This window comes from Malaclemys terrapin, chromosome 13, assembly GCF_027887155.1.
Source record: "Malaclemys terrapin pileata isolate rMalTer1 chromosome 13, rMalTer1.hap1, whole genome shotgun sequence".
In the NCBI taxonomy this organism is placed as follows: domain Eukaryota; kingdom Metazoa; phylum Chordata; order Testudines; family Emydidae; genus Malaclemys; species Malaclemys terrapin.
In genome coordinates this window covers 45,645,906-45,767,801 of record NC_071517.1, presented here as the reverse complement: position 1 = coordinate 45,767,801, position 121,896 = coordinate 45,645,906, and the positions used below count along the sequence as shown (strand labels likewise).

Genomic DNA, 121,896 nt, shown 5'->3' with positions numbered 1-121,896 from the left:
CATGGGGAAACTAGCATGTCTGGCACTGGCTAAACAAGCACCAGTGTGTGATGCCCTCCAGTGGCTGCAGAGGCTCGGGACGCTCAAGCCTGAAGTCCTGGTTCTCTCTGCATCCGAAGAAGTGAGGTTTTTACTCACGAAAGCTTATGCCCAAATAAATCTGTTAGTCTTTAAGGTGCCACCAGACTCCTTGTGGTTCTCTCCGTGCTGTTCACATGTGGGTTATCTGGGAGCTGCACTAGCTGAAGATCCCAAAGGGGCAGGGCCTGGGTGACTCAGGGTAGGTGTCTCCCCCACAGGCCTCTCTGAGAGCAACTCACCTGGGACAGAAGTTCCTTCACCGACCAACTTATTTTCTGTGGAGGAGTTGGATCCTTGGTAACTTCCTGTGGAGGAGAAGAGGGGGTTAGTGTCTCTCAGAACATGGGGGGGGTCCAGATACTCTTCTCCTCACACCCACTTCATCTTTCCCTGATTATGTAACAGGATTTCACAGGCACCGAAATCCCATTCACAGCCATGTCAGAAGCAGTGTGAGATTCACAGGTATTAGCTTTTGGGAGGATGATAATTCATCACTAGCCCCAGATACACTGAGCTGCCTCTGGGCCCTGGGGACCTCTGGGCTACAGCAGCTAAGCCAAGAACGTTACAGAAACAGGCCTGGAGTAGAGAGTCACTGGATCTGAAGAGCTCACAATGGAATTTCAGTGTCACTTTCTGGGACTTTTCTCCAGCCTGTGTGAACCGGGGGAGAACAGAGTGCACAGGGTCAATATGAACAGCTGCACAGACAGTCGCTCAGAGGGGGTGAGGGGTGTGTGTGTGTGGGGGGGGGGGTTCTCTCACTTACCTGGAGGTGAGTAGCCAGCTCCCTTTTTCCCTGCAGAGAGAGAAGGGCAGATTTCAGTGAGTGCAGTTCCCAAGGCAGGAGATGGCTCCGGTCTGTCCCCACAGCCCAGAAACGAGGCCCTCAGGCCAGCACTGACATTTGGGGCTCAGAGACTCAGGGGCCCACAATAGATCAAGTACAAGGGCCAGGGAAGAAGACATCTCAGTGTGAGCAGTGTCCCTCCCTCACTCTATAGCAGTGGTGGGCAAACTGCGGCCCATCAGGGTAATCTGACTGCGGGACACGGGACATTTTGCAGACGTTCGTTGACCGTCCACAGGCACGGCCCCCTGCAGCGCCCACTGGCTGGGTTCGGGGCTAGGGCACAGTGTTGGGGTGCAGGAGGGGGTTTGGGGTACTGGATCTGGGGGGGGTCAGAGCTGGGGCAGGGGTGCAGGAGGGGGTGAGCGGTGCAAGCTCTGGGAGGGAGTTTGGGTGCAGGAGGGGGTTCGGGGCTAGGGCACAGTGTTGGGGTACAGGAGGGGGTATGGGGTACTGGATCGGGGGGGGTCAGAGCTGGGGCAGGGGTGCAGGAGGGGGTGAGAGGTGCAAGCTCTGGGAGGGAGTTTGGGTGCAGGAGGGGGTTCAGGGCTGGGGCACAGTGTTGGGGTACAGGAGGAGGTTTGGGGTACTGCATCTGGGAGGGGGGTCACAGTTGGGGCAGGGGTTGGGGTCCAGGAGGAGGTTTGGGGTGTTGACTGTGGGAGGGGGCTCAGGTGGCTCCTGGTCAGGGGCGCAGCGAAGGCTAAGGTAAGCTCCCTGCCTGCCCCGGCCCCACATTGCTCCCGGAAGAGACCAACATGCCAGTGAGGCCCCTGGGGGGGCACGTGGCTCCGCACGCTGCCCCTCTCTGCAGGGACTGTCCCCACAGCTCCCATTGGCCACAGTTACCCGTTCCCGGACCATGGGAGCTGTGGGGGCGGTGTTTGCAGGCAGGAGCAGCGCACAGAGACCCTAAAAAAGAACAGGAGTACTTGTGGCACCTTAGAGACTAACAGATTTATTAGAGCATAAGCTTTCGTGGGCTACAGCCCACTTCATCGGATGCATATAGAATGGAACATATATTGAGGAGATATATATACACACATACAGAGAGCATAAACAGGTGGGAGTTGTCTTACCAACTCTGAGAGGCCAATTAATTAAGAGAAAAAAAAACTTTTGAAGTGATAATCAAGCTAGCCCAGTCCAGACAGTTTGATAAGAAGTGTGAGAATACTTACAAGGGGAGATAGATTCAATGTTTGTAATGGCTCAGCCATTCCCAGTCCTTATTCAATCCTGAGTCGATTGTGTCTAGTTTGCATATCAATTCCAGCTCAGCAGTCTCTCGTTGGAGTCTGTTTTTTCACCCCTCACCTCTCCCTTGAAGAGCCTCCTTCCCATACTGGTGGTATTTTGTTAGCCACTCAATACACCCCTTCTCTGTGTACTGCTTCCGATACTGAAGATCGGCTGTATTCTCATTCCATCTGCGCTGGGTGATCTCAGCTTCCTTGACTGCGGCTACCCACGTGTAAGTGTTCATATCGAAGCTGAGGAAGTCGTCCCCATCATATGCAAGTTGCCAGGACCCCCCGATGCCGCCATCCTCCCGAATCTCACAGCCGCTCCTGCGCTGCAGAGTGTGAAACCCTGAAACACACGAGAGCCTGAGCCTGCAGTCATTTACAACTAGGCACGCAGTGCAGTGGGATTTCAAAAAAAAAAAACCAAAAACCCTATGTAACTTAGAAGTGCAATTCCCATTATAGGTAGTTAGAAGAATTTAAGTTAATTTAATTAACTATTTTGAAAACTAAAATACCCTCTAATCAATTATATTGGCCACACCCTGGCCTTTCATATGGCTCCTTTGTGCCACTCGGTGGGACAAAGGGTCTCTAAAGCAGCCCTAATTGGGCAAGTGAAAATTTACTCAAGGTGGGAACAGGGCCGGCTCCAGGCACCAGCCGACCAAGCAGGTGCTTGGGGCGGCACCTGGAGGGGGGCGGTGCTCCGGCCGGGTAGGGAGAGCGGGGCCCCGGCCGGGCTCGGCGCCCTCCCCTGCTGCGTTCCCTGCCGGGGGGTCGGGGGCAGCGGGAGGCTTTTTTGCCTGGGGCGGCAAAAAAGCCAGAGCCGGCCCTGGGTGGGAACAAACCTGGGGGGTACAGAACTGAATAGCTGGCTGCAGACCACCCCACTTTCTCACACAGGTCTACACTACAAACACTGCATCAGTGCAGCTACACTGCTGTAGGGGGTTAATGAAGATGCTCAAAGCTGATGGGCGAGAGCTTCACTTGTTGGCTTAGTAAATCCACCTCCGCGAGAGGCGGTGGCTCTGCTGGTGGGAGAAGCTCTCACGCCAACATAGTGCCGCCCACACCAGTGCTTACGTCAGTATAACTACATCGCTCAGGGGTATGGATTATTCCCACCCCTGAGCAACTGAGTTATACTGAAGTAATTTTGTAGCGTAGACCAGGGCTCAGGTCCTGGTGTAGGGAGAGGGTTACAGAGAGAGATTGTGGCGACAGTGTAACCCCCATCTGGAGTAATAGCCCCTCATGGGCTGCTGCTAACTGGCATACTTTACCGCAGGCCTAAGGCTGGGAGTGGGGAGTGTGAACCAGCCCCAGGACTGGGGGATGTAAATGTGGTTTACAGGGGAATTCTGCTCCGGTGATTTTGGGGATTCAGCCCAGGGAGTGCAAAGTGAGCGTAAAATATTTCCACCTTTGTGAGTGGAGAATTCTGGCACTGTACTATTATTCACCCACTTTTCAGAGGTGTGAATGGAGACACAAGGTGCAGGACAGGTGAGTCAGGCACAGGGCGTCTCTATCTGGGAAACGCCCCCCTGAGCAGAACGAGTCTCCTTCTGCTCTTTCCTTGTACTTTCTACGGTGCCCCTTGGCGTGAATAAAACACACACGAAGTGAAAACAGGGATGTGATCTCGAGATGACTGGCTGTGAAGTCAGGGTAACTAACACACAAGCACTATAAATATTTTCCTCTCCATTAGGCCCCTAAGGTTGGTAATTTCTCTCAAACTCACCCCCAGTCTGATTGTAGCGCTTCATTATATTTCTCATGCTGGTTCTAGACCACTCCTGTTTTGCGATTCCACGTTTGGTACCACTCTCCCAGTAATCAGCACCCACATTGTCCTTTATCCACTGGGCTCGTGGTTTGTATAGCCCACTGTCACTGTCACACTCAGCAGAGGTGGTCATCGAGATACCCAACAGAGACATACGCTGGGAGTCCAGGTTCAGGATCAGAGACTGCGGTGCGGAAATACCGCAGGGAATGAGTTGCTGAGAGAGACAGAAAAAGACATGAACAAACAGGGATCACTGCTACTGACCTTCTCCAAGCTGAGAGCTACTCCCTTCCCCCGTCCTATCTTCACAAACCACAGGAAGAGGAATACAGGGCTTTTCCTAAAACCAGCTATAAAGGAGTAATCTTAGAAAGTAACCGAACACTCAATATAACCGAATACCCAAGAATTAATATCCGTATTTGTCCCCTTGCAGCTCACAAATTGCAAGGACTGAGTTTCCACTAAAAAAACAAATGTTTCCCCTCTTCCCTGTAAAAAAACAAAACAAAAAAACAACCCCAAACAAAACCCAAAGTAGTTATATTGGCCGGGGCCTCAAAACTGATAGGTTTTATCTAAGGCTGAAGTAAGATTTTTCTGCACAACGTAGTGAATCAGATGTGTGATTCCCAAATCCGAAACCCCCAGAGGCATAGCGAGCACCCTCCGTACCCTCCAACCGAAGGGGGCCCCGCAAGGAAGGGCTCTGGCTCCGGCCGCCCTGCAGGTTTGTTTGTTTGTTTGTTTGTTTGTTGTTTTTTTTTGCTTGAGGTGGCAAAAAAGCCAGAGCCGGCCCTGGGTGAGGGACTAGAGAAAGAAGGAAGCTGGGGGCATTTACAACCTCCTGTGGGCCTACTGCTGTGTGACGATGCGGTTCTGGCGGGACCCAACTGAGAGCGCCAACTCAGGACAAATTGCTCAAACAGGGCAGTTACAGCCCAAGGCTGGGGTTTTTCCACCTCTAAGGCAAACCAAACCAGCCAGACTAGGAGGACTTCGGTCTCACCCCACTGGCTAACCACAAGTCTCACAAGCAATCTCCTTAGACACTCCAGTTTCCCAGTATTACCACCAGAGCCACTCGTTATGGGGACAAATGGTTATGAAAACCAATACCCCAGTAAAAGAAACAGGTTCTCCTGATCCCAAAGGACCAAGCCCCAGACCCAGGTCAATATACAAATCAGATCTTACCCACAAATCACGCTGTTGCCAATCCTTTAGAATCTAAAATCTAAAGGTTTATTCATAAAAGGAAAAAGACAGAGATGAGAGTTAGGATTGGTTAAATGGAATCAATTACATACAGTAATGGCAAAGTTCTTGGTTCAGGCTTGCAGCAGCGATGGAATAAACTGCAGGTTCAACTCAAGTCTCTGGAACATCCCCAGCTGGGATGGGTCCTCAGTCCTTTGTTCAAAGCTTCAGCTTGTAGCAAAGTCCCTCCAGAGGTATGAAGCAGGATTGAAGACAAGATGGAGATGAGGCATCAGCCTTATATAGTCTTTTCCAGGTGTAAGAACACCTCTTTGTTACAGCAAAATGGAGTCTGGAGTCACATGGGCCAGTCCCTGCATACTTTGCTGAGTTACAAGGCGTATCTGCCTTCTCTCAATGGGTCCATTGTATAGCTGATGGTCCTTAATGGGCCATCAAGCAGGCTAGGCAGAGCTAACACCAGTTTGTCTGGGATGGCACCCAGCAGCATAGCATAAGTTTGAAATACGGACAGTATAGAGCCAATATTCATAACTTCAACTACAAAACTGATACACACATATAGACAGCATAATCATAACCAGTAAACCATAACCTTGTCTTAGACACCCCATTTGACCCCCTTTATACAAGATTTGGTGCCACTACAGGACTTTGGTTGCAACAATGATCTATATGGACCCAGATTATGTCAATAACGTCACATGCTGTTAGCCCCTCTCGTGAGCTTCAGGAGGCTGAATGGTGTCCACACTTCATTCCTCCGCTCCCTCTCCACAAGGCTTACGAGGCAATTTGCTTTCCAATAAATCTATCTTGGGCTCAACAAGCCATGGACTGACTGTGGCATGTTGGGCCTCCCCCTGTAACACTGCTCGCTGCCTTCACATGGGCTGGATCTAACTAGAGGAGGGACGACCCAGCCCCACTCACCTAAGCAGAGCCCTGGGGTCACTGACACACACTTAGGTCACATTTGCAAGTGTTTCTTTGCAACAAAACGGGGTAAATACAAAAAATAAATTATGAAAGCAGATATTCATGAGTCAGCAATGCAATACTATTGCGCGGAAAAAAAGGCAAATGCAATTTTCGGCTGCATTAACAGTGGCATAGTATGCAAGTGCCGCTCTACTCAGTGCTGCTTAGGCCTCAGCTGGAGCACTGGGTCCAGTTTTGATCACCAATGTATAGAAAAGATGTAGAGAAACTGGAAAGGATAAAGAGACGAGCAACGAAGAAAAAGGCTGAAAGAACTGGGTATGTTTAGTTTGGAAAAGAGGAGATTAAGGGTGCGTGTGTGTGTGGGGGGAAACTAGTGGTCTTCAAATACTTGAAAGGCTGCCACCAAAAAGATGGAGAAAAGTTGTTCTCACTTGCCACAGAGGGTAGGACAAGGGGCGATGGATTCAAACTTCAGCACAGCAGATTTAGATTAAATCTCAGGAAAACTGTCCCAACTGTAAGAAGAGCAGGAGTAGGACAATGGAACAGAGGCCTAGGGAGGTTGGGGAGGCTCCTTCACTGGAGGATTTCCAAAGAGGCTGGATAGCACCTGTCTGAGATGGTTTAGATACAGCAAATCCTGCATCTTGGCAGGGGTTCGACTAGCTGACCCTTGCGGTCCCGTCTAACCCCTTGGTTCGATGATTCTGATGTAATCACCTGACTTGAGAAGCTGGGCTCCCAGCTACAGAATTTCCTGCTCCATTTACATGAAATCTGATGGAATTATTTTCCTTTGGCCCCAGTAACTTTAGCCTGTATAGGCTTTTATTTGCCCGTTTTAGCTGGCGGGGGGTTGGTACATGTAGCTATGCAACTCTGTGTGTGTGTGTGTGTGTGTGTGTGTGTGTGTGTGTGTGTGTGTGTGTGTGTGTGTGTGTGAGAGAGAGACACGTTTACATTTCTAGGATCCTGCTGGAGGCAGGTGCCATTTTGTTGCATTCAATTGCAGCTTGTTCTAGACGAGGATACCGTATACCATGTGGTCTCTCTGAGATTTTACTTTTGGGCTTTCCTGTTTTATTTTAGATCAAAGTAAAACAAAGTAACAAAAAGGGGTCAAAGGACAGAGTGACCCTCTTCCCCCATAAAGCCCAGCACTTAGAAGCTACTAGGGGAAGGAGCCAACTCTGGCCTGTCCCTCCAGAGACGTTCCAATGACCTGCCCCGTGTTTGGGGAACATGTATCAGAGGTCGTGCTAGCCCATTGGGGGCCCTACACAGGAATATGTTTGAACCCCCTTATCCCTCACCCGCCCCTAACAAAACACTAATTGCATTATTTCCACACACAAACAAAAAATACCCACACCGCACATACTAATACTCCTGTGAAAAAGTCTATGTTAAATAAGCTGAATGGTATTTTGGGGGTAGCACAAAATCAGGGCCCGAAACAACTGCTTAGTCTGCGTGTGCCATAGCCTAGTGCCACCACTGTTCTCTGTAACTAGGCTCGGAAGGAGTAGGGTTTATCTGTAAATGTGGGTAGACCTGAGGAGAGCTCTGTGTGTGCCCGAAATCATGTCTCTTACGCCCAAAGAAATGTGTCAGTCTCTAAGGTGCCACAGGACTCCTCCTTGTTTTCACCAGCAGAAGTTGGTCCAATAAAAGATATTCGCTCCCCCACCTCGTCTCTCTACTGTCAGGACTGTACACACACAAATCGATGCAAAAATATTTCCATTCGTAAAAGGCAAAAGTAAGAAAAATGCTGATCGAGAACTTTCAAAATTAGGGTTTGATTTCAGGCTATTAACTCTGTATATTTTGACAGCTGACGTTGCCAGTTTGTGTTGTAACAGTTATATAGTCTTTGCGTCTTAACGTCTGTGGACATAAAATAATTGTCTGCCCCCCCCCCCCCCTTTCCCAGAACAGTGAACACTGAAATCAACACAAATTAAAAAATGCTGAAAAATAAAAATGACAGCACAGTAAACCTGCAATTCTGCCAAGCCCACATGTGACTGCTCCCAATACCGGGGGAAACAGGTCCCGGACCCTGTCCCCCTCTTCCGACCCAGCCCAGCCTGGGGCCCAGATCCCATATCCCAGCTGTGCCAGGACCCCACCCCCGGGGGGGAACCCCAGGTACTCACGGGAGTCCCGTCCCTTGCCGGCGAGGGCCCCCAGGGGGAGGAGGAGGAACAAACACAGGCTGGTTTCCTGCCCCCCACCCCATCCCCAGCAGGGTCCTCACCCCCAGTGCTTCTATAGCGTGATGCCAACTTTTCCCAACCTAGTGCTAAAAATTTCCCAAATCTGGTGATTTGGGAATTTTTTGGCACTAGCCAGTGCTTCTATATCCTGGGGAATTTCCCAAAATCTGGGAATTTTTGAGTAAAATGTTTCACCTTGGGAAATTGCAGGGCAAATTGGGAAACTGCAGGGCACATGCTCCTTGTGTCCTAAAGGGCCTCACAGACCATGGACAGCGCACGCAGCCCCGTGGAAATGCAGCCACCTCTGGGGAAGAGCGCATCAGCCAGACACTCGGTGGAAACATTGGCCAAGGACAGTGGGGCAAAGCCCTGCTCCTATGGAAAGTGCCTTGTGGGATCTGTAATATCCGCGCAGGGGGCTGGGGATGTCGGGTCTCACCCAGGGACCCCCACGCACTGACCTGTCTGGTGGTCCAGCCGGGGGGAGGAAGCTGGAAGGAAGCTGCAGTTTCAGGGTCCCACCCCGACGCTCACAGCCCCGAGCCGTCCCCTCTGGCTGCTGCGTCTGGCCATGGCTGCCTGACCCCAGCACGGCCGAGTCGACCCTTCCTCAGCCAGGCCGGGGGCTTTTTCGCTCACACTGCTGGGACTTGCCCCTGGCCTTGTCCAGACTTGGGAGCCCCCTTCCCCCTTACAGCACTGGGGGGCCGTGTGTCTCTGGGCCAAGAGAACATCAGCCCCCACTCGCTGGGGGTCACGCTGCATCCATAGGGGACTTTACCCCGGGCACCAGCATAACCCAACCCCCCCCAGCTCAGCCTGTGTCTTTGCCCCCAATGCCCCATGCCCAGCTAGTGCCGGTTCTGGGTCTCCCACCCCAGCGCTGCCCCCGGGTGAGCGCCCCAGGGCAGGGCAGGGCAGGGAGGAGGCCCAGGGTGGCTCACACAGGCAGGGGATGTCTCTGTCCCAGCGCCCCACAGCCCGGCTCCCCGCCCGGCCGGATGATGCCCGGGCTGGGTTACGGCAAGGCAGCAGCGCCCCCCGGAGCCCAGCCAGGGAAGGTTTCTCCTCTCCCGGGGGATTTCTCGGAAAGGGCCTGACTCACGGGCACATGATACAGCGGCTGCGGCTCCGTCTAGTGGCTGATCAGGCGGGTTGTTTGCTGGGTCTGCAGCCAGCAACTCCCCTGGCAGCCGGGCCCAGGGCTGGCACCGGCCCATACTGCGTTTCCTCGCCAGGGCTCCCCGCTGCCGGCCTGGGCCTGGTGCCACGCGGAGCGGCAAACTGGCCCCGGCTGGCTGAACCTGGGGGAGTTTAACCCCGATCTGTCCCCCGCGACTGGCAGGAGCGGCCCACGGGCTGGGGCGGGTTATGGCTGCGGCATGAGCTGGAATGAGCCGCCCCGGAGCAGGGCAACGTGTCTGCAAATGTGAACTAGGTGTGAACGCAGCGCTGAGCTGATCCGGATTAGCCGCTCCCAGAGTGCCGTGTGATTCGGAGTAGCTGGGTCTGTGCCGCTCGGCCCTGCCCAGAGCCAGATCAGCTGGGCTGGCACCTCCCCCGGCCGGCTCCAGACTGGCTCCAGGAACTGGAGTGCGTTAATTGGCAGCTCAGACCCAGGTGTACAGGCCCCCTGCCCTGCGGGGACACAAGGGGATTTGCACCCCGTCCCCAGGCAGGCTCCCTGCTCTGCTGTAGGGGGCCCTACACAGCCCCCATAGCTGTGAACTGAGAGCCCAGCCGCATAGGGGGCCAGCCAATGGGGCGTGTGTGGATGCTGAGTGGGAAGTGGGCTGGGGCTGGAAACCCACCCATAGGGCAGGGCAGGGTCCATTTCTGGGGGTGCAGCATTGCCAGCCTGGGGCATTCGAACCCCAGGGGTCGGGCCCCCCAAAACCGTGAGTTTGTAAAAAGTTCCAAAAGGTGCGTTAGTGTTCACCTGCGGGCTGTGAGCTCTGTGTGTGTCACCCTGTGCTCGGGAACCGGGCAGACTCAGCTGTGGTCACGTCGAGCTGGGGCTTTAAGGACAGACCGACTCTCACAACCGTCGGTAGCGCTGGGGTGGGTGACGGTGAGCGACGAGCGGGGCTGGGGGAGGAAATACCCAACCTCAAAGCCAGCCTGCAATGGGGCAACACACACAGCTCTGCCCACGCCGCACAGTGGGAGACGGGGCATCGCCAGCACCGAGGGGCCAGTGCGCCCGCTGGGGTAACAGCTCTATCGCCCGGCGTGGCGATGCTGATCTCCACCGCTGAGGAGCCCGCCCCGAGAGCGCAGCCGGGGGGTCGTCGAGGAGGAAGGCTGAATCCGTAACTCCGAGGGGTCAGAAATCACTAGCCAGGCCCCCCGATATTCTGAGATCAGCTTAAAAAAAACATGGAGGTTTTTCAAACTCCTGGTTCTGTTTAAACACCCTCCGGGTTCGAGCCCTTAGAGGTGTGGCGTTTGCCAGGCGCCAGCAGCGCTAGAAACCACCTCACAAAACTTCGGTGCATTGAGAAATGCGGCCCATGAAAAGGGAAACGCTCCCGGGAACGGGGCGATTTCAGTGAACTGTGTGGTGGGAAAACGGCAAAACGAACCATTCCCTCGTTATCGCCTGACACTGCCGAACGGTTCATTTCCACGCGGTAAAAACAGGTCGTTTCCACTTTGGTTAATTTCGTGTCGACTTTTATAGCGAATGAAAAGGTGGTTGTAACAGCAGCGTAACAGTCTCTAGTGGGTCCGTCTCATGCCGACGAGAACACAAACCAGACCCCCAGCCGCAGACACGGTACAGACCCGCAGCCGCAGACACGGGACAGACCTCCAGCTGCAGACACGGGACAGACCCCAGCCGCAGACACGGGACAGACCCCCAGCCGCAGACACGGGACAGACCCACAGCTGCAAACACGGGACAGACCCCAGCCGCAGACACGGGACAGACCCCCAGCCGCAGACACGGGACAGACCCACAGCCGCAGACACGGGACAGACCCACAGCTGCAGGCCCAGGGTCCACGGAGCCCCCACGCCGGACACACACCCCGGGCAGCACAGAAAGGGCCGTGTCTGTATCCTCTGAGATAACGCACACGGCAGAGCGAGGAGTTTGTGTCTGGTTCTGGGGTAGCAACGGCGGCGGGTCAGAGCCAGGGAAACGTCTGACCCCAGTTCTGTGGGTCCACCCAGTGCTGCCAGAACCAGACCCCCCCTCCCCCCACGGCTGGGCACGGTGACAAACTGTCTTCAAAGTGCTTTAAACAGAGAGACTAACACACACACACACACAAATATATCCTCTGGGACAAGGCCCTGTAACAGGCACCCTCACAACCCCCCCAGGACAGGAACTAAAGTATTCTCCCTGTTTTCAAGAGAGGGAAACTGAGGCACACAGCAGGGGCGGGAATCACTCAGTGCCTCACAGCAAGCCAGCGGCAGAGCTGGGAATAGGACCCAGGAGTCCTGGCTCCCAGACTACACTGCTCCCACCAGCAGGGACTCCCATGATGCACCGAGGGACCCCGGCCTACAGCGAGGGGGAGCACGGGGCACCCGAACTCCAGCTCCCACGAGCGACTGCGGCAGCTTTGCCACATGGAATTTGGTGGTTTTCAGCCAAAAGTGTTCAGTTTTTGGCCCAAAATGGAGGTTTTCCACGTGAAGAGCCCTTCCCCCCTTCCCCAGTGGCTGCTGGGAGCGGGCTCCGTGCACCTCAGAGATAAGGAGGCCGCGGTCCCTGCCCCGAGGGGTGTTGTGAGAGGCTACCGGTGTGGTGCTTCTGCTTTCTCCTGTTGATATCACTCGGCTGCGTGCGTGTGTTCCCTCTGTGTGCTGCCTCAGCTCTGCGCAGATAGCTGACACAGCAGACCCGACGAGAATCCCCAATAACCACAGAGTCTACTAAGATACAAAGGCACCTCGGCCAGGTTTATTGCGATCTTGGACACAATTGCAGTTCCCTGTAGGTTTCTGAGCCTCAATCAGGGCATACTACGAGAAAAGTGCCTCTTGGCAAGGACCCGGCTCAGTGGCGGGACTTTCCACTGCCCCCGTGGCCGGACAAAGACACCACCCCAGGGACACATTCTTATACACAGGTACAAACAAGTTACACATCACTCCTGACGTATTGAGGTGCAACCCCTCTACGTAGCGAGGTACAACCCCTCTACGTAATAAGGTGCCGCCTCTCACCTTGTACCTGTTGGTTCGATCAAAACAACTCTATCCATCATTTTACCCTTTTGCCCCTGTCATTGGGATGGGTCGGCCTGTTCCATGTTATCTGTGGAATGTTCCGGTATAGTATGTCTTGGTACCATGTTTATACTATAACTATGCTAAATGAATATGTATTTCTGCAACATCAGCCCTTTCCTTGCCAACTTCTGTGAGCAGGGCCTGCCTTTTGCTCACAGCTTAACTTTGCTTCATATTAGCAAAGTCTTGACCATTACTTTAGTTTGGTTCAGGCCTCATACTGGGCCTTCATTAGGCCTTTACTTACTACATTGCCTTCACTTACTACATTCCCCCACTTTTTGTCTTTTTAAGGGGAGGATGTTTACTCATCGTCCCGGAAAAGCATAATGCATGGACTAAAGATAACCCAGTGGGCTAAACACTGTTAGGTGGTTACTTTATTTTACTATCCATACACTTATGCCCCATCCGTCTGTTTAGTCTGCACATTCCCTCGTACGACTGGCAGACAGATTTTATTATCCAATTATTTTTTAGTCCCTTATGGTGGGCCTGGGAATGTTAGGCCCGGGACCATGACTGAGGAATGTAGTATTATGATTGAGCCTTAGAGGCACTCCCAAATAATTAATATATATGAATTATATGGATATGGCTTATATATTTGGAGTGTGTATGGGCATATATGTATAGTATGTATGTGTACATATGACACCACCTTATATTTAAGCATAACCATGTTTTTTCAGTCTGGTGTTGTACTCTGGCCCTTTTACTTTGGTGACACAGATAGAAACACACTTTTATTAGGGCAATTCTAGTAATTACCTGTCCCATCATTAGTAGTAGGCTGAGTGTTTTGAAATATTGGGATAGAAATTGTGATAGTGTGTCCCACAGAGCTATGTATATGAGAAGTAAAACAGAAATTTGGAGTAGTGAGACTACTACTGAGGCCTTTATATAGAAATATATTGTAATTAGTTACTACCCAGTACTGTCCATTCATGTTATAGGTTACTCTTACTGCTAGTTGTCACCCTCTGGTTAGCTTCACTGGGCAGGAAATAGACATGGTTAACTTCTCTGTTCCATTGGTTGCACGGCTCTGCGATACACCAGTAGTTGACGTAGATCCAGTTGTTTCTTATGGATGCTGTCTTCTAGATAACCTACTGAATGGACAGTAACCAATGTATCGAATAGTGCTGTGTCAGGATGTAGTATTGGTACCCAGACACTGAACAAGATTGTTTTGAATAACATGTGCCTCAGTTAGGATGCAGTGTCAGTGACTCAAATTATGACTGGTACTAACAGGCAATTTGTTTACCCAATTTGTCATTACTATGTAACTTTTTGTTTGTTTACCACTTTGTTTTTTTTTTTGCTTTCATGTTGTTTGCTGCCATTTGTTTGTTGATTTTTCCTGTGTGTTGGTTAAACAGTTTAGCAAGGTTATGCATATTGTAAATGTTGTACAGCAATAATACAGTACAGCAATAATACAGTTGTTTTTACATAGTAACCAAGTTGAAATTAAATGATGGCTTATCCTGGTCCAGCTAGTGGTTTTTAGCTTGTTAACTTAATTGTCCATATATGGTCGATAGAGGTGTATTTGACCAGTCTCTTATTTATAAAGGACTTTGTTTTTCTTTTCTTGATGCCTGGGGGTTCCTTCACTGTATACTGATATCAACTGCTGTCTTCAGGGTGTGATATTTTCTGGTGGTTTTGGTCTGTGGGATGCAACTTAAACAGCTAGTTAGTTAACATAATAAAGGGTTTTTGTTTGTTCTTGTTTTCAGTAACTCAAACTTAATACACAGTTTAACTTAGTTTGTTTACAATGTAATAGGGACTGAGCCTTTTATAACACAAGCTATACTTTTGCAATTGTTGTATAGACATTCATTTTCATTTGAAGTGCATTACTAATATTTTTATACGAAATGTAATGCTTAACGGCTAAAATAAATGCTCACAATCTTCCATGAGAAAGTGTATTGCTTTCCCTTGCTGAACAATTTGTTTCAGCAAAGGAGTTAACAGAATTTTTACTAAGCTTTTTAAAGTTAATTTGCTTGTGATACCAATTTCACTTTTGTTAACTGTTTAGATGCACAACTTTAACAACTACTGCTTCCCATTAACATAACATAACAAAAGAAAAGCATACAAAATTAAACCAACTATAAAATTATACTAAAATAAATTTTAAATGCAGTACTTTGAGGGTATTTGAGGGTATACTTTCATGATGCTTTGCTATGTTTGGGAGCCAAAAGTGGAAACCGGTTCAAATTGTTTGGTTAGCTTTATGCATAAATTGTTATTTTAAAACATTTTGGTTATGACATTCTTATAACTATATTTAAAAGTGCAAACAAGTTTATAAAAAGCCCAAAAAAGAAATTAACATTTTGTTAATGTTACTTTTACCTTAATGTTGAGGTTTCCCCTTACATTTTTCTTTGAATAACAAAAAAAAAAAAAAAAAAAAAAAAATCTTGAAAAACAAAACAAAACTGTGATTGATAAGAGAATATTTTTTGTTTGCAATTGCATTATTTGTTGAGGCAGAAACATATGGAAATATATGTACATATATTTGTAACTGAAACCTTTTTGAACTTTGCACAAAAAATTGGTGCTAATAATGATTATACCCCAACCATGATCTTAAAATAGTGTGATACCACAGATATATAAATTTTTAAAAGGGTATAAAATTGACTTTTGTTGCAACAAAATAAAAATAATAAAAAATAGTCACATGACACACACAACATACAACACAAAACAACACACATGACATACAGGACAAACTTACAATTAACAACAAATGGCGCCAGAATTCTATTTATAACTATACAAAGTAAGGCAAACAAAAATAAAAAATAAAAAGGGTTATATTTGAATAAACAAATTATTACATTATGTAAAACTTGTTACATAAATTGTTAAAAATATATTAATATTTGCCAAATGTATTGTATTAATTTGGAAACAAGAAATTTTGCATTACTTTCTATTTAACATTATTTTAAAACTTTGCTACATGGAAATAAAAAGGCCCATGTTTCAAATATTAGTGAGTGGTTAGGATTAGAAGCAGAGTGTGCATTTCTGTTGCTTGGCAACCATATCTTCAAGAAAGTTAGGAATAATTCCAGCTGTTGCATTCCTGAAGGGTTAAAATACTTAATTTACTGGGATTTATTTAAAGTAAAGTTTTTACCTTGTTTTCTTTTTGTTTCTTGTTTTATTCTGTTTTCAATTGCTTTATCTTTTGGAGGTTTCTGTAAAAACTATAACTTTTAACTTTTAAAACAAAAAGAGAGCAGAATTGAGGAGAGATGGGGGAGAGAGGGTGGGGTGAAGAGCAACCTAGGAAGGTAGTGAGACCTGAGCCAAGAGAGATTAACTCTATTAAGATATTTGAAAGTACAGGCAGCAGCAGCAAATTTAGCAAACTAAGAAAGCATATAAAGGACAAACCTTAACTAGTATGTAAAAATATTTGAGAAAGAATATTCTATTTTCAGATATGAGCGTAGAGTGTGGTTCCGTGGGTCAAAGCAGTTGGGAACCTGCACAGTTAGGAACAGTGCCCCTGTTTTTTATCCTGGCTTTGAGAGGAGAATGGGGGTAGTTACCTGATCTTGTAAAACCTGAATTTGTTCCCCCAATGTCTGTTGCTTTTGTGTGCATGCCAAATGGATGGCAGGAGTGCCCTTTTTTGGTGCAGTTAACTGGTTTTGGGCAGCTCCATGTGTTATTGCATCAATTCTAGGTGTTAACCCATTTAATTTTGGTTTTTTACTTTGAAATGCTTTTTTATTCACTTCCCTGCGATCGAGTCGCAGCTCCTGTCTCCTAATGTGCTCTGTGAACTGTTCCATATTTTCCTTCATCTGATTTACCAATTCTGTGAAAGTATTATGTGCTACTCTTTCCTTCTGTGCACTTACTTGTCCCGTTCTGACAGGCACCAGTCTAGGTCTCAGTTTAAGTTTAACTGGAACCTGGCTTTTATCATAAGGTAGTGGTTGCAATGCAGTGGACTCCGTTTCATCTTTTAATTTTACTAGGACCACGTTTTTCCACTTCTGTCCCCATTCTTCAGGCACAGGGTAGCTACCTGAAGCCTGCTGTTTACTACCAATATTTATAACAGGGTGTTGCGGATTGTGGGGGAGTTAGGGCCCTGCACCCCTCTTCCCGAGATTCACTGTGACTCTCAGCCAGCCAGTAAAGCAGAAGGTTTATTTAAGGACAGGAACACAGTCTCAAGCAGAGCGTGTAGGTACGACCGGACCCCCTCAATTAGGTCCCTCTGGGGGGTTCAGGGAGCTTAGACCCCAGCTTGGGGTTCCCTGCGTTGCACCACCCAGCCCCAACCGAAACTAAACTCTCAGCCCCTCCCGCTGCTCCTCTCCTTTGTTCAGTCTCCCGGGCAGAAGGTGTTAATTCTCCCCACCCCCGTTCCTGGCTCAGGTTACAGCTCAGGTAGCTTCCTTCAAGGGAAGTCCCACATCCCCATTGCAACCCCCCTGCAACATTCCCAGGTCAAATCTGCCCTGCTCCGTCACATCTCTCCCCCCTTCGAGACTGAACTGAGCGAGGTCACTCTGACCAGTGACCTGGGGAAGTTCAGGGCTCCCTCTCCGGGACAACGCGTCCGCTATCAGGTTGTCACGTCCCTTCACATGGACCACGTCCATGTCATAATCCTGCAGGAGCAGGCTCCATCTCAGGAGCTTGGCGTTGGCTCCTTTCATCTGGTGCAGCCAGGTCAGGGGAGAGTGGTCGGTGTGCACGGTGAAGTGACGCCCAAAGAGATATGGCTCTAGTTTCTTGAGGGCCCACACCATGGCCAGGCATTCCTTCTCGATGGCCGCGTAGTTCTGCTCCCGGGGTAGCAACTTCTTGCTCAGGTACACGATGGGGTGTCTCTCCCCCTTTTCATCCTCCTGCATTAACACCGCCCCCAGTCCTGTGTCTGAGGCGTCGGTGAACACCATAAAGGGCTTGTCAAAGTCTGGGTTTGCCAGAACTGGGCCACTGACCAGAGCCTCCTTCAGCGCCCGGAGAGCCTCCTGGCACTCCTCGGTCCAGACCACTTTGTCTGGCTTCCCCTTCTTGCACAGCTCAGTGATGGGGGCGGCTATGGCGCTAAAGTGGGGCACGAACCTCCGATAGTACCCTGCCATCCCAATAAAGGCTTGGACCTGCTTTTTGGTTTGAGGAGCGGGCCAGTCTCTGATCACCTCCACTTTGGCTGGTTCCGGCTTCAGGCAGCCACTTCCCACCCGGTGGCCTAGGTAGGATACCTCAGCCATCCCCACCTTGCACTTCTCCGGTTTTACGGTCAGCCCAGCCTTCTGGAGTCGGTCCAGCACTTGTCTAACCTGGGATATGTGGTCCTCCCAGGTCTGGCTAAAGACACAGATGTCATCGATATACGCCGCGGCAAAACTCTCCATCCCCCTCAGTAGCTGATCCACCAGGCGCTGGAAGGTGGCCGGCGCTCCCTTGAGGCCGAAGGGCATGGTCAGGAACTCATAGAGCCCCAGAGGGGTGACAAAGGCCGATTTCAGCCTGGCATCTGCATCCAGCGGCACTTGCCAATAGCCCTTTGTAAGATCCATGGTGGTAAGGTACCGAGCACCTCCCAGCTTGTCTAGGAGCTCGTCCGGCCTGGGCATGGGGTAGGCATCGGCTACAGTGATGGCATTGAGCTTCCGATAGTCCACACAGAACCGGATCGACCCGTCCTTTTTGGGGACCAGCACCACCGGCGAGGCCCAAGGGCTGGAAGACGGCTGGATCACCCCCAAAGCCAGCATGTCATTGACCTCTCTTTCCAGGTCCTGAGCAGTATTCCCTGTGGCTCGGAAGGGGGAGCATTTTATAGGCGGGTGCGATCCTGTCTGCACCCGGTGGACAGTCAGATTAGTGCGTCCAGGCTGGTTGGAAAACAGCTGCTGGTACAGATGCAGCACCCCTCCGATCTCAGCTCGCTGGGCAGGGGTTAGCCGATCAGAGAGAGGAATTGCTTCCAGGGGGAAGCCAACTCTTGTCCCAGGGAATAGATCTACTAAAGGGTCATCTCCCTGCCCCTCCCACTGTCCACACACGGCCAACACCATATTCCCCCTGTCATAATATGGCTTCATCATATTCACATGGTACACCCGGTGGTGGTGTGCCCGGTTCGACAGCTCCACCACATAGTTTACCTCGTTTAGTTGCTTGACAACCTTGAAGGGCCCTTCCCAGGCGGCCTGGAGTTTGTTTTTCCTCACGGGGATGAGGACCATCACCTGATCCCCAGTGGCGAAGGCGCGGGCCCGTGCTGTGCGGTCATACCAGACCTTCTGCTTCCTCTGGGCTCTGGCCAGATTCTCCCTGGCCAGGCCCATGAGCTCGGCAAGTCGTTCCCGGAAGGTCAGGACATACTCCACCACCGACTCTCCGTCAGGAGTGGCCTTCCCCTCCCATTCGTCTCTCATCAGGTCCAGGGGCCCCCTTACCCGCCTTCCATATAGCAGTTCGAAAGGCGAAAACCCGGTAGACTCCTGGGGTACCTCCCTGTACGCAAACAGCAGGTGAGGTAAGTACTTGTCCCAGTCCTGCGGGTGCTGATTCATAAATGTTTTCAGCATCATTTTTAGCGTCCCATTGAACCTCTCCACCAGCCCGTTGGATTGGGGGTGATATGCTGAGGCCCAGTTGTGCCGGACCCCACATCTCTCCCACAAGCACCGGAGTAGGGCCGACATGAAGTTGGACCCTTGGTCCGTCAAGACTTCCTTGGGGAACCCCACTCGGCTGAAAATGGTCAGCAGCGCATCCGCCACAGTGTCTGCTTCAATGGACGATAAGGGCACTGCCTCGGGGTAGCGGGTGGCGAAATCGACCACCACCAGGATGTATTTCTTCCCAGACCGGGTCGTCTTGCTGAGAGGTCCCACTATGTCCATGGCCACCTTCTGGAAAGGCTCCTCTATGATGGGCAAAGGTCTCAATGCTGCCTTCCCCTTGTCCCGGGCCTTCCCCACCCTCTGGCAGGGGTCACAGGATCGGCAGTACTGCCGGACGTTGGTGAAGACCCCGGGCCAGTAAAAGTTCTGTAGCAGCCTCTGCCTGGTGCGCCGGATCCCCTGGTGCCCTGCGAGAGGGATGTCATGGGCCAGGTACAGTAGCTTGTGGCGAAACTTCTGGGGAACCACCAGCTGCCTCCTGATCCCCCACGACTCCACTTCCCCCGGGGGAGCCCACTCTCGGTACAGGAACCCCTTCTCCCACAGGAACCTCTCCTTGCATCCTCTCCTCATGGTCTGTACCACACTGAGGTCAGCCAGGCCCCTTAGCTTCCGCAGGGAGGGGTCCTTCTGCAACTCGGCCTGGAACTCGGCGGCTGGGGAAGGGATGGGGACCTGCTCCCTCTCGTCGGCTGGGTCGGAAGCCCCAGCCACCCCGCGGCCTGTCCTTGGGTGTTCCCTCCCCACCCGGGAAGGGTTCGCTGCCTCCGGTGGGACATCCTTCCCAAGGTCAGGGCGTAGTGCCCCTCGCCGGCTCTGGCTACGGGTCACGACTAAGGCGGTCTGGGGGCTGCTTGGCCAGTCCTCTAGGTCCCCCCCCATCAACACCTCAGTGGGCAAATGGTGGTGCACTCCCACGTCCTTGGGGCCCTCCTTGGCCCCCCATTTCAGGTGTACCCTCGCTACGGGAACCTTGAATGGGGTCCCGCCCACCCCGGTCAGGGTCAGGAAGGTGTTGGGCACCATCCGATCTGGGGCCACCACCTCGGGCCGGGCCAGTGTCACCTCTGCGCCCGTGTCCCAGTATCCATAAACTTTCTTCCCATCCACCTCCAGGGGAACAAGGCACTCGCTCCGCAGGGACAGCCCCGCGCCAACCCTGTAAATGGAGAACTTTGAGTCCGGAGCATCTGGCCCCCCAGAGAAGCTGGCCGGGGGCCCTTCTCTCTCTTGAGCAGTTGATAAGCTGCCAGCCCCTCTTGCGTGGGAAGCCTGCCCCTCGTCCGTCTGGGCCTCTACCAAGTTAACCCGGTGCGGGTTCGGTCTGCTCAGTCTGTCCTTGAGCTTGGGGCACTGGGCCCGAACGTGGCCTCTTCGGCCGCAGTAATAGCAGCTCAGGTCCCGTGGGTCCCCTCGAGCCGGTCGGTTGTCCCTGATGCTGGGCCTTCCCCGTGGGAGGGGATTCCCCATATTCCCCCTTTGGGAGGTCCCAGGGTGACTCTCTCTCTGCATCGCGGCGGGCCTGTTCCTTTGGGGCTCCTCCCTGCCACCCCCTGACCGGCTCTTTACAAACTCATCAGCCAGCTGCCCGGCGTGTCGCGGGTTCTCTGGCTTTCTGTCCACCAACCACAGCCTCAGGTCGGATGGGCACCGCTCATACAGTTGCTCCAGTACCAGCAGTTTAATCAGGTCCTCCTTCGTCTGGGCCCCACCAGCCCACTTGCTGGCGTATCTTTCCATGCGGACGGCTAGTTGCAGATATGAGATCTCAGGGGTTTTATCTTGACTCCGGAACCTTTCCCGGTACATCTCAGGAGTCAGCCCAAACTCCCGTAGCAGGGCCTTTTTGAATAGTTCGTAGTCCCCTTTCTCTGCCTCTCCCAGTTGGCGGTACAATGCCACGGATTTGGGGTCCAGTAAGGGGGTAAGGACCCGGAGTCTGTCCGCGGGATCCACCCGGTGCAGCTCGCAGGCCGTCTCAAAGGCCTCCAGGAAGTCATCCATGTCCTCCCCCTCCTTGTATGGGGCCATGATGCACTTATCAAAGCTCCGTGCAGTCCTGGGTCCCCCCTCACTCACCGCAGCCGGGGGTTCGCTGCCCTTCAATCTCGCCAGTTCCAGGTCATGCTGACGCTGTCTCTCATTCTCCTCCCGTTCATGCTGTCTCTGTCTCTCTTCACGCTGATGCTGTCTCTCTTTCTCCTCCCGTTCATGCTGACGCTGTCTCTCTTTCTCCTCCCGTTCACGCTGATGCTGTCTCTCTTTCTCCTCCCGTTCATGCTGTCTCTGTTGTTCATGATCCTCCAGCTCTCTCAGTTTTAGCTCTTTCTCCCATTCCAGCCAATTCCGCTCCCCGGATGCCGAACGTCGCCGGGAGGATCCTCTGCTGGCCGGCGGGCTTCGCCGGGGGGATCCCCTGCTGGCCGGGGGGGTCACGGCGCCCTCGGTATTTGCTGGGCTCCTCCCCACCCTTCCCCTAGGCATAGGAAGGAGGGGTCTCGGGAAGCCCTCAGCAGCCGGCTGACCACTCCCAGCTGGGACAGACACTGGTGCCTGCGCTGCATTTGCCAGGCTGCTTCCCTGAGACACAGGGATCAGTTCATTCGCGCGATCTTCCGCCTCCAGCTGGGCAATGAGCTGTTCTTTGGTGAGCCTCCCAATGCGCAGCCGCCTCTGCTTGCACAGCTCCACCAGGTCGCTCTTAAGCCGCTTGGCATACATCTTCCTGCTGGCCACTCACCGGCCTGTGTGCTCACAGCTCCCCACAGTTCCCAGGGGCCCCCTAGTGTGCCAGCCCTTCTCGAGGTCACCACCTCTCTGCCAGGGTCGAGCTGCAGACTCCTCCGCCCCTGGGACCACTCGCTGCGATCCCCCCGGGGGACCCTGTTACTGCAAAAGTCCTTCTCGCTGGTCACACACTCCCAGGGGTAATAACCGTCTCTCTCTCACTCTTCAGCACGCCTGGTCCCCGTCAATCCCCCTTCGTTTTACTGCTCCCCAGTCACTTACTGCAGGAAGCGCCGTCCACGGGGTGCAGTAGATCCCGCCGCTGCCACCAGTTGTTGCGGATTGTGGGGGAGTTAGGGCCCTGCACCCCTCTTCCCGAGATTCACTGTGACTCTCAGCCAGCCAGTAAAGCAGAAGGTTTATTTAAGGACAGGAACACAGTCTCAAGCAGAGCGTGTAGGTACGACCGGACCCCCTCAATTAGGTCCCTCTGGGGGGTTCAGGGAGCTTAGACCCCAGCTTGGGGTTCCCTGCGTTGCACCACCCAGCCCCAACCGAAACTAAACTCTCAGCCCCTCCCGCTGCTCCTCTCCTTTGTTCAGTCTCCCGGGCAGAAGGTGTTAATTCTCCCCACCCCCGTTCCTGGCTCAGGTTACAGCTCAGGTAGCTTCCTTCAAGGGAAGTCCCACATCCCCATTGCAACCCCCCTGCAACATTCCCAGGTCAAATCTGCCCTGCTCCGTCACACAGGGGACGGCACTTTTTGCTTTTGCAGGTTTTCTACAGCTGTTTCCAATTTTTTATTTTCCTGCTTCACTTGCTCGAGCATATCATGAGTTTGGCCCGCCTGTTGCTGTGCTAACAGAGCTTGGGCTTTCCAGTGCTCAACTGCCCGGGTTACCTCTTCTACTCCTCCTGTTTTTTTTTCTGTGACTTGTTTGGCCAGCATTCCAACATGCTGTCTGAGCCGTCTCACTACCAGAGACATGAGTTGCAAAATTCTTGCTTTTTTTACTCTTATTACTGTTTCTCAGAGCCTCGGTTTCTACCATCGCTCTACATAAGCCAGTCCATGTTTCCCCACTCTCTTTTTTAAATTCATATGGACCCCCTTTACTGGCAATCCAGCGGGTCCAACAATTATCAAACTCCATGGGGATCATGAGGGAGGGGATAAGGGGGTTCCTTAGCTCGAGGTTTACTGCCATGTTAGATCGCGATTCCTACCACGGCAGTTTTGCTTACTCACCAGATCAGCGGTCGGGGTCACCAGTGTTGTAGAATATTTTTTGTAGCATAACCATGTTTTTTTGGATGCTGTCTTCCAGATACCGGACAAAGACACCACCCCAGGGACACATTCTTATACACAGGTACAAACAAGTTACACATCACTCCTGACGTATTGAGGTGCAACCCCTCTACGTAGCGAGGTACAACCCCTCTACGTAATAAGGTGCCGCCTCACACCTTGTACCTGTTGGTTTGATCAAAACAACTCTATCCATCATTTTACCCTTTTGCCCCTGTCATTGGGATGGGTCGGCCTGTTCCATGTTATCTGTGGAATGTTCCGGTATAGTATGTCTTGGTACCATGTTTATACTATAACTATGCTAAATGAATATGTATTTCTGCAACATCAGCCCTTTCCTTGCCAACTTCTGTGAGCAGGGCCTGCCTTTTGCTCACAGCTTAACTTTGCTTCATATTAGCAAAGTCTTGACCATTACTTTAGTTTGGTTCAGGCCTCATACTGGGCCTTCATTAGGCCTTTACTTACTACATTGCCTTCACTTACTACAAGGGGCTCACACACTAAATAAACCATGCAGTGAATGGGGCCGGCCATGCCCATCGGGGCTGCCCAGTTCGCGTCCTGTGGCCGACACGCAGAGCTCGGGGCCGGCGGCCCCCCAGCAGTGGGTCCCAGGGAGGCGGGAGGTTCAGGAGACATGGGCTGTTCACCAAAGCACCAGGCACAGCGCTGAGGCCGAACACGAGTAACAGAGAGATAATGCAGAGGAGAGGCGGGGGGCCGGACCCCCTGGTCAGTCCGTGTCTTCACAGTCTGGAGTCTCCTCCGGCTCTGACCGGCTACGTTAGAGCTGCAGGAGGGAGACACGGGAGAGTCAGGGTCTGCCCCGAGCCGCGTCCGTATGGGTCAGAGAGGGGCTGGCACCGGGGGGCTCCCCTGGGACCATTCCCCAGAGAGACACCCCCCCAAGCTCTCCCCCTCCCAGAGACACCCCCCAGTGCCCCTGCTGCCTGGAACCCCTCCCTGCAGAGGGAGATAGACCCAGCCGCAGACCCGGCCCTGCACCCAGCACCCTGGCCTGGAGCTCAGGGCTGGTTTGTCGGAGGGGCCAGGCCTGGGGTCTCCACCAAGCCCTCGTTGACTCCCCTGGGACAGAGCCCCCCCACGTACCGGTGATGGAGCTGTCCGATCCATGCTCGCTGGCTGTGGGGGGAGAAGGGAAGGGGGTCAGTGTCTGGCGGGGTTTGATACGCTCCCCTGGGCTCAGCCCCCCACCTTCCCGCCCCACGGGGAACAAACTGGGGCTGGTCAGATTGCGACACAGAGGCAAAGAAACGGCCCAGCCCAGGCAGGGAAGGGGGACAGGGGCCGGCCAGGCAGGGAAGGGGGTCAGTGTCTGGCGGGGTTTGATACGCTCCCCTGGGCTCAGCCCCCCACCTCCCCGCCCCACGGGGAACAAACGGGGGCTGGTCAGATTGCGACACAGAGGCAAAGAAACGGCCCAGCCCAGGCAGGGAAGGGGGGCAGGGGCCGGGCGGGAAGGGAGACAGGGGCCGGCCAGGCAGGGAAGGGGGGCAGGGAAGGCGGGCAGGGGCTGGCCAGGGGCAGGGGCAGACAGACCCAGCTGTGGGGTAATAATCCCCACAATGCACTGGGGCTGGACGTGTGGAGCACCCCAGGCCGGTCCAGGCCTGAGGATCTCACGGGGCGATGTCAGACCGAAGTACCCGGCTCCACCCACCCACCCAGCCCTTCCGCAGCGCCCGTCACGGCAAAGACCCGGGCCCTCAGCATGCGCTAATGGGGGGCAGTTAAAGTCTCGGGGGCTGCTAACAACAGCCCCCTTCACCGAGTCCAAGGCCAGAAGGGACCATCTCGTCCCCATCCTGTACAGCCCAGGCCAGCGACCGGCCCCACAATGATCCCCAGAGCAGATCTCGGAGTGACCCCCCCCCCCCCCCGCGTGAGCTAAGCACTGCCAGCGACAGAGCATCGCCCTGGCCGCGGGCAGCTGTTCCAGGGGTTAATCTCTCTCCCCCCCCCCCGCGGGCAGTCCCTGACACCTGGTTTCCAGGCTGCATTCGGGGAAGGCGCGTGGGAGCTGACCTCCCGCCAGGGGCCCCGGGGAGTGGGCGTGGGGTTCGAGTTTCAGGGAGACCCCTAGGACAGCGACCGTCCCGGCAGGCCCAGTGCCCTCGGGGTGTTCGAGGTGCCCAGACCCTGCCCCCCAGCTCTCCCCACACCGCACAGCTCGGCACCGCGGACAGGCCGGTCTCGGCGGGGGGACACGGACAGCGCCCGGCCCAGCGGGGGGTCGTCTCACTCACCCGGTGCCGGCGAGTACAGATCTGCCTGGGGCCCTGCGGGGAGAAGGCAGGTTTCAGCGAGGGCAGGAGCTGTCTCTGGTCGCTCTCTGGGGCCCGGCCCAGCACGGACACCTGGGCTCAGGGTCCCTGGACAAACCCAGCACGCGAGAGGGGACCAGACACCCCAGCGTGAGCGGCCGCCTCCCTCCATGAGTCCCCCATCAGTGTCCCTGCCAGCCCCCCTCGGGGAGCCCACAGCACCAGCGCTGAGGGCTGCAGTGCAGGGCGTGGGGCAGCCCGGGGATCCCCCGCCCAGCTCCGTACCTGACAGCCTCCTCCTCCAGGCCAGGCCGACCAGCACAGCGACCGCCCCCAGGGCCAGGATCACGCCCGCCACCACCGGGACCAGCAGCGACTCGCACGGCGGCTCTGAGACGGGACAGGACAGGGGCTGAAGGGAACCAGGCGAGACCCTCCCCACAGCCCTGCTCCCCCATCAGTGCCCCATTGCCCCGCTGAGCTCCTCCCCCAGCACAAGGGTGAGTCACCCTGTCCCCCATCAGTGCCCCATAGCCCTCCTCCCCCAGCACAGGGGTCAGTCAATCCCTCCCCCAGAACAGGGTCAGTCCCAGTCGCTCACACAGGCTCCCCCCCCGCCCAAATGCCGCTCCCCCCGGGCTCACCCCACACGATGACGAGCGGCTCGGTCAGGCTCTCGTGCTCCACACGGCAGCTGTACAGGTCTCTCTCCCGGGGGTCGATCTCCACCGTGGCCCAGGCATGGTAGGTCCCGTCCCCATTGGGCAGGACCCCCCCTCGCCGCGGCTCCTGCTCGCTGCTCGCCCCGTGTCGCAGCCAGCTCAGGGCGATGTCCCGGGGGTAGAAGCCGTGGGCCCGACAGGAGAGGGTGGTGGGGCCACCGGGGGTGTCTCTGCCGGTGACCCGCACGGCCGGGCGCTCTGGGGAGACAAGGGGGCAGAGGGGGAGCCGCAGGGTCACGGCCGGTGAGCAGCACCCGGGTCCCCCGATACCGTTACCAGCACCCGCCCCAACGTCCCTCCCTGCGCCCGGATGGGGACACAGACCCAGAGTGAGGGGCCCAGGGGATCCCTCGGGCAGGGGTGTCCCCAAAGGGGAAGTCAGGGAGCATCAGAGATGTCCCTGCCCCCCAGCCCCATGGCCCCAAGGGCAGCCCTCCCCCTCCCCCCCAGCACCCCCTGCCCTTCCCCTCCCACCCAGCACCCCCTGCTCTCCACCCAGCCCCTCTGACTTCTCCCCCAGCACCCCCTGCCCTCATCCCGCCTAGCCCGCACCCCCCTGCCCTCCCCTCTCCCCACCCCCAGCGCCCCCTGCCCTCACCCCGACTGGTCAGCGCCCCCTGCCCTCACCACGCCCCCCAGGACCCCCTGCCCTCACCCCACCTGGCCAATGCCCCCTGCCCTCATCACACACCCCAGCGCCCCCTGCCCTCACCCCACCCCCCAGGACCCCCTGCGCTCACCCCACCTGGCCAGCCCCCCCTGCCCTCACCCTGTCCCCCAGGATCCCCTGCGCTCACCCTGTCTGGCCAGTGCCCCCTGCCCTCACCCCAGCCCCAGTGCCCCCTGCCCTCACCCCGCCCCCCATCTCCCCTGCCCTCTCCCCACCCCCAGCACCCCCTGCCCTCACCCTGCCCCCCAGGTCCCCTGCCCTCACCCCGCCTGGCCAGCGCCCCCTGCCCGAGCTGCAGGTAGCGGCGCAGGGCCTCGACGCACTCCTGCTCCAGGAAGTGGCGGTAGTACTGCAGGGCGACCGGGTCCCCGTTCCACCGGCGCTGGGTGGCCTCGGCCTCCTGGGCAGGAGCCTCCCAGCGGTGCCGGGCGGCGTCGTAGATCAGGAAGTCGCCCCCGTCGTAGCCAAAGCGCCGGAAGCCCCCGGTGCTGCCGTCCGCCCGGATCTCGCAGCCGTAGGCGTACTGGAAGATGTGGAAGCCTGGGTGGGGCAGAGCCGGGGGTGGGGTTCGGACGGGGACCCCACAGAGCCAGGACCACTGCTGGGTCTGTGACCCCTCCCTGGATCCCCCCCAGACCCTGCTTAGCAGGGAGCCTGTCCCTCCCCAGGGGCCCTGCCCTGTGCCCCCCTCAGTGCCAGCCCTCATCTGCCCCCCGCGGGGGCCTTGCTGGGCAGGACTGCATGGCCCTTGGTTCTGATCCGGCCATTCCCGGGAACAGAGAGGGGGGTAGGGAGCCCCGGCCCACTGGGGGCGCTGCACAGACACAGTGAGAGACAGTCCCTGCCCCAAACAGCTCACAGGGCAAAGAGACAAGAAACCAGAGGGGAAACTGAGGCACAGAGAGGTGAACTGACTTGGCCAAGGTCACCCAGCAGGTCAGGGGAAAAGAGCTGGGGACAGAACCCAGGAGTCCTGGCTCCCAGCCCTGCTGCTCTAACCCACTAGACCCCACTCCCCTCCCAGAGCTGGGATAGAACCCAGGAGTCCTGGCTCCCAGAGCAGTGCTCCAGATCCCCTCCCTCTCTTCCCCTCCGCGCTCCCAGTGCCCCGGCCCCTCTGGCCGCGTGCGGGCGCAGACTCACCCCTGCTCTGGTTGTAGAGGTGCATGTGGCTCCGCACCTTGCCCCGGAAGCAGGCCTGACGCACCTTGTGGACGTGGTTCTCCCGCTCCCAGACCTCGGGCTCGGTCTCCTGCATCCAGGGCGCCCGGGGCTGCATCTGCTGGGCCTCGCCGTCATACTCCACGAACCGCTGCCCGTCCACGTAGCCGGCCACGGTGAACTCGGGCACCCCCGGGCCGGGCTCCGAGACGGCCGTCAGGAAGTACTGCAGGGAGTGCGACCCTACGGGGGAGGGGAGCGGAGGTGTTAGTGGGATCTGTCTGCACCCCCTCCCCAAACGCCGGGAGAGCAGCCCCCATTCCCCACAGCTCTACAGAGACCCCCCCAAAAAACCCCAATGTAATTGTAAGGGGGATTGACACACGGCACACTCATCTCCTCAAGCACAGAGTGAACGGGGAATCACCAGCAGCTGGGAGCACTGCAGGGCACCTGACACACGGTAGGGAGTGAACAGCCGTGCTGAGAATGGGACAGAGGGTGTGTGTGTGTGCACGGACACTGCACACACACACGCATGCCCAAGAGGGACGGACGGACGGACGGACGGACGGACACACACACACACACACACACACACACACACACACACACACACACACACACACACACACACACACACAGTTCCCTTCCCCAGCACCGCAGGGCAGCCCTGCCACCGCACGGCCCACTAACCCCGATTCCCTAGCCCAGGCACAGAGCTGCAGGGAGAGTGGAGGGGGGACAGGGGAAAATGTGGGGTGACAACAGTGGGGGGGGGTGTGGCTGTCACAGCTGCTCAAGGCCACGTCCGGCCCCAGGATCCTCTGACACCAGCCCAATGAGGTCACCCTCGGGGGTGGGTCTGGCCCCAACTCCCCAGTGAGCTCCCGGCCCCCCACAACTCACCCACTATCCACTAGCACCCCAGACTGCTGCCAGGTGCTCCCCCACCTGGGCAGTACCTCCCACCCCTCCCCCAATACCACAGGAAATATACCACTGCACCCCCCCCCCCGCCCTGTGGCAGAGAAATGTCCCCCAGAGTCAGTGAGAGAACCCAGGAGTCCTGGTTCCCAGCCCCCCCTGCTCTAACCCACCAGCCCCCACTCCCCTCCCAGAGCTGGGATAGAACCCAGGTGTCCTGGCTCCCAGCCCCACCCCCCACTTCCAAGGGAGGGGTTAACCCCCCCGGTTTTCCCCTACTCACGTGACTCTAACCCACCAGCCCCCCACTCCCCTCCCAGAGCTGGGGAGAGAACCCAGGAGTCCTGGCTCCCAGCCCCCTCTGCTTAACCCCCCCCCCCACAACACCCTCCCCTCCCAGAGCTGGGGAGAGAAACCAGAAGTCCTGACTCCCAGCCCCCCTGCTCTAACCCACCAGCCCCCACTCCCCTCCCAGAGCTGGGAGAGAACCCAGGAGTCCTGGCTCCCGGCCCCCCCTGCTCTAACGACCAGCCCCCATTCCCCTCCCAGAGCCGGGGAGAGAACCCAGGAGTCCTGGCTCCCAGTCCCCCCTGCTCTAACCCACCAGCCCCCATTCCCCTCCCAGAGCCGGGGAGAGAACCCAGGCGTCCTGGCTCCCAGCCCCACCCCCCACTTCCAGGGGAGGGGTTAACCCCGTTTTCCCCTACTCACGTCACTCGGCGCCCCCCAGCAGGAGGAGGGGGAGGAGGAGGAGGCTGCCTGGGCCCCCCATGCCGTGTGGGGCGCGATCCCGCTGTGCTGTGGGGCGGGGGGGGGGCTGCTGGCCCTGGGAGCCGCCCCCCCGCGGGGATTGGGCACCACGGGCGTGTCCTGCCCATTGCGACAGACCCACGGGGCCGGGCCGGGGAGGAAGTGAGATTCCGGCACAGCGGGGGGGGGAGAGCAGCCCCGGGGCCCCCCGCCCACAGCCCAGCCCCACAAAAACATGGGGGGCCCTAGACCCCCGCTCCCAGCCCGGCCCCTCCCAGACACGGGGTGACCGGGACCCCCCCCCCCGCTCCCAGCCCGGCCCTGGACCCAGACACGGGGGGGCCGGGGCCTCCCCCCCCACTTCAGTTACAGTCACAGACATGGGGGCAGAGAACTGAACCCTCTGTGCTTAGACAGTCACAGGACAGACACCAGGTCCCCCCCACCCCCCGCACAGCCCCCCCCCTCCAATGAGCCGCCCCCACCTGCTCACATTACCCACGTGCCCCTCAGCCTTTCCAAAGAGCTAAAGTGATTGAGGAGTCTTCGTCCAGGAGAGAACCCAGGAGTCCTGGCTCCCAGCACCCCCCCCCCCGTTAACCTTTTAGAGCCCCCCAGGGGGGTTAGCGCCTAGTGGCTGATCTCCAAAGCTAGAAACTCCTTTGAAATCGACGGGCGTCCGGCCACGAACCTGCTTCAACCCCTTTGAACCCCCCCTTGTAAATCTGACCCTAAACCCCCTTGGAAATGGGGCTCCTCCTCCAACGCCACTTGTCCCTTAACTCCCCTGCCCCCCCCTTAATCCTCACCCTGCCCGTGTCCTTCCCCACTGACCCCCCCATCGCTCCAGGCCCTGCCTCCTGGCCTCTCGTGCGGGGGTTTATCCTGCTGCCCGTCACCCTGGCGTCCGGGCACCTTCCACACAAACTCGACAGCAAGTAACAAAGCTCCTGGTGGATGGCGGGGGACTCTGCTCCGCGTTACACCCCCCAGCCGGCCCTGCTGCGGCCCTGCCTGCTCTCCTGAGCCCTTCCTCCCTGTCCCGGTGCCCACCCCCTGCCCCACAGCCCCCCCCCCATGCCCACCCCGGTCTGCCCCCCCTTCCCATGGGCAGTAGAAGGCAGCTGGATCAAGCCCAGCGACCAGGCCCAGCTCCCGGGGTGTCGGGGTGTGTCTGTCCCCCCCGTGTCCGGCACTCTGTGCTGTGGGCACTGCCCATGGTGGGAGGCCAGCTGCGGTGTCGGGCTCCCCGCCCAGGGCAGGCGACCGGCGCAGCGGCTGTGTTTAACTCTCCCCCGGTCGCCGCAGGGCCGCAAGTTCCCCATGCCGGGGGCCGGGGGGACAGGATGGCGAGTCGCAGTGCGCTCGCTGCAGCCCGCAGGGTCACGCTTCCTCTTCCCCTGCCAGGCCCTCGGCAGCCGAGTTCGAGGCAGTCACGTGGGGACCGGCGCGCTGGGGGAACGTCGGAGCTGCTGAGATCCGGCCTCTGGCGCCCGCCCGCCAGGCCCAGCGCGGGTCACACGCAGGCCGCAGGGAGCTGGGGCTGAACTGCCGGTCGTGCCAGACCCCACGGGAGCTGCACCCTGCCCCAGGCCGGCTGGATCTGTGGGGATCCTGCCCCAATCTGCCCCACGCCGACCTGAGACAGGCCCCGACATGCTGCTAGAGCATCGCTAGGCCAGGATCCCCTGGGCGCAGCCTCCTCCGCCGAGCGCCGTGCCGATGCCAGCCACGTTAACCAGTCTGAGCGTCTCTCCCCCGAGTGTCAGCTCCCCGGGGCAGGGACTGGCTGTGCAGCGCCTGGCACTGGGGGGTCTCCGCCTGGGCTGGGCCCCCCCAGACACTACTGCAATACGGGCAATGAACACACTCCCCCGGGTCCGGCTCTGAGGGCCGGCTGAGGAGGGGCAGGGGGGTGGGGGTGTCTCTGCCCTGCACAGAGCCAGACCTGCTGGGACTGAGAGCGCCGTGGTCTGCGCAGTGTTAGCCGGGTCTGTCTGTGCACGGCTCTGGAGCGAGCAGCTCTGAGTCGAACCGGATCCAGATTAAATTCAATGTGACGGAGCCATTGGGCTTTACCGGCTCTTCCCAGCGCCCGGCTGCAATGGTGCCAGCAGGGGACGCCCCAGGCCTCGGTCTGAGAATCCCCCAGTGCCGCCTTAGTTCTCAGCAACAGGGCGGTTCGGCTCGCTGGGGCAGCAGAACCCGGCACCGGGAGGGGAGACGGGCTCAGACAGACAAAGCAAACGCCCAGACAAGTGAGGGGCACACGAGAGACCGGGCCTTTATTCCAGGCGTTCAGTGACACGCTCTAGTCTGGTGGCTCTCAACTTTTCCAGGCTGCTGTCCCCTTGGCAGGAGACTGATTTGTCGTGTGTCCCCCAAGTTTCACCTCGCTTAAAAATACTTACTTCAAAATCAGACAAACATACAGACGTGTCACAGCCCACTATGACTGGACAATGGCTGACTTCCTCGTTTTTACTGTATAATTATAAGATAAATCAATTGAAATATAAACATTGTACTTACAGGTCGGTGTACTGTACATTACACAGAGCAATAGAAACAAGTCATTGTATGAAACTGTAGTTTGCACCGACTTTGCTGGTGTTTTTTGTGTCGCCTGCTGTAAAACCAGGGAAATATCTAGCGCAGTTGATGTACCCCCTGGCAGACCCCTGTGACCCTCCAGGGGTACACATCCCCCTGGCTGAGAAATCAAAGGGTCCCTGCCCCACACCGCAGCTTTCACTGTAAGTCTGACAGATCCCAGGTACTTAACCCACAGCAGCCCGCGCGAGGCAGCCGAGCGTCGCACCCAGGGCCTGGGCGCGGAGGCAGAGGGAAAGGGTGAGGGATTCAGTCCAGGTCACACGGGCAGTCAGTGGCCGAGGGAGGAGAGACCCCCAGGAACAACTCCAGCCTAGACGATGCCCGCTGGGGGGTCCCTGTCATCGGGTGGGGCAGGAACACCCACAGGGAGGAGCTGCTGAGTTTCTGCAGGGAGATTGGTCTCTCCCCTCCCAGTGTCCCCCAGCAGCTGCACCTCGGCCTCCGACCCTGCAGGAACGAGATACAGGGAGTCAGGGGGAGCCCGGAGCCTCCCCTTTTTTTCCGGCGGCCCCCATGGCCCCCCCACTTTTCTGGGGGTGCCCCCCCAGGCACACCCCCTTTTTCTACTGGCACCTCTGCAGAAGCCGTGTCTGTTCATAGGGTCGGGCTGACACCGGAGAGGGACCTGCTGCAGCCGGACAGGGCTCCCTCGGGCCGTTCTCCAGACCCTCCCGCAGCCGGGTCAGACGGGGGAGAGACGCTCCATACTCAGCAGGGTCACTCCCAGCTCTGCCTGGGGCGGGGGGGGGGAAGAGGAGGGAGTTCCCGGCTGGTTCATTGCTCCCCACCACGGGGAGCAGGCGCTCAGAGCTCCCCCCCCTCTGCTCCCAGGCTGGTCTGCTAGAGGGGCCGGGCCTGGGGGGTTCTGGGCCTATGACCGGGGGGAGCAGCCAGCACCCCGAGCTGGAGTCACCACTTACCTTGCGAGCCGGTGTCACACCCGGAGTCGCTGCCTGTGGGAGGGAGAAGGGGGTTAGCACTGCAGGGAGCTGGTTCCTGGCCGATCCCCCCACCCCGCACCACTGGGATCAGACTGGGGTGAGCAGAACGTCCCAGAGGCCCAGAAATGGCCCAGCCCAGGCAGGGACCATGGGAAGGGATCAGAAAGGGGGCAGGGGCCGGGACCGGGCAGACCCAGTTCTGGGGTAATAACCCCCATAACGCACCAGGGCTGGAGGCTGGGTGGGGGAGCGCAGGGACCCCAGCTGGGGCGGGAATGGTCGGGGGGTTCAGGATCTGAGGGTCCTGGTATCTGGGTCCCAGCCCAGCTCTGCGGGGGGGGTGTCACACTCAGCCCCACTCCTGTCCCAGTTCATATAGGGGGTGAGGTACAATGAGCCCTCCCCCCCTGCAGCCTCCCCCCAGCCACAACCCCACCCCCAGAGTCCCTGCTGCCTGGAACGACCCCCCCCCTTGCAGAGGGGACCCACCCCCGGCTGGGGACTGCAGGGCGCCCTGGGGCAGGGCCTGGGGAAAGCGTCTCCCCATAGAGGTCTCCGCGACCACAGCCGATCACAGGGGGGCTGGACCCCCCAGCACTTACCCCTGCTGGATCCTTTGCTGGATTCTTTGTCGCTGGCTGTGGGGAGAAGGGACAGGGTCAGCGTCTCCGAGCCCAGGGGCTGAGTGTGCTCCCGGGGTCACCGCCCCCCTCGGAGGGGTTCCAGCTCCACCCGTCCCGTTAGACCCGCCCTGTCCCGTTAGACCTGCCCTGGGCTCGCCTGGGGGGCCCTGACCCTGGGCGAGGAGGGGCCCATGTGGCAGGGCCCCGCTGTGGGATCTCAGGGACCGTCCCTCCCAGCTCAGCCGGGGGGAGCCTGGCCCCCGTGCCGGGCAAGGAGGGGCCCCTGGTTACCTGCTCTGCTCACAAATGACCCTCCTGGGGAGTGCAGGGTGAATCGCCAAGTCCCATTCACAGCCCCGTCCCCCGAGATCCCACCCCCGCCTGGTCTCCCTGCTGGGGCCCCTGACCGGGAACTGAAGGGTTAACGGGTCACCCCTCCTGCTCCATCATTAACCCCTTACCTTCCAGAGAGGCGCTGGAGTTCCGGTTGCCGGCTGTGGTGGGAGAAGGAGGGTTAGTGTCTCCTGAACCAGTGTCGGTGTCGGGAGGCAGACGTCTCCCTAGGAATCGATTCCACCCTTGCCCACCCCGTCCCGGGGCTCACCACCCCCGGCCTGCCCCAGACAGGGAACAGCATCACCCGGAGCTGCCCTGGGCAGAGCCAGACAAGAGGGGCCCCCTCGCCTGGCACAGCTCAGCCCGGAGACCAGAGGGGCCTGCACCCCGCAGAGGCGGGGGCATGTTGCGCGACGCAGGGGATTGCGGGTGACTGGCTGAGCAGGGGGCGATGGGGCATTAGCGCCCGGTCCTGGGGAGGGTCCCCGGGCTGGCCTGTGCCCCCTCCCCACACCTGCCAGCAGCCCGGACAGGCTCACACTAACCCTGAGCTGGAGTGTCGATGGCTCCGGTTTTCCCTGCAGAGACAAGGCAGATTGCAGTGAGTGCGGCCGCTCCTGGGACAGGAACCGGCTCAGACCCCGGGTGCTCAGCGCGCGACTCAGTGTCCCAGGGAAGCCGGGACAGGGTAAGGAAGGGAACAGAAAGACCCCCTGCACACACACAGATCCAGGGCCAGCTGCAGGTTTTTGCCACCACAAGCAGCCAAAAAAAACCAAAAAAACCCACAATCGCGATCTGCGGTGGCAATTCGGCGGGAGGTTCTTTGCTCCGAGCGGGAGTGAGGGACCATCCGCCGAACTGCCGCCGAATAGCTGGATGTGCCGCCCCTCCCTCCGGAGTGGCCACCCCAAGCACCTGCTTGCCAAGCTGGGGCCTGGAGCCGGCCCTGCACAGATCCCACCCCCACCTGGTCTCCCTGCTGGGGCCTCTGACCAGGAACTGAAGGGTTAACGGGTCACCCCTCCTGCTCCATCATTAACCCCTTACCTTCCAGAGAGGAGCTGGAGTCCCGGTTGCCCTGCCTGGAGATCCCCTGTCTGGCACGGCTCAGCCTGGAGACCAGAGGGGCCTGCACCCCGCAGAGCCGGGGGCACGTCGCGCCACGCAGGGGATTGCGGGTGACTGGCTGAGCAGGGGGCGATGGGGCGTTAGCGCCCGGTCCCAGGGGAGGGTCCCCGGGCTGGGCTGTGCACACCCCCACCACACACACACCCCTGCCAGCAGCATGGAGGGATCACACTCACCCTGAGCTGGAGTGTTGATGACTCCGGTTTTCCCTGCAGAGACAAGGCAGATTGCAGTGAGTGCGGCCGCTCCCGGGGCAGGAACCGGCTCTGACCCGCGTCCACGGCCCAGCACAGACCCCGGGGCTCAGCGCGCGACTCAGTGTCCCAGGGGAAGCCGGGCGTAAGGAAGGGAACAGAGAGACCCAGCGCCATCCGCCCCGTCTCTGGCTTCCCCGTCTCTGGCTACGGCCCGGCAGCAGCCCCCCGCGGGGCAGTCACACAACCCCAACGCAGGGGTCCCCCTCCAGATTGCTGCCGTCCCCAGGGCCCCATCGCACGCCCCACACTGAGAGGTGGCACCGCCGGCCCCCCATTACCTGAGCGCCGCCTCCTCCAGAGAACAAACCCAACTGTCCCAGCGAGCAGGGCAGCGCCAGCGACGGCCCCAATCAGCGCAGGGAGCGGGGCAGAGCGGGACGGGGGCTCTGCAAGGGAACAGAGAGTGAGACCCCCCCGCAAACACCATGTCCTTCCCATCCCCCATTCGCACCCCCGTGGCTGTCTCTTTACCCTACCCCGTGCTCCGTACCCCCGTGGTGAGTCTGTTCCGGGAACGTCCGTTATTCTTCAAACCGCAGCGGCCAGGGGAAGCGGGCGCCCTTCCCTGCTCCTTCCCGAGCGTCTCTTCTCCCCGGGGCCCAGGCCTCGCGTTCCCTTTTCAATCCTTTGTTAACAGGACTTTTCAACTCCCGCTAACTCGCAGGGGCCTGGCACCAGCTTCCCCGTGTTCTAAAGCCCGTTTCACCTCCAGCCGACGTTTCACTGCCCAGGATCCCGGCCCGGGCTGGGATCAGGCTGGCTCCGCGATCACGCCCCGCTTCATTTATCAGCTCCCTCCGGCTTTCCGGGGTGCCCCCTCCCCTCTGGTTCCTGTCTTAGCCTCCTCCCCTGCTAGCCACACGACCTGCCTGTCCTGCGGCTTCGCTCATTTTCTCCACCTGGGGAGGTGAGCAAAGTGCGTTACCGGTGGGGCTGTAGGGCCAGTCACCCTGTGACACCCCCCCGTCATGTCATCCAGCGTCCACACACCCCCCGGCCTTACCCCACGCAGTGTCGAGCGGCTTGGCCAGGCTCTCGTGCTCCACACGGCAGCGGTACAGGCCTCTCTCCTGGGGGTCGATCTCCACCGTGGCCCAGGCGTGGTAGGTCCCGTCCCCGTTGGGCAGGACCCCCCCTCGCCATGTCTCCTGCTCTCTGCTCTCCCCCTTTCGCAGCCAGGTCACGGCAATGTCCCGGGGGTAGAAGCCGTGGGCCCGGCAGGAGAGGGTGGTGGGGCCGCCAGGGGCATCTCTGCCGGTGACCCGCACGGCCGGGCGCTCTGGGGAGACAAGGGGGCAGAGGGGGAGGCCACTGGGTTAGGGCCCGTGAGCAGCACCCGGGTCCCTGAGCACCCCCATGGTCCAGTCGTTGGAAATCAGGAGAGGTCAGAGCCTGGGAAACACCCCACAGGGACTTGCCCCGCACAGGAGCCCAGGGGCAGGGGGAGATGGGACCTGCCTGGGGAGGGGTCTCTCTACCCTGCCGTCATGGCACAGAAGGGGACCCCCAAAAGGCTCCGCTGACCTCTTGGGGTCTTGCCCTGTAACCCAGCCCTGGGTCAATATAATTAGTGTCTCCGACAGGCCAGGGAGTGGGGGAGTCTCTGTGGGGGGGGGGTCCCGCTATCCGGATGGGCTCCCTGCCCCCCTCACCTCTCCTCTGCAGCGTCTCGTTCCCGTAGCTCAGGTATTTCTGCAGCCACTCGACGCATTTCTTCTCCAGATAGTCCCGCTGCTGCTGGCTCAGGTGCCTGTCGGCCTCCATCTTCCCCTTGGTGATCTCGGCCTCCTTGCTGGGCGCCACCCAGGCGTGGGTGAGGGTGTCGTAGGAGAGGAAATCCCGCCCGTTGTAGCCGTACTGCCGGAAGCCCCCCGTGCCGCCGTCCGCCCGCAGCTCACAGCCGTACATGTACTGGAAGGCGTGCAGGCCTGGAGAGACACGCACGGAGCCGGGTGAGGCCACAGCTCCGGCCACAGCGCCTGACGCGGCTCGTTAGACCTGACTCGGGGCCACGGCCCCTCGCTGCCCGGGGACGGGGTCACCATGGGGATGGGGATCTGGGCTAAACCCGGGGACGGGGTCACTGCCAGACCTGGGGATGGGGGATGGAGTCTCTGCTTAGGCCCAGGGATATGGGACAGGGTCACCACCGGGCCTGGGGTCACCACTGGGGCCAGGGATGGAGGATGGAGACAGAACAGGGCTCTGGGGTCCCTCCTAGGTCCCGGGCTCTGGGGTCCCTCCTAGGCCCAGTGTCTGGGGTCACCGCCAGGCCCCACGCTCCGGCCCCCAGTCCCTCACCCCCGCTCTGGTTGTAGCGCTCCATGGCGATGCGGACGTTGCCGTTGAAGGCCTCCTGCCAGCCCTTGGCGATCCAGGTCTGCCGGTCCCAGTACTCGGGCCCCTCGGCCTGGATCCAGGGGGCGCGAGGCTGGGCCTGCTTCACCTCGCTGTCGAAATGGAAGAAGAGCTGGTCGTCCAGGTACCCGACCACGGTGAACTGGGGCAGCCCCGGGCCGGGCTCCGACACCGCCGTGTAGAAATAGCGCAGCGAGTGCGGGCTTGGGTCTGCGGGGAGAGAGAGAGAGACCCTCCTGTCAGCCAGCAGCCCCCTTCCCTGCCCAGCCCCCAGGGCGAGCTGGGAACCCACCCCATACTTCAGGGGGGAGAGACCCCCTTCAGCCAACAGCCCCTTGCCCCATCCCAGCCCCCAGGGCGAGCCGGGAACCCACCCCACACTTCAGGGGGGAGAGACCCCCCTTCAGCCAACAGCCCCTTGCCCCATCCCAGCCCCCAGGGGTGAGCCGGGACCCCACACTCCATGGGGGAGAGACCCACCCCACAGCCAGCAGCCCCTCATCCCCTGTCCCATCCCAGCCCCTGGGGTGAGCCAGGACCCCACCCCACACTGCAGAAGGGAGACACACCCCCCATCAGCCAGCAGCCCGTTTCGTCCGGCCCAGCCCCCGGGGAGAGCCGGGACCCCACCCCACTGCAAGAGTGTAGATGGGGCCTATCTGTTGGGCCGGGGGTCCATGCAGTGCCCAGCGTGACGGGGGGCCCAATCTCAGTTGAGCAGGGTCCGCGCAGCACCTGGCATGACCAGGCCCCTTATCCTGACTTCTGGTCCCCATAAACATTCATTAACAGCAGCAATTCGTGTCTGGCAGCCTCACCCAACTCGCGCTGGGCGCTCACCAGATGGGGGCACGAAACCACAGGGGGGGGCTAGGCAGGGTGTCGGGGAGCAGCAGCCGTCACCGCAAAATCCAGCGTCCCACAGGGAGGGGCAAAGGGGGGGATGGGAGGGGAAACTGAGGCATAGCCAGAGGTCGTGACATGCCTAATGTCGTGGGGAAGGAAGTGGAGCAGGGCTGACCCTGAACCGGGGGTTCCCACAAAGACAGACAGCGGGGAAAGGGTTAAACATTGGCAGTTTGACTCTGACCCCCCCCTTCGGATCAGGAGCTGAGCCCAGCTGGGACGGGAGCCCTGCTCCCTGTACCACCCCCCCCGGTAACAACTGGCAGAGATCCCCCACTCCCCGTAGCCGTACCGCTCCCCGGGCCACCCCCTCTTTCCCCGGGACACCCGGCTATAGGGGTCGGGGGAGTGCCAGTGCCCAGCTAGCCACCCGGGGCTCGATTCTGGCCTCGCACTAGTTTTACACCCCCCCCGATCTCAGCGGCTCGCTCCTGATTCACAGTCAGGTGGCCGAGAGCAGAATGGGGCCCTGGGGGGGTCTGGATTTGAGCCCCAAAGCCCCTCAACCCAATACAAGCATTTCCTGCCCCCTGGCTCATCCCCCTCGACACCCCGCAGCACAGGTCACCACTGCCCCTAATGGGACAGGATCCTGCCCCTCCCCCCGTGCTGGGGGGTAGCACCCCAATACTCACAGGAACAGCCCCCTGGGACGGCAAAGACCCCCAGCAGGAGGAGAGGGAGGGGGAGGGGGACAGGCACGGCCATGCTGAGCCCAGTCACTCTCCCCCTATATCGGCCGGGACGCTCCCCACTGGGCTCCCCAACAGAGCGACTCTCCGGGCACACCCTGCCCCTGGCCTCGCCCCGGGGACTTTGCCCCAGGAAGCGCTGGGCCAGCCGAGAAAGCCCCACAAGGGATCAGCTACCCCATCCCCTGGGACCGAGCAGAGCCCGTCTGCCAGCTGGAGACGGAAAGTGAAAGTGTCACAGAGGGTGGCACCTCCCCCATAAGGTAAACACCTGGCTGGGCAGGGAGGTGTAATGGTTGGAACCAGGGGAGGGGCTGGGAGCCAGGACTCCTGGGTTCTCTCCCTGGCTCTGGGACAGCAGTGGGTGCTGGTGCGTTAGAGCAGGGGGGGCTGGGAGCCAGGACTCCTGGGTTCTCTCCCCAGCTCTGGGAGGGGAGTGGGGGCTGGTGGGTTAGAGCGGGGGGGCTGGGAGCCAGGACTCCTGGGTTCTCTCCCCAGCTCTGGGAGGGGAGTGCGGGCTGGCGGTTAGAGTCTGGAGAGGACACCTCTCACCCATTCAGGGTCATTTCCTATATTTGTGCAGCCTTCAGCTCTACTCACACTGGGCCCAGGACCCTGTGACCCCCCCCACACACACACACAGGCCCAGTAATGCACACAGGCCTCAGTCAGGGTCAGGGCCCCGTCGCGCCGGGCGCTGCACAAACTCTGACCCAGATGTTGCCAGTCGGTGTTGGGCCGGTTCGAGTTTGAACTTTTTGAATCTTAACCTCCGTGGACACAAAATAATTGTCTGTCCCCCCCCCCAGCCCCCCATTTCCCAGCCCGGTGAACACTGAAATCAACACACATTTGACAATACCGACAAATACAAATGACAACAGGATAAACCTGCGATTCTGCCAAGCCCACGTGTGACTGGGGAACCGGTCCCGGCCCCCCCCAGCCCAGCCTGGGCCCCGATCCCAGCGGCCCCAGGACCCCACCCCCGGGGGGACCCCCAGGTACTCACGGGGGTCCCGTCCCTTGCCGGCGAGGGCCCCCAGGGGCAGGAGGAGGAACAAACACAGGCTGGTCTCCCGGCCCCCCATCCCCAGGGGAGTCCTTCGCTCCGACAGCTGCGCCCCCCCCCCCGGCCGCAGCTCACTGATCCCCGGCGCGCAGCGCCGAGCACTCAGCCTCTGCCGGGATTGGCCGAGAGGGGCCGGTCCCGCCAATAGCGACAGACGGAGCCAGCGCGTCACCGGTCTCCGGGCAGAACCCGCCCGGGCAGCTTGACGGGGCGGCTGGTAACAGAGCAGCCTTAGCCCCGTCCCGGGAGTCCCGCAGGCCGGGCCCCCGAGGGGGCGGGGCTGGGAGCTCGGGGAGGGGAGTGGGGGCTAGTGGTCAGAGCAGGGGACGGCTGGGAGCCAGGACTCCTGGGTTCTCTTCCCAGCTCTGGGAGGGGAGCGGGGGGGCTGGTGGGTCAGAGCAGGGGACGGCTGGGAGCCAGGACTCCTGGGTTCTCTCCCCGGCTCTGGGAGGGGAGTGGGGGCTGGTGGTTAGAGCCGGGGGGAGGGGGGGCTGGGAGCCAGGACTCCTGGGTTCTCTCCCCAGCTCTGGGAGGGGAGTGGGGGCTGGTGGTTAGAGCGGGGGGGGGAGGGGCTGGGAGCCAGGACTCCTGGGTTCTCTCCCCAGCTCTGGGAGGGGAGGGGAGGTGGGGCTGGTGGTCAGAGCAGGGGGGGCTGGGAGCCAGGACTCCTGGGTTCTCCCCGGCTCTGGGAGAGGAGTGGGGGCTACTGGTCAGAGCAGGGCTCCCTGGCTCCATGTTCTACCCTGTTCCTGACCCACTGAAGAAACGGGCCCTGGTCACGTTCCATCCCAGGGCGTCTCTACACCGGGGATACCGCCCTGGGGGCTGCGAATTCATCCGTGTGTGAGGCTGCAGCTGCTCTGTAACGCACCCGAGAGCAGGGGGTATAACCCCCCTAGGTTACCCCGGGACGGACACCCTGGGCTCTAGGAAAGCTGGGGGTGAGGGAGGGGAACTGGCCCCCAGTGTCTAGGTCTGGCCCGGCAGCAGCTGCCCCAGGGGCTCTGGCTCAGCCAGTCGCACAGCGCTGGGGGCTGGATGCTGCTCCGCTGGGCGGCAGGGCCCAGCTGGTCCCCGATCCCCCATCCCAGGCCCCCTACCTGAGCATCTTTCTCCACAGCGACAGTCACCCCAGTGCCCAGCCCCAGAGGGGCGCCCGGCTCCGGGAGCAGGGAGTGAGGGGGATCCCAGAATCCTCTCCCCTGTTACGGGTCAGTCCCCGTCGCCCATGGGCCGGGCTCACCCCCTCCTTCCAAACACCCCCTCGTACCCCAGCCAGCAACCACCCCCCCCGGCCTCACCCCACACAGCGACACAGGCCCAGAGTGAGGGGCCTAGAGGATCACAGGGGCAGGGGTGTCCCCAAAGGGGTGGGAGGAAGGGCAGGCTGCAGGCAGAGTGGGGGGGATGAGGGTCCCCTGTGTTCCTGGCCCCCTCACCTCTTCACTGCAGCTTCCCCCCCCCCCCCGTCCTCCAGGTGTTTCCTGAGCCACTCGCAGACCGGCTCCAGGCTCATCCTCCCTCCATTGGCATGTGTGTGTGTGTGGGGGGGGTTCGCTCTTCTCACCCCCAGCCCAGCAGGGGGGTCGGGGCTGTAGCCTCCCCATCATCTGTTCTGTGGGACCCTCCTGGTGCTGCCGGGCCTGTGCTGGAGGGTGAGATGGTCTGGAACCCACACCCAGCTGGGCACCAGCCTGCACCGACCCCCCCCATCCAACCCCCCAGACCTTGGGGGAAAGGCGTGTCTGGGCCCAGCCGTACCCGGCCGGCTCCCGTCCCTGCCCCAGGGTGAACCAGATCTGAGCTCGGGGGGTACAAACCCCAGCCCGGGATTGGATCTTTCCTGGGGTCTCTCTGACCCCATTCACACTAACCCCCCGGCATCCTCCCACGTTGGAGCCGACGGAGCTCGCTTAGACTTTGATTTTACCCAGCAGGAATCCGCAGGCCTGTGTCCTGGAATATTGGGGGGCCCTTAGCCTACAGGTCAACCCAGCACCCCCATTTGAGACAGCCTGCACCAGTGACAGGATCCCCCCTTGTCCCAGACCCTGCGGCCCGGTGGAGAGATGCTGGGGTCTCCGCGCTGGACTCAATCCGTCTCTCCGGGTGAGTGACTCCCCCGACGGTCCCATTCAGCAGCGCACTTTGCCTGTTCATCACCCCCAATCTCCCATCCCGCCCCACAGCGCCCGATCCACCGTCGGTGCCATGGGACGAAGCTCCCCAGACCCTCACGGGGCGAAGACCCCCAAGAGCAGCTCCGTGAGCTCTGCACTGTCTGGTTTCATGTTCACTGGGATGGTGAGAATCCCTCCTCCCCCAGCCCCAAAGTGAGCTGAGAACAGACTAAGCTGTATGACGGGGAACTCCCCCTCCCCGCAGGGACTGGCTGAGGGGAGACCTCGCTCCAGCAGGGACAGAGACACCCCCAGTCCAGGCACCATGTGTGGAGGGCAGCCCAGCGAATTTCAGGGGGCAGAGCTGCTAGGGGCTGGGCAATCCAGCTAGGGAAGGGGGATTTAAAATTAAGTAGCCTTTGCACTGCTCTGAGAGACGCTCACTGCGCCAGGGAGCTGGGCTCATCCTGTCCCTGCTCCGTGCCTCAGTTTCCCCTCTGTTGGAGAAGGATGACAATACCCACCTCTGTAAAGAGCTTGGAGATCTGTGGATGACAAGCTCTGTGGAGGGGCTGAGAACTGCCCACGGGCTGCAGGACTGGGCCCTGGATTTGAGGCGTTTAAATAACAGGTAGCCATGGTGATGAAACAAGCCTTTATTTCCAGGGTACAAACATCTCGTCTGTAACTAGCAGACGGGCTCTGGAGATCACGTCACTGTTTGCAGAAACCTCCATCCTGTGCATTACAATAGTGCCTGCCAGCCAGTCACGGCCCAGGGCCCCGGTGCCAGGCGCTGGACAGACAGGTCCTGCCCCAAGGAGTTGGCAATCTACACAGACAGGACAGTAACTGCGGCAGGGGACACTGAGGCACAGAGATGGCAAATGCCTTGTCCACATTCACCCAGTGGCAGGGCTGGGAAGAGAACCGGAGTCTCCTGAGGTTAGGACCTGATCCTATTCCCCACCCGCCTTTGGGCTAAGTTCCGGTGCCAGAAACACACAGCTACGAAGTCATTTCAGTGGCTTGTCCGGACCTGGGTTCCACCATCCTGGGCTCATCACTGACTCCTGGCGGCCGGCAGAAGCAATTCAGCCATGGAGTTAACCCCGGGTGAAGGATCTGTTGTGGGGGGGGGGCAAACGGGAGAACTCCAGGGCGCATTAGGGATGACGCTCAAGGGGTTACAAGGAGTAACTCAGTCAGGGGTCCGGTTCTGGGCATTTGCAGCCCAAACCCAGAACCACCAGGAGGTCGCACTAGGTTATCAAGAGTCACTGAGAGCAGGCCATAAAACTCCAGGGAAAGGCTATTGTTTCAATGCCGTGCACAACTGGCCTGTGGAACTCACTGCCACAGGATGCAGCTGACATTAAGAGCTTAGCAGGACTGGACGCTCCTATGGCTAAGGAGAGCATCCAATGCCGAGTGGTTTTTTTTAAAACTGACGCCTAGAAACAGGTTATTCCACAATTGTCCACTAGGGGGCATCCTACACCTGGAGCAGCTGGCATTGGCCACTAGCAGAGACGGGATACCGGGGTAGATGGGCCTGTGGCAGGGCCATGCCCCCTTGTGGCACAGCGCAGCCCTGCTGGCACCTTGCCCTCAGTCCCGTGCCAGTTCCCCCGATAACGCGTTCACTGCCGAGTACTCAGCGTAACGTTCCCCTTTCCGGGGCGCCGCGTGCTGAGTCTATGAAGTAGCCTCTATTGGCCCTTCCGGCCTAGACCCTTCCCTCTTGGGGTTCCCAACTCCCCCTAGCTCCAGGTCCCCGGGCCCCTCTGAGCCAGGGAGCCCCATCTGTGCCCCTGCAACCCCTGGCCTCTCTGGGGAGCCTTTTCCACGGGCCATCTCCTGCCCTGCTCCCATAGCACCATCCCCCGGTAAGGGATCCCCCAGCCCTCCTCCGTGGGGCCGGCCCCTGATTCTCACAGGTACCCTGGACCACCAGTGTCTGGGTTCCAGCCCCCCTCCCTCCCCCGAACCGCTCCTCTTGCCCGGCCCAGAGTCAGCTAACAGCTGGGTTTTCTCCTTGTCGGGCCTAGAGGATTAAATCTCACCCCTGAATAGGCTGTCTTGATATTCCTTTCATTAGCAGCCCTATAGCAACGGTCTAATGGAACAGCTGGCGTGAAATCAGGCCCAGACCAGACTAAAGGGCAGAATCACCTTTCCATGAACCTGCACCGTCGTAAAGACTGTAACGGCCTTTCCCCTCCTCCTTCCTGAGCCAGAACCCCCTCTGGAGCCAGGGATTCAGTCACTTCTGTCTGAAGAAGGCATAGAGCAGTGAGACGAGATGGCAAACGGACACCCCCACACTCCAGTATTCGAGAGAGAGTCAGTTATTCACCCACCCCTCCCTTGTGCTTGGACAGCTCCTACGCGGAAGCCACGATCCTGGCTAAAACATCCACAGAATCGGGCATAAGATGTAATTCGATCACGGGCTCCAGTCAGGTTTCGTTTTAACCCAAATATGTTCATCGCTCTCTGAAAAGTTGCATGGAAGTTTACAAACGAAGGCCAGCGTGTAAGTCTTGTGTCACGTTAAACACAGTCCTAGTAGCTACGACTCGGCCGTGCAAGGGACCACTCACTGTCCAGGGGGGATGAGGTTACAGCTATTACACCAGATTCCCTTCCTGCTGGGGAGATCTCTCATCTCTACACTAAACCAGACCCTGGTGCCGTTCTTGTAATGGAAACACTTTGAGATGTACGCCAAGAAGTGAATTAATGTCCAAGTTCACACCAAGGTTCCCAGGTTTAAATTAGAATTTAATTCTCAAGGTACCAATTCTCAATTCTTTTTTGGTAACAAAATCCTACAATTTGCCTGAATACATTTAGCTAAATGTGTTATCATTTGTGTTTGTAATTAGTTTTTTTTATTAGCTTAGAAATAGTGTTTGGTCTTAGTATGAGAGTTAATGTGGAAATGTATCTTTACATTCTACTGATCTAGAAATCATCGATAAAGGAATTGTTATTTTAATTATAAATATGATATTAAACATGAGTTAGAAATATAATGTTTGCTTTTTTTTACTAATGTTTTTAAGTTCTTGAGGATAATACCTGGGATAGCCAGATTATTTTAGTAACTGGGAATTAAGAGATTGTTTTGATAATAAACCTACAAGTTGTTTAAAATTAGAATCAAATTGGGGAAAACTTCTTATTCTTAAGAGAAAGATGGAATGACCTCTCCTCAAATTAAAGTTAAGAACAAGCAGAAAAAAGAACAAACCTTGAAACTCTGCAGTTAAGCAAAGCTCCCAGAACGTAATTACCACGTTACATCAGAAGCTTTCGTTCTGTGCTGAAATGGCGCAGGAAGTAACAACAGGAAGTTGAGCCAAACGACTTTTAAACGATTTGGTCAGTGTATATTTGAATTAACAGCGCTGACGAAGCCGCTAAGGAATTCCCAGGGGAGGCTGGACGCCCTGGAAAGGTGGATATTTCTGGATCCAGCACGCCAGCTGGGTGGGTAAGAAACATGCAGTGACAATTTGACCTGCCAAGTGGACAAATTTACAATTTGCAACTGAATCTGCACCTATCCCCAAATCCGGGCCTGCCCAATGGCCGATGATTGACGCAATAAATTGATCGGTTTTTGGAACCGAGCCAGCCCCTCAATACAACTGAACAGAAAAATAAGTGTATACAAAACGTTGCAAAATCCCAGTTCGTTGGATCTCTCCGCTAAGAGACCCAACTCTCTTCCCCTGAGAGCAGCCTTCATCTAAAGCCCCCTGGAACGCCCGGGCGTCTCGCTCCCGACTCGGGAAGAGCCCTCCTACGCACGTAAGCCAAGGTCAGGGACTTTGCTTTCCCAAGAGGGCCTCTCTTTTAACGAAAAGTCCTTTATGGACGAGAACCTGGGTTTTGGAACCTTAGAGGTCTGAAGTCCCAAATACACAGAACCCGAGGAAAGAAAGAGCTTGTCTGACAAGCCAAACCTAACTATGTAAAAATACAATAATCAATCCCCACCCCCAGCATCACCCCCGGAGACTCTGGATACCAAAGGAAGGTGAGAGAACCCCCCTGTGCACTAAAGCACGGGACGATTGCACAGGCCGTGTTCTCGGCGACGGTTCCACAGGGAGCTTCTGTGCTTTGCAGGAGCCAGAATTTGGCCCTGTAAAGCACAAATCTTGTCTTTTGAGAACCACGTCCTCCCTCGTAGTTCAGATTCGTGTCCCAGAAATCCAGACCGTTGTTCTGGATCTTTCCACTGAAATTCTTAAACGTAACAGCGTCCACAGATCCCACTAAAATATCCTGGTTCCAAAGAAATGCCAAGCAAAACCACACTAAAACGTGGGGGGGGAGGACCACTGAAATAGCCTTCAGATTTGAAATCTCCTAAGGGTATGTCTACACTACGAAATTAGTTCGAATTTATAGAAGCCGGTTTTATTGAAATCGGTTGTATACAGCCGATTGTGTATGTCCACACAATAAAATGCTCTAGGTGCTCTAGTCGGCAGACCGCGTCCACAGTACGAGGCTAGCGTCGACTTCCGGAGCATTGCACTATGGGTAGCTATCCCACAGCTATCCCACAGTTCCCGCAGTCTCCGCCGCCCCTTGGAATTCTGGGTTGAGATCCCAATGCCCGGATGATGCAAAACAGTGTCGCGGGCGGTTCTGGGTACATGTCGTCAGGCCCCTCCCTCCCCCGTCACAGCAACGGCAGACAATAGATTCGCGCCCTTTTATCTGGGTTAGTTACCTGGGTTACCTGTGCAGACAACATGGAGCCCGCTCAGCACAGCTGAGCTCACCGTCACCATATATCCTCTTGGTGCCGGCAGACGTGGGACTGCATTGCTACACAGCAGCAGCTGCTAACTGCCTTTTGGCGGTAGACGGTGCAGTAGACTGGTAGCCTTCATCGGCGATCTGGGTGCTGGCAGCCGTGGGGCTTGCCTTTTGGCAGTAAATGGTGTATTATGACTGTTAGCCGGCCTATTACAAGTCGGGTCATCGCACATTAGCAGAGTCTTCCCTGAGCAGCAGCTCGTGCAATAGGCCTGAAGACCATCGTCATACACCGCCCCGTATTTGCTGCCAAGCACCCAGAAAGATGCCGAGGGCTATCAGTCACGCTGCACCGTCGTCTTAAGATGTAAAAAATAGATTTTCTCTGTATTCATTTGCTTCCCCCTCCCTCCGTCAAATCAACGGCCTGCTAAACCCAGGGTTTTCAGTTTAATCTTTGGGGGGGACCAGTCTGTGACAGTTGTTTGTGTCTCTCCCTGATGCACAGCCACCGTTCTTTATTTTAATTCCCTGTGCCTGTACGCCATGTCGTCACTCGGCCCCCCTCCCTCCTTCCCCTAGGCCGTCAGATACTACGTTTGCGCCACAGCTCGAGCCGCGAAGCGGTTCACGCCTTTTCTTTGAATTCTGGGTTGAGATCCCAATGCCCGGATGATGCAAAACAGTGTCGCGGGCGGTTCTGGGTACATGTCGTCAGGCCCCTCCCTCCCCCGTCACAGCAACGGCAGACAATAGATTCGCGCCTTTTTACCTGGGTTACCTGGGTTACCTGTGCAGACAACATGGAGCCCGCTCAGCACAGCTGAGCTCACCGTCACCATATGTCCTCTGGGTGCCGGCAGACGTGGGACTGCATTGCTACACAGCAGCAGCTGCTAACTGCCTTTTGGCAGTAGACGGTGTAGCATGAGTGATAGCCGTGGGGCTGGCAGCCGTAGGGCTGCATTGCACCAGCCCCTTCCAGGCGATGGTATATTATGACTGGTACCCGTCGTCGTCGTACTGGAGTGGCTGTCAATCATGGCCACCTGGGCAGACATGCTACTGTCTCGATGATGACGGTTACCAGTCATAATGTACTATTTTCTGCCAATTGCCCAATATTGTCTGCTAAGCACCCAGAAGAGGCCGAGGGCGATGCTGGGTGCTGGCGGACGTGGGGCTGGCAGACATGGGGCTGCATTGCTACACAGCAGCAGCCCCTTGCCTTTTGGCAGATGATGGTATATTATGATTGGTACCCATCATCATCATACTGGTATGGCTGTCACTCATGCTGCAGCGTCGGCTGCCACCTTAAGATGTAAAAAATAGATTTATTCTGTGTTCATTTGCTTCCCCTTCCTCCGTGAAATCAACGGCCTGCTAAGCCCAGGGTTTCCAGTTTAATCTTTGGGGGGACCATTCTGTGTGACAGTTGTTTGTGTTTCTCCCTGTTCCTGTACCTGTACGCCATGTCGTCACTTGGCCCTCCCTCCCTCCCTCCCTCCCTCCCGCCCTCCTTCTCCTGGTCCATCAGATACTACTTTCGCGCCTTTTTTCTGACCAGGCGCCATAGCTAGCACTGGGATCATGGAGCCCGCTCAGATCACCGCGGCAATTATGAGCACTATGAACACCACGCGCATTGTCCTGGAGTATATGCAGAGCCAGAACATGCCAAGGCGAAACCCGGACCAGGCGAGGAGGCGATTGCAGCACGGCGACGAGAGTGATGAGGAAATTGACATGGCCATAGACCTCTCACAAGGCACAGGCCCCAGCAATGTGGAAATCATGGTGTCACTGGGGCAGGTTGATACCGTGGAACGCCGATTCTGGGCCCGGGAAACAAGCACAGACTGGTGGGATCGCATCGTGCTGCAGGTATGGGACGATTCCCAGTGGCTGCGAAACTTTCGCATGCGTAAGGCCACTTTCATGGAACTTTGTGACTTGCTTTCCCCTGCCCTGAAGCGCCAGAATACCAAGATGAGAGCAGCCCTCACAGTTGAGAAGCGAGTGGCGATAGCCCTGTGGAAGCTTGCAACGCCAGACAGCTACCGGTCAGTCGGGAATCAATTTGGAGTGGGCAAATCTACGGTGGGGGCTGCTGTGATCCAATTTGCCAGGGCAATGAAAGACCTGGTGATAGCAAGGGTAGTGACTCTGGGCAACGTGCAGTCAATAGTGGATGGTTTTGCTGAAATGGGATTCCCAAACTGTGGCGGGGCCATAGACGGAACCCATATCCCTATCTTGTCACCGGAGCACCAAGCCACCGACTACGTAAACCGCAAGGGGTACTTTTCAATGCTGCTGCAAGCCCTGGTGGATCACAAGGGACGTTTCACCAACATCAACGTGGGATGGCCGGGAAAGGTACATGATGCTCGCGTCTTCAGGAACTCTGCTCTGTTTCGAAAGCTGGAGGAAGGGACTTTCTTCCCGGACCAGAAAGTGACCATTGGGGATGTTGAAATGCCTATCGTGATCCTTGGGGACCCAGCCTACCCCTTAATGCCATGGCTCATGAAGCCGTACACAGGCAGCCTGGACAGGAGTCAGGACCTGTTCAACTACAGGCTGAGCAAGTGCCGAATGGTGGTGGAATGTGCATTTGGACGTTTAAAAGCGCGCTGGCGCAGCTTACTGACTCGCTCAGACCTCAGCGAAAAGAATATCCCTATTGTTATTGCTGCTTGCTGTGCGCTCCACAATATCTGTGAGAGTAAGGGGGAGACCTTTATGGCGGGGTGGGAGGTTGAGGCAACTCGCCTGGCCGCTGATTACGCGCAGCCAGACACCAGGGCGGTTAGAGGAGCACAGCAGGGCGCGGTGCGCATCAGAGAAGCTTTGAAAACGAGTTTTGTGACTGGCCAGGCTACTGTGTGAAACTTCTGTTTGTTTCTCCTTGATGAACCCTCCAACCCCCCCCCCCGACCCGGTTCACTCTACTTCCCTGTAAACCAACCACCCCACCCCACCCTCCCCTCCCCCTTGCAGAGGCAATAAAGTCATTGTTTTTTCACATTCATGCATTCTTTATTAGTTCCTTACAGAGGTAGGGGGATAATTGCCAAGGTAGCCTGGGATGGGTGGGGGAGGAGGGATGGAAAAGGACACACTGCATTTTAAAACTTTAACTCTTATTGAAGGCCAGCCTTCTGATGCTTTGGCGATCATCTGGGGTGGAGTGACTGGGTGGACGGAGGCCCCCCCACCGTGTTCTTGGGCGTCTGGGTGAGGAGGCTATGGAACTTGGGGAGGAGGGCTGTTGGTTACACAGGGGCTGTAGCGGCGGTCTCTGCTCCTGCTGCCTTTCCTGCAACTCAACCATACGCTCGAGCATATCACTTTGATGCTCCAGCAGACGGAGCATTGCCTCTTGCCGTCTGTCTGCAAGCTGACGCCACCTATCGTCTTCAGCCCGCCACTTGCTCTGTTCTTCCCGCGATTCAGCCCGCCACCTCTCCTCTCGTTCATATTGGGCTTTTCTCATCTCCGTCATTGACTGCCTCCACGCATTCTGCTGTGCTCTATCAGCCTGGGCGGACATCTGCAGCTCCGTGAACATCTCGTCCCTCGTCTTACGTTTTCTCTTTCTAATGTTCACGAGCCTCTGCGAAGGAGAAACATTTGCAGCTGGTGGAGGAGAAGGGAGAGGTGGTTAAAAAGGACACATTTTAGGGAACAATGGGTACACTCTTTCATTACAAGGTCGCATATTTCGGCTTGCAGGCAGCCATCGTAGGCCACAGTGTTTTGGCTTTTTTAACCTTCTTAACATGCGGGAAAGGTTGCAAACAGCAGCGCATTTCCCATATCAAGGATGAATTGGGTTGTCCATTTAAAATGGGGTTTCAATGTAAAAGGAGGGGGCTGCGGTTTCCCGGTTAACATGCGGCACAAACACAAGTAAACCACCCCCCCCCCCACACACACACACGATTCTCTGGGATGATCACTTCACCCCTCCCCCCCACCGCGTGGTTAACAGCGGGGAACATTTCTGGTCAGAAGAGCAGGAACGGGCGCCTCTGAATGTCCCCCTTAATAAAATCACCCCATTTCAACCAGGAGAGCTTTCTGGAGATGTCCCTGGAGGATTTCCGCCCCATCCCCATACACGTTAACAGACTTGCTTGCTTTTTTTTTGTAATGTTTACAAATATTTACAAAGTTACACTCACCAGAGGTCTCCTGTGTGCCCTGAGGGTCTTGGGTGAGTTCGGGGGTTACTGGTTCCAGGTCCAGGGTCACAAACATATCCTGGCTGTTGGGGAAACCGGTTTCTCCGCTTCCTTGCTGCTGTGAGCTACCTACAGTACCTCCATCGTCATCTTCCTCGTTCCCCGAACCGTCTTCCCTGTGTGTTTCTCCAGTGAGAGAGTCATAGCACACGGTTGGGGTAGTGGTGGCTGCACCCCCTAGGATCGCATGCAGCTCCGCGTAGTAGCGGCAAGTTTGCGGCTCTGCCCCGGACCTTCCGTTTGCTTCTCTGGCTTTGTGGTAGGCTTGCCTTAGCTCCTTAATTTTCACGCGGCACTGCTGTGTGTCCCTGTTATGGCCTCGGTCCTTCATGGCCTTGGAGATCTTTTCTAATACTTTTCCATTTCTTTTACTGCTACGGAGTTCAGCTATCACTGCTTCATCTCCCCATATGGCGAGCAGATCTCGTACCTCCCGTTCGGTCCATGCTGGAGCTCTTTTGCGATCCTGGGAGGACTCCATGACGGTTACCTGTGCTGATGAGCTCTGCGTGGTCACCTGTGCTCTCCACGCTGGGCAAACAGGAAATGAAATTCAAACCTTCGCGGGTCTTTTCCTGTCTACCTGGTCAGTGCATCTGAGTTGAGAGCGCTGTCCAGAGCGGTCACAATGAAGCACTGTGGGATAGCTCCCGGAGGCCAATAACATCGAATTCCGTCCACACTACCCCAATTCCGACCCGCAAAGGCCGGTTTTATCGCTAATCCCCTCGTCGGAGGTGGTGTAAAGAAACCGGTTTAAAGGGCCCTTTAATTCGAAAGAAAGGGCCTCGTTGTGTGGACGTGTCCAGGCTTAATTCGGTTTAACGCTGCTAAAGTCGACCTAAACCCGTAGTGTAGACCAGGCCTTAGGGTATGTCTACACTACGAAATTAGTTCGAATTTATAGAAGCCGGTTTTATTGAAATCGGTTGTATACAGCCGATTGTGTATGTCCACACAATAAAATGCTCTAGGTGCTCTAGTCGGCAGACCGCGTCCACAGTACGAGGCTAGCGTCGACTTCCGGAGCATTGCACTATGGGTAGCTATCCCACAGCTATCCCACAGTTCCCGCAGTCTCCGCCGCCCCTTGGAATTCTGGGTTGAGATCCCAATGCCCGGATGATGCAAAACAGTGTCGCGGGCGGTTCTGGGTACATGTCGTCAGGCCCCTCCCTCCCCCGTCACAGCAACGGCAGACAATAGATTCGCGCCCTTTTATCTGGGTTAGTTACCTGGGTTACCTGTGCAGACAACATGGAGCCCGCTCAGCACAGCTGAGCTCACCGTCACCATATATCCTCTTGGTGCCGGCAGACGTGGGACTGCATTGCTACACAGCAGCAGCTGCTAACTGCCTTTTGGCGGTAGACGGTGCAGTAGACTGGTAGCCTTCATCGGCGATCTGGGTGCTGGCAGCCGTGGGGCTTGCCTTTTGGCAGTAAATGGTGTATTATGACTGTTAGCCGGCCTATTACAAGTCGGGTCATCGCACATTAGCAGAGTCTTCCCTGAGCAGCAGCTCGTGCAATAGGCCTGAAGACCATCGTCATACACCGCCCCGTATTTGCTGCCAAGCACCCAGAAAGATGCCGAGGGCTATCAGTCACGCTGCACCGTCGTCTTAAGATGTAAAAAATAGATTTTCTCTGTATTCATTTGCTTCCCCCTCCCTCCGTCAAATCAACGGCCTGCTAAACCCAGGGTTTTCAGTTTAATCTTTGGGGGGGACCAGTCTGTGACAGTTGTTTGTGTCTCTCCCTGATGCACAGCCACCGTTCTTTATTTTAATTCCCTGTGCCTGTACGCCATGTCGTCACTCGGCCCCCCTCCCTCCTTCCCCTAGGCCGTCAGATACTACGTTTGCGCCACAGCTCGAGCCGCGAAGCGGTTCACGCCTTTTCTTTGAATTCTGGGTTGAGATCCCAATGCCCGGATGATGCAAAACAGTGTCGCGGGCGGTTCTGGGTACATGTCGTCAGGCCCCTCCCTCCCCCGTCACAGCAACGGCAGACAATAGATTCGCGCCTTTTTACCTGGGTTACCTGGGTTACCTGTGCAGACAACATGGAGCCCGCTCAGCACAGCTGAGCTCACCGTCACCATATGTCCTCTGGGTGCCGGCAGACGTGGGACTGCATTGCTACACAGCAGCAGCTGCTAACTGCCTTTTGGCAGTAGACGGTGTAGCATGAGTGATAGCCGTGGGGCTGGCAGCCGTAGGGCTGCATTGCACCAGCCCCTTCCAGGCGATGGTATATTATGACTGGTACCCGTCGTCGTCGTACTGGAGTGGCTGTCAATCATGGCCACCTGGGCAGACATGCTACTGTCTCGATGATGACGGTTACCAGTCATAATGTACTATTTTCTGCCAATTGCCCAATATTGTCTGCTAAGCACCCAGAAGAGGCCGAGGGCGATGCTGGGTGCTGGCGGACGTGGGGCTGGCAGACATGGGGCTGCATTGCTACACAGCAGCAGCCCCTTGCCTTTTGGCAGATGATGGTATATTATGATTGGTACCCATCATCATCATACTGGTATGGCTGTCACTCATGCTGCAGCGTCGGCTGCCACCTTAAGATGTAAAAAATAGATTTATTCTGTGTTCATTTGCTTCCCCTTCCTCCGTGAAATCAACGGCCTGCTAAGCCCAGGGTTTCCAGTTTAATCTTTGGGGGGACCATTCTGTGTGACAGTTGTTTGTGTTTCTCCCTGTTCCTGTACCTGTACGCCATGTCGTCACTTGGCCCTCCCTCCCTCCCTCCCTCCCTCCCGCCCTCCTTCTCCTGGTCCATCAGATACTACTTTCGCGCCTTTTTTCTGACCAGGCGCCATAGCTAGCACTGGGATCATGGAGCCCGCTCAGATCACCGCGGCAATTATGAGCACTATGAACACCACGCGCATTGTCCTGGAGTATATGCAGAGCCAGAACATGCCAAGGCGAAACCCGGACCAGGCGAGGAGGCGATTGCAGCACGGCGACGAGAGTGATGAGGAAATTGACATGGCCATAGACCTCTCACAAGGCACAGGCCCCAGCAATGTGGAAATCATGGTGTCACTGGGGCAGGTTGATACCGTGGAACGCCGATTCTGGGCCCGGGAAACAAGCACAGACTGGTGGGATCGCATCGTGCTGCAGGTATGGGACGATTCCCAGTGGCTGCGAAACTTTCGCATGCGTAAGGCCACTTTCATGGAACTTTGTGACTTGCTTTCCCCTGCCCTGAAGCGCCAGAATACCAAGATGAGAGCAGCCCTCACAGTTGAGAAGCGAGTGGCGATAGCCCTGTGGAAGCTTGCAACGCCAGACAGCTACCGGTCAGTCGGGAATCAATTTGGAGTGGGCAAATCTACGGTGGGGGCTGCTGTGATCCAATTTGCCAGGGCAATGAAAGACCTGGTGATAGCAAGGGTAGTGACTCTGGGCAACGTGCAGTCAATAGTGGATGGTTTTGCTGAAATGGGATTCCCAAACTGTGGCGGGGCCATAGACGGAACCCATATCCCTATCTTGTCACCGGAGCACCAAGCCACCGACTACGTAAACCGCAAGGGGTACTTTTCAATGCTGCTGCAAGCCCTGGTGGATCACAAGGGACGTTTCACCAACATCAACGTGGGATGGCCGGGAAAGGTACATGATGCTCGCGTCTTCAGGAACTCTGCTCTGTTTCGAAAGCTGGAGGAAGGGACTTTCTTCCCGGACCAGAAAGTGACCATTGGGGATGTTGAAATGCCTATCGTGATCCTTGGGGACCCAGCCTACCCCTTAATGCCATGGCTCATGAAGCCGTACACAGGCAGCCTGGACAGGAGTCAGGACCTGTTCAACTACAGGCTGAGCAAGTGCCGAATGGTGGTGGAATGTGCATTTGGACGTTTAAAAGCGCGCTGGCGCAGCTTACTGACTCGCTCAGACCTCAGCGAAAAGAATATCCCTATTGTTATTGCTGCTTGCTGTGCGCTCCACAATATCTGTGAGAGTAAGGGGGAGACCTTTATGGCGGGGTGGGAGGTTGAGGCAACTCGCCTGGCCGCTGATTACGCGCAGCCAGACACCAGGGCGGTTAGAGGAGCACAGCAGGGCGCGGTGCGCATCAGAGAAGCTTTGAAAACGAGTTTTGTGACTGGCCAGGCTACTGTGTGAAACTTCTGTTTGTTTCTCCTTGATGAACCCTCCAACCCCCCCCCCCGACCCGGTTCACTCTACTTCCCTGTAAACCAACCACCCCACCCCACCCTCCCCTCCCCCTTGCAGAGGCAATAAAGTCATTGTTTTTTCACATTCATGCATTCTTTATTAGTTCCTTACAGAGGTAGGGGGATAATTGCCAAGGTAGCCTGGGATGGGTGGGGGAGGAGGGATGGAAAAGGACACACTGCATTTTAAAACTTTAACTCTTATTGAAGGCCAGCCTTCTGATGCTTTGGCGATCATCTGGGGTGGAGTGACTGGGTGGACGGAGGCCCCCCCACCGTGTTCTTGGGCGTCTGGGTGAGGAGGCTATGGAACTTGGGGAGGAGGGCTGTTGGTTACACAGGGGCTGTAGCGGCGGTCTCTGCTCCTGCTGCCTTTCCTGCAACTCAACCATACGCTCGAGCATATCACTTTGATGCTCCAGCAGACGGAGCATTGCCTCTTGCCGTCTGTCTGCAAGCTGACGCCACCTATCGTCTTCAGCCCGCCACTTGCTCTGTTCTTCCCGCGATTCAGCCCGCCACCTCTCCTCTCGTTCATATTGGGCTTTTCTCATCTCCGTCATTGACTGCCTCCACGCATTCTGCTGTGCTCTATCAGCCTGGGCGGACATCTGCAGCTCCGTGAACATCTCGTCCCTCGTCTTACGTTTTCTCTTTCTAATGTTCACGAGCCTCTGCGAAGGAGAAACATTTGCAGCTGGTGGAGGAGAAGGGAGAGGTGGTTAAAAAGGACACATTTTAGGGAACAATGGGTACACTCTTTCATTACAAGGTCGCATATTTCGGCTTGCAGGCAGCCATCGTAGGCCACAGTGTTTTGGCTTTTTTAACCTTCTTAACATGCGGGAAAGGTTGCAAACAGCAGCGCATTTCCCATATCAAGGATGAATTGGGTTGTCCATTTAAAATGGGGTTTCAATGTAAAAGGAGGGGGCTGCGGTTTCCCGGTTAACATGCGGCACAAACACAAGTAAACCACCCCCCCCCACACACACACACACGATTCTCTGGGATGATCACTTCACCCCTCCCCCCCACCGCGTGGTTAACAGCGGGGAACATTTCTGGTCAGAAGAGCAGGAACGGGCGCCTCTGAATGTCCCCCTTAATAAAATCACCCCATTTCAACCAGGAGAGCTTTCTGGAGATGTCCCTGGAGGATTTCCGCCCCATCCCCATACACGTTAACAGACTTGCTTGCTTTTTTTTTGTAATGTTTACAAATATTTACAAAGTTACACTCACCAGAGGTCTCCTGTGTGCCCTGAGGGTCTTGGGTGAGTTCGGGGGTTACTGGTTCCAGGTCCAGGGTCACAAACATATCCTGGCTGTTGGGGAAACCGGTTTCTCCGCTTCCTTGCTGCTGTGAGCTACCTACAGTACCTCCATCGTCATCTTCCTCGTTCCCCGAACCGTCTTCCCTGTGTGTTTCTCCAGTGAGAGAGTCATAGCACACGGTTGGGGTAGTGGTGGCTGCACCCCCTAGGATCGCATGCAGCTCCGCGTAGTAGCGGCAAGTTTGCGGCTCTGCCCCGGACCTTCCGTTTGCTTCTCTGGCTTTGTGGTAGGCTTGCCTTAGCTCCTTAATTTTCACGCGGCACTGCTGTGTGTCCCTGTTATGGCCTCGGTCCTTCATGGCCTTGGAGATCTTTTCTAATACTTTTCCATTTCTTTTACTGCTACGGAGTTCAGCTATCACTGCTTCATCTCCCCATATGGCGAGCAGATCTCGTACCTCCCGTTCGGTCCATGCTGGAGCTCTTTTGCGATCCTGGGAGGACTCCATGACGGTTACCTGTGCTGATGAGCTCTGCGTGGTCACCTGTGCTCTCCACGCTGGGCAAACAGGAAATGAAATTCAAACCTTCGCGGGTCTTTTCCTGTCTACCTGGTCAGTGCATCTGAGTTGAGAGCGCTGTCCAGAGCGGTCACAATGAAGCACTGTGGGATAGCTCCCGGAGGCCAATAACATCGAATTCCGTCCACACTACCCCAATTCCGACCCGCAAAGGCCGGTTTTATCGCTAATCCCCTCGTCGGAGGTGGTGTAAAGAAACCGGTTTAAAGGGCCCTTTAATTCGAAAGAAAGGGCCTCGTTGTGTGGACGTGTCCAGGCTTAATTCGGTTTAACGCTGCTAAAGTCGACCTAAACCCGTAGTGTAGACCAGGCCTAAGACTCTGGACGGAGTTCCAGGGGTAAATGGAACGCCCTGTAACAAAGTTCCGGTGCCTAAATCCCCGTGGGCATCTCTCACCCGGAGAGCACTGTAATTGCATGGAAATAACATATGCATGTTTGGTAGGAGATGGCTGATCTAACGGGGACCAACTTACTGAAGCTACTTTGCTGTTGCTTCAAGAACTAACCGTAAGCTCCCAATTGTCCTGCTGGGTATTTTCCGCAATCGGGGGCTGCCCTGCGTGTTGGGAGAGCTCTAACGATTCCTCGTTTAATGGTTCAGCTCTGCGTTGTCTTATTTAAACTCAACTCCTAACGTGAAGTGCTACTGAGAACCAGCAACTTCGTTACATCGCGTGTTCTGCTCTGCCCGGTTTCTCCCCCTGGCAGCCATCCGGTCTCTGCACGTGTGAGTGAGAATTGCCAGAGAGACAGTCTCAGATCTCTCCCTGGTAACGTGACACTAAAGCTACCCTCCAACTGCCAAACCTCACTTCTGTCTCAGTCGTGGGGCATAAACTTGAGAAAACTTTCACGCCGACTTGAATTGTGGTGTGTGTTTGAACTAGAGTCACCGAATGTGTTAATATCTTACACTCCGCACTAGCCTCAGGCCCGTTTCCGTGCACTGTAACTGAAATTGGTGCTGGTTTCCCTGTGATTTCAAATACTAAGAGGACGGTTTCTTCTTTTCCTGCATGTCACGCTTTATATCTAGACAAAGTCCGACCGGAGTGAGGTGCACATTGTTACCAGTGAGGATAATGAACCATTGGAAGAATTTACCAACGGCTGGAGTAGATTCTTCACCCGACAATGTTTAAATCACAACTGGCTGTTTTTCTCTGAGATCTGCCCCATTCATGATCGTAGGGCAGGTCTCTGGCCTGTGCTGTCCAGGGGGTCGGACACATGATCACAGTGGTCCCGTTGGGCTTTGGACTCCGTCAATCTCGATGTACGTGTGCTTTGCCAGTGACCCTCTGCAGCTAAAGGCCTTGCTCGTACGCCCGTGACCCGGAGGACAGACGCTCGTTCACTCCTCACGCAGCCTTCCCCAGCAGCTCGCCTTGCCGGGCGTTTCAGGCCACAGCCCCACACACCTGGTCTGAGCCGTTTTACTATCTTCTGCCATTTCCAAACTTCCACCTGTGAACGCCCCCGAACCAAAGCTGACCCCTCTGCCGGTCCTGGGCCTCTCCCCAGCCTTTGCAATCCGGCACTGCTAGCCCCCCCCCCGGGCACTGCTAGCCCCACGCCGGGCACGGCTAGCCCCACACGCTGCAGCCACTGGGCCCTGCTGCATTAACCCCTCGTCCACCAGCAGCACAGGCGGCGTCAGCCTTTCCAATCCCGGCAGAGGCTTTGATCCCCCCGGAGTCTCCAGCTCTGCTTGTGGGGGTGACAGATTGTCTCTGCCGTCCCTGCCTGGGCGGGAGGGACCTGCTGGGGCGCTGGGCCCCTCTTCTTCCCCTCCCATCACTGACAGGCGTGGCCCAGCTACAGGTCCAGTTGGGGGGGGATACCTCAGCCCTGCTCAGGGTCCCAGCAATCAGGGGACACCCCCTCCCACCCCTGGGAGTGCCTGTTTCATCCCTCTGTCAACACCACAATTCCCTCTGCCATCAGCACAACTCATCGGCTGCCTCCCATCCCTCCCCAGTGCAGAGTGTTCACAGCCTCGGCTGAGAAACAAACCCCCCAGCCCTGTACCGCCGTCCTCCCACGCTCCCTGCCTGCCCCTACTTCCCCCCACTGCAGGGATCAGGGACACACCCCCCCAGCTCAGCCTCTGAGTCCCGGGCCGTGACTCTCACCCTCAGCCGACAGAAACCCCGCAGTTTCCCGACGCAGCGACTCCCGGTCTTTTCTACATGGTTTATTGATCACTTGCAGGGTCCGTCCAGCACTGAACTCTCTGGGCAGGGGGAAGAGGAGAAATGAGGCAGAGGGATGCGCAGGAGAAGCCTGGCTGGACTCCTGGCCCGGTCGGGCGGCCTCGGCCATCCCGGGACGACGTCATCGGCCTCTTATCAGTCGAGCTAGAATGGAACGCCTCATCATAAATATAGCTCGTTAAATACAGCCGGGAAGGGGGCGACGGCGCTGGCCAACTCCCCCAGGCAGCAGGGAGCTCCCCACAAGGGCTCTGGGGTACCACTGGCAGGGTGCACAGCGCCACGCTCCTTGGGGAGACCTGGGGAAACGAGAGCGAGCGGGGCTGGCTCTCCATCCTGCCGGCCAAGCCCCGGCACAGCCCATCACACGCGAGCCACCCCAGCGCCCAGCTCCCTGGGCAGCACCGAGGGGAGAGGGCAGCGCCCCACGGGACATGGCTCCAGCTGGGCAGGACGCAGCCCACGTGTTTTCCATGGCTGGGGAATCAGAGGGGGATGGCAGGTTCCTTCTCCCCCTGCCACATCAGGTGGGTCGGGAACTCGGCAGCAAGGAGGAGCCAATTGGGGCTGCCTGGGCTTGGCAGAGCCAGGCGGGGGGTCTGATCAGCTGCTAGCAAGGATGGGGCAGCCGGATACTTGGGAGAGGCGTGAGGGAATAGGGGCACGCGCCCCTCACCCTGGCTGGCAGGGCCGCGAGGGGGTCTCCTCTCCCACGTGGCGTCTCTGGTGGGTGGGTACCAGGGGAACCAGCCAGCCCTAGCAGGGCGGTAAGGGGGTCTCCTGCCCCGTGTGGCGTCTCTGGTGGGCAGGTACCGGGGAACCAGCCGGCCCTACCAGGGCAGTGAGGGGGTCTCCTGCCCCGCGTGGCGTCTGATGGGCGGGTACCAGGGGGACCAGCCGGGCCTAGCAGGACGGCAAGGGGGTCTCCTCTCCCACATGGCGTCTCTGGTGGGTGGGTACCAGGGGGACCAGCTGGCCCTAGCAGGGCAGTGAGGGGGTCTCCTGCCCCGCGTGGCGTCTCTGGTGGGTGGGTACCAGGGAACCAGCTGGCCCTAGCAGGGCAGTGAGGGGGTCTCCTGCCCCGCGTGGCGTCTGGTGGGTGGGTACCAGGGGGACCAGCTGGCCCTAGCAGGGCGGCGAGGGCGTCTCCTGCCCCACGTGGCGTCTCTGGTGGGCGGACAGGCCGGCGCCGCGTGGGACGCTCTCCCCGCACTCGGGGCAGGGGCGGGCTCGGCGCCCCGCGTGGGTCCTCTGGTGGCGGCTGAGGTTGGAGCTCTGGGCGAAGGTTTTCTGGCAGCGGGGGCAGTGGAAGGGGCGCTCGCCCGTGTGCAGGATCAGGTGGGTGACCAGGTTGGAGCTCTGGATGAAGCTCTTGCCGCAGTCGGGGCAGCGGTAGGGGCGCTCGGCCGCGTGCGTGCGCCGGTGCCGGTTGAGGGTGGAGCTCTGGGCGAAGGCCCGGCCGCAGTCGGCGCAGGCATAGGGCCGCTCGGCCGTGTGCACCCGCCGGTGCGTCACCAGGGTGGACTTGACGCCGAAGCTCTTGCCGCAGTCGGGGCACTTGTAGGGGCGCTCGCCCGTGTGGATGCGCTGGTGCCGGTGCAGGTGGGAGCTGTGGCTGAAACGCTTGCCGCAGTCGGGGCAGCGGTAGGGGCGCTCCCCGGTGTGGGTGCGCTGGTGCATGACGAGGTGGGAGCTACGGCGGAAGCGCTTGCCGCAGTCGGGGCAGCGGTAGGGGGTCTCGGCCGTGTGGGTGCGCTGGTGCCGGATCAGGTTGGAGCTCTGGGCGAAGCGCTTGCCGCACTCGGCGCAGGCGTAGGGCTCCTCGCCCGTGTGGACGCGCCGGTGCGTGGTCAGGTCCGAGCTCTGGCTGAAGCCCTTCCCGCACTCGGGGCACTTGTAGGGCCGCTCCCCCGTGTGCACCGTCTGGTGCCGGATGAGGTGCGCGCTCTGGCCGAAGCCCTTCCCGCACTCGGGACACGTGAAGAATCTGTCTCCCGGGGAGGCTCTGGGCTGGGCCACGGTCCCGTGGGGGCCTGTGAAATCCGCCCCATACAGCGCGGACTCACCCGCTCTCTCCGCTGTGGCATTGTCTTCCTGACGCTCGCAGGCCGCTCCCCGCTGAGGACTCTGGGAACGTCCCGGGAACGTCCCATACAGTTCAGCTGGCTCCGGACCGTCCTGATCGGGATTCTCCTCGGTCTCGCTCACCAGCCCCTCGCCTGCTGGGAGAGAATCCAGACACGGGTCAGTCTCGGCTCAGAAAGGGGGGCGGCAAACCAAAGAACATTCCCCTGTGGCTGGGAATCTGCCCCTCAGGGACAGACCGGAGCCGGGAGCCCCTGCGGGGTTCAGCGCTCATTTAAAATCAATGCACTGACGTTCCCAGCCTGTCTGGTGGGGGAGATGATTCACAGCTGCTGTGCTGCCTTCCTGAGTCTGCAGACAGGGAGCGCCGGTGCCTGGGCTGCTGCCCAGAGTTTCCCCTGCAGCAGCAGCAAAGGGAAATTGGCAAGAATCTGGTCAGTTTCAGGGCTGCTGTGAGACTGATCCAGATCAGGTCAATTTCACTCTGTCCCTGCTGGGAGGCTCTGAACTTGGAGTTATTCACCAGGGGGACAGACAGACAGACAGACAGACAAACACGCTGGGATCTAGCAATGACGGATGGACGGGGTAGGAGCTAAGGATGTGGCTAGACAGCGACGTCTCCCTTCCTGCAGCACGTGGCCATCACATTTCCAGGCAGCGACCTGGCAGCAGGAGCTCCCTATGGCCCAACCTGCTTAAATTGTCACAGATTTTAAGAAAGAAAATAATCCCTGGCTACAAAGCAGGTCATGGTCATTATCCCCATCTGTACAACGGGGAAACTGAGACACCGGGAGGGACAGCGACTGGCCGAGGTCACCCAGCAGGCCAGTGCCCAACCCAGCTCTCCTGACTCCCAGGGCAGTGCTGTATCCACTAGGCCATGGTGCCTCCTGGTGCTTTTGAAGTGAACTTAATAACGGCACAAAGCGAGCAGCTGAGGCCGGAGAACTCTCGTCCCAGGCGAGGTACAGAAATGAAACCTCCTGCCCCCTGCGTCCGCGCAGCCAAGCGGCTAATTAGCCTGACGGACACACGACCCAGGCGTCAGGGCACCCGAGCCATAGGGCAGGGGTCTCTGAGAACTGGCAGCAGCCGTCCTCTGGTTCGGGGCTCGGGGCTCTGTTCCCGGCCCTGCTGCTGGGTGACCTGCACAAGCCGCGTCCCCTCTCTGGGCCCGTTTCTCCTCCCGCCCTGTGTCCGTCCGGCCTAGTCAGACTGGGAGCTCTGCAGGGCAGGGCAACCTCTGGGGGTTCGTACAGCACCCGGCACAGCAGGGTCCCGGCCCACAAGCTCTGCTAATGCAAATAGTAACAACGACAACCCACATTGGGGGCTTCGCCCCTGGTTTCCGACTCGGTTTAAGCGACTCCTCACCTGTGTGGGCGTCTCTCGGGGTCTCCTCAGCACCCCGGGGACCCAGGACCCCCGGCTCTGCCCCTCGCTCCATCTGGGAGAGCGCGTCCGGTCCGGGGATCAGAAATCCTGCTCGGGGATGGGGACAGGCGAGATCAGGGCTGGGGACGTGGCCCCACGTTTGTTACATGGAAGGGTCCATGATTCTAACACAGCTGCTTTTCAGGCTGGTCCAGGGCGCGGGGAGGTGTGGGGAGGGGGCAGGATACCGGGTGGGATGGGCCTGTGGGGCTGACCGGGGGGGGCAGGGAGGGGGCAGGATACCAGGCGGGATGCGCCTGTGGGGCTGACCAGGGGGACAGGATACCGGGTGGGATGGGCCTGTGGGGCTGACCGGGGGGGGCAGGGAGGGGGCAGGATACCAGGCGGGATGCGCCTGTGGGGCTGACCAGGGGGACAGGATACCGGGTGGGATGGGCCCGTGGGGCTGACCGGGGGGGCAGGGAGGGGGCAGGATACCAGGCGGGATGCGCCTGTGGGGCTGACCAGGGGGCAGGGAGGGGGCAGGACACTGGGTGGGATGGGCCTGTGGGGCTGACCGCGGGGTCAGGGAGGGGTCAGGACACTGGGTGGGATGGGCCCGTGGGGCTGACCCGGGGGGCAGGGAGGGGTCAGGACACTGGGTGGGATGGGCCCGTGGGGCTGACCCGGGGGGCAGGGAGGGGTCAGGACACTGGGCGGGATGGGCCCGTGGGGCTGACCGGGGGGTCAGGGAGGGGGATACCACAGCCCCTGGGGTCTCTCTGTCCCCGCTGCAGACACCGAGGGCGGTGGGGGTGCAGGATTGGGGGGGCTCTGGGAGGGCGGGGGGGCTGTGGGATGTTCAGATCTTAGTCACCCCCCTGCTCCTGCCCCATGGCTGCGCCCTGCCCCCCGCACTGCCCCCCATCCCCTCCTGCCCTCCCCCCGCCCCCCGCCCTGCAGCGCCCCCGGCCCGGCCCCTCCCGCACCTGCCGGCCCCGGCGCAGCAGCTCCCTCCCGCCGGCGGAGCTCGGCGCTGCGCGGCCCAGGGGCGGCTCCGGCTCCGGCTCCGGCTCCAGCCCAGCGCGGCCCCCGGGCTCCCCCCGCCCGGGCCGGGAGCAGCAGCGGGGCCGGGCGCGGATGCAGCCGCGGCGCTGACCCAGGAAGCCCAACCCCCGGGGGGGCGGGGAGAGCGGCCCGGGATGGGGGGGGGGGGACATGGACCCGCCCCCGGACCCGCCTCTGCCGGGCGGTGCCCATCCTCCCGGAGGCTCCCGGACTCACAGACCGTGTCCGGGGGGAACCAGCAGGACCGGGGCCAGCAAAGCGCCGCCCAGCCCCGGCTGCTCCCCGCCCCCCCGCTGGGCCCCCCCCCCGTCCTGCAGCTCCCCCCCGCTCAGCCCCCCGCCCCCCAGTCCTGCAGCCCCCCGCCCCACCCGCTCAGCCCCCCGCACCCCCCGCTCAGCCCCCTGCCCCCCCGCTGGGCCCCCCCCCCCCCGCTCAGCTCCCCTGCTCCGGGCTGCCTGCCTGAGGGGCACCGTGGGGCTGGACCGGGCACCTGAGGACCCCGGGGTCGGGCGCTCGCCTGGGAGACCCGCCTGTGATTCCCAGCTCGCCCCAGGCGGCCTGGAGAGCTTGGGCCAGGCCCTGGCCTCTGGGTCCCGCCGGGCCATGGGGTGACACCCCACCCTGCTGCATGGGGGGCCAGCCTCTCGGCCTCTGGGTCCCGCCGGGCCATGGGGTGACACCCACCCTGCCCCGCACAGGGGGCCAGGCCCTGGCCTCTGGGTCCCGCCGGGCCATGGAGTGACACCCACCCTGCCCCGCACAGGGGGCCAGGCCCTGGCCTCTGGGTCCCGCCGGGCCATGGGGTGACACCCACCCTGCCCCGCACAGGGGGCCAGGCCCTGGCCTCTGGGTCCCGCCGGGCCATGGGGTGACACCCACCCTGCCCCGCACAGGGGGCCAGGCCCTGGCCTCTGGGTCCCACCGGGCCATGGGGTGACACCCACCCTGCCCCGCACATGGGGGGCCAGGATCCATGTATTAGACACTCGGACCTCGGAGCCACCAGCATGACCCAAAAGAGCCGCCCTGGTGTGAATTCCTTGTTTCATTCGCTCTGGTCTCCATAGTTAAGCAGTGTCACTGGGGAGTTACTCATGTGTGTGTGTGTGTGTGTGTGTGTGGTATTCTCACAACAAAGAAATTAATATGTTGCACGTTGATAAGGTCACTGGTTAAGGACACAGTAAAAGCAGTCTGACGGGTTAATAGTTACATCACAGGGCGTTTTAATACCTGGTGCTGCAAAGAGCCGCCAGAGACACGTTAAACAGGCGCTCGGGGCGTGCGAGCCACAGTCTGAGTGTCCCTGCACCAGGGCCTGCGAGGCTCAGACACGCTGGGAACAGGGGCCGGGTACGTCCCTTGGGGAGACAGAGGCGTTTACACCTGTATCGGACCCCTTTTCCGGCCTGGCTGGGATCAGCGGGGGGCGGGGACGAGCAGAGATGCCATAGGGGAGCCCAGTGGGGGCTGCTCCGGCTTGTCTGGGATCAGCGGGGTGTGGGGGAGCAGAGAGGCCATGGGGGAGCCCAGCGGGGGCTGCTCCGGCCTGGCTGGGCCATGGGGCCGGCTGTGCGTGGATCAGGCAGGAGAAGTCCCCAGCCGGCGTAGCGGGGCGTTAGGCATGTTACACAGGGAGCTCCCAGGGGAGGGATCCGTAACTCAGCCTTGGGGTGAAACCTTCCAGGCCCGCGCGGGTCACAGAGCAGAACCAGCAGGTTATACGGTGTCGCCAACAAACCCCTCAAGAGCATTTCCTGGGGGGCTCCTGTCATCCCTTTTACACTCCTGTTCTCTCAGCAAAGGACTCAGGGCGACTGGGAACCACAAAGCCGCTTTATTCCTCCTGGTTCGGAGCAGGAAAACCCCAAACAGCCCCTGAGTGCCCGGGCCCGGCTCCAGATGCTGCATTTCAGCCCCGCCCCAGGCCCTTCCCCGCGCCCGCCCTTCCTTCCTGAACGAGAGGAAACTTGTCTGTGTGTTTTACTAACTGACACGACGGGCCAATGAAACCAGAAGCTAGAGAAAGAAACGCGGAGCTGGTCCTAGGGGGGTAACCACGTGCCGGAGGTAGAGAGAAGGGTAGCGTGGGGAAAACACTAGCGTGGGATGCCTGGGTCCTATTCCTGACTCTGCCACTGAGCTGCTGGCTGACCTTGGGCAAGTTACTTAATCTCCCTGTGCCTCATCTCCCTACCTGTGAGTGGGGAGAACGTGTGCTTTGGCTGTTTAGCGCGTAAGCTCCTTGGGGCAGGACAGTCTCTTCCACGGGGTAGGGCCAGCCGCTGGCCCAGGGGGCCCTGGGCCCCGAGACGCTCTGGTAATACAACGACAATTAGCAGAGGCCCTCGAGGGCTGAGATCTGACGAGTCCATGTCATGTCCCCTGGAATAGGGCAGCATCCCTTTAACCAGCCCGTGAGCCTCCAGCGGCGCCCACCGTGCTCGGCACGTTAAAGCTGCTAGAACCCAGCCAGGGACGCGTGTCTCTGTAAATAAACACGGGTATTTTGGGCCCAGGTTATTCTTGTGTAATGAGCGAATGACACGAGGTGCCCACTCAGAGACCCACCCTTGGAGACCCCACTGCGATCTCGGCTCCCTTCCAATGGGCCTGTCAGACGCTCGGCCATCTGCACCCCTCTCCCCCCAGCTTTTTAGTTACCACCAGCTCACACTAGCTTAACCGAAGGACAGAAACTCGGTAACCTCTCAGCTCTGAACGTACGGAGCCAGCCCGGCCCGGAGCAGCTGAGCCGCTGGTGAGCCACCGAGACACCAGCCAGCCTGTCCCGCTAACCAGCATTTACACGCCCAGCGGGCTTGTGCCTGCAGAGATCGGCCAGTCGGCTGGGCTGATAGACGGAGCGGCCAGATCCCCAGCCAGTGTGAATCCACACAGACCCCAACGGGTCTGGGGCCGATTCACGCCAGCCCCCGACGGGGCTGCGGCCGATTCACGCCAGCCGGGGACCCGGCCCCACCGACCCCGACGGGGCTGCGGCCGATTCGCGCCAGCCGGGGACCCGGCCTCACCAACCCCAACGGGGCTGCGGCCGATTCGCGCCAGCCGGGGACCCGGCCTCACCAACCCCAACGGGGCTGCGGCCGATTCGCGCCAGCCGGGGACCCGGCCTGGATTAGGTGCCAGGAGGAGTGACACCAGCCTCAGCCCCTGCGGCTCAGGGATCGAGCCCCTTCTGCTTCCCGGGGAATCGGCCCTGGCAGGCCGGGCTGGTAACGTCTCTCTGGCCAGAACCGGGGTTGGGATAAAACTTCCTGGCTCTGTCCGACCGCTGGAAATCAGCTGGGTCCTGGGATCAGAAGAAATGTCTGTTTGGAGCCACTTCACCACCCGGCTGGGACCCCTGCACCCAGCGCGGAGGAGGGGCCGGTCGGGGCTTTCCCTCCCCTCCCCCTCGCCCCCAGGCTGCTGGAGGGGCCCGGCAGTGGGGAGGGGGAGCCCGTTGGGGGGCTGGGTAGTCAGGGGGTCAGCGATCACCTCAGGGCACCATGTTGGGGCATTTGTAGGGGCGCTCCCTGGGGTGGATCCTCTGGTGCCGGGTGAGCCCCGAGACCTGGCCAAAGCTTTTCCGGCAGACGGGGCACTGGAAGGGGCGCTCGGCCGTGTGGGTGCGCTGCTGGCTGATGAGGGTGGAGCTGGCCCCAAAGGCACTCCCGCATACAGGGCATTAATAGGGGCGCTCGGCCGTGTGGGTCCGGCGGTGCTTGACCAGCTGGGAGCTGTGGCTGAAGCCCTCCGCACATTCGGAGCAGCGGTAGGAGCGTTTGCCTGTGTGGATGCGCTGGGGGGTGACGAGGTGGGAGCTCACCTGGAAGCCCTTCCAGGACCAGCAGGCCGGGAACTTGTAGGGTTTCTCCTCCGTGGGCAGGCTCCGGTGCCGGATGAGGTTGGAGCTGTGAGCGAAGCCTTTCCCACATTCAGGGCACACGTAGGGGCGCTCCCATGTGGACGTGCCGATGCCTGGTCATGTCTGAGCCCAGGGCAAAGCCTTTCCCACAGTCGGGGTATTTGTGGGGGCTCTCCCCCGTACGGATGGCCTGGTGTCTGATAAGCTGGGGGCTCTGACGGAAGCTCCTCCCACACTCCTGGCACCGGTACAGCCTGTCTGCATTGTGCTGACCCTCGGGGCTCCCAGACGCGTTCCCCTGGGATTGACCCAGCACCATCCCACACGGTTCCGCTCGCTCCCGATCCTCCTTCTGGGGATCCCCCTCCTCGCTCTCGCTCGCCGGCCCGTCACCTGCAGGATTCAACATGTTAAAGCTCCCAGCCTGCCTGGGTGGGAAGCAGAATCCAAATGGGGATCCCAGCACCACCTTCCTGAGTCTGCAGCCAGCCCACCTGGGGCCTCTGTGTGCTCAGAGCCTCCCCAGCCGCAGCAGAGGGAAATGGACCCAGAACCAGGACAGTCGCACAGCTGCCTTTGAAATCAGCCAGGCAGAGCACTGGGTCGTCCGGCACTTACAGCCTGTTCCACACACGGCTCTGGCACCGTCCCTGGGCTTCTCTCCAGCTGCCCCGCGGCTCCCGGCCCCCAGCCAGAGCCCAGCCACCTCCCGGCTCAGCACCTTTCCCCTGACCTGGCTTGGAGTGCGACTGGGAGTGGGAGCTGATGGGAAAGGCAGGAGGAGGGATCCGTGCAATGGGGAGTGGCTGATGGGAGCCGTACCCCCTCCCCTGCTTTGCAGATCCGTCACAGCACTCTTCTGAACTGGGATTGAAACGTCTGTCCTGTCTGCTCCGGGCGGGAGCCGCTTTGACTCCTGTGAGCTCGAGCCACGCCGCACGCCCCCTTGGGTTACAGTCCAAAAAGGTTCATGTAGTGCAAGGGAAGGAGGAGGATCCGGGGAACTACAGGCCAGTCAGCCTCACCTCAGTCCCTGGAAAAGTCATGGAGCAGGTCCTCAAGGAATCAATTCTGAGGCACTTAGAGGAGAGGAAAGTGATCAGGAACAGTCAGCATGGATTCACCAAGGGGAAGTCGTGCCTGACTAACCTAATTGCCTTCTATGATGAGATAACTGGCTCTGTGGATGAGGGGAAAGCAGTGGATGTGTTATTCCTTGACTTTAGCAAAGCTTTTGATACGTCTCTCACAGTATTCTTGCCGGCAAGTTAAAGAAGTATGGGCTGGATGAATGGACTGTAAGGTGGATAGAAAACTGGTTAGATCGTCGGGATAAATGGGTAGTGATCAACGGCTCCATGTCTAGTCGGCAGCCGGTTTCAAGCGGAGTGCCCCAAGGGTCGGTCCTGGGGCCGGTTTTGTTCAATATCTTCATTAATGATCTGGAGGATGGTGTGGACTGCACTCTCAGCAAGTTTGCAGAGGACACTAAACTGGGAGGAGTGGTAGATAGGCTGGAGGGTAGGGATAGGATACAGAGGGACCTAGACAAATTAGAGGATTGGGCCAAATGAAATTTGATGAGGTTCAACAAGGACAAGTGCAGGGTCCTGCACTTAGGACGGAAGAATCCCATGCACTGCTACAGACTAGGGACCGAATGGCTAGGTAGCAGTTCTGCAGAAAAGGACCTAGGGGTCACAGTGGACGAGAAGCTGGATATGAGTCAACAGTGTGCTCTTGTTGCCAAGACGGCTAATGGCATTTTGGGCTGTATAAGTAGGGGCATTGCCAGCAGATCTTGGGACGTGATCGTTCCCCTCTATTTGACATTGGTGAGGCCTCACCTGGAGTATTGTGTCCAGTTTTGGGCCCCACACTACAAGAAGGATGTGGAAAAATTGGAAAGAGTCCAGCGGAGGGCAACAGAAATTATTAGGGGTCTGGAGCACATGACTTATGAGGAGAGGCTGAGGGAACTGGGATTGTTTAGTCTCCAGAAGAGAAGAATGAGGGGAGATTTGATAGCAGCCTTCAACTACCTAAAGGGGGGTTCCAACGAGGATGGAGCTCGGCTGTTCTCAGTGGTGGCAGATGACAGAACAAGGAGCAATGGTCTCAAGTTGCAGTGGGGGAGGTCTAGGTTGGATATTAGGAAACACTATTTCACTAGGAGGGTGGTGAAGCACTGGAATGAGTTCCCTAGGGAGGTGGTGGAGTCTCCTTCCTTGGAGGTTTTTAAGGCCCGGCTTGACAAAGCCCTGGCTGGGATGATTTAGTTGGGATTGGTCCTGCTTTGAGCAGGGGGTTGGACTAGATACCTCCTGAGGTCCCGTCCAATCCTGATATTCTATGATTCTATGATTCCTTTCAGTTAGTCAGTGTCCCATGCCATGAGCTTCCCCCATGGGGGAGTTCTTGGTCCCCCACGTAGGGTGAGGTCTGGGGAATTCGGGGCACATCCGTGCTGAATTAATCTTTACATAGCAGGGGTAGTCGTTGTACTTTGCCAAAGTCCAAATTTCTCAGTCAAGGGCCAGACTCCAGAGACAGTAACAACAATGAAATAGGTAAAGAGATTTCAGGGTCCGGGCAAACGTGTCTGGCAGTCCGGATTTGCCCGGCGTCCCCTGTTCTAGCGGGACTGACCAGTCAGTGACATCCTAGGTCAGTGAGAAGCAGATCTCAAAGACCGGGACGGAGTACATGAAGAACTGGGCGGACGGCAGGGACTGGAGAGACATGCGAGAAGGCAGGACAGGAAAGAAGTGACAGTTCGTGTCGCTGTAAATAAGGAAGGGGCCATGTTTTAATGCTTGGTAATAATTATCATTTTTGCATTTCTTTACAATTGTTCTGTTTGTGACGTTGTGTGTAAAGCAGCTAACCAGCGATGGTGCCTTGGGTGACATTAAACAGACATTGCAGGCGGTCTCTGTGCCGTTCAGGGTTACCGAGTGAGGAGTGTACGAATGAGCGATACCCGTACGGCTGGTTTAAAACTCTGATGATCTGATCTGGCCCCGGTCCCAGTTCAATTGGACACGTGGGGTCCCGCTGAAATCGTTGTGAATGACGGGGTACGGGACAGAGCTACACAGACCCTGCAGCCCCCCAGAGGGGAGGTCAGGTCATTAGCCCAGGGACCTGATGGGACAGTTGGGTTTATAACTTCGGCCTGCATGGGAAGTAACCACGAAAAGTCCGTCAGGTTATCCTGAGTCGCGGATGATGTTACAGGCAGGTGACAAAACCCAGACCGAGCCTGAATTAGTTCAGCCGAAGAGACCGATTCCTACGGCCCTGGGACTGTGTGTGTTAAGGTCTGAACTTCATAAATACGAAAACAGGGGAACGAAGTAACTTACACTAAGTTTGTCCGTATGGAAATAAATTTAATTGGTGAACATAACGATGAGGGGCTGGGCCGGGCCGCCCACCTCCCCCTTTGCAGGGCCTTAAAGAAAGAGACTTTGGGGGGAAAAACCGAAACAACCAGACGGGTCTCCTGGAGCGAGTTTCCCCATCCTGGCTGCCACCCCCGTCTCCTGGGATCTCACCCTGAGAAATGTCCACCCAGCCCGGGCCAGAGAGCGGGACCCACAGGCCACGGCCACCCCCAGCTCCAGCCAAAGCCCAGACAACACCTGGGCTGAACAGATCAGACGTTTGGCTCCAGCCCGTCTCAGCTCTCTTCTCCGGTCCCGTCACTGCCAGCGCTGATGCACCCAGGAGACGCTCAAAGGGCCTTTCCTCTCTCCGGCGGACGGGAACGGGACCGCGGACACTAACAGGGTAAGCCTGGCTGGCTTCGTACTTCACACTGCAGAGGCTTTACCGGCTCGGCCTTTGCTGCGTCGTTACGAAACGGTTCCCAGGCTGTGGAACGGTGTGTGCCCTGGCGCTGAGCGGGCAGCGGTCTCTGCACCCCAACGCCGGCCCGTGTGTAACACTGTGTAACGGTGGACAGCGGCTGGGTTATGTTAACACCTCCGGCCCATTCACGCCGTCCCCCTACGCCGGGCTGGCAGGACGGAAGAGCTGGTCGGGACTGCCGGGGGCTGCTGGGCCGGAGGAGTCCCCGATCGGCCACACCCGACGCCAGCGAGTGGGCGGCTGGCTAGAGCGCCCCGGAGACCGGCCGGGGTCAGTCCCCCGCGTGCAGCCGCTGGTGCACCAGCAGGTTGGCTCTCTGGCTGAAGCGCTTGCCGCAGCCGGGGCACTGGTGGGGGCGCTCGCCCGTGTGGGTGCGCTGGTGGGTCAGCAGGTTGGCGCGCTGGTTGAAGCTCTTGGGGCAGCGGGGGCAGCGGAAGGGGCGCTCGCCCGTGTGCAGCACCTGGTGGGTGAGCAGGTTGGAGCTGCGGTTGAAGCTCTTGCCGCACTCCAGGCAGCGGTAGGGGCGCTCGCCCACGTGGATGCGCCGGTGCCGGTTGAGGGTGGAGCTCTGGGTGAAGCGCTTGCCGCACTCGCCGCAGGCGAAGGGGCGCTCGGCCGTGTGCACCCGGCGGTGGTTGACCAGCGTGGAGCGCACGCTGAAGCGCTCGCCGCAGTCCGGGCACTGGTGGGGGCGCTCGCCCGTGTGGGTGCGCCGGTGCTGCGCCACGTCCGAGTTGGTGCGGAAGCCCTTGCCGCAGTCGGGGCACTTGCAGGGGCGCTCGGCGGTGTGGGTGCGCTGGTGGGCCAGGCGGTGCGAGCTGCGGCGGAAGCGTTTGCCGCACTCGGGGCAGGGGTAGGGGGCCTCGGCCGTGTGGCTGCGCTGGTGGATGATGAGCTCCGAGCTCTGACGGAAGCGCTTGCCGCACTCGGCGCAGTGGAAGGGCTCCTCGCCCGTGTGGAGCCGGCGGTGGCTCACCAGGTCCGAGTTCTGCCGGTAGCTCTTGCCGCAGTCCGCGCACTGGTACGGCCGCTCCCCCGTGTGCACCGTCTGGTGCCGGATGAAGTGCGAGCTCTGCGTGAAGCTTTTCCCGCACTCCGGGCAGGTGTAGAGCCGCCCTGGCCGGGCCGTGGCCTCGCTCGGGTCCATTGTGTCGCCCCTGCGGGGGGCGGGTTCATCCCCACTCTCCTCCGTGGGGTTCCCCTGCTGCCCCTCGGAGGCTTTCCCCGGCTCCGGACTCCGGGAAATGTCCCTTCCAGCTCCTCCTGGCAGCGTCTCATTCGCCACCCCTGGCTGAGTCGCCTCCTCCTCGTTCCCACGCGCTGAAAGAAAGAGAGAATCCAGACACCCATCACGCCCTGCGCTGGACTCCTCAGGTCAGGGGAACAAACCCGAGGTGTAAAAAATCCCCTGGCAGCTGGCACTGCCCATGGTAGGAGGAGAGGCCGGGAACTCCCCGAGGATTCAAGCTCTCATTTCTGGCCCTTCTTGTTGGGAGGCTGATTTTGTAGGGAGCCCGATGAGGCCACACTGCCTTCCTGAGTCTGCAGACAGGCAGCTCTGGTGCTGCTCAGAGATCCCCAGCAGCAGGAAACTGAGAAGACACTGGTCATTTTCAGGCTGTTTCCTGTGGGCTGCTGTGACACTGACAAGAGTCAGGTCGATTTCACTCTGGCGGCCTGCAGGGGCTCTGAGCACCAGCAGAAGGAGCACTTGGGGCTATTCCCAGGGTGTGTGTGTGGGGGGGTAGATTGGGTACACTAGGATCCAGGGGTGGATGGACAGATAGTGCAGGGTCAGGGACGAGACCGGACCTGTCTCCTTTGCTGCAGCGAGTGGCCGCCAGGTTCCCCACATCCCTAACTGGAACGTTGCAGGAGTCCCCGCGGTTCAGCTTCACACACAGATGTCAGCGCTTTCGAAATGTACTTAGAAAATGACCCTGCATGTCCCAGGACGTCGGCTGGGCGGGCGTGGGAACGATCCGTGAAAGTGACCGCGCTGCCGGATACCGGGCACAGCCAGCCAGAGACGCTGGGTGACTAGTCAGCGTCAGCGCGACCCCCATGCGTCACCCCAGGGGAATCACCCGTGTGATGGGCGCTGAGGGGCAGCGCGGTCTGGTGGGTCAGACTCACAGAGCTTACGGCCAGAACAGACCCGGACAAAGATCCCGTTAGTAGCTGCTATTTCCCCCCTCGCAGGGACTAAAACACCACAATCAAGTCACTCCTCCGCCTGGAGTCCTGGGCTCTATTCCCAGCTTCACCACCGGCTGCTACGTCCTCTCCCTGGGCTTCTGTTTGCCCTCACACCCCTCCCCTCACTGGCCGTTCACACGGCCGAGTCCACGGGGCAAGGACTGTCTCTCGCTAGGTGTATGTCCAGCTCCGAGCACATGGGCTCCTGAGCTCAGTCCGGGCTAGATGCTCACGTCACACAAATCATTATTATTCTTCACAAGGTACAACATGAAAAAAGCAAGGAACGTAATGAGGTCACAATCTGGGCTGAGGCCTGGGGAGGCCGGGAGGCCTTTGCAGTGATTATATTACTGCTCTGGGCCTCCCTCGCAGCTGTTCACCTGGAGGTCGCAAAGCATGATCTGCCTAACAACAGGGAAACCGAGGCACAGAAATGGGAAAGGAGGCGGCGGAGCTGGGAACCCAGGCCATAAGAGCCAACAAAGAATTGACCGTAAGGTGGTAGATATTGGTTGTTGTGGTGAGATTTCGTGTGCGCACACTCACCACCTGAGACACTGCGTGTGAGTCCGTGTCCCCACTGCCTTGCACTAGGCACGTAAACACACCTCTGTAAATGTTGTGTGTGGAGGGGGACGGCGGCCTGGGGTTTAAACTAATCTGGTGAGCTGCTTCGCCCTCAATACAGAATTAACACCCCAGCCGCATTTACTCCCCCGATCCTGAAATCCCCTCCCCACGCGCTGGCGGCAGGGCACCACCGGGCGAGTCACTGACGGATGAGCGAAGGAACCGCATTTCCTAACCGCTGGCCCCAGCCGGTTTTCTTTGTGCCGGCGGCAGCATCTGCCCAGTCAGCGTCTCTGCGGCCCCTGCACAATCAGCTGCCCCGTTGTGTTGTGTGGGTCTCTCACAGGGCAGTAGGGCAGAGAAAAACATTTACAAACATAAAATGGGGTTGGGGGAAAGGCAGGGGGCCGGGGCAGCCCCTGGAAGGCCTGTAAAGCCCCTTCTGTTACTGCCCAGGATGTAAAGACCCCAGGAAGCCAGCGGTGAATTTCTGAGACGGTTTAAGCGATTCCTCACCTGTGCGAGTGTCTCTCGGGGTCTCCTCAGCGCCCCGGGGACCCGGGACCCCCGGCTCTGCCCCTCGCTCCATCCAGGAGAGTGCGTCCGGTCCGGGGATCAGAAATCCTGCTCGGGGACGGGGACAGGTGAGATCAGGGCGTGCCACGCGGGAGGAGAATAAACAGGAGTCGCATCTTACGCGGGGGTTAGGTTCTAAAGTCAGCGTGTGAGGCGAAAATCGCGTCGAGTCAAATTCCCATTGAGTGGAATGGCGGGCGGAATCGCCCGCGCTACAGGTACAGTATTTAAATTGTTAGTTTTCTTTTTTTAATTTTCATTTTATTTTTTGCCGAGCGCGTATAGTTAAAATCGTGTCAGTTTAATCTGCGTATGATGCGTCTCCCCTTGTATCTGCTACAGGGAACGTCCCATGATTTTAACCCAGCCCCGGCCTGCTCCGGGGGACGTGGCCTGACCCAGGGGGGTAGGACACCAGGCAGGATGGGCCTGTGGGGCTGACTGGGGTGCAGGGAGGGGGCAGGACACCAGGCGGGATGGGCCTGTGGGGCTGACTGGGGGGCAGGGAGGGGGCAGGACACTAGGCAGGATGGGCCTGTGGGGCTGACCAGGGGGCAGGGAGGGGGCAGGATACCGGGCGGGATGGGCCCGTGGGGCTGACCGGGGGGCAGGGAAGGGGATGCCACCCCGGGGGGTACCACAGCCCCTGGGGTCTCACTGTCCCCGCTGCAGACACCCAGGGCGGTGGGGGTGCAGGATTGGGGGGCTCTGGGAGGGCGGGGGGGGCCTCTGGGATGTTCAGATTTGAGTCACCCCCCTGCCTGCCGCTCCTGCCCCATGGCTGGATGGGGGTCTGCGCCTTTCCCCCGTCCCCTCCTGCCCTCCCCCCGCCCCCTTCCAGCCCTCCACACCTCCCCCCGCCCTGCAGCGCCCCCCGGCCCGGCCCCTCCCGCACCTGCCGGCCCCGGCGCAGCAGCTCCCTCCCGCCGGCGGAGCTCGGCGCTGCGCGGCCCAGGGGCGGCTCCGGCTCCGGCTCCGGCTCCGGCTCCAGCCCAGCGCGGCCCCCGGGCTCCCCCCGCCCGGGCCGGGAGCAGCAGCGGGGCCGGGCGCGGATGCAGCCGCGGCGCTGACCCAGGAAGCCCAACCCCCGGGGGGGCGGGGAGAGCGGCCCGGGATGGGGGGGGGCCCATGGACCCGCCCCGCTGCCGGGCGGGGGGCGGCACAGACAGGGTCCGTCTACAGCGCATCGCCCACCCGGGGCTGCGGCCCCTGCTAGTGCGCTCGGGGCAGAGCCGGGGCCGGGGCGCGGGGCAGGCGGAGACGGGCCCTTGGTGCAGGGTCAGCCCCCGGGTCTCCCCATCACCCGCCGCCCCTGGCTGAGGAGGGAGGGTCCCGGAGCCCACCCCCACCCCCTCCTGCCCCCCAGGAGACAGACAGACAGGGCCGGCCTGGGGGGCTGTGGGCCCTGCATTGCAGGGGGTCCAGGAGGGGGAGCTGGTGTTTGGGGCTGCGGCGGGGGGGCCGGGGACAAATTCCTCCAGCTGCAGCTCTGGGGAGCCCTCGGCGGTGCCCAGTGATCCTGGGCAGGGCTGAACTGCAGCCCCGGCCCCGTCAATCCTCCCCCCCCCCCCCCGGGGTGTGTATGGGGGGGGGCCCTGGGAAATACTCTCTGAGACTGGAAACCCCCCTGGGAGGCTTGGAGCTGGCGGGGGGGGTGGGGTAAAGCCAGCCCCTGCTCTGCTCACCCGGCCGCAAGCAGGCCCAGCGAGCGCCCGGCCGATGCCAGGGCTCGCCCGGGGCTGGGTTGGGCCGTTCCACAGACACAGTCCAGGGGATTTTCCAGCCGTTTTGTTTGTTGGGTTTTTATCACGTTGCACGTCGCAGTTGTGGGAGGTCGGGGGGTCGGACGGTTATTTCCTGCCAGCGATGGGGAGACTCGACACGTTAACGCTTTACGGCTGTTCAAACACGTGTCGCCATCGCGTGTCAGAACCCACACGGGAATGTCCCGAAATCTAACACGGACCCGGGCTCCGACAGCTCGTGTCTTACTGTGCCTGGCTGACGTTTTCATCATTATCGATGGTAACATGGGGGGGCGGAATCCACCTTGACTGACATTTACCGATAAAAATCTCGTCCGTTCCAAGCCCAGGTACCGGTCCCAGCCAGCACTGGGGGGCCCGTGCCCCACGCTGCGTGGGGTGGATCACAACAGTTCTATCCAGGGTAGAAAAATACCAACAATCCTAGGAACGGCCCCACCGGGTCAGACCACGGGTCCTGCTAGCCCTGTGTCCTGTCTGCCCACACTGGCCGGTCGGTGCCAGGCGCCTCGCAGGGAATGAACAGAACCAGGCGATTATCCGGGCGGCCAGGCCCAGCTTCCGGCAGACAGCATCCAGCAAATGCTCTTGTAGCCTTGTGTGCCAGGAGATGGGGATCTTTATATGTACTAACCACACACACGCAGTTACACACAGACACACACACACACACACACACACACACAGACAGAGACACACACACAATGCAGTCTGTGAGGTGACTGGGGCCTTCTGTGCCAGGAGATGGGATCTTTATGTGTACTAACCACACACACACAGTTACACACAGAGACACACACACACACACCGCAGTCTGTGAGGTCACTGGGGCCTTCTGTGCCACACAGACACACACACACACACAGAGACACCGCCCCCACCCCCCCGCAGTCTGTGAGGTGACTGGGGCAGGGACTGTCTGCTGGCTCCGTGTCCGTGCAGCGCCCACTGCAATCGGTCCATCCCTGGGCCCGTCGGTGCCGCTGCCGTACAAACCACCACACTAGGCGCTAGGGTGACCAGACAGCAAGTGTAAAAAATCAGGACGGGAGTGGGGGGTAATAGGAGCCTATAGAAGAAAAAGCCCCCAAAATTGGGACTGTCCCTATAAAATCGGGACATCTGGTCACCCTACTAGGTGCTGGACGCCCCGGTGACATCTCGCCTGCTCTGACCCGCGTGTGCTGCATTCAGGGACTCGGCAGCCCTGGGGGCGTTGTCGTGCCGTTTGGCCGGCGCTTTCCCTCTAGGGGCGTTTGCGGGGCCTGGGCCTGGCGGAACACGTCCCCGCTGGGTTGGGCCGCGGCGAGAGCCGCTGAGACACCGGCTGCGAGAGCATCTTGCCACGAGCTCGGTGCGGCGTCGGGGGCAAGGGCGGGTGCCGGGCTGGTCCCAGCCACAGCGACTGGCCTGGGCCCCGGGCGGTGGTTAGTTCCCGGGGGAGCTGTGGGGACCCCCCGGCAGAACACGCTCACACACAGACACACCCAGACCAGCCCGCAGGCCACGGGCCCCACAGACCCTGCGGGGGGGGGCGGGTGTGTGTCACATCTGGGCTGGGGCTGTACAGGGACTGGGACCCGGGGCAGCCGCACACAGGCGTGGGGGGGGGCTTTAAATTGCGCCCCTCCCCCACTGTCAGCAGGCTCCCGCGCCCCCCCCGCCAGCTGCAGCCGCCCGCAGGCCGGGGAGGCCGGGCCCAGCCCCGGGACCTGGCGGGGGCTCGCGGCGCTGCACAGCTGGGGCTGGCCAGGCCTGGGGCGGGGCCGCGTGAGCACGTATGCAGATCTCCATGCAAGCGGAGCATTGTGGGAACGGGACCACGCTGACGAGCACGGCCCCAATTGACCGTGCGGGGCTCGGTGGCGAGAAGGGGCCGAGCCCGGGGCCTGTCGGAGCAGCTGGCGGCGGTCGGGGCCGGTGAGGGCGGGGCCGGCGGTCGGTCCGAGTCGGGCCCCACCGTGTGTTGGGAGTGTGGGGCGAGCGAGGGCGGGCGGCGGCCGGGGCGAACCAACTCATACTTACCTGGCAGGGGAGATACCATGATCACGAAGGTGGTTTTCCCAGGGTGAGGCTCATCCATTGCACTGCGGGTGTGCTGACCCCTGCGATTTCCCCAAATGCGGGAAACTCGACTGCATAATTTGTGGTAGTGGGGGACTGCGTTCGCGCTCTCCCCTGGCGCGCGGGTGCAAAGACAGAACAACGGGCTGGAGGAGAGGGGGCTGCGTATCGCTCCTTCTTCCTCAAACTTCTCTGTGCGCTTTTCTCTCTCTTCTTTCCTACGGGTCGGCGTTGGGGCTGGTGACTGGAGCCAGGGCGAGCAGCTTTGTAAAGCCAGGGGCCCCCTCCCGCTGGAACAGCAGCTGCCCCTACACTGCTTGGCGCTGGCTTCTGGCCTCCGACTTCGCTATGGCGCGGGGACTGGGCCGGCAGGGAGGGCATTTTCCAGCCGAGGAGGAGCGGAGCGGGCAGGGCCACAACCTTATGGGGGGGGGGAGCACCCCCCATTACCTGGCCTCAGGGTGAGCGCCGGGGGGACGGGCAGGCGCTTGGCTGGAAGCAGCAGCGGGGGGGGCGGTCCGGGTCCGGGGCCTCAGGGGAAGCTCAGGGATTGAGAGCTGGGCCGGGCAGGGCTCTGGTGGCGGAGCGGGTCCTGGGGTGACGGAAGGGCCTTAGAAGAGGGGGGGCCACCAGCGCCCGCCCCGCCCCCCCCCCGCTCCCTGTCTGCTGTCCGGCGCCTGTGCCTTTGGCCAGAGGCTTTCTTGGCTGCAGCAGCGCCACCTCGTGGCGATTTGGGGGCCTCACGGACACTGCGCTGCGCTGCGGGGCGCCCCAGTCTGGGGGGAGGCAGGAGCGGCGGGAGAGGGAAGGAGCCTGGGAGTGAACCTGGCGGGTTGGTGGGGGTGGGTGGCGGGAGTACGGAACAGTTTATTTGTGGGGGGGATTGTTAGGGAGTTGGGGTCCTCCCCTGTCCCCATGTGGCCTGAAGTCCCCCCGCCCCCCATCAGCCTCTGGCCCAACAGGGGCGGCGCGCGCAGGCTCCAACCTTCCGCCTGATCCTAGAAACGATCCCTAGTCTCTGGGGAAAACCGGTTTAGAGCCTGCTCCCTAAGCTAAAACAGCGACCATTTTCCCAAGGGGGGAGCAATGGACAGGTTTTTTCCCTGATGGGGACACTGATGAGAGAGCGACTGACCCCAAACCACACGCTTCTGGAAGCGGGGGCGGCTCTAGCTTTTTGCCGCCCCAAGCACGGCAGACAGGTAGCCTTCGGCGGCGTGCCTGCGGGAGGTCCCCGGTCCCACGGCTCCGGCGTACCCACTGCCGAATTGCCGCCGAATCCGCGGGACTGGCGGACCTCCCGCAGGCATGCCGCCGAAGGCAGCCTGACCGCCGCCCTCGCAGGGACCGGCAGGACGCCCCCCGTGGCTTGCCACCCCCGGCACGTGCTTGGAGCGCTGGTGCCTGGAGCCGCCGCTGTCTGGAAGTACACTAATGAGAGCAGTGTGGGCACCTGCTTGGAAAAGAATAACCAGCCATTTAAGTGACCTACAAACAGTCATAAAGTAGAAGGGGAAAAAAGCAGACCCCTACATTGAAAAACACATAGTAGGAGAACAATGCAGAGTCATGTTAAAAACAAGACAGTAACAACACTTTTTTCTCTTTTTTTAATCCAGAATGCTCTCCCTGAGAGGAGGCGCACCATTCCCGGAAATATGCAATAGCAGATTGCAGTGCGGAGTGGATGGAGCAAGCTCCTATTCCTTCTCTCTGTTTAAAAAATCCATTGACTATAAAGCTCTCGGATAGAGAACCTGTCAGATATTAAACTGATAGGAACAGATTTTAAAATGTTAGTAAAGCTAATGTAAAAAAAAATGTAGTACATAGGCTGAAAGCAGCCTATCTGTACGTCTGGGTATCATGCTTAGATTATCCACAAATACAAAGTTTGCTTTTAAAACTCAGATGATCCACAGCGTACCTAATCACCAATAACCCAAATGTAGGTGAATGAATGTAACAATACAGTTTGGAATCCGAATACTCCGGTACATTGCTCGTGAAGAGTTCTAGAGAGAGTTGGTTGGGGAAAGCAAAATAGATCGATGAGTGGAGAGTGTCCCTCAGTAATTGGGAATTAGGGTAGGTTCTCCGTTTAGAAAATACAGTTTCTCAGGGAAGTATTTTAGTTACTTTCCTTACTGTGAAAAGAACAGGAGTACTTGTGGCACCTTAGAGACTAACACATTTATTTGGGTATAAGCCAGGGGTAGGCAACCTATGGCACGCGTGCCGAAGGTGGCACGCAAGCTGATTTTCAGTGGCACTCACACTGCCCAGGTCCTGGTCACCGGTCCGGGGGGCTCTGCATTTTAATTTAATTTTAAATGAAGCTTCTTAAACATTTTAAAAACCTTATTTACTTTACATACAACAATAGTTTAGTTATATATTATAAACTTATAGAAAGAGACCTTCTAAAAACGTTAACATGTATGACTGGCACACGAAACCTTAAATTAGAGTGAATAAATGAAGTCTCGGCACCCCACTGCTGAAAGGTTGCCGAACCCTGGCATAAGCTTTCGTGGGCTACAGCCCACTTCATCAGATGGAAGTGGAAAATACAGTAGGAAGATACATATATATACAGAGAACATGAAAAGATGGGAGTTGCCTTACCAATGTTTTTGAAATCTGCCATCCTGATTACCACTGCAAAAGTGATCTTCCCTCCTGCTGATAATAGCCCACTTGAATTGTTTGTCTCGTTAAGAGTTGGTAAGGCAACCCCCATCTTTTCATGTTCTCTGTGTTTATATATATATCTCTTCCTACTGTATGTTCCACTCCATGCATCGGATGAAGTGGGCTGTAGCCCACGAAAGCTTATGCTCAAATAAATGTGTTAGTCTCTGATGTGCCACAAGGACGCCTCGTTCTTTTTGCGGATACAGACTAACACGGCTCCCACGCGGAAACCTCTCCTTACTGTACTTCTCATCAGCACTCCAGCTCATCCCTCCTGGTATTGCCGATGTGATGGGGGGCGGGGGGACTTCAGGCCACATGGGGACAGGGGAGGTCCCCCAACTCCCTAACAATCCCCCCCCCGAAAGAAACTGTTCTGTACTCCCCCCACCCACCAACCTGCCAGGTTCACTCCCAGGCTCCTTCCCTCTCCCACAGCTCCTGCCTCCCCCCAGACTGGGGCGCCCCGGCAGCGCAGCGCAGTGTCCGTGAGGCCCCACCACGAGGTGGCGCTGTTGCAGCCAAGAAAGCCTCTGGCCAAAGGCACAGGCGCCTGAGAGCTGACAGGGAGAGGAGGGTGCGGGGGGCGGGCGCTGGTGGCCCCCCCTCTTTTAAGGCCCTTCCGTCACCCCAGGACCCGCTCCGCCACCAGAGACCTGCCCTGCCCGGGCCAGCTCTCAACCCCTGAGCTTCCCCTGAGGCCCCGGACCGCCCCCCCCGTTGCTGCTTCCAGCCAAGCGCCTGCCCGTCCCCCCGGCGCTCACCCTGAGACCAGATAATGGGGGGTCCTCCCCCCCCTCGCCATAAGGCCGCCCTGCTCTGTAGCCCCGCCCTCTCCTCCTCGGCTGGAAAGCGCCGTCCCTGCCGGCCCACCCCCCAGGCTCCGCGCCGCATTCGGAGGCCAGAAGCCAGCGCCAAGGAGTGTAGGGGCAGCTGCTGCTCCGGCGGGAGTGGGCCCCTCGCTTTAAAAAGCAACAGCCCCTGGGACTGGTCACCAGCCCCAACGCTGACCTAGGAATGACAGCCAAGCCCTAAGATACAACCGAATTTGCTCCAACCCCTCAGACAGAGACAAACACCTACAAGATCTTTATCAAGCATTCGTAAAACTACAATACCCACCTGGGGAAGTGAGGAAACAGATTGACAGAGCAAGAAGGGTACCCAGAAATCACCTACTACAGGACAGGCCCAACAAGGACAATAACAGTACACCACTGGCCATCATCACATACAGCCCCCAGCTAAAACCTCTCCAGCGCATTATCCACGACCTACAACCTATCCTGGAAAATGATCCCTCACTCTCACAGACCTTGGGAGGCGGGCCAGTCCTTGCTTACAGACAACCCCCCAACCTGAAGCAAATACTCACCAGCAACTACACACCACACCACAGAAACACCAACCCAGGAACCTATCCCTGTAGCAAACCTCGTTGCCTACTCTGTCCCCATATCTACTCTGGCAACAGCATCAGAGGACCCAACCACATCAGCCACACCATCAGGGGCTCATTCACCTGCACATCCACTAATGTCATATATGCCATCATGTGCCAGCAATGCCCCTCTGCCATGTACATTGGCCAAACCGGACAGTCCCTCCGCAAAAGAATAAATGGACACAAATCGGACATCAGGAATGGTAACATACACAAGCCAGTAAGTGAACACTTCAATCTCCCTGGTCATTCTATCACAGATTTAAAAGTCACTGTCATTGAACAAAAAAACTTCAGAAACAGACTTCAAAGAGAAACAGCAGAACTAAAATTCATTTGCAAATTCAACACCATTAATCTGGGCTTGAATAGGGATTGGGAGTGGCTGGCTCACTACAGAAGCAGCTTTTCCTCTCCTGGAATTGACACCTCCTCATCTATTATTGGGAGTGGACTACATCCACCCTGATTGAATTGGCCTTGTCAACACTGGTTCGCCACTTGTGAAGTAACTCCCTGCTCTCCATGTGTCTGTATATAATGCCTGCATCTGTAGCTTTCACTCCATGCATCCGAAGAAGTGAGGTTTTTACTCACGAAAGCTTATGTCCAAATAAATCTGTTAGTCTTTAAGGTGTACAGACTAACACGGCTACCCCCTGATACTATGAATGACACCCAGCCGAGAAAACACCCCCAGCGAGAAGCTCCCCCCGAGCCCGTTGTTCTGTCTTTGCACCCGCGCGCCAGGGGAGAGCGCGAACGCAGTCCCCCACTACCACAAATTATGCAGTCGAGTTTCCCGCATTTGGGGAAATCGCAGGGGTCAGCACACCCGCAGTGCAATGGATGAGCCTCACCCTGGGAAAACCACCTTCGTGATCATGGTATCTCCCCTGCCAGGTAAGTATGAGTTGGTTCGCCCCGGCCGCCGCCCGCCCTCGCTCGCCCCACACTCTCAACACACGGTGGGGCCCGACTCGGACCGACCGCCGGCCCCGCCCTCACCGGCCCCGACCGCCGCCAACTGCTCCGACAGGCCCCGGGCTCGGCCCCTTCTCGCCACCGAGCCCCGCACGGTCAATTGGGGCCGTGCTCGTCAGCCTGGTCCCGTTCCCACAATGCTCCGCTCGCAGGGAGATCTGCATACGTGCTCACGCGGCCCCGCCCCTGGCCTGGCCAGCCCCAGCTGTGCAGCGCCGCGAGCCCCCGCCAGGTCCCGGGGCTGGGCCCGGCCTCCCCGGCCTGCGGGCGGCTGCAGCTGGCGGGGGGCGGGGGCCTTTGTAGACCCGCCTGCTGATGGGGGGGGGCAATTTAAAGGCCCCCCCACGCCCGTGTGCGGCTGCCCCGGGGTCCAGTCCCTGTACAGCCCCAGCCCAGATGTGACACACACCCGCCCCCCCCCCGGCAGGGTCTGCGGGGCCCCTGTGCCCAGTGCGGGGTCTGTGTGGGAAGGGCCCCATCCCTGTACAGCCCCTGGCCCCAGCCCAGATGTGACACACACCCGCCCCCCCCCGCAGGGTCTGTGGGGCCCGTGGCCTGCGGGCTGGTCTGGGTGTGTCTGTGTGTGAGCGTGTTCTGCCGGGGGGGGTCCCCACAGCTCCCCCGGGAACTAACCACCGCCCGGGGCCCAGGCCAGTCGCTGCGGCTGTGACCAGCCCGGCACCGCCCTTACCCCCGGCTGGGCTGTTCAGTGCCGCGAGCCCATGGTGCTGCCAGAGGCCCCTCCCCACTCCTTCCGCCTGCAGGGAGCTGGGTCGGGGCCCGGGAACCCTTTTTTGAGGGTCCCCCAATTGTGCACAGGCCCCTCTGGCCCAGCAGCTAATGCCCCATGGGTGGTGTGGGGTCTGTGCTGGTGCCTGGGGGTGTGCGGGGGGGGGGCAGACTTTGGGCTTCCAGCCTCCATCGGCCCCCAGCCCAGCCGGGCCTGCCCCAGTTCTGAACAGGGTCAGACTAGACGGTCACAATGGTCCCTTCCCGCCTGGGGATCTGGGAGTCGGAAAGGGGAGAAGCCCCTTCTGCGTCTAGGGCAGGCGCCAACCTTTCCCGGACAGGGGCAGCACCTTCATTCCCGGGACTTTCCATTGGGTGGCGCCCTTGCACCATCTGCTGGGGCCCCCCTCTGCCCAGGGGCTGTGCCCCTCACCTGCACGGTGGCTCTCGAGGGGCCGAGTGGATCAGGCAGAGACAGCAGCAAAAGGGTTAAATTAACCTAACCCGCCTGGCGTCTCCCCTGCTTCCCTTCACATCCTGCCCTGTCCCTGCCTGACCCTGGGCCAGCTGGGCTGCTGGGACCCTGCGTCCCCCCCTCCCCACTACACTCGAGGAAGGGGGCACTGAGCCCGATGCTGCCTGGCCCCTTGGCTGGAGGTGCCCCCCGGGGAGATAAGCAGCATCCCGGGGCTGGTGCTCGGTCTGGGTGGTCTGGGCGAGTCTCCTGATCAGAGGCGTAGCGAGCGCCCTCCGTACCCTCTGACCGGAGGGGGCCCCGCAAGGAAGGGGGCCCCTAAAAGTGGCAAAATAAATACCGCATTCCAGTTTCTGCATTGTAAGGGGCCCCGCCCGGACATATGTTCGGAGGGGGCCACCGTTTGGAGGGGGCCACGTTCTTTGTTGCTACAGCCTTGCTCCCGATTCATCCCCTTCCCTGTGGAGCAGCCCTGGGGGCTGGCTGGGTCCTACCTCGGGGCTGGGGCTCGGCTGGGGACGGTGCTGAGAAGTCACATGGCTCGTTGCACAGAGCCGCCAGGTGAGGAAAGCGCGGCCGAGCAGACACTGGGACATCCCCTCTGGCTCTGGGGAAGTGCAGCAGGAAAGCTGGGCCCAGCCTGGAGCTTGGGCTCCCCGTCCCCCTCGCAGAGCCAAAGCTGGCACCGGCTGGAGCTCGTATTCCTCCCTAGGGATGTGGGGGTCTAGGCCGCCATCACAGCGCTGGGCCGGTGGCTCGCCGAGCAGCCAGAGTGGGGCGCTAGAGAAAAGACGGGCCCCGGCGGTGGATACATGCTGTAGCCAGGGCCACAGGACGATGGAGGGGGAAAGGTGAACGGCGGGAGAGGTGAGTGGGGCCGTAACTCAATATCTTGTGTGGGTGGTTCCCGGGGGAATTGAATCCTCAATCTCTGGAGCCTCAAGCGGGAGCTTCTACTGCCTGAGCCACCAGCGCCACCTCCATCCGCCTCCATCAGCCCCTAGACGGTGTCAAAGTTAGACTCAGGACTCCTAGTTTGTCAGACCACTCAGTTTTATTAGCACAGCGCTCTGCTAATACATTCAGATAATGTGAGCCCCCATGCAAGAGTCAAACAGTCTTATTTATACAGATAAAAGGGTGCGAACTAAACAAAGGGACAGAGAGAGCAAAATTGTAAAATTTGCATAGGGCACAATATGCATATCCTGCTTCCTTATTAACTCTTATCGATCTAAGGCTAATGCTTCACCAATTGCCCTTAAGTGGCAAGTTAAGCAGTTAATGTCTGCTTTCCTGCCCCCCTGGCTTGCAGCATTTCTCATTTCTACTTAAAGGTACATACAGCATTCTTTAATTCATTCCATTTCTTTAATATAATTCATTTCACTTTCACAGTCCCTCCTTTTGGTCAAGCTTATGCAAAGACCAACAATTACTGGGTTCCACATATTAATAGTTCTTTATCTCTTCGTTCATCAGTGATATTTAACATCATCATATTAGCACTCTGTTTTGGGGCAGTCACCTGGGTGGCATACCTTACACAATTCTGGATACAACAGGAGATTAGCTGAAAACATACAAAAATCATTAGGATTCCACACAGGATAGTCAGGGCTCCCTGAAACAACCAGTTTCCTATGCCAGAGAAATTGAACAGGTTACTTAGCCACTTCCATAAAGAACTTGGCTCTTCATGGGGAAGAGATGCAATTTGTTCTAAGTGACTAGCGCGATCTATTACCTCATTGGTGTCGTCAGGTATGAACACACAACATTCTTTCCAATGAGAGCACAGGTCCCTCCTTTGGCTGCCAGCACTATGTCCAATGCTTGACGGTTTTGGAGGGCCATCTGTCGGATCGCCCCTGTTTCTTTGGCCAGGGCTCTTAAACGTTCTCCAGTTTCATTTGCCATTATTTCAACTACTGCTTGTAACCTTAGGAGCCTTTTTGCATGGTGTATTACTCCCCCAAATGGGATAAGGGAACCGCCAATGGCCTCTTCCCAGGTCAAGGGGCTTATGTTATTTACATACCATTGGGCATCTGGTAAGTCCCTTCTTCTTCGCCTGAAATTACGAAGGCGTTCTAGTGGGAAGGACCCCAGCACTTGGAATTGTGGGAAGAGTCGGGCAGGATAACAGATACCTGACCAGTTAGCTGGTAACACAGTATAAGCTTTGGTCCCACAAACCCAACAATGGCCTATTAAGGCTGGGAAGGGTCGGTTGCACCCATTTGTCACATAGGTGCCTACAAAGGAGGAGTAATATCCTCCGAAGGGCACAGGGTAATTCTCCTTACGAGGAGTGGTGTTATTTGCATGGCATTGAAAGATTGTATTGTTTCCACTAAGGTTACTGTAGGGGGAACAGGAGATTGATTTTTCTGTTTGATCCCAGGTCGAGAAAAAATTAATATCCCTATACCCGGCCCGCCACTCTTTAGTTTTGTTCGAATAATCCCATACACCATTGGCCACAATATGCTGAAGGCAACGGCTTTTTCCCAGATCCAGCCCTGTCCCATTACACACCCAACACCAATGACCTTTTCCCTCCACCACTCTTATCCATTTAGATACATTTATTCCCACTGCTTCCCAAGTGTCATTGCTGTTCCATGTTTTGTTAAACGGACGAGGTCCTCCAGTGAGGTCTGGGGAATTGAGTGGGATTGCCAGGACAGGAACACCAGCTTGAGAGGGGGCTGGGATGTGGCTGCAGACCCAGCAATTAGAAATATTAAGGGGCTGAGCTATCCACACTTGCTGCTGGATAAAAGAATTGTCACTGTGGACTCCCCAGACCTTAAGACACCAGCAGCCGAGGAACAGGCGCCACCAGAGGCTCATGTTGGAGGCAAGGCCCTTCCGGTTCTGACAACCTCAACGGAGGGAACCGCAGTCACGGTTTTACATCCACCAGGCAGCAGGTGCTAGGCTCACTACTGCTTCTTTCTGGGCCTTGCTTTAGGTCCTCATCTGCTTCTGGCAACCCTTACGAGAGCGTAGATGGTAAGGTATTGCAGGCTGTTCCTCTACGTCTTCTTCTGGAGTCAAAATGGACTCTGCGTGGTCCTGAGGTGATTGGTTTGCTGGGGGGTGCCTTCTTACACTGCGAAGCATGTATGCACGCTGTGATGCCAGACAGTTTAACAGCCATCTGGGTAGTAAGCAGTACCTGATGATTCTTTGATGTCCTTTAAGTCTCTTTACTTCTTCTTCCTTGACTCTGGCTATAACAATGGCCTTCACACCTTATCTTTTCCTGATGCATACATTCCTTATTCACACAGATTGAGAATACAAACAGTAGTATTTTATATGGAGCAAAAAGTCATTGCAAATTAAACCTTGCTAAGTTTTACAATCAATAACCAAGACAATTTACATTGAGACCCAGGCCTTCAATGTTCCTCTAATCTACTTAACATAGACACAATGGAGAATCCTGTTTCTTACTTACTAAACCTTAAAACAAAGAAATGTATATTTAACTAGAGGCCTACTTTGTAATACATATAGGAAACCATAGTAGACATTATAACTTATTCTAAAACAAAAGGGTGACCATAATCAGTCAAAAGGATTGTTCTGGTCTGTCATTCCTTTCTGCTATTCAAAAAGGGGGGCTGACAGGGATGAAATCAAATCATACATTAATTCTTATGGGACATTATAAAATCCTGCTCCTACATATCCCCCTTTTGACACTAAGATTATTAATCGCTAGTGTCACTTCTTATTTAGTCCACGTAATAGAAAATACTGGGAGGTGATTTGGGCCTGTGGCTCTAGCTTTGCATACATTTGTTTTATCCAACAGCACATTTTAAACGTTACAATTAAACACATACAATTTAAAACCAAAACCAATTAGGGTTAGTAACATTAGTACGCCAGTAGTTGTGGGAGACCATTCAGAAAATACATTATACCAATGGTAAGCTGTTATGTCTTTCTGCAGTGGCAATTCTTAACATGTTGCCATTTGCATGTATAATATGAATGGTTCGGTTTCCCACATTGCCCTTTTGTTTGTTTTAGGAACGATGTTACCTTTTTACCTTTTGTAAACACAGTACTTACATTACATTTACATTTGTCTATTGGAAGGTTGTTAACACTTCCATTCTTTTAAAACACTTTCCCCCCAAGAATTAACACATACACATAGCCCATTATACAGTACTTTGGTCTCATTATTCATTTTATCCCACATACAGGATCCTAGTGAGATGTCTTTACTACAGGGCTTTGGAGCAACAGGCATGGATAAGCATACCCACTTTTATTTGTTTCTTATTAGGTTGTCCTGTAGCTGATATTAGCTTTTTCTGAAAGACAAAAATAACATTTTTCTACCCCTTTTGGGGTGGCATTCATTATTGCTTAAAATATTCCTTTCTTTTACAAATACCCTTGCTGATTGCAGGCAAAACAAGAGGAATTACCTCCATATTTTCCTGTGTTTTTGTTCTATAGGCAGGCCAGGTTTTAATGGCTTCTATCTTTTAAGAGTTATGGGGAAATTATCCCACTGTTCAGTCATTAAATCCATGAGGTGGTGTACCTCAGTTTTCCCTTTACAGCAGACCAAGGTTACAATGTCTTTCCTGCTGTATTAAGCTTTAAGTTTGTTCACAGGTAACAGCTGAAAAGCATCATTACCATAAAGGATTTTTTTTTTCAAAAACCATACACACTATACATTGTTACAGGGGTACTTATTAACGTTAAATTTATTTTAATTAAAGGTCTCTTGTTATCCCGTGCCTTTTATTTAGACAATTTGTTTGCTGACCAGGTATGTTCTTTGTCTGCAACTTCTTTGTGCTGGCAGTTCTCTCACTTCCTTTATCAGTTAGATAATTTGCATCATCACAGGCTCGGCTTTTGGATTCAAAACCATTAGCAGAGCTCAGAGACTCTGTCTTAAAAGGAACACAATTAACTTTTACCAGAATTTTGATGACTTTTAACTCTTGCTTCCAAAACACACACAGATCTGAAAAAGAAAACACAGTCTATTGTGGCTCCTTTGGAGCCCTAATAGGATTTTAATTAAGTAGCATGTTTCGTTTGCATTTCTTTTACCCCCTCTATACACTGCACACGTCTGCACATTCCTTCTATACTTTAACTTTTAAACCATTCGCCATATTCATTTTACATAAGGTGTAACTGTTTCTTTTGTTCTTACAGAGTTTTATGTACCCTTATCAAAGTGACAGTCTGATTACACACAGCCATCCCAAGGCTCAGTGTTTCTAACATTGCTTCTTTTTGTTTTGTGCACCTCACCCCTGCTGTTGCTTCAGAGGGCCACTGTCTTTACTCTTTTCCTACAGCTTTCATTTGCTATTTTGTTACAAAAACAAACAGAATCCAGAATCTCTCCCAATTTTTCTGATTTTGACTGTCCTGCTGCAGTCATGACTTGGTCTTTATTTGAAAACATTTAAATTTTGTAAAGAATCAAGTTACCCCTTAAGGGTTAAATACCAAATCTCAAAGTCAACCAGCACTGATTACCTGTGTCTGGCAAAAAGGTCTGTCAGTTTTGCAACTTTGAATTAAAGAGTCAAATGGATTTTTAGTGGCATTATAAACAAAACAAAACCAATTTATCTTAAACTTACAAAACAGGAGTTTTACAAACCTCACGTATTCCCACAGACAGACAGATACATACACATTTTCTCTCCCTTAACATCCCTCTTACACGGCTTTGTTTTTACATAGATTACATTCCCTTTATACATTTGGGGCAGTTAAGTTCCAATAGAACCCCCCCTATGTTCTTTTAGCAAATTTGACTCAATTGTCCATAGTCAAATGATTTTAATTAGATAGTCTCTTTACCTGGATTATTTACAGACATTCCTCTGGAAAAGGGCCCATTTTTCCTTTAGAATGGCTGCAAAGAAACCAAGAATTCTTTTAACAAGATCCTTAACATTTTTACAAGATTTAACTGCTTAATTCTTTTCAGCCTCTGTAGAGTTAACTTTTCACTCTCTTTTCTTTAATCACTTGTTTATCTCCCAAAATGACACCTTTATCCACTCAGATTTCACCATTTTACGTATTGTTCCAGGGGTTCATACTTGCACTTACTCCTGACACGATGCCCTTAGGGCTTCCAACCTGGTTTGTTTTTTTTTAGTTTCTCTATCTGTTGCTTGCCTGCTTGTCTGGGCCCTGATCCTGCTTTCTCCAATGAACCATTTTTGTGAGTGATATTGTGGTCATTTCACAATTTTGAAAGAAATGCTTAAGGAAAGGGCCCAGGAAGGGTGGGGGCTAGTTGAGGAGCCCACCCTCCTTGCTGAATTGGTAATGGAAAACTAAAGAATCAGTTTCTGAGGCAGACAGCGAAGGGGAACAGAACAAGGGGCATTTTATCCTTTTACAATGAGAGGGGAGTATGAAGGGAGTTGGGATCGATCCGGGGTTGTTGTTGTTGTTTTTTTGTCAGAGAACAGGGTGAAGGGGAGCGCTCAGACTGGTGGTGGGAGAGGAGACTTTTAATAAAGCTTTTAATTTATTATTTGAATATTTGAGAGAGGCGAGTTTTGATTTTGTCCACCTACGATTTGCCTCTTCCCACCACTGCATGAAACAATTAACCTCTCCTTTAGCCAATTTAGTTTTAGGCTGGCCGAGTTTGTTTTATAAGATGTCCACTCGGTCCTTGTTCCAAGGTTTTAACAGTGGCCACTGAGTTTTGGGATCTCCCTGAGTTAGCCTAGACCATTTTTCCAGAAATATACAGGAGTCCGGACCCTTCCTAAAACTGAGCCGGCATTCCTTTAGGGAACTGTCCCGACTTAGACGTCTGGTTACCAATACAGGAGGACTTTACACACACCAATCACACAAGAAGGAAATTCGGGTTCGTCAGAGCGATGCCTGGTGCAACACACACAAGGAGCCCACAGGCTACTGACTCAATCGCCCTTGCTTTCACACCAAGGGTTTTACCCAAGGTGCGGTGCGGCTGCGATTGTGCAGATTTCACTCACTCAGACCACGGGGACAGGAACCCCTTGGTCGGCCGATCCCCGGACGGAGATGGCACCCAGACTCAAACACTCCACAGGAGGACGGATAGACAGAGAGACAGGACAGTCCTCAGTCCGGACAAAACACAGAAATAATTACCTGACCAGATTCCTGATGTCAGATCTCGGGATCCCTACCAGAACAGAGTGGGAACCAACAGGTTCGATGGCGTAGACCTCACTGTGGTCATGCACCCTTCCGTTCAGGAGGAGGACCGCTCGGGCCAAATGCCCAGGTGCCGGCTACCACGGTCGTCCTACAAAAACGGTCAGGAATCACACAGCCCCAGTGAAGACGGTTGCCATCTCAGTGGAACCTCCAAATTGTCAAAGTTAGACTCAGGACTCCTAGTTTTTCAGACCACTCTGTTTATTAGCACAGCGCTCTGCTAATACATTCAGATAATGTGAGCCCCCATGCAAGATTCAAACAGTCTTATTTATACAGATAAAAGGGTGCGAACTAAACAAAGGGACAGAGAGAGCAAAATTGTAAAATTTGCATAGGGCACAATATGCATATCCTGCTTCCTTATTAACTCTTATCGATCTAAGACTAATGCTTCACCAATTGCCCTTAAGTGGCAAGTTAAGCAGTTAATGTCTGCTTTCCTGCCCCCCGGCTTGCAGCATTTCTCATTTCTGCTTAAAGGTACATACAGCATTCTTTAATTCATTCTATTTCTTTAATATAATTCATTTCACTTTCACAACGGGACCGGAGAGCGCAGTGCCCGCGGGCGTTACGTGGAGTTAATGTTGTAGGGCTCCCCGCTCCATTATCCAAGCCGTTAATGACGCTATTAGTACTGGACCCAGGCAGGGCCGGCTTTAGGAAGTGCGGGGCTTAATTCGAACAGTTTCGACGGGGCCGCAGCAGGGATGATTAAAAAAAAAGCCACTTAAAAAGAACCCTTTCATTTCTTCCATGTATTATTTACTTTCCATGACTATATAAATAATAACAAAATTATATATTACAGACATTGCAGCATATATTAATTAGCTGATTTTCACTTTCAGATTAGGAAAATAATTCATGTTTTGATAGTTGTACAACTGATTTTCTTCAATAATGTTTATTTTATTAAAATTTATAAAATATTTACTTATTAATATAAAATTGTGCCCTCCTCCCCCACCCCCCAGCGCCTCCCGGCCCACGGAAACAAATCCTGCTTCCCCAGCGCCGCCCCGCCGAAACAGCTGTGGGCCAAAAAGAAAGAAAAGGAAGGTTTGGGGGTGGGGGGTGACATAGGGTGACCAGATCACAGCAGTAAAATAGGACCCGACCCATCCCCGCTCGGCCCCACCATCACACCCCTCTTCACCCCCTAGCCCCCCGCTGGCTTGCTGTGTCCCTCCTAGTCAGTCCCCCACCCACCACTTGCCTCCTTTCACCTTCTCCCTCCCCTGCCAGAAACCCCCATGCCCACCCCTAGAACCCCTGCTGGCTCACTGCTTGCCTCTTTGCCCACCCGCCGCTTGCCCACCCGCTCGCCCCTCCCAAGTATAAAGCCTCATTCAAAGCCCCAGGGGTCACTATGTTACTGCACACCGCAGTCAATCAGTGCAGTTGAAGATAAATCTCTGCATTATGCATTTTTGTATAACTTTTATATGACTTTGTATTGAACCTTGGTAATGTTATAGCTGGCCCCTAAGCGAGTATAATTAAGGTAAAAGAAAAATGTCTTTTTGCTAGAAGTAGAATAAGATCTTCCCCCACTTTGTAATCAATTGACCTGTTGAATGAATGAGGTGTGAATGAGGAAGGTGTGGAAGGCAGGCACTTCCAGACAGCTGCAACCCTTGGAGAGGGGCTGGGAGCCAGCCAAGGAGAGCTTTGCCCAGGGCTGAGTGGGACAGAGTTTGGGTGCAGGCTCCGGGCTGGGGCACGGTGTGGGGTGCAGGATGGATGGAGGGGTGCAGGCTCTGGGAGGGAGTGCGGAGGGGTGGGTGCAGGCTCTGGGACAGAGTTTGGGGGCCGGAGAGGGGGTGGTGGGGGCCAGGGGGGAGGGGACTGCCATCACATGTGGCTTCCTTCCTCCCCTGCTGCCCCTCACCATAGCCTCGGTGGGGGATGGGGCTGCCCCTTGCCCAGTGTTTGCAGGAGGGGTGGCTGGGGGGAAACCCAGTCAAACTCTGGTTTTACTCTTTCCTTGATGGGTCACTTTAACCCCTTACAAACCCCTTCCCGCCTCTCACCCCCCTTTTCTACTGGGCTTCTTTGATCTTTTCGGTGGAGCCAGATGAAAACCACAAACCCCAGCGAGAGCAACAGGCTGGAAGACTAGACTGAACCCACCACCCACCCAGTCTAGTCCATCCCAGAGCCCAGGACTGAGGGCAAATGTCCCCACACCCTCGGGCCACCTGCTTCCACTCCTGGCCTCTCCTAGCACTGCCAGAGATTCTGTGTGGCTGCATCGGGTGGGATTTCAACCAGACCCCCCCCCCCCGGTAAATTCACCCCTGTTTTGTGACCGCTCTGCACCAAGAGCACCTTCCTTCCCTGCCCTAGAGCTGCTGGATGGCTAGAAAGGTGAGCTGGGCGTTCGATTGATCCAGAATAGTATCGTGCCCCCCCCCAAAAAAAAAACTTAATGTCCACACAGCTTGGGGGGGGGGATATTCCTCCCCCCCAAAGCCGGTCTATTTTATTGTTGCAGGGCAAACGAAGGAGCCAGAGTTTAATGGAAATATTCAGCCCCTACAGCGGTCTTGCAGCAAGGGAAGCAGAGTTGATGGGAAGGGAACTGGTTTGGATAGGAGCCCCCACCCCCCTCCTTTGCAAAATAATTTGGGGAGGGGAATCAGATCACTCCGTGCCTCAGTTTCCCCTCTCTTGGGGGGGGGGGAGATAAAAGTCTCAGCCTGCCGTGTTGCAGACCTTTTGTATTCTCCCCTCTTGATGTATTTGATTTCCTCCTCCAAACCCCCCCCTCTCTCTCACCTGGAATTCACAGCACTGAGTACCGGCTCGGGGCTTTCTTCCTGGGTTACATGATCCCGAGTTTAGTTTTGAAACAGACGCAGGCAGGCACAAACTCACCCTCAAACAGCAACACCACCGGAAACCACAAAACCAACCCAATATTACACACCTAGGGGGAATCACGGGGTCAAACTCTCACCGACCGAAGCCCCAGCAGCTGCTCAGGTGAGTGAGGAACACTGCCGAGATTCCTGTCTCCCACCGGACCGGAAGCCCCCTCGGTGTCTCCTCCAGGTGAGTGCTGGGGGGAGGGGAGGGGAAGGCTGCAAAGCACATGTGCCTTCTCCCCCCCCCCCTCCTCCTGACCTGCAACAGCCCCCGCTGCCTCTGCCTCAGTCCCCCCCGCGCCGGCCAGCGTCTCTCGTTGTCGAGCAGCAACAGCTGCAACTTCCGGGAGAGCCTCAGAGCTTTGCTTCAGGCAGGGGCGCTGCGCGGGGCCCAATTCAGGGGAATCGGCCTAAAGCCGGCCCTGGACCCAGGGCTGACCCCCGGGGGACCCCGCTAGATACACCCTCCCGCTTTGACAGCAAACTGCAAACTGCTTTCTGAGTACGGACCCACATGGCTGTCATCTCATCCAGCCCACATTTCCCTCGTTGGCCTATGAGAACGTCCTGCAGGACTGTGTCTAAAGCCTGACGAAAATCAAAATCCATCCTGTCTCCTGCTTCCCGCCTGCCCACCAGGCCAGGGACCCTGTGCAAGAAGGGAATGAGGTTGGTTTGGCGTGATTTGTTCTGGACAAATCCAAGCTGGCTAGTCCTTATGATTCTATTACCCCCCAGGGGCTCAGAAACGGATTGCTTACTAATTTGTTCCGGTATCGTTTATAAAGACAGGTGCTAGGTTTGCCCTTCCCCTGTCCTGTGGGACCTCACCCTTCCTCCACGAGCTCTCAAAGACCACGGCTAGTGGTTCTGAGATTGCTTTAGCTAGTTCCTTACGTATCCCAGGGGGAATTTCATCAGGACCTTTGGACTTGAATACACCCAACGTATCTAATATTCTTTAGCCTGTTCTTTTCCTGCTTGGGCTTCTGTTCCTTCCCCCTTGTTGTTAATATTAAGTGTGTTGCGTATCTGGTCACCATTAACCTTTTTAGTGAAGACTGAAGCAAAATAGGCATTAAACACCTCAGTCTTCTTGCTGTTGTCAGGTATTAGCTCTCCTTCCCCACTAAGCAGAGGACCTACACTTTTGTCTGAGAAAAACAGAGTTCTCACTCTCAGGCTGGGTGCAGCAAGTCAGATACTTTATTATCTCTAGCAATTGCGTGGAGGGAGAGAGCAAAACAGGTCTCTCTCTAGGTAAACAATGACAGCAAGCATTTATAACTTTCGTTACATACAATAATGAGCAACAGCTGCGTTTTGTTTATACATAGGTCATCCTGATATCTTATTTTTCTCACCTCTATTTAGACTCTAGTCCACATTCCATACTTATCTACACAAAGTCACAACAACTTCTCACACAGTTCTTTCCCACTTGCCTCACACAATCCTCGCTTCTACAAATCTCGCGTTATTAGGGTTACAGCTAGCCTGACTTGCTCACAGAGGGGACTGTTTGCATTGAAATCCCCGTCAGTTCTTTCTCTACTTCCACACTTTCCTCTGTCTTTCTCTTGCTCCTAATGTATTTAAAGAACCTCTTCTTACTGCCTTTTATGTCCCTTGCTGGGTGTAACTCATTTTGTGCCTTGGCCTTTCTGATTTTATCCCTACGTGCTTGTGTTGTTCTTTTGTGCTCCTCCTTAGCAATTTGTCCATCTTTCCACTTTTTGTAGGACTCCTTTTTGTTTTTCAGGTGATTAGAGAGTTCCTGATGGAGCCATGTTGGCCTCTGTGATGAAGTGGGAATTTTCTGTGATATATGTTATGAATCCTAGGCCTGCCTCAGTCTCCCTCTGTATGTCACATTGATCGGGTCAGCACTGCTCCTGGAACAGCACAGGAGACAGAAGATGTGTGTGTCACCTCGCTGCCTGGCGGGGTGACTATAGTCATCAGAAAAGCTGGCTGAAACAGACCCAAACCAAAAGAAGGTGCAGCAAGACAAAGAGATGAACAATCGAGACCAAACAGCAGGAACCCCCAGCAGGTGGAACAGGGAACGGCTGGAGAAGAAGCTGTCAGGTGACTGGAAGAAGGGGACCCTTTTGCGGGACATGGGAGCTCAGTCCCGGGGAGAGCACGAGAAAGGGAGTCCATGACAGCTTGGCTGGGTCCTCAGGGCACTGCCTTGGCCAGGGTGCACGACGGCTTCACTTCTGACCCCCTTTGCTAACCTCAGGACTTTCGGGTTCTGTAGGCCAGGGGACGGATAAATGGTTCTCTTGTTTGGAAAAGACTGCCTGTGTCACTGCAAGTCCTCACCGACAGCACGGAGCCCAGCAGAAATACTGCACAAGCCTCCCGTGGGCGTCTGCCTGGGCTGGATTGGTTGCAGGGAGCCAAGGAGAGAGACAGGGTTTGCTGGTGCCAAAGGCCCAGTGTCCGAGTCTTGGAGGCCCCGGGCCTGCCCCTATGGAACTGGGTGGGTTCTTGGGGCCCGGCACACTAAGGGGTCGTTCCGGTCACAGGCTGGGGCATAGACCAGACCCTGTGACTCTGTGACAGACTCTTTCCATCTTTTCTTTTCATGGGGATAGTTTGCAGTTGTGCCTTGAATCCTGTCTTTCTGAGACTCTGCCAGCTCTTCTGAACTCCCTTTTTCCTGAGATTTTCTTCCCCTGGGACCTGACCTACCAGCTCTCTGACTTGGCTGAAGTCTGATTTTTTGAAGGCCACTGTCCCAGTTCTGCTGCTCTCACTCCTTCCTTTCCCTAGAATCATGAAATCGATCCGTTCACGATCACGTTAGCCGTTGCCTAGGAGTTACACACAATTCCATAACAACACTTAAACCACGGCATGTTGAAGACAATGGACTCCTCAAATATTTAATTCAATAAGGTTTAACTTAATTCCATAAGGCTGGTCCAGGACATTGCAAGGTATTGTCAGAGCTGTCTCAGTAGGTGTCCCCCAGACAGGGACAATGGGGGAATACCAAAGGTTAACAATGGTACTTTCACCCTGATCTGTGATGATCTCTTCATGCTCCGAGGGTGAAGGAAGATTGTAAAAATAGGAGCTGGAACCTGGTCTCCCTGAGTCCTGCTCTGTCTCTCACTCCTTTCCCATCTCTCTCTCTCTCTCCCGCTTCTCCCAATTCAGTCCAAGGTGAAAGTTTCCCCCATGAAATCGGGGTCCCAGCCCCACCCCCACCTGCTGGTTTGCTCGGTGACGGGGTTTTACCCCGGGGGGATCGATATCAAGTGGCTGAAGAACGGGCAGGAGCAGACGGCCGGGGTGGTGTCCACGGAGCTGCTCCAGAACGGAGACTGGACCTTCCAGATCCTGGTGATGCTGGAGATGAGCCCCCGGCGCGGGGACGTCTACACCTGCCAGGTGGAGCACATCAGCCTGCGGGACCCCCTTGCCGTGCACTGGGGTAAGAGTCGCTGGGTGTGGGGCAGCCCCTGAGCCCGCAGGGGCAGCCCTCGGGGGATGGGCCTGAGTCAAGTCCCCCCACCCCTGGGGCAGAGAGCGCAAGGGGAAGGAGAGGCTGAGCTCAGCCTAAACCACCCGTGATCTTCTTTCCACAGAGGCATGGGCTGACTCTGCCGGGGCACGATGCTGGCTGGGGTCAGGGGCTCCGTGCTGGGGTTGGTCTTCATGGGCCTGGGATTGCTCGTCTGCCTGAGGAATAAGAAAGGTGAATGGCTCCGGGATGGGGCCAGCGGCCCAGGAAATGAGTCCCCAGTGGGGCCATGACCCAGTGGCACTGGAGGGTTTCACTAGAATTTTGATTCACCACAATTTACTTTAGCTTCCCCTTCAGGCACAAAGAAAGTGTTCTAGCGACCGAGGAACTTCCTGCCCGTTTCTCAGCCCAGCCCCTGGCTCCCCATAAACCTGAGTCAGACCATTCAGAGTCTGAGCTCCAGTGGTGCCCTCCTGCCTCCCCTTCAGGCCTCCTCTCTAGTCCCACACACTCCTGGCCCGTCAGGGAATTGCAGACACGGTGTGAAGTGCCTGCAAATCAGTCAGTGCCTCTCTAGTTATGAAACAAATCCACTTCCCCTTCGAAAAATCCAACTCACTTGAGAAACGCACCAGAAATGGATGAACTCCTGACCCTGAATTTTGAGACTGACTTGTGCTACCTCCAAGCTGCTTCCCTTTTTGCCTAAACGTGCGAAAGAACTTGCAACCACTTGCAGGTCAGAATGCTGACTGCGTGAGGCCCGTGTTTCGGTGTTTTCCCAGGAGGGTGGACATGAGCAACGACATCCCTTTCACACTCACACACCACTTCCCACGTTTTCCCTGGGGCCTTTTGCCCTTAGAACAATCTTTCTAAAAGCACAAAAGTCGCCCCTTAAATCAAGCGAGGAGAATGTGGAGTGGCTGGAGCTGGAGTTTGCCTCGACGTTGTTCTCTGCTAGCCTCACTGCCAGGGGGTGATATCTCTCTCCCTGCCGGGCTCCTGAATCAGATCCCGACCTGGAGAATGTAGGAGCTGGGAGCCCAGGGGTCCACTCTGCGCTGCTGATTGAGACCTGGTGCCCCCTGGTCTGTCATTGTCCCCTCCCTGGGCTCTCCCCACCCTCCTGTGCTGCTCCCACCCGGGGGAGTCCTCACTTTCTCATGTACACTTCCCCTAAGTTAAGGGTTGCCTGGCCCCCTGCCCAGCCCCACAGTCACTCTCGCTGCCCTTGCGGGAACCTGTCTGGGATGGCCCCAGTTCCCTGCATAGAACTCTCACACTAGCAGATACGTCACCCCAGTGAAATGTGCAAAACTTAGGCAGACATTAAGGCCTCAACATTGGGGTACAGCCTGGAAAGTACAAAGCAAAGTCTAAACCCAGAGAAGAGCGACTGCAGCCCGCAGGACAGGGGAGAGATTGAGACAGGGACACTTGCTAGCCAGTGTCCCCCACACAAGGAAACATGAGAAAAATATTTCCTCCGGTTATTGGGAAACGTAAAAGTCGTCTCCTCATAACGTGATGATGACAATGCATGCGTGCCCCGGGGAGAAAGGAGACAATAGGGATTGACATGTATCAACCTGCCGCCCAGTCAGGATAAAGAGACACAAGGGATCGCATCCCAGACTCTGTGTGAGCCCTCCCCTGACACCTCGGGCAGCGCCGGCACAGCTGGGCACGTCAACAGAGTCTGATGGAAGTGGAACTGAACTGGATTGACTGATCTGGAGCGAAAGGAACGATGCCTTTGAGCATTCGTGACTCTTCCAGGGGCTCCTTTCTCGCAAACCAGTGAGTCTGAGAGCCCCAAAAGGCGCTGTGACCCAGGAACCTCCTGATGCCAACTGGCATAGGGCACAAGGCGTGCACAGGAGTTTCACAAGGATCCCCTGGGTCAGACAGACGTAATAATTCATTAAAGGGTGGCATGTGAGGACTCTAACAAAAGACAGCAATGCGCAGGTGGCCATAAGCATTGTGAGATGTACGTGTGGATGAGATTTAAGGAGTTCTGTATCTATACAGAAAAACTATGTTCTTAAAGTATAGAACAAAGGGAGGTCACTTGAAGTTGAAAACATGTTTCTGTGCAGACAGGGGTTAGGAGACCCCTGGCTGGTCATTGGGTATTGTGCTGTGACGGGCTGGATCACAGAAAACCCCTTGGGAACTGCCACCTGATGTGCTGAGACTACCCCGAGCCTGTTTCCCTTGGCAGCTCGGGACTTCAGTGCCCTGCCTGGTTTGAGCCAGACCCGCCAGCCTGCTGCAAACCCAGACCCAGGGTCTGAACCACGTGCCCCACAAGCTGCAGGCTTAACTGAAAGCAGCTTAAGAAGTGCTCCTGTCTCCAACACTCAGACACCCAGCTCCCAATGGGGTTCAACCCCCAAATAAATCCGTTTTACCCTCTATAAAGCTTATACAGGATAAACTCATAAACTGTTCACCCTCTATAACACCGATAGAGAGATATGTACAGCTGTTTCCCCCCCCCCCCCCAGGTATTAATACATACACTGGGTCAATCAATAAGTAAAAAGTGATTTTATTAAATACAAAAAGTCGGATTTAAGTGGTTCCAAGTAATAACAGAACAAAGTAAATTACCAAGCAAAATAAAACAAAACCTGCCAGTCTGAGCCTAATACATTAAGAAACTGTTTACAGGTAAATCTCCCCCTCAGAGATGTTCCAATAAGCTTCTTTCACAGACTAGACGCTGTCCTAGTCTGGGCCCAATCCTTTCCCCTGGGACAGTTCTTGTTAGTTCCAGCTCAGGTGGTAGCTCGGGGATTTCTCATGACTGGCCCCCCTTTGTCCTGTTCCACCCCCTTTTATAGCTTTGGCACAAGGCGGGAATCCTTTGTCTTTCTCTGGGTCCCCACCCCTCCTTCTCAATGGAAAAGCACCAGGTTTAAGATGGATTCCAGTATCAGGTGACATGATCACATGTCACTGTAAGACCTTATTCTCCATTCTTTCAGGGTTGGCCTGCACAGACGCAGGAAGGTTTGGGAGTAAACAGGGCCATTTACCACCAATGGTCCTGGTTAATGGGAGCCATCAAGATTCCAAGACACCATTAATGGCCCCCACTTTGCATAGTTACCATAGGCCCTCAGAGTAATGCTCCATATTTCTAGTTTCAGATACAAGAATGATACGTTCATACAAATGGGATGACCACACTCAGTAGATTATAAGCTTTGTAATGATACCTTACAAGAGACCTTTTGCATAAAGCATATCCCAGTTACATTAGATTTACACTCATAAGCATATTTCCATAAACATATGGAGTGCAACGTCACAGGGTCACCCCAGGGGACTGTACCCCCTGCTGCGGGTGCCAATCATCTGCTCAGTTACTGTGGGCTGCAGGAAATAGGGGACGCTGAGGGGGGCAGGGCCCAACACCCAGACCTGCCCTGACCCAGCAATGGGGTTGAGAAAACAGCTGGAACCCAGAGGATTAATTGGGGAAGATTCTCTCTGGAAAAGCACCGTCTGCTCCCGGGCCAAGTGGGGAAAAGCAAGCAGGGAGCTCCCCCTTCACAGAGAGGTCTCCCCACCCCCAGAAAAGACACACCCCACAGGGAGTCCCACGCAACAGGTGGCAATTTGCACCCACAACCAACTGGGGAGTGTCATTGAATATCACTGTTATGAGACCAGCATGACACAGCACAGCAATGAGGAGCAACCCTACAATAACCACCCAGCCTGTCCACAGCCCAGCGCTCCCCAGCGACCCTACAATAACCACCCAGCCTGTCCCCAGCCCAGCGCTCCCCAGCGACCCTACAATAACCACCCAGCCTGTCCGCAGCCCAGCGCTCCCCAGCGACCCTACAATAACCACCCAGCCTGTCCACAGCCCAGCGCTCCCCAGCGACCCTACAATAACCACCCAGCCTGTGCACAGCCCAGCGCTCCCCAGTGACCCTACAATAACCACCCAGCCTGTGCACAGCCCAGCGCTCCCCAGCGACCCTACAATAACCACCCAGCCCGTCCACAGCCCCAGCGCTCCCCAGCGACCCTACAATAACCACCCAGCCTGTCCGCAGCCCAGCGCTCCCCAGCGACCCTACAATAACCACCCAGCCTGTCCACAGCCCAGCGCTCCCCAGCAACCCTATCATAACCACCCAGCCTCCCCACAGCCCAGCGCTTCCCAGCGACCCTACAATAACCACCCAGCCTGTCCCCAGCCCAGCGCTCCCCAGCGACCCTACAATAACCACCCAGCCTGTGCACAGCCCAGCGCTCCCCAGCGACCCTACAATAACAACCCAGCCTGTGCACAGCCCAGCGCTCCCCAGCGACCCTACAATAACCACCCAGCCTGTGCACAGCCCAGCGCTCCCCAGCGACCCTACAATAACCACCCAGCCTGTCCACAGCCCAGCGCTCCCCAGCGACCCTACAATAACCACCCAGCCCGTCCACAGCCCCAGCGCTCCCCAGCGACCCTACAATAACCACCCAGCCTGTCCACAGCCCAGCGCTCCCCAGCGACCCTACAATAACCACCCAGCCAGTGCACAGCCCAGCGCTCCCCAGCGACCCTACAATAACCACCCAGCCTCCCCACAGCCCAGCGCTCCCCAGCGACCCTACAATAACCACCCAACCAGTGCACAACCCAGCGCTCCCCAGCGACCCTACAATAACCACCCAGCCTGTCCGCAGCCCAGCGCTCCCCAACGACCCTACAATAACCACCCAGCCTGTGCACAGCCCAGCGCTCCCCAGCGACCCTACAATAACCACCCAGCCTGTGCACAGCCCAGCGCTCCCCAGCGACCCTACAATAACCACCCAGCCTGTGCACAGCCCAGCGCTCCCCAGCGACCCTACAATAACCACCCAGCCTGTCCCCAGCCCTGCGCTCCCCAGGGACCCTACAATAACCACCCAGCCTGTCCACACCCCAGCGCTCCCCAGTGACCCTACAATAACCACCCAACCTGTCCACAGCCCAGCGCTCCCCAGTGACCCTACAATAACCACCCAGCCTGTCCACACCCCAGCGCTCCCCAGTGACCCTACAATAACCACCCAACCTGTCCACAGCCCAGCGCTCCCCAGTGACCCTACAATAACCACCCAGCCTGTCCGCAGCCCAGCGCTCCCCAGCGACCCTACAATAACCACCCAGCCTGTCCGCAGCCCAGCGCTCCCTGGTGACCCTACAATAACCACCCAGCCTGTCCACAGCCCAGCGCTCCCCAGCGACCCTACAATAACCACCCAGCCTGTCCCCAGCCCAGCGCTCCCCAGCGACCCTACAATAACCACCCAACCCGTCCACAGCCCAGCGCTCCCCAGCGACCCTACAATAACCACCCAGCCTGTCCACAGCCCTGCGCTGCCCAGCGACCCTACAATAACCACCCAGCCTGTGCACAGCCCAGCGCTCCCCAGCGACCCTACAATAACCACCCAGCCTGTGCACAGCCCAGCGCTCCCCAGTGACCCTACAATAACCACCCAGCCTGTGCACAGCCCAGCGCTCCCCAGCGACCCTACAATAACCACCCAGCCCGTCCACAGCCCCAGCGCTCCCCAGCGACCCTACAATAACCACCCAGCCTGTCCGCAGCCCAGCGCTCCCCAGCGACCCTACAATAACCACCCAGCCTGTCCACAGCCCAGCGCTCCCCAGCAACCCTATCATAACCACCCAGCCTCCCCACAGCCCAGCGCTTCCCAGCGACCCTACAATAACCACCCAGCCTGTCCCCAGCCCAGCGCTCCCCAGCGACCCTACAATAACCACCCAGCCTGTGCACAGCCCAGCGCTCCCCAGCGACCCTACAATAACAACCCAGCCTGTGCACAGCCCAGCGCTCCCCAGCGACCCTACAATAACCACCCAGCCTGTGCACAGCCCAGCGCTCCCCAGCGACCCTACAATAACCACCCAGCCTGTCCACAGCCCAGCGCTCCCCAGCGACCCTACAATAACCACCCAGCCCGTCCACAGCCCCAGCGCTCCCCAGCGACCCTACAATAACCACCCAGCCTGTCCACAGCCCAGCGCTCCCCAGCGACCCTACAATAACCACCCAGCCAGTGCACAGCCCAGCGCTCCCCAGCGACCCTACAATAACCACCCAGCCTCCCCACAGCCCAGCGCTCCCCAGCGACCCTACAATAACCACCCAGCCAGTGCACAACCCAGCGCTCCCCAGCGACCCTACAATAACCACCCAGCCTGTCCGCAGCCCAGCGCTCCCCAACGACCCTACAATAACCACCCAGCCTGTGCACAGCCCAGCGCTCCCCAGCGACCCTACAATAACCACCCAGCCTGTGCACAGCCCAGCGCTCCCCAGCGACCCTACAATAACCACCCAGCCTGTGCACAGCCCAGCGCTCCCCAGCGACCCTACAATAACCACCCAGCCTGTCCCCAGCCCTGCGCTCCCCAGCGACCCTACAATAACCACCCAGCCTGTCCACACCCCAGCGCTCCCCAGTGACCCTACAATAACCACCCAACCTGTCCACAGCCCAGCGCTCCCCAGTGACCCTACAATAACCACCCAGCCTGTCCACACCCCAGCGCTCCCCAGTGACCCTACAATAACCACCCAACCTGTCCACAGCCCAGCGCTCCCCAGTGACCCTACAATAACCACCCAGCCTGTCCGCAGCCCAGCGCTCCCCAGCGACCCTACAATAACCACCCAGCCTGTGCACAGCCCAGCGCTCCCCAGTGACCCTACAATAACCACCCAACCTGTGCACAGCCCAGCGCTCCCCAGCGACCCTACAATAACCACCCAGCCTGTCCGCAGCCCAGCGCTCCCCAGCGACCCTACAATAACCACCCAGCCTGTGCACAGCCCAGCGCTCCCCAGCAACAGTGCTAGGGGCTGCACTGCAGGGAGTGGGGCGGGGGCAGCAGGGGGATCTCCCCGGGCAGTCAGGGCTCCCCATGGCCCCAGGGCGGCGCTAGGGGCTGTACTGCAGGGGACAGGGCGGGGGCAGCAGGGGGCTCTCCCCGGGCAGTCAGGGCTCCCCATGGCCCCAGGGCGGCGCTAGGGGCTGTGCTGCAGGGGGCGGGGGGGCAGCAGGGGGCTCTCCCCGGGCAGTCAGGGCTCCCCATGGCCCCAGGGCGGCGCTAGGAGCTGTACTGCAGGGAGCGGGGTGAGGGCACCAGGGGGCTCTTCCCGGGCAGTCAGGGCTGACCCGATGCCCCAGGGCAGCGCGGGGGGCTTTGCGGGGAGCAGCGGTACCGCAGGCTGGAGGAGATGGAGGGGGCGTCACACACACTTATACTGTGGCTGCTAAATGGCGCACAGTGTAGCTGCTGTTTGTGGGTAGCAGAGACGTCTCCTGCCGGCAAAAAACATCCTCCCCCAGGAGCGGGAGCGGCTTTTTCGCAGGAGAGCTGTTCACACTGGTACTTTTTGTTGGTAAAACTTTTGATGTTCGGGAGTGTGTTTGAACCACAAAGTCCCAGTGTGGACCTAGCCTGAGTCTGCTGGGGACAGGGCCTGGTCCTTCTGACCTTGCTGTTGGGGATCCCCCTCCCGTGCTGCCCCCCTCCCCGACTCACTCTGCCCTCATTGGCTCGGGGCTGGCAGCTGCGGGCACAGAGCTGAGCAGACACAGAGAAAAAGAGAAGTTGACGGTCTGAGAGGTGTGTGGGCTGCGGAGGAACTGAAATCACGTGGGGATCCTGGGCCCCTCGTCCCGCTGCCCTGACGCCCACCAGAGCCCGGGTCCCCCTTCCCCTGCCGGGATGCTGCTCCCTCTGCTGCTCCTCCCCTGGGCATGGGGGGCCCTGGCCAGTAAGTGGGGACCCCCCTGCTGGTTTTGCTACCAGGGATGCGTGGGGAGGGTGTAGTACTAGGGCCAGGGTGGAGAAGTACCAGGCTGGGGGAGTAGGACGGGGGAGGCAGGTTAGGGATCAGCAGGGAGACCCCATAGTGCAGGATTGTTCATGGGACAGAGACTTATTAATCTCTCTCCCCACCCGCTTTGTCCTCCACTTGTTCCCTGCCCCCTGCCCCAGCCTCCCCTCCTGTCCCCCCAGCGTCTGTCACCTTCCGGGTGCTCCAAATCAACGTCTTCCACAATGCCAGCTCCACGGACATGGATATGAGAGTCCTGCTGGGCGACCTGGAGACCCACTCCGTGAACTGCAGCACCTGCGAGATCCGCTTCCTGCAGCCCTGGGCCCAGCAGGGTCTGACCCCGAAGGAGTGGCAGGACCTGGAGCTGCTGACCCATTATTACCTGTCTGACTTCAACCGGACTGTGAACACAATAGCCCAGCACCACGGAGGGAGCTGTGAGTATGGAGCGGTCTGAGGGGATCCCTCCCCCACCCACCCGGGGTGCTGAGAACTGACACACTCACCACAGCCACTGAGTGTGTCATTGGGGCCAAGACAGCGAGTCCCTGGCCCTTTGGCTGATTGAAGCCGGCATCCCCCAGAGGGGAAACACCCGTGTCCCATTCTCCACCCCAGAGTCAGCCAGCCAGGTTTGGGGCCAGATTGTAGCCTGCACTTCCTAGAGGGGAAAGGCCCTGTGTCCCACTCCCTGAGCCGAGGCTCCTGGTCTTTCCTGACATGTACCCTGAGCCTTTGAAAGCAGGTCATTTGGGCGGGGGTCTGTATCGCAGGAACCCCGTAACCAAGGGGCCCCAAATTTGCACCACAAACTCTGCCTCAGGCCCCGATGTAACACAGCGATTTTCCAGCTGATCTGACTTTAAACAGAAACTGCAACTTACCCTTAACTCCAACCAGACGCTGCACAATCCTGCCACCGTTGTGTGGCCCAACATCCTCATTGCACCTGACGTTATGTCTTTACTTCCCCCGTCTGTCTATTTCTGCCCCCTCCTGTGACCTCTGGACGCCCGTCCTCATCCCCCTGCCCTTCCTGTTCCAGACCCCTTTGTTACCCAGGTCTCCCTTGGCTGCGAGCTACACCCTAACGGCACCTCGAGGGGATTCTATGATATCGGAGTGAACGGGGAGGACTTCATCAGCTTTGATGCGGTGGCAGGGAAATGGGTCGCTCGGCAGGGGGACAAGCTGGCGCTCTACGTCCGGCAGCGTCTCAGTCGGAATAAGGGCGCAGTCATCACGCTTCAGTTTCTCCTGAGAACAACGTTTGTCAATCTGATCAAGAGCTTTGTCCAGTACGGGAACGAGTCTCTGGAGAGGCAAGGTGAGGCTGGACACCACTCGCTGCCATGCAGCCACCTCTGGGGTAGGGTGTGTTTGCTGTTTATACAGGGATCCCGCACCCAGTGCTCATATGCAGCCACCTCTGGATTGAGGCCTGGGGGCTGTTTATACAGGAAGTACAAATGCAGCTATATCTGGGGTGCAGCACAGTAGCCATTTCATAGCCGCACTGCACAGCAGTTTAGGACAGGAAGTGAACAGGGTTCTGTCACCAATGGTAACTGCAGGGTCTGGCCATGACAGCGTTGCCAACGGCTGACCGCGAGGAATGGAGCTGGGCTTGGCTAGTGAGTCCCTGAGGCTCAGACTGAATCGTCCCCTCTCCCCCGCCCCGTCTCTCTCCTCCTGTCTCAGAGCGGCCGGTCGCCGTGGTGTTTGCCCGAGCGCCTCCCCCAGCCGGGACCCTGGCGCCGGTACTGCTGGTTTGCCGGGTCACCGGTTTCTACCCCCGGCCCGTCCGCGTGGCCTGGCTGCAGGATGGGGAGGAGGTGGGGCCGGGCGGGCGGCTGAACTCCAGCGGGATCCTGCCCAACGCGGACCTGACCTACCAGCTGCGCAGCTCCCTGGCCGTGGGGTCGGGCGCCGGGCACAGCTACGCCTGCCGGGTGCAGCCCAGCAGCCTGGGGGGCCGGAGCCTGCTGATCCCCTGGGGTAGGTGCACGTCCCGGGCGGGGGGCGGGGGGGCGTGGTCTCTGGGGGCTTTTCCTGCATGTCCTGAGTGGGACAGAGGTGGGTCCAGGCAGCGGGATTGGGGCGCAGGGAGGCAAAGGGGGTGGGTGGGAGGTGTGGAGATGGATGGGGGGATGGAGGATCTGAGGGGAACGGGACAAGACTGGGATGGGGGAGCAGGACTAGAGTGGGGGGAAGCTGAGGGGGTGGGAAGGTGGGGGGAGGAGGGGTGGGACTGCAGGGGAGGCTGAGGGAACAGGGTGAGAGTGGGGGCTGAGGGCAGTGGGTCGGGTGAGATGATCGGGGGTGGGGGACTGTGTGGGGGGCTGCCCACACTCCTGTCCCCGTTCCCAGCACGGCACCCCCTGTGTTACAGAGCAGAGCAGGCCCTGGGGCCCCGGCCTGGCCGTGGGCATCACCCTGGGGGTTGTGGCCGTAGCCGCTGTGGCCGTGGTGCTGTGGCGGAGCAGACGCAGGTGAGACCTCTCCCTCGCTGGGGTGGGGGTGGGGCCGTTACACCCCCTAACCCATCCCCTCTGCTCTCTCCTTCCAGGGGCTACCAGGACGTTGGACCAGGGCAGTCCAGGGTCTGAGGGGGCGGCACCGGCCCCAGCGTGGGGATCGGCCCCTCTCCTGGGGACATGGCACTCAGGGCTGGGTCTGTGCCCGGCTCCAGAGCTGAGGGCGCTGAAGGCAGGACTGGATCGGGGCCCTGGGAGATCGGGGTGGGGGGTGGGATTCTCCTCCCACTGGGACCTTGGGGGCTGTGACGTTATTGACATAAACTGGGACCATATAGATCATTGTTGCAACCGAGGTCCTGTAGTGGCACCCAAATCTTGTATAAAGGGGGTCAAATGGGGTGTCTAGGACAAGGTTATGGTTTACTGGTTATGATTATGCTGTCTATATGTGTGTATCAGTTTTGTAGTTGAAGTTATGAATATTGGCTCTATACTGTCTGTATGGCAAACTTATGCTATGCTTCTGGGTGACATCCCAGACAAGCTGAGATTAGCTCTGCCTAGCCTGCTTGATGGCCCATTAAGGACCATCAGCTATACAATGGGCCCATTGAGAGAAGGCAGATACGCCTTGTACCTCAGCAAAGTATGCAGGGGCTGGCCCATGTGACTCCAGACTCCATTTTGCTGTAATTTTCCACAGTAAGAACAAAGAGGTGTTCTTACACCTGGAAAAGACTATATAAGGCTGATGCCTCATCTCCATCTTGTCTTCAATCCTGCTTCTTACCTCTGGAGGAACTTTGCTACAAACTGAAGCTCTGAACAAAGGACTGAGGACCCGTCCCAGCGGGGGATGTTCCAGAGACTTGATTTGAACCTGCAGTTTATTCTATCACTGCTACAAGCCTGAACCAAGAACTTTGCCATTACTGTATGGAATTGATTCCATTTAACCAATTCTAACGCTCATCTCTATCTTTTTCCTTTTATGAATAAACCTTTAGATTTTAGATTCTAAAGGATTGGCAGTAGCGTGATTTGTGGGTAAGATCTGATTTGTATATTGACCTGGGTCTGGGGCTTGGTCCTTTGGGATCAGGAGAACCTTTTTCTTTTACTGGGGTATTGGTTTTCATAACCCTTTGTCCCCATAACGAGTGGTACTGGTGGTAATACTGGGAAACTGGAGTATCTAAGGAGATTGCTTGTGAGACTTGCAGTTAGCCAGTGGGGTGAGACTGAAGTCCTCTTAGTCTGGCTGGTTTGGTTTGCCTTAGAGGTGGAAAAAAACCCCAGCCTTGGGCTGTAACTGCCCTATTTGAGCAATTTGTCCTGAGTTGGCACTCTCAGTTGGGTTCCGCCAGAACCGCATTGTCACAGTGGCGTAGTCGTGCTTGGATCCACAGAACCAGGTCAATTAAGCTTTGGGTCAGAACCCCACGCTATCCAAATTTGAATTTTGGGATTGAGAGTTTTGTTGGTTAAAGAGCTGCTGCAATGGCTGAGCAAAGAGCATATGAGGGACTTGGGAAAAAAGCCCTGGAAAATTTGTGTTCAGAAAAGAGGATAAGCTTTAGAAAGAAAGCTACAAAGGAAGAACTGAGAAATCTGCTAATAGCCAGTGATCAGGGGGCAAGAGCACAGCCCTTACCTGAGGCTGCAGAAGATGCAGAAAAAATTAGGATGCAAAGGGTGACAAGTAAACTGCAATTTGAGCATGAACAGAAGCTAGCAGATCTTCGATTGCTGGAGAAGCACAAAATAGCAGAGTTAGAAAGAGAGAGAGAGAAAGAGGCTGCTGAGAGAGAGAAAGAGGCTGCTGAGAGAGAGAAAGAGGCTGCTGAGAGAGAGAAAGAAGCTGATCAAAGAAAGAAGGAGGCTGATGAGAGAGAAGAGAGAGCCCGTAAGGGGCGTCTAGAGCTGCTCGCTGCTGAGCAGGAGACTCACAGGATGGAACAGGAGACGGCCAGACTTCAGCTCCAAGTAATGGAAGAGCGGAGAAAGTCATCCCCACCTGGTACTCCACTTCCCCCCCGCCATGAGAAAAACTGGGAAAGGATGTGTCCCATTTACAATGATACTGAGGATATAGAGGAGTTTTTGTCTACCTTTGAACGCCTCTGCAATCTGTACCAGATCCCTGAGGGTCAGCGAATGCCTGTCCTGCTAACCAGACTGACTGGAAAAGCCAGGGAGGTGTTTAATGACTTGGGGGAACAAGAAGCATTAAATTATGAGCGGTTTAAGGATTCTGTGTTAAGGCGGTTCAAGGTTACTCCTGAATCTTACAGAGTTAAGTTTAGAGAGTTTAAAATGTCTAAGGATTGTACTTTTGTAGAATGTGCTCATAAGCTGATGGGTTTTGTTAAAAAGTGGGTTATGGGAGCCAAGGTTCATGGGAGTTTTGAAAAACTGCTGGATTTAATAACTTTGGAACAGTTCTTAGACATTGTGCCTGACAATGTGAGAGCAGCTGTGTGTGACAGGGACCCTGAGTCAGTCCTACGGGCAGCAGAGATTGCTGATGCCCATACCCAAAACAGGGCTCGAGAAGGGTGTAAAACCCCGGGGAAAACTAATCACCATTCTCCCCAGTTCAAGAGGAGGGAAGGATTTAAAAATAAACCTGACTCTTCTAAAGGAGTTCAAGGGGGCCCGGAGGGTAGGAACTCACATCCCCAGCAGGTTACATGCTATCGCTGTGGTATGCTGGGCCACATGAGACCAGACTGCCCGACACTGAAGGGCAGCCCAAAACCAGCAACCCCAAATGCCACGGCCAATGCTAACCCTGTTGTTGTAAACTCACAGGCAAGCCACACAGAGCCCAGCATTGGTGCCCTGTGTGCAAATGCTGTTTCTGTTGTCTCTGAAGGATTTGACCTTAAAACTCACATTAAAGCTAAATATGGGGGAAATAATGCAGAGTTTATTAGCAATGCAGAAGTGAATGGAGTGAGGTGTATGGCATGGAGGGACACCGCAGCAGATATTACTCTGGTTAAAGCAAGTCTGGTCAGGAAGGAAGATTATTTGCCAGGTGAAGATGTAACTGTTGTAGCCTTATCTAAGTATTTTGTCAGGGTGCCTTTGGCTAAAATCCACCTGAAATGGAAGGGATTGGAGGGCACCATGGTTGTGGGAGTAAAAGACATAATCCCTAAGGATATTATGATTGGAAATGATATTAAAGCTATGGTCAGTCAAGTTAATACAAACCAGGCACAAGAGAGGATTGATCCCAAGGTTGTGCCTATGGAGGGTTTCTCCAAAAGTTTGTCTTTGGAAAGTAGCTGTTTGGCTGTGAATGAAGTTTCTGAATGTCTATCTAATGTCTCAGAAGTAAATCTGGAATTAGATCAAGCGAAGGGAGAGGAGAACAAGGAGATTTTGGATGAACCTAGGCAGTCTTGTGAGCTAATGGCTTTATCTAGTCAGCAGTTTGGGAAGGCAAGGAGAGTGGAAGATGGGTGCCCCTATACCTTATCTGTTTCCTGTGCGAAGAATAGTGACAGTGAAGGAAATGTGCCTGTGTCTGTCAGGGGTGTTGACTTGCCTATGGAGGAAGCTACCCCAATCTCCAAGCAGTTGTCTGTGAACAGCCCGGTGTGCTGGAACAAGGGAAATGAAATCCCAAACAGTATGTCTGGTAAAGGAAAATGCGTCTCCAACTCTTTTTTGTCTGTGGAGCAGACAGAAGGTGCCTTTCGGCCTGTGATGGTTGAGAGTAATTTAGTTGTCTCAGAGTTGGTTCTGGATTCAACCAAAGCCCAGGAAGGGAATGGTCCTAAGTTTGCATCTGCTGGGGAGAATGGCCCCGTAACTAGGTTGCATCCAGTTAGTGGCTTAGCAAAATCCCAGAGACCAAACAGTTCTGGTGCTTGTATTTTGCCTGTTGCTCATGTGTGGTTGGAGAAGGGTGTAACAACTCTGTCTGATCAGGGTGATACCCTAGCCAGGGCACAAGGAGAGCAGAAAGGTAATTTGGTTGTGTTACCTACGGACAGTTTAACAACTTGTAGCAAAAAGGAAAAAATTCCTAAGCTTGTGTGTGGCAAAGAGAAGGGAAGTATTTCTAACCTTTTATCTAGGAAGTCTATGGGGTCGCCTGAAAGGGGATTGTGTAGAGATCTGCCTGATGGGCCAAAGGTGATCCTGAATATAAGTAAGATCCAGACAGAGTCTGTTGTTGCTCAGGAAAGTGTTCCTTTAGGGCAAGCCCTAGGTGAAGAGGGTAAGGGCAGAATTTCTGTGAGGGGTGAATTGCTGCTTAGAAAAGCTCCTGGAGAAAGGAATCCTCATGGTACTCGGTGCAAGCAGTTCCCTGCAATTGAAGGGTGTGAGAGTGATTTAATCAAGGAAGTTTCAGTTCCTAGCAGCCAAAAATTGTCTGTTGTGAAGGGATCCACTAACTTTCCTTGTAAAAGATCCAGTGTGGGTAGCTTTGAGAAGGTCTCAGAGGAAGTAAAAGTTGTTAAGGGATTGTGGCATCCCTATAACCAAGTGGCTGTGTGGGGCCAACTTGTTGGGGAGACAATGGTGTTGGAACAGGAATGTCTCCTTTCTGATTCTTTAAATGAGCAGTTTGTGCTTCGGGGTTTGAGGACAGATTTGGTTACTGATGTGTCAGAGCAGAGCAGTTTTATGGCTAAATGCTTGAGGATGCGGGGGAGAGGAAGCAAACTCTCACCCGCAGACTCTTTGGATTTGTGTGGTATCTCTTTAAGACAGAGTCCAGCCTTGGAGATGATAGCAGTTGCGAATATGAAAACTGGTGGACTGGCTCTGGTCTGGGGTAGTGCAAATTACTTGCCTGGCTGGGAAAGGAAGGACTTGCTAATAGCTGTTAGCAAAGAGGGCCCACCCCATCAGCCAGTAAATTCTGTTAAGCAAGAGAAATCAGGGTTTGATCCTGCAGGACAAGGAGGAAAGAGAACTGAATTTTGCAAAGGGAAGCCACAGGTTGACCCTAAAATGCCCAAACTCCAATGGTATTGAGCCAAAGGGGTGGCATGACAAACATGACTGTAGATGGACTCTTGCAATGAACTTGTTGTTATTGCTAAATTTTGTAATTAATGTGTTGCTATTGCCACAAACGGTAAAAATATACAATGTGCCTAATCTTTTGGAGAATTCATTGAACATGTTAAAAGGAATACATGAAAACACACGTTATGTTAAAAGGCCTTGTTACACTGGGGTTTCACAGGCAATGCATATAAACAATATGGGAACTTTTCACAGGGGAAAGGACATTCCAGACCTAATGTGCTGTATGAAAAGGAAGACTGAGGCACACTACCATATTGCTTTCATGGCTAAATGCCAAGATTCCTGGACTATGAAGAACATTAATATCTGCATTTATGCGATGTTAATTGGGTTCCAAACATTGGCCCAAGCTTGTATGGATAAAGTAGCAGTTTTCTTTAACTCTTGGCAAGATCACATGAGACATACAGGAACATTGCTGCCAGAGCAGATCCAATCCACTATTGTTCTAACTAAGTGTTACCTTGAGTTTGTAAAGAGGTTCAATCATGTTATTGAACATGACTTTGATGAACCATTTCTGTTATACACTGGTATGGCTTCTAACCCCATACTAGCTGTAGTGAGACAGAACCCAGGATGGGGAGCTCTTGGGATGCAGTCAGTGATGTTTGTGTCATCCCTTCCTGCATCAATTTTGCGTTGGGGGTGTGACGTTATTGACATAAACTGGGACCATATAGATCATTGTTGCAACCGAGGTCCTGTAGTGGCACCCAAATCTTGTATAAAGGGGGTCAAATGGGGTGTCTAGGACAAGGTTATGGTTTACTGGTTATGATTATGCTGTCTATATGTGTGTATCAGTTTTGTAGTTGAAGTTATGAATATTGGCTCTATACTGTCTGTATGGCAAACTTATGCTATGCTTCTGGGTGACATCCCAGACAAGCTGAGATTAGCTCTGCCTAGCCTGCTTGATGGCCCATTAAGGACCATCAGCTATACAATGGGCCCATTGAGAGAAGGCAGATACGCCTTGTACCTCAGCAAAGTATGCAGGGGCTGGCCCATGTGACTCCAGACTCCATGTTGCTGTAATTTTCCACAGTAAGAACAAAGAGGTGATCTTACACCTGGAAAAGACTATATAAGGCTGATGCCTGATCTCCATCTTGTCTTCAATCCTGCTTCTTACCTCTGGAGGAACTTTGCTACAAACTGAAGCTCTGAACAAAGGACTGAGGACCCATCCCAGCGGGGGATGTTCCAGAGACTTGATTTGAACCTGCAGTTTATTCCATCGCTGCTGCAAGCCTGAACCAAGAACTTTGCCATTACTGTATGTAATTGATTCCATTTAACCAATTCTAACTCTCATCTCTATCTTTTTCCTTTTATGAATAAACCTTTAGATTTTAGATTCTAAAGGATTGGCAACAGCGTGATTTGTGGGTAAGATCTGATTTGTATATTGACCTGGGTCTGGGGCTTGGTCCTTTGGGATCAGGAGAACCTTTTTCTTTTATTGGGGTATTGGTTTTCATAACCCTTTGTCCCCATAACGAGTGGCGCTGGTGGTGATACTGGGAAACTGGAGTATCTAAGGAGATTGCTTGTGAGACTTGCAGTTAGCCAGTGGGGTGAGACTGAAGTCCTCTTAGTCTGGCTGGTTTGGTTTGCCTTAGAGGTGGAAAAAAACCCCAGCCTTGGGCTGTAACTGCCCTATTTGAGCAATTTGTCCTGAGTTGGCACTCTCAGTTGGGTTCCGCCAGAACCGCATTGTCACAGGGGCACGGTGGACACTTGGGGGCACTGTGGGATCGCTGGGGTCCAGGATCCGCAGGGAGCCGGCGCTGGCCTGTGCCGTTCAATAAACCCTTCAGGGAGGGGCTGCCCAACGGGCCCCACCGGGACCTGTAGAAGCCAGGGTCTGGGTGCAGGGGTGTGACGAACTGGGACTGTTCTTGCTGGGGTGTGGGAATGCTGACAGGGGAGTGTGACTAGGATGGTCTGCATCGGGGGATGGGAGTCGGCCCAAGGGAACATACCTGAGCTTGTAACATGAGAACCCAGGAGGGGGTTGGAGGTCAGGTGACTCCGGGGCCCGGGAAACTGAACAAAGGCTGTGGGAGGGGTCGCTGGAGGAGAGTGCTGGAAGCAGGCTGGAAGCAGGCTGGAGAGAGGGCTGGGAGGCAGAGATGGCTCTGACCCCCCAAAGGGGGGTGGGCTGGGATGCCCTGGGACCCCAAGCTGGACTTAACTGAGGGGGTCCTGTTGTCTGTGCCTGCAAGACCTGTCTTGGACTGTATTCCTGTCATCCAAATAAACCTTCTGCTTTACTGGCTGGCTGAGAGTCATGGTGAATCGCAGGAAGCCGGGGGTGCAGGGCCCTGAGTCCCCCGATACTCCGTGACAACGGGTCAGACACAGCTACATACACAAAGGCGATGGGCGCGTGGGGGTCCCAGGAGGGTCCTGGCAGGGTGTCCAGGCTGAGCTGGGGTGCCCGGGTAGCAAGCGGGTTCCCCGTGGGACATAGGCCCAGCCACCCACACGGAGCCCTGATAACACTCTGGCCCGCGGGACGCCGGGGCGGCCGCTCCAAGCCGCTGGCTGGGCTGCGCTGAGAGCTCCTGGGGGCAGGGCCCCCCCAGAGCGGGGTGTGAGGGACCCGGGCTCCGGGGGTAGGTTCTGTCTGTTTGTTCCGCGTCTGGGCAGCGCTGAGCACAAGGGGGTCCTGGGCACGACCGGGCTCCTTGGCCCTGCGGTAATGTTGACGTTACTAGGCAGCACCCTAGGTAATTTGGGAGGGTGGAAAATCCCAAGTGCCAAAGAAGCCTTCCTGCACTAGGCCTAAGTGAACCAAACTCCTTCCATGTTTAAACTCTAATCGACCTCAAAAGCCAGGTGCAATTGGAATATGTAAGCAACCAGTTATCTGTGCGCACCCCCCTGCTCACACCGGTATCAAGCGGTAATAATGAGGCTGCATGTTTCTGGCTGCAGGGAAAAAGGACAAGATAACGGTTTAAAGAAGTTACTAACAAGCTAGGCTTATAGCTGCCAAGAATGACTTAACTGCTTAAATGTAATCGTTATTTGCTTAGTAACTGTTACCAGGGACGGGGGGGGTAGAGGGAGGAATGGGGGGGGGAAGGGAGGGCTAGAGGGGGAATGTGGGGGATGAGGCTTAACAGCAAAATGTATAAAAGAAGAAAAACTGTTTCTGTTGGTGTGCTTGATCTGAGACGTGCCAGTCTCCTCACACCGCTTTGAGATCTCAAATAAACTTTGTTTGCTTCTCCCCCTGGTGTGTTTATTGACGCGAAGCACACCGGGAGCGGTCCTCGGGCCCTCTGTGCCGGCAGCAGTAACACAGCGATAACAACAGTCCTGGCTGGGGAGGGGAAGTGGGTTCGAGTGGTGGGAGGGGCGAGCTAATCAGGACTCCTGGGTTCTCTCCCTGGCTCTGGGAGGGGGCTGGGGTCCAGTGGGTTAGAGCAGGGGGGCTGGGAGCCAGGACTCCTGGGTCCTGTCCCCAGTGTAGGAGTGTTGCGGAGTGTGGGGGAGTCAGGGCCCTGCACCCCTCTTCCTGAGATTCACTGCGACTCTCAACCAGCCAGTAAAGCAGAAGGTTTATTTAAGGACAGGAACACAGTCTCAAGCAGAGCGTGTAGGTACGACCAGACCCCCTCAATTAGGTCCCTCTGGGAGGTTCAGGGAGCTTAGACCCCAGCTTGGGGTTCCCTGCGTTGCACCACCCAGCCCCAACCGAAACTAAACTCCCAGCCCCTCCCGCTGCTCCTCTCCTTTGTTCAGTCTCCCGGGCAGAAGGTGTTAATTCTCCCCACCCCCGTTCCTGGCTCAGGTTACAGCTCAGGTAGCTTCCTTCAAGGGAAGTCCCCCATCCCCACTGCAACCCCCCTGCAACATTCCCAGGTCAAATCTGCCCTGCTCCCTGCTCCGTCACATCTCCCCCCCCTTCGAGACTGAACTGAGCGGGGTCACTCTGACCAGTGACCTGGGGAAGTTCAGGGCTCCCTCTCCGGGACAATGCGTCCGCTATCAGGTTGTCACGTCCCTTCACATGGACAACGTCCATGTCATAATCCTGCAGGAGCAGGCTCCACTCAGGAGCTTGGCGTTGGCTCCTTTCATCTGGTGCAGCCAGGTCAGGGGAGAGTGGTCGGTGTGCACGGTGAAGTGACGCCCAAAGAGATATGGCTCTAGTTTCTTGAGGGCCCACACCATGGCCAGGCATTCCTTCTCGATGGCCGCGTAGTTCTGCTCCCGGGGTAGCAACTTCTTGCTCAGGTACACGATGGGGTGTCTCTCCCCCTTTTCATCCTCCTGCATTAACACCGCCCCCAGTCCTGTGTCTGAGGCATCGGTGAACACCATAAAGGGCTTGTCAAAGTCTGGGTTTGCCAGAACTGGGCCACTGACCAGAGCCTCCTTCAGCGCCCGGAGAGCCTAGGGGAAGGGTGGGGCTGTACTGCAGGGAGTGGGGGGGGGCAGCAGGGGGCTCTCCCCAGGCAGTCAGGGCTCCTCATGGCCCCAGGGCGGCGCTAGGGGCTGTACTGCAGGGAGCGGGGCGGGGGCAGCAGGGGGCTCTCCCCGGGCGGTCAGGGCTCCCCATGGCCCCAGGGCGGCGCTAGGGGCTGTACTGCAGGGGGTGGGGCGGGGGCAGCAGGGGGCTCTCCCCAGGCAGTCAGGGCTCCTCATGGCCCCAGGGCGGCGCTAGGGGCTGTACTGCAGGGAGCGGGGTGAGGGCACCAGGGGGCTCTTCCCGGGCAGTCAGGGCTGACCCGATGCCCCAGGGCAGTGCGGGGGCTTTGCGGGGAGCAGCGGTACCGCAGGCTGGAGGAGATGGAGGGGGCGTCACACACACTTGTACTGTGGCGGCTAAATGGCGCACAGTGTAGCTGCTGTTTGTGGGCAGGAGAGAAGTCTCCCCCCAGGAGCGGGAGCGGCTTTGTCGCAGGAGAGCTGTTCACACCCGCACTTTGCCTGGGTAAAACATTTGTCCTTCGGAGGTGTTAAAAAAACCCTCCCAAACAACAAAAGTTTTCCCAGTGTGGACCTAGCCTGAGTCTGCTGGGGACAGGGCCTGGTCCTTCTGACCTTGCTGTCAGGGATCCCCCTCCCGCGCGGCCCCCGCTCCCCGACTCACTCTGCCCTCATTGGCTCGGGGCTGGCAGCTGCGGGCACAGAGCTGAGCAGACAGAGAGAAAAAGAGAAGTTGACGGTCTGAGAGGCGTGTGGGCTGCGGAGGAACTGAAAGCACGTGGGGATCCTGGGCCCCTCGTCCCGCTGCCCTGACGCCCACCAGAGCCCGGGTCCCCCTTCCCCTGCCGGGATGCTGCTCGCTCTGCTGCTCCTCCCCTGGGCATGGGGGGCCCTGGCCAGTAAGTGGGGACCCCCCCCTGCTGGTTTTGCTGCAGGGATGCGTGGGGATGGTGTAGTACTAGGGGCAGGGTGGGGAAGTACCAGGCTGGGGGAGTAGGACGGGGGAGGCAGGTTAGGGATCAGCAGGGAGACCCCGTAGTGCAAGATAGTTTACGGGACAGAGACTCATTAATCTCTCTCCCCACCCGCTTTGTCCTCCACCTGTTCCCTGCCCCCTGCCCCAGCCTCCCCTCCTGTCCCCCCAGCGTCTGTCACCCTCCGGCTGCTCCAAATCAACGTCTTCCACAACGCCAGCTCCACGGACATGGACGGGATGGCCCTGCTGGGCGACCTGGAGACCCACTCCATGGACTGCAGCACCTGCGAGATCCGCTTCCTGCAGCCCTGGGCCCAGCAGGGCCTGACCCCGAAGCAGTGGCAGGACCTGGAGCTGCTGATCCATCGCTACCTGTTCAACTTCAACCGGACTGTGAACAGATTAGCCCAGCACCACGGAGGGAGCTGTGAGTATGGAGCGGTCTGAGGGGATCCCTCACTCCACCCACCCGGGGTGCTGAGAACTGACACACTCACCACAGCCACTGAGTGTGTCATTGGGGACAAGACAGCGAGTCCCTGGCCCTTTGGCTGATTGGAGCCGGCATCCCCCAGAGGGGAAACACCCGTGTCCCATTCTCCACCCCAGAGTCAGCCAGCCAGGTTTGGGGCCAGACTGTAGCCTGAACTTCCTAGAGGGGAAAGGCCCCAGGTCCCACTCCCTGAGCCGAGGCTCCTAGTGTTTCCTGACATGTACCCATAGCCTTTGAAAGCAGGTCATTTGTGGGGGGGGGTCTGTATCTCAGGAACCCCGTAGCCAAGGGGCCCCAAATTTGCACCACAAACTCTGCCTCAGGCACCGCTGTAACGCAGCATTTTTCAAGCCAATCTGACAATGCCCGTGAAAAATCAGCTTTAAACAGAAACTGCAACTTACCCTTAACTCCAGCCAGGGGCGCCCACAATCCTGCCAACGTCGTGTGGCCCAACATCCTCATGGCACCTGACGTTATGTCTTTACTTCCCCCGTCTGTCTATTTCTGCCCCCTCCTGTGACCTCTGGACGCCCGTCCTCATCCCCTGCCCTTCCTGTTCCAGACCCCTTTGTTACCCAGGTCTCCCTCGGCTGCGAGCTGCACCCCAACGGCACCTCGAGGGGATTCTATGACGCCGCGGTGAACGGCGAGGACTTCATCAGCTTCGACGTGGACGGAGGCGAATGGGTCGCTCGGCAGGAGGACAATGTGGCTGCGCTCTACACGCGGGACCTTCTCAACCGGGATAAGGGCACAAGAAGCACGATTCAGTTTCTCCTGAGAATAACGTGTGTCAGTGAGCTCCAGAGCTTTGTCCAGTACGGGAACGAGTCTCTGGAGAGGCAAGGTGAGGCTGGACACCACTCGCTGC

The 121,896-nt window shown here is 57.0% G+C and overlaps 5 protein-coding genes, 2 non-coding genes and 3 pseudogenes across 8 annotated transcripts in view; 3 read left to right on the top strand and 7 right to left on the bottom strand.

Moving 5' to 3' along the window:
* Positions 1-222: 222 nt before the first annotated feature.
* LOC128847419 (major histocompatibility complex class I-related gene protein-like) lies at positions 223-9,596 on the bottom strand (annotated as a pseudogene).
* A 14,440-nt stretch (positions 9,597-24,036) lies between these two features.
* Positions 24,037-29,928, bottom strand: LOC128847579 (major histocompatibility complex class I-related gene protein-like; annotated as a pseudogene).
* Positions 29,929-34,968: 5,040 nt separating this feature from the next.
* Positions 34,969-39,959, bottom strand: LOC128847418 (major histocompatibility complex class I-related gene protein-like; the record flags this gene model as incomplete). The annotated part of the gene is made up of 6 exons (XM_054046804.1): positions 39,710-39,959; positions 38,112-38,378; positions 37,463-37,738; positions 36,814-37,089; positions 36,089-36,196; positions 34,969-35,000 (listed from the first exon to the last, which is right to left on the bottom strand). Coding segments are annotated over exons 1-6 (1,032 nt in total), but the record flags the coding sequence as incomplete, so codon positions are not given.
* A 21,250-nt stretch (positions 39,960-61,209) lies between these two features.
* LOC128847568 (zinc finger protein 239-like) lies at positions 61,210-64,897 on the bottom strand. 2 transcript variants are annotated; one of them, XM_054047089.1, is made up of 3 exons: positions 64,740-64,897; positions 63,751-63,858; positions 61,210-62,507 (listed from the first exon to the last, which is right to left on the bottom strand). In XM_054047089.1, exons 2-3 carry the CDS (start codon positions 63,821-63,823, stop codon positions 61,411-61,413), a joined length of 1,170 nt encoding a protein of 389 aa, XP_053903064.1. In that variant the 5' UTR covers positions 63,824-63,858; positions 64,740-64,897; the 3' UTR covers positions 61,210-61,410. The 2 variants fall into 2 exon arrangements, with proteins under 2 accessions (XP_053903064.1, XP_053903066.1); XM_054047091.1 differs by having other exon boundaries at positions 61,210-62,504.
* Positions 64,898-71,702: 6,805 nt separating this feature from the next.
* LOC128847417 (zinc finger protein 239-like) lies at positions 71,703-75,565 on the bottom strand. Its single transcript, XM_054046803.1, has 2 exons — positions 75,508-75,565; positions 71,703-73,885 (listed from the first exon to the last, which is right to left on the bottom strand). The coding sequence occupies exons 1-2, from the start codon at positions 75,563-75,565 to the stop codon at positions 72,837-72,839; spliced, it is 1,107 nt and encodes a 368-aa protein (XP_053902778.1). The 3' UTR covers positions 71,703-72,836.
* A 4,131-nt stretch (positions 75,566-79,696) lies between these two features.
* Positions 79,697-79,860, top strand: LOC128848498 (U1 spliceosomal RNA). The gene has a single exon (XR_008447058.1). It is a non-coding gene; the product is annotated as a U1 spliceosomal RNA (small nuclear RNA).
* Positions 79,861-81,377: 1,517 nt separating this feature from the next.
* On the bottom strand, positions 81,378-81,557 carry LOC128848477 (U2 spliceosomal RNA; annotated as a pseudogene).
* A 3,074-nt stretch (positions 81,558-84,631) lies between these two features.
* On the bottom strand, positions 84,632-84,795 carry LOC128848497 (U1 spliceosomal RNA). Its single transcript, XR_008447057.1, has one exon. It is a non-coding gene; the product is annotated as a U1 spliceosomal RNA (small nuclear RNA).
* A 13,163-nt stretch (positions 84,796-97,958) lies between these two features.
* Positions 97,959-110,256, top strand: LOC128847566 (antigen-presenting glycoprotein CD1d-like). The gene is made up of 7 exons (XM_054047086.1): positions 97,959-98,281; positions 99,365-99,641; positions 107,722-108,000; positions 108,609-108,890; positions 109,265-109,561; positions 109,956-110,055; positions 110,133-110,256. Exons 2-7 carry the CDS (start codon positions 99,386-99,388, stop codon positions 110,170-110,172), a joined length of 1,254 nt encoding a protein of 417 aa, XP_053903061.1. The 5' UTR covers positions 97,959-98,281; positions 99,365-99,385; the 3' UTR covers positions 110,173-110,256.
* A 9,533-nt stretch (positions 110,257-119,789) lies between these two features.
* LOC128847569 (antigen-presenting glycoprotein CD1d-like) overlaps positions 119,790-121,896 on the top strand; it is a 3,453-nt gene continuing 1,346 nt past the window's right edge. Inside the window, exons 1-3 of the mRNA XM_054047092.1 lie at positions 119,790-120,452; positions 120,678-120,956; positions 121,588-121,872. Coding sequence (XP_053903067.1) covers positions 120,404-120,452; positions 120,678-120,956; positions 121,588-121,872 — 613 coding nt within the window. The 5' untranslated portion in view covers positions 119,790-120,403. The remainder of the gene's footprint in view (positions 120,453-120,677; positions 120,957-121,587; positions 121,873-121,896) is intronic.

What these genes read in the sequence shown, in the direction of transcription:
- LOC128847417 (XM_054046803.1), bottom strand. Translation starts at nt 75,565, where the DNA reads ATGCGGTTCCTTCGCTCATCCGTCAGTGACTCGCCCGGTGGTGCCCTG. An exon ending in TGGTGCCCTGCCGCCAGCGC is followed by an intron (nt 73,886 to 75,507) that starts GTGGGGAGGGGA and finishes TCTTTCTTTCAG; the next exon opens with CGCGTGGGAACGAGGAGGAG.
- LOC128847568 (XM_054047089.1), bottom strand. Translation starts at nt 63,823, where the DNA reads ATGGAGCGAGGGGCAGAGCCGGGGGTCCTGGGTCCCCGGGGTGCTGAG. An exon ending in CCCGAGAGACGCCCACACAG is followed by an intron (nt 62,508 to 63,750) that starts GTGAGGAGTCGC and finishes ATTCTCTCCCAG; the next exon opens with CAGGCGAGGGGCTGGTGAGC.
- LOC128847566 (XM_054047086.1), top strand. Translation starts at nt 99,386, where the DNA reads ATGAAATCGGGGTCCCAGCCCCACCCCCACCTGCTGGTTTGCTCGGTG. An exon ending in CCAGCACCACGGAGGGAGCT is followed by an intron (nt 108,001 to 108,608) that starts GTGAGTATGGAG and finishes TTCCTGTTCCAG; the next exon opens with ACCCCTTTGTTACCCAGGTC. An exon ending in CGAGTCTCTGGAGAGGCAAG is followed by an intron (nt 108,891 to 109,264) that starts GTGAGGCTGGAC and finishes CTCCTGTCTCAG; the next exon opens with AGCGGCCGGTCGCCGTGGTG.